The 144,179-nt window shown below is 45.8% G+C and overlaps 4 protein-coding genes across 4 annotated transcripts; 3 read left to right on the top strand and 1 right to left on the bottom strand.

Annotated features, from left to right (window-relative positions):
- The first annotated feature begins 631 nt into the window (after nucleotides 1-631).
- LOC100191799 (Arabinosyltransferase RRA3) lies at nucleotides 632-4,513 on the top strand. The gene is made up of 2 exons (NM_001137224.1): nucleotides 632-1,001; nucleotides 3,267-4,513. Exons 1-2 carry the CDS (start codon nucleotides 819-821, stop codon nucleotides 4,353-4,355), a joined length of 1,272 nt encoding a protein of 423 aa, NP_001130696.1. The 5' UTR covers nucleotides 632-818; the 3' UTR covers nucleotides 4,356-4,513.
- Nucleotides 4,514-19,394: 14,881 nt separating this feature from the next.
- Nucleotides 19,395-21,836, bottom strand: LOC100383480 (uncharacterized). The gene has a single exon (NM_001176128.1). The coding sequence runs from the start codon at nucleotides 21,620-21,622 to the stop codon at nucleotides 19,844-19,846; it is 1,779 nt and encodes a 592-aa protein (NP_001169599.1). The 5' UTR covers nucleotides 21,623-21,836; the 3' UTR covers nucleotides 19,395-19,843.
- A 39,657-nt stretch (nucleotides 21,837-61,493) lies between these two features.
- On the top strand, nucleotides 61,494-108,084 carry LOC103633369 (phospholipid-transporting ATPase 2). The gene is made up of 25 exons (XM_008655071.2): nucleotides 61,494-61,843; nucleotides 62,557-62,749; nucleotides 64,321-64,534; nucleotides 64,977-65,093; nucleotides 66,446-66,538; nucleotides 66,676-66,850; nucleotides 67,714-67,880; nucleotides 70,190-70,294; nucleotides 71,105-71,202; nucleotides 71,295-71,437; nucleotides 72,315-72,411; nucleotides 72,501-72,610; nucleotides 72,692-72,856; nucleotides 73,839-73,993; nucleotides 74,070-74,150; nucleotides 74,253-74,373; nucleotides 79,833-79,939; nucleotides 87,351-87,482; nucleotides 99,345-99,498; nucleotides 100,932-101,049; nucleotides 101,140-101,313; nucleotides 101,463-101,514; nucleotides 107,006-107,133; nucleotides 107,210-107,360; nucleotides 107,454-108,084. Exons 2-25 carry the CDS (start codon nucleotides 62,628-62,630, stop codon nucleotides 107,787-107,789), a joined length of 3,315 nt encoding a protein of 1,104 aa, XP_008653293.1. The 5' UTR covers nucleotides 61,494-61,843; nucleotides 62,557-62,627; the 3' UTR covers nucleotides 107,790-108,084.
- A 7,817-nt stretch (nucleotides 108,085-115,901) lies between these two features.
- LOC100282659 (triacylglycerol lipase) lies at nucleotides 115,902-117,181 on the top strand. Its single transcript, NM_001155567.2, has 2 exons — nucleotides 115,902-116,108; nucleotides 116,190-117,181. The coding sequence occupies exons 1-2, from the start codon at nucleotides 116,041-116,043 to the stop codon at nucleotides 116,929-116,931; spliced, it is 810 nt and encodes a 269-aa protein (NP_001149039.2). The 5' UTR covers nucleotides 115,902-116,040; the 3' UTR covers nucleotides 116,932-117,181.
- Nucleotides 117,182-144,179: the final 26,998 nt, after the last annotated feature.

The raw sequence follows: 144,179 nt of genomic DNA, 5'->3' as shown, positions 1-144,179 counted from the left end.
GTTGTAGCCCTACCTGCAAGCCTGTACCTGTGGTCTCTCTAGCTATTGTGGTACTTTCTCTTATGCCTGTGGAAGCCCGCTTCAGTTTCGTCGCCAGTTCGACAGTTCAGGTCCCAGTTCTAGTTTCATCTCCAGTGATGATATCTCAGCCTATGGAACATGACTAAGATGCCACAAGTTCAATTGCTGGAGAGACAGGGACGGTGATGCCAGGAGCCACGACTCCCAATCTTTATTCAGTGATGATTCATACTTCATACTATCATACTACTTTTGTGCCAGTGCACTGCTACGATTATGTTCCTTTTTATTGTGGGCCACCAGATGTTGCACGAGTTCTGCATGAGGTTATCAAGCCAGTGGTTGTGCACTCAACGCCTCCACTGAACACAAGACCTTTACAACATGTCTGGATTGGACGACTTAAATGCAAACGGTAGTATTATATGCTCTCGTTACAACGCACGGGTACTCACTTAGTTGTTTATAAAGTGTAGTTTGAAATAATGTGTAAGAGATGAAATGAGATATGAGGAATTGGTTTGCTCGTTCTCACCGGTCAGTCGGTCACCGCAAAACGTGAGTTTGACCCCCAAAATCAGTTGGATTTGAGCAGCAGCGTGTCCCACCACGCAACGAATCCCACACCACTTCGCTCGAGTCAGTTCGTCCGGCCGTCCCATTCGAAAGCACGACGACAAAACATCGAGCGTCACCGTCACGCTCACGACTTCGCCCAAACTTCTCCCCGGGGAGACGAGAAAGGAACCGAGGATCTCGTTCCCGCGGCGCGGCGGACAGAGGCCTCGCCGTGGGAGATGGCCGGCCGGCGCGAGTCGCCCCTGATGCGCGGTGGCGGGGCGGGGCCACCGCTGTCCCGAGGGTCCCGCATCGCCGCGGCGGTCGTGGTCGGCGTCGCGCTCGGCTGCCTGTGCGCGTTTCTCTACCCAGACGGCCTCTTCCACCGTGCCCCTGACTCCGCCATCCATTGGCCGCGACGGGTACGTACTCGCGTTTCCGCTTCCTTTGATCCCGTTCCGATCGTTGGGGAGAGGACAGAAGATCTGAAGGTTTGACCCTAGGGACAGTGTGGTTTGCTACCCTACCGGGACCTATCCGTGTAAATAGAATTCCAATTCCTATTGGATGATTGCAACAGTAGCAATAGATGAATCATAACACCCAAATTGCAGGGAACGTGGACAGTTGAGTTTCCTGGTTTAGATCAAACGAGAACAACAAAACTTTGACTTATGCCGAAAGGCTTCAATGCTACGGTCGTATTTTCTCTTATAATAAAAAATGAGGTAGCCAACTACGGAGTAGAGGAGACAACATGCTAGGTGCGCTTGGGTGACATATGCTTAACAAACTTGATAAGCAAATGCCTCAGAGAAAGCAAGCGATTCACCTTAGTAGCTACATCCCAAATGGTGAACATTCCTCTCTTTTAAGCTGAAACATTGACACTCTGGTGAAGAAACCACAAGTATTGCATGCAGTTTGCTCTGTTTTATTTGCTGCTGCTATGCTCTGTGATCATTCACAAATGCTGTCAGGTTGGCTACTGCATACAGTGAAGTAGTTTTGGGATGACTGACCTCGTTTGTGCTTAATCACATTACTGCCAACAATTCATGTGCACATTTTCCCCTTTCCTACTATGTTTGGTTATGCTACCAACCACTTGCTTGTTCATGTATTTCTTGTAGCTGCAAGGTATTGTTTATCCTCCTATGAACAAACAGTACTTTCACATATTGTTCAATTTGTGGTGCATATAGGTGTAGCTTATGTGGAAATGTGTATAGTGCAAAGTGCATTCTCCATCTCTTCCTGAAAGCTTAAGCTTTTGGGTCGAACTAGTCAGTGCGTGCAACTTAACAGCTTATAGTCCAGCTCTAGCAAAATGTCTCAACTTGGATTAATATAAAAAAATATATAGGCAAGGCACATAACTGGCTTTATTAACTTCAAATTGCAGTTGACATTGGAAGGTAAACAGGACAAGTGCGAGTTTAAATTTATTGGTGCTCATATGCTCTTAAGTTCTCGTACCATCAATTCTCACCTTGACTGCAGATATAACATAATGCTTTAAAAAGTATTTTCTTCTATCTTCACGGTATCACACTCTTAAGATATTATATACTCCCTCCATCCTATAATATAGTGTATTACTTCCCCATTTATACTGGGAGCTAAAAAAACGCTCCTCAGTGCACCATATTCAATCCCCACCAGCACCACTTCAGATCGATTCTCACCTTCACCACACCCTGCTCTCCACCAGAGTAAAAATAATCACTCTATTAGAGAATCAAGGAGCTGAAGCTAAGAATCAGGGAATAGAGTTTACCAAACAGGATCTAAGAGAGAATATACAAGACACATGTACCATCATTCCATTTCCTAATTAATTGCGAAAGGGTCTCTAGCTGAGTTGATTAGGTTGTCTGAGTAGCACTCCTCAGGTCCTGAGTTTAATTTCCCGTGGGAGCGAATTTCGGGTTGTGGTTAAAAAGATCCCTTTGTCTATCCCACGCCAAAGTACAGGTCTAAGGCCCGACCTTTTTATTTCCTAACTAGTTCAATTCTCGCATGTATAGACGTTGCCATCTGCATGATTAGAGGGTGATTGCATGATAAATGGCAAATAATGATGAAATACCTACCAAATTTGTGCACCTATTTATGCACATATTTGAGTACAGGTTTTGAATGCTTCTGTACACTATGTTCAAGGACAGAGGGATTATGTCTAAACAGTCTTATTTGTAATTTTAACAGCATCTAGAACTCTCTTGCAGGCTTACTGTGAACTTAAAAGTATGACTCATCTTAACAAAATTTTAGTTTGGATCTTATAGTCAATTTGTTTTCAACTTTCAAATCATAACTTCTCATCAAGAGATTGCTATACTGCTCTCTCTTTCTTGGTGAAGACAAAATGTCTATGAAATACAAATATAACCAAGAAATCTTTAAACTTATTTTGTATCTGATAGTCATATAATCATTTCATCATAAGGTGCACTCATTCCTCTGTCGGCCACTCAGCCATGCCTAGGGTGTTACAGGGAAAACTAGAGCAATTTTGTTCGGCATCATGCAGATAGCAAACTAAAGCCCCTTTTCATAGCTTATATGTTTAAATTTCTCTGCTGATATTTTTAAGATATCATCAATTGGATTCATATATGATGCACAGACCATTTTTCTTAGTTCTCATATACTGGTTTTACAATTATATTTTTCATGTTTAGGTTGAATCAGTTGCCTGTGATACATCTCGGGAAGTTGCCAAACTAAAGTCACGTCTGGTATTGTTGGAAAGGAAAAATGCTGAATTCAAGAAGCAGATCAATGAATTGTCAATGAAGCTTCAATTGGCCGGACAAGGGAAAAATGAGGCCCTGTATAAGGCTGGTCCATTTGGTACAGTGAAAGCTCTGAGAACAAATCCAACAGTTACTCCTGATTTATCCATCAATCCCAGATTGGCCAACATATTGGAACAGGTTGCTGTGAAGAAAGAACTGATAGTTGCATTGGCAAATTCTAATGTGAAAGAGATGCTTGAGATGTGGTTCACTAACATAAAACGAGCTGGGATTTCAAATTATTTAGTAGTTGCATTGGATGACAGCATAGAGAACTTCTGCAAGTCCAATGATGTCCCAGTTTACCGACGCGATCCAGATGATGGCATCGACAATATTGGCAAGACAGGCGGAAACCACGCTGTTTCTGGACTCAAGTTCCGCATATTGAGGGAGTTTTTGCAGCTCGGATACAGTGTTCTGCTCTCTGATATTGATATCATTTTCTTCCAAAATCCATTTGATTATCTTTACAGAGATTCTGACGTAGAATCAATGAGTGATGGCCACAACAACATGACAGCTTATGGATTCAACGATGTGTTCGATGAGCCTTCAATGGGCTGGGCAAGATATGCACATACAATGCGCATATGGGTTTATAATTCTGGATTCTTCTTCATAAGGCCGACGATTCCTTCGATTGAGCTTCTTGACAGGGTTGCTTATCGCCTTTCTCACGAGCCCAAATCATGGGACCAAGCAGTTTTCAATGAGGAGCTGTTTTTTCCCTCACATCCTGGTTATGAAGGTCTTCATGCATCCAAAAGAACCATGGATATCTACCTCTTCATGAACAGTAAAGTTCTCTTCAAGACGGTGAGGAAAGATGCTTATCTGCGGAATTTGAAGCCGGTGGTTGTGCATTTGAACTACCATCCAGATAAGTCGGATCGCATGAAAGCAGTGATTGAATTTTATGTTAACGGGAAACAGAATGCCCTTGAACGCTTCCCTGATGGATCAGAATGATAGGCACCAGCTTTTGTAGAACAGAAAAATGATAACCTAGTATCTAGTCGTCTTGAAACTGTGCGCGATTATATTGACTTATACATGCATTGTCATTATAAATCCTGTGTGCTTGAGATGCAAACATTCACTGAGCATGAAAACTCGTATAATTCTCTACTTAGACCATGTTTGTTTCCTCTTAGATTATATAAGTTAGATTGTGCTGGAAAGGTAGAAACGTAAAATACAACTTTGTGATCACAAATAAGCTAGAAAATATGCTACCAATATTAGCTTATTTTGACTTATTTATAATCATATAGTGATGTTTTATCTTTCTATCATTTTATCGTAATTCAACTTATATAATCTAGGAATCATAATTTAACTTATATAATCTATGAGGAAAGAAACACAACCTTACAAGCCTTGGTAAGCTGCCAGTGCCAGCCCATGATATATTCCCATGGCATTAATAGTTCATTATTTCATTCAAAATTTAACAGCAAGACGAGTTTCGTGACCCTTTTGTACCTTTTTTTTTGCGAATTTTTAGATCACGACGTTTTAGGCATGAAGATTAAGCCATTAAATTCTTGTTTATTTCCTTCTAGGATTATATAATCCATCTTATAAATTATATAAGCACCTATTGATCTACTTATGGGTTATCATAATCTACTTGATAATCTGTGTTGTTTGTTTAACTAACAACTTATTTAAGATGGATTATTTACACTACAGGAATTAGGAAGATTCCCGTCGGCCATTTTAATTCCCGTCGGCCCGAGCTCGGGCCGACGGGAATTAGATAACTCCCGTCGGCTCAATTCCAGCCCACGGGCTTTATTTTAACTCCCGTCGGCCAGCCGCCAGCCGACGGGCTTTAGTTTAACTCCCGTCGGCCCAACCGCCAGCCGACGGGAGTTAACTAATTCCCGTCGGCCCTGACGACAGCCGACGGGAATTAATTCTTTATGTGCCGGCGGTCATCCCGCGCGGCTCATTTTCTCGCTTCCTCTCTCTCGGTTTCACGCCGCCGCCGCTCACCACCGCCCCCGACGCCGGCCGCCGCTCACCACCGACGCCGACCGCCGCTCACCACCGACGCCGGCCAGCCGCCCGCGGCCTAGGAGCGCGCTCGCCGCCGCCCCGGGAGCGCCGGCCCCAACCGTCACCGCCCCGGAGCGCCGTCCGCCGCGCCGCCTCCGCCCCCGTAGCGCCGCCCGCCCACGCCCCCGTAGCGCCGCCCGCCCACGCCCCCGGAGCGCCGCCCACCCACGCCCCCGGAGCGCCGCCCGCTCCAGGAGCAACGACCGCCGCCCGCCCCGCCTCCGGAGCGCCGTCCGTCGCGCCGCCGGCCCCGGAGCGCCGTCTGCAGCCCGTCCCCGTTGCGCCGCCCGCCCCCGAAGCGTCGCCCGCTGCTCGCCGCCACCAACGCCGCCGCCGCGGAGCGCCGCAGCCGCCCCGGACCGTTAAGGTATATTATGGTTTGAATTATAATGTAAATGCGAGTGTTATTGTTAAATGTGTGTATAAATGTTTATTTTCGTCGGTTTTTTATGGCCGACGGGAGTTAACTTTCATGTGATTAGAGTTAGTTTAGGGTGTGATTAGAGTGTAATTAGAGTTAGTTTAATATAACATGTGATTAGAGTGTGAATAGAGTTAGTTTAATATCACATGTGTGCCTTGATGTTACGTATAAGTATTAATTCTATTATTATAATAAATTTAACTTATTCTATTAAATTGTTGAATTTGATGTTATTTATTGAATAGATTTAACTTATCATATTAGGTTGTATGAAGGTTTCGCTATTGATAAATTTAATGTTATTTATGTATATAACTATATATTTATGTATATATATAGTTTTTATGTATATATATAGTTATTTATATATATATATATAGTTTTACTACTTACCTATAGATGTATGTGTTACGTTTAGAAACGTGATATTGTCTCACACACTCTTTACTCGTACACACAACCGCAATAATGGATGATAGACGTGATTGGATGTATGAAGGTTTCAAGAAGGGTGGGTGTCACACAAGTGAATGGTTTGCCAAGACGCAGATGTTTCTGGACCATGCAGCTGCTTTGTCACAAATAGATAATATTAGGTGTCCATGCAATAAATGTAGAAATATGACGAGCCACACCAAGAGGCAGGTCACACTACACCTGTGCTCGCATGGTTTCGTGCCAGGCTATAAGGTCTGGTATCTCCATGGTGAAGATGCTGAACGAGCAGCAGAAGTAGAAGTTGATGACGATGAAGATGATGTTGATAGGATGGACCAGATGCTTGAGGATCTGCAGCCTGAACTGGCACCAGATCATCATGATTCACCTACACCGGAGGTTCAGAAGTTCTTCGACCTACTTAAAGCGTCAGAAGAGCCTCTTCACGGGCACACTAACGTGACCGTGCTCGAATTCGTGACCCGACTGATGTCAATCAAGTCCAAGTTTACATTTTCAATTAATTGTTACAAGGAGCTTGTGGATTTGATTAGCGAGGTTCTTCCTACGGGTCACAAGATGCCCAAAGACATGTACCAGTCCAAAAAATTGCTTGAAGGTCTTGGTATGGAGTATGAGAAGATTGATGTTTGCCAAGACAATTGTATGCTTTTTTGGAAGGAACATGGCAGAGAACAGAAATGCTTAAAATGTGGGAAGTCGAGGTACGTGGAGCTTGTAAATGAAGATGGTGAGAAGGTGGTGACAAAGGTTGCACATAAACAGCTTCGGTACATGCCTCTCACTCCTAGAGTGAAACGTTTGTTTCTCTCGAGGAAGACCGCTATGCACATGAGGTGGCATAAAGATTGTACGGACAGACAAGATGGGTTAATGGTGCACCCGTCAGATGGTGATGCATGGAAGGCTCTTGACAAATTTGATCCAGATTTTGCCAGCGATGCAAGAAACGTTCGTATTGGCTTGGCAACTGATGGTTTCACGCCGTTCAATATGACCGCTGCGTCGTATTCATGTTGGCCTGTCATTGTCATACCGTACAACCTTCCACCTGCTCTTTGCATGAAATATGAGTTTATGTTCCTATGTCTTGTTATACCTGGGCCTGAGCATCCTGGCGTACGCCTCAATGTGATGCTTCAACCATTGATTGGAGAGTTAAAGAAGCTATGGCAAGGTGTGGAAGCCTATGACTGCTTCAAGAAGCAGAAATTCAATCTTCGTGTTGCATATCTGTTCTCGGTTCATGATTTTATGGCGTATGGTATTTTCTCTGGATGGAGCGTGCATGGTAGATTGACGTGTCCTTATTGTGCTAAAGATACAAATTGTTTTCGTCTTAGTGCTGGTGGCAAGATATGTTACTTTGATTGCCATAGATGTTTTCTACCCTTCAATCACCCCTTCAGAAGGCAGAGAAAGGAATTTAGGAAGGGCACCATTGTCACGAAGGGACCGCCCAAGCGACGTAGTGGGATAGAAATTACAGAAGAGCATATGAAACTTGTCCTAGACGAGAGTGGGAATAGGTATCAAGGTTTCGGTGAGGAGCATAACTGGACTCACATATGTGGCTTGTGGGAGCTTCCTTATGCTAAGTCATTGATTTTGATGCACAACATCGATGTCATGCATCAAGAGAGTAACTTTTGCCAAGCCCTCATAAATACATGCATGGATTTCCCTGATAAAACGAAAGACAATGACAAGGCACGCATGGACTTAGCAGTGATATGTGATCGTCCAACCCAAGTGCTTAGAGAAAACGGAGGCAAACCAAAAGCTGACTATTGTCTGAAATCTAAGCAACGGAAAGAAGTGATGAAGTGGATGAAGGATATTAAATTCCCCGATGGTTATGCCATCAAATTTTCCATCGCCACCACAATGGAGCCAATTTGCAAACACACCAGTTCCACCACCACAGTTCACCACCCCTCCGACACATATACCTGCACCTGGAGATAGGGTACGTTTGATAACTCTCCATTAATTTATACACTTGTATACTTTTTGATATTTGCATTTAACGTGTTGATATTTGCTAACTTGCATAGGTTACGCCTGAAGCGGGTGGCAGTGGGTCTGATCCAGCAGTAGGGACTGGATTTGTTGACTCGCTCTTCGCGTTCCCTCCTCCTGGTGGTGAAGGCGGCAGCGGTCAAAGCTCTAACCACCCAAGTGGTGGTTATCTCTAAACACTTAAACTTATGTTTGAAATGTCGTACTCGTTGGTGGATGTTATGTTTCAATACTATGTCGTACTCGTTGTTTGATGTTGGTGAATGTTAAGTTTGAATACTATGGCGTACACGTTGGTGGATGTTAAGTTTGAATACTATGTCGTACTCGTTGTTTGATGTTTCAATACTATGTCTAAATGCATGTGTTTGTGGATGTCGTATCTCTACATGTGTTTGTAATGTGGCTGTCATATGTGATTTATGTTATGTTTGATATATGTTATGTGTGCAGAAATAGTGACATAATTTAGTGCTATTTTTGTAGCAGTATAGGGTAATTCCCGTCGGCCCAGTTAATTCCCGTCGGCTATGGTCGAACCGACGGGAATTAGCTACTAACTCCCGTCGGCCCAGTTAATTCCCGTCGGCCACGTAAGGCCGATGGGAATTAATTAATAATTTCCGTCGGTTTGGGGAACCGACGGGAATTAACTAATAACTCCCGTCGGCCTGGGGAACCGACGGGAGTTAGCCTTAATTTCCGTCGGCCGCTTTCTAGCCGACGGGAATTAATTATTCCCGTCAGCCGCCGACGGGGATAACCTTATCCCCGACAAGGGACGCCTGTCGGCCTGAAACCGACGGGAATAAGCCCTAAACCGACGGGAATTACTTATTCCCGTCGGTTTAGGGCTTATTCCCGTCGGTTTCAGGCCGACGGGAATTAAGTGAATTCCTGTAGTGTTAATCTATAGAGGGTAAACAAACAGGGTCTAAGATATATTATGAAAGTTTTTACCATAGGTTCATTTATGCTTTTACACACGTTTGAAGAGCTCCCAACTCCCAAGAGCAAAGTTCCAAACATTGTTTAAGCAAGCATAGGATTGTTCCGGCATAGATTGGGAGAACATGTCGATACGAACTCAACACAATTTAAACTGAGAGAAACGGATTTAAAACAAAGAAATGGCGGCTAAAACCATACTGGCAGTGACATTCATGTAAATATGTCATCTAATTCGTTGGACTTTTTCTTCCTATAGCTCATGATCATGGCCACCATGAAAAAACTACTGTCAACAATGGTGGAGCTCGTCGCCAAGTTTACCCAAAGGGGGAAAAAGACATGTTATCTGAATGCGACAAAAGAGGACACTACGGTGTAGATAACAACAAGAGCTAGCTCATGGTGATTGTGGTTTTCGACGAGAGATGGCAAAAAAACCTCGTCGAAGTTTGCACGGTTTTAAAAACTTTCGGCTTTAGATTTACGGTGTTAGGAGCGGCGACTACAAAAACAGGTTGTACTTCTGAAACGTACGCATCGAGGAGAACATCGGTGTGTGGTTTTAGCCTTTTAGGTAGGTGGAAAATCGAGACATTTAATTGCTTTTTTGGATTTATTGAATTTCATAACTAAATTAGTTTTATAAAAGTCCAGAATTAGTATTTGAGGTCAAAAACCATTATCAATGGTCCACAAATTCAGTAAAAAAAATCTCATGATATTTTGAAACATGAGTAACCAAAATAAAGTATTTTTAGCTCATAAAAAATACATATAAGAGGCTCTAGGGCTGGGCAAAAAAACCATAACCCTAAACCCGAAACTCGAATCTCGTTCAGGAATTTTGGATAGCAACTTGAAAACCCCGAATTTATTTTGGGTATCATAATCAGGTACTCGAAATACCTGAATTACCCGAAATTTCATGTGTCATGTACTCATGTCATTCTTAATTATTATTTTGCGCATCTATATTTATGTGTAAGTGTGTGTGACTTGTGATTGTAGATTGCCTGTGTTTTTATGTCTATGTATATCGTTATTCAAACTATGCTTTTATACTAATTTAATATGATGCATGTTTTTTATGAAGCTAACACAACAGTTCATTTAGTTCGGAAATACTCGAACCTGAACCTAAAATTCTGGGTACACGAATTTTCGGGTATTGTAAAAATCGTTGTAAATTCAGGTATCGATTCTCAAAACCCGAAATTTAAATTACTCGAATTACCCGACCCGAAATTTTCGGGTAACCCGAACGCCCACCTAATAAGAGCGTCTAAAAGTTAGAATACACTCACAAAAAAGTGGAAAAAAGCTCTAGAAAAATTAATAGTGTTAGTATATTTAAAATCATTTAAATTAGAATACATAATGATGAACTAACTAACAAGCTAGAAGCTGTCGGTAGGACCCCGAGGCATCTATAATGAAAACCATTAAAATTAGTAAAAATAACATATCTACTTGCATTGGTTTTATTGAAGTAAACTCACCTTTTACAAACATGTTTGTGTTAAGAATGTTACTATAGAAACATACTCAAAAGATATTGTAAGGAAAAGCAAATATCTTAAGAAAGAAATGTCTTGCCACACTAAAGACTTGATCAAGGTAAAAGGCAAGGTGAAACAAACATAACATCATTAGAATAAAACCACCAAAGAAGTAAAGAAGCTTAATAAGGTTGAAATTATGGCTTGCTTCATATGTCACAAGAAAGAGCACAAGTCCTACTAGTGCAAGGTGACAAACAGGAAGAAACAAAAGGCAAACAAGCATTCTCTCGAACACCTACATCAACAAAGTGCATAGGAAGGCTACCATACATTATCATCTCAAAAAGAATAAAAATGACAAAGTGATAGCCATCAAGATGAACGAGCAAACCAACATAAAAAGGGAGTCGTCGACGAGAGTTTGTATCGCTAGGGTACTTGAAGCTTCTGCATTTAAATTGTGTTACCTTGGTTGTGTGATTTTCCTTTCTAGCTTATAGGCTATTTGATGGATTTGAAAACTAGGTTGCATATCTCTGTATGGTAGAGATATCAACACATAGTCAAACCTGTAGCTATAGTTGCACATAATATACTTTATTTATTTCATAGGTTTTGACTAGGATAAAAATATAGACCATAATTTTAGAGAAAAAAATAGGTTGCCTTATCATCCTCTTAGACGTCACTATTTCTTTCAGTTATGCTAGACAGATGGCATATATTTTTACAAGGTTGTGGGTTACTGATGCATTTAACTTGGAAAATACAAAATAAGAGAGAGGGTACCGTCTGAACGTCACCCACCCACACCGCGTCTGGCCTCCACGTAAACCGGCCGGGGTAGCACAGCAGGAAGCTAGAAGCCTAGAAACCCTGACTCCCTGAGGCATCACCTTCAGACGTGGCGTCCTGTGCGCGGTTAACAGTCGAAATTCTTAGCTTGGAATTTGAAAGGGGAAACAGCCGGACATGTCGATGGCGGAAGCAGTTAGCCGCTACCGCATGGAATCATTCCGCAAGCCCGGGCCGGCCGGGGGACCCAACGTGTTTGTGTGCCAGTTTTGCACAGTTCCCTTGCTGGGCCTCATCCCGTCTCTCGTATGCTCGCTCGCTTTCGGCCACAGCCCACAGGTGCTGTTCCTCCACCTCCTCCACCAAAGACCAAAGGGTACGCGTGGATGTGAAATCCTTTCCCCCCTTTTTTTCGCATTGCCACAATGCGCCGGGCAGGGCAGTGATGGCGAATGCACGACCAGCAAGACTTTCTCAACTCGCAGTCGCACAGCCTGCGTGCTTGTTGCATGGACATGACCGATCACTGTGAGCCAGCAGCCCTCGGTCTAGTAGTGCAGTACTAGCAGCACTAGCAGCAGTTGGTACTTGAATGAAAGATGAACGTGCATGCACGGCGCTGGCCCCTGTCGGGCCGGGGGGGCTGCTGGCGTCTCTAGGAGTGAAGGGAAGGTGGTGGTAGTAGTAGAAGCAAACCCCCATGCATGGCCACACATGCTGCATGTACGTACGTACATGTACTGATGTACATGGCGATGCGCCGAGCCCGAGCTGACAGACAGACACCGAGCCACCAGTACCGGCCGGTGCGTGATGGGCGGCGGCAGTGCTGGTGCTGGGGACACGCTGCGGATCCCATGTGTGTTCGTGCCTGCATGGATGCTGTCGGTCTTTCCGAGGTCAGTGCGCTGACAAAAAGGCCGTGCATCGCATGCATGCATGCAGCGCCGTGCCCGGCACCAGCTAGCTGCCTTTTGAAGGCGATATATATCGCTTCCCTGGCCACGCACCGGCAGCAGTGTAGTTTATTTCTCTTTTGCGCTGCTAATGATTCATGGGCGCAATCGTATATATATTGTTATCTCTGAACACTTTTTGACGTCTGTTGTGCACTAGTATATAGCCCATGATCATAGGAGATCGCGCAGAGAGTGGCAAGCTCGAGAGGATGAAGCACACACCGGCCGGCCACTCAAGAGAGATCGACCTTCAATTTGTTGCTAACTGTTGGTTAGAGCGTGGCATGCATGCAGAGATTAATCCACACGCATCTTCCCCGGAGCAAAGAAAAGCTGCGTGTGTGAGCAGAACAAAACATTATCTTGGTCTCATCATAGACTTAATTAACCTAGCTAGCCATAATTGTCACGCTAAGCTATCGTCTAATATATAAACAACAACACTGCTGCATGCACCGTGCTTTCACATGCATGACTCCTGCATGCACGCCAACGCCATGCAGTGGTTATATATAAATATAGTATACTAGCTGGTCGAATAATAATAGTTCTGCGGCATATGCATCATCTCAATCTATCACGCGTCCACGGCATGGAAGAGCGCCGGCCGGAGAGTTGAGAGAAAACTAGTGCAAACCCCATGCTCTCTATAGCTAAAAGAAGAGCCTGTTGCTGCTGGGAACCAGAGAAAGAGATGAGGTCGTGTTCGTCTCTCTCCATGCACCATGCCCACCCCACCCCCCACCCCCCCCCTAAAAAGGAGCTCCCACTATTTGCTCCAGCTAGCTCGTCCCTTTTTTTGGCCCGTCGTCCTCATCAGACATTGCTTTGCCAGTTGCCAGCCACGCTCCACCTCGACTCAACACCCACGTACGCAACAATGCAACGCAAGGGCCTGATAGATCTTGTTATTGCTAGCTTCTTTGTGCACATTGTTTTGCTCGCACGGAGTGCACTGCAGACAAACAGTGTTACTGTTAGCTATTCTATTTAGAAATGAAAACAGGTTCATGGTTTCGTGCCTATATATGGGAGGTGGAGCCATCTCTACTACGAGATCGACTACAAGTACGTATTGGTGATAGCTGCTGAAAAGAGCAGCTAGCTAGCTAGCTAAGGGGATGTTTGGTTTTTAGGGACTAATATTTAGTCCCTTCATTTTATTTCTTTTTAGTTTCTATATTTAGCAATTTTAGAACAAAAATGAAATAAAATATAGGGACTAAACATTGGTCCCTGCAAACCAAACACCCCTAAGCCATGCATATATCAGTAGTACGTCGCGTGCGCATGCCCTGCGGCGCACACAGGGCCGGAGGTGTGCAGATCAAAGCTCTCGAATCTCGGAAAGGCCCTCCTCCGTCGTTTGTGCTCTTGCTGAACTCTTTTGAATAATAAAGGGCAGCAGCTATATAGCTTGGCTTTTGCCATCACTCATGCACGGCACGCTCCATCAGCCATGCATGCATGCATGCATGCTCTGCGGCGCAGGGATATGTTCCAGCCCAAATTAAAGGCCAAGGCAAGACCCCCGGCCCCTAACTGTTCAGCAGTGTAAACTGACAAATCAGCTTCGATGATTATTGAGGCACACATAGAATCATGTTATTATTAGCTCAACTGACGTGAAGCAAGAGCACATGGATAGGACAACACTGTTCGTCTCCGGGCAGTACGGTGTCTCTGAGCGATTTAGATGAAAGATTTTCGGTTGTTACTTTGTGCTATTTTATATAATAATGGCAGTGTGGAGAATACATTGGACATAGATATATTATTATAGCTAGTAGGGGCTTTCATATAATATAATAACAAATACACTCTCCGTCCCAAATTAAAATTTGTTTTACCTATTTATTTATTTACTAGATTCATACAACAACTAAAAATCGTTTTTGCCTATATATGTCTGCAAGAGAACTTTGTTCCCTTTTTTCCATACACACAAATATGTACGTGTACTCACCCATCTTAAAAAACGGCAAAGGACCCTCTCATTTTTCTTGCCGAGTAAAAAAAACACAAAGGCCGAGTAAAACAGCTATTTGCAATCGACAAAGGCTGCAAAAGGACCGATGGTATCATGATTTTGCGCAGAATTGGATTGAAAGTTGGGCTCAGCGTGGCCCAGCTTGACCCGCCACACTCGAGAAAGCGAAAACTTTCTGACGTGTCAAGTCGATATAGCATATCTCTGGCCTGGGACTCTCTGACTGTATTCAGGCTCTCCATCACAGTCCTCGCTCGTCGTTTGCAGCTAGTTTGGGAACACCATTTTCTCAAAAAATTCTAATTTTCTCAAAGAAAAATGAATTAATTTTTTTTTGGAAAAAATGGAAATCCCATTAGAAAACAGGGTTCTCAAACTAGCCTTTAGGATCTAAAAACCCACACGTTTGTTTCTCTGCTAGATTATATAATCCAGGTTAAAATGAGTTAAGAGAGATAAATAAACAAACAACATATATTGTTAGATGGATTGTACTAGATTATGATAATCTATAAGCAGATCATTAGATGCTTATATATATAATCTACAAACTGGATTATAATCCTGGAAAGAAACAAATAGGGCCTTAGCTAGCAAAGACATCGGACAGCCAGTCAATAATCCTTACCGGCCAGCCAATTATATTGATGTGAGCCTGCAATAATAATGTATACTATATGGCCGTGCATGACCTCTTCCTCCGGTGAAATAAAAAAAAATCAGTAGCGATATAGGCAGCGACAAAAACGACGACCCTTCAATCATACGGCTGCATGGTATTATATGCCCTGACGTACGGGAGGCCGTAGTCAGCGATATAATCCGGCCTCTAGCTAGCCAATCAGCTGGGGAAAAGGCACGGATCCTGTCTATATTGCTGTCTGGCTCGCCGTGTCATCTGTCCCACACGCCAACGAAATTGCCAGTGCCCCACTCCCACCTAGCTAGTCGTAGCAGCAGCAGAGTGTGTTTGGTTGAGTTTATGGTCCTTGTCCACGTAGTAGCTAGCTAACACAGTGTGAGGTTGTTTCAAAAGGCATTGATTGGATACATAAGCTGAATTTTATTTTTTGGAAGAGCTGTTTCCTAGTATTCCCTCTGTCTTAAATTAGTATTCGTTTTTTAGCTTTTGTTTTTTATGCGGTCTTTATTCAAATAGATAATGATAAATATATATATATATATATATATATATATATATATATATATATATATATATATATATATATATATAACACATAATTAAATTAATTATGGTATGAATTCATTAAAAGGTTAAAACGAATTTTACTTTGGAACAGCGAGAGTACTATTTTAAAAGTATATTGAATCCTGCTTTTGGCTTATGTCTTGCTACCTTTTGAACTGATGAAAATAGAGAGTTATTTTATATAGTTGTTTGCTACTTTTTGAACGTGTGTAGTTTTTCCATAAGCTATATGACCTACAATAGTTTTTTTAAGAGCCATAGCTGTACCAAATACGCTCATAATAGTAGCTAATATTATCGAGTGAAAAACACGTACGTAATGCTGCAACTGTTGTCGTTGGTGGTTGTGTTAGCAGGCTGGTATACAACGTATCTCGAATTCTCTACACACGTGCGGATCACCATCTGAGAATTGTAGTGGGGTAACTGGGGATGTCTCCGGCCGGCCGGAGACGGAGCTAGCTCGGCCGGGACCGGCCGGGAGAGGACCTGGCCTGGGAGTGCGACGCCCCCTTCGGCCCTCGCGGCAGACATTGACGATGCCAACGACGGGTACGTGGTCGACTGGTCGTGGGGGAGCGCGCGGGAAGGAGGAAGGAGGGGGAGGTGCTTTTTAATCTGAAGCCAACAGCGCCGAACAGGCGTCTCGTCGATCGGGTCGGCGCGCGTAATGATGTCGCGGGAGAAACGGTGCGAAAAGGGGGGCATGGATCGTGGGGGGCCCGTCCGTGCGTAGGCCGCGCGCAGCAGGGCGTCCACTAGCCAGCCGGCCGGGCGGCTGGCCGGCCAGCGGATCGGTCCAAGCCCACCTTCTTTTGTTAGATTCCGCCACCCTCTCGTCGCGAGATTCCCTCCCCCGTCCCCGCGTCCGCTCCCCGACCCCAACCGCGAGCGAGAGCGATCGAGCCAGGCCGGCCCCGGAGCCACTTCTCCCGCCCGCCCGCCCGCCCACGCGATAACGACCCGGCCGCCGCGCGACGTTCCGTCGGCCGTTCTCGTCCTACCCCGCGTATTTTCCCCGTGCCGCTGCCGCCCCCTAGTGCTTGCGCCTGCGCGCTAGCTGGTCCGGCCGGGCCGGCGTTTCCTAGCTACGGCTTCTGCGCGCGGTCGCCCCTGCAGCTGTGCATAGATGACGCGCTGCACATGAAATCTCACTGATCTCTCTCAGCTGTTGGCAGGCGTGCACCGTACATGTGGTTGGGGTCGATAAACTCGCAGGTGCATGCATGCTGTGATGTTGTCAGAGGCCACCACCGCGCGCCGCAGCACTGACCGAGAGGCCAGTTTGAGCTTAATTATTATCGTCTGAATCATATAATAATATGGGCTCGTCTGGTTTGCTCCCCGCGATAGTTGCCTTGCCCTGTCAGACAAGTACGTTCCTGTGAGACTTCCAAGTTCCAGCCAAACAGGCTATGACCGTAATTATAGTTTTATACAAATACACTCTTAAAGTTCTTATTTTATATTATCATGTCTTAAGCTTCTTTAAAACATGCTACTAATATCAGCAGCACCAAACCTGGGTCTCTAGCTAGAAAGCAGAAATATGCCCCCAAACCTCGAAGGCCGGACTGAAACTTGGCATATATGCGCAACCAATCATCCACCCTGGCCCCCTAAGGCTTTAACTAATTTACTCGATCCATCTCAACACATGTAGATTGGTGAATACTAGAATATTCAAACAATCGGTTAGAAGTGTATGGATTGAGGGGATTGGAACGGATTAGATTTAATTTCCTCTAATCCCTCTCTCAATCCACTTCAAAGCCAACATATCCTAAGTAAATATTGCCGTGTGTTTCTGTTAATATGGACGCCATGACGTCTCGTTCCTGCATGCTTTTGTTTATATTTTTTTCCGCAATTGTGTCGTTGACGTTGATGATGATGTTAGTTAATCAGTCTGTCGTTGCTGCCACGCAGACGTGCACATCCTGCATGCTATAGCTCTAGCTTTCGAGGATGACTCTCGATCGATCGAGTGCGCGCCAAACAGACCGCGACATGAAATCAACGCATACGACGCTAACGGCAAGGAGATGTGTGTGTATATATGTCGTCAATGTATTGAAGGTTCGCATGCGTCGAGAATAATATGGCATGCGGTGGCGATGCCGCGGTTGTTTCTCTGCGTGACAACGACAGGCGGGCTCTGATCTCATGACATCGCTCCATCAACTAACCCTCGAAGCAGATCGATCAATTTGGCAGCATATATATATCATCCTTCCTCTCCGTGTGCTTTCTCTCTAGCTATAATTCTACTCCGTACGTACATATCCATCAGCTTATTTTGTGTTCGATCGGTGATGCATCATACGTACGTACCTATCGTTGCCACGCACTCCCCCGTTATATATATGTTGCAAAGCTCCTAACGACTCCAGATCTTTGCCTGCTTATGCACGGATCAGAGGTAAGCTAATTAAACCATTAGAAAACGGATAGGGAACTAGGCCTTGTTCGTTTGTGTCGGATTGGTGGGTCGGAACGATTCCTAGCCGGATTGCTTCTCTAATTTATATAAACTTTGATTAGCTGGAACGATTCCAGGTGCAATCCGACGTAAACGAACAAGGCCCTAATCTGTCAACGACACGCCGGTCGTCTTTCCGGCAGTTTTCAAAAAGGTCTGGTGAGCTAGCTTGCAATCGACACAACAAATTTGATGCGGCAGCTGCTTTTGGACTACTGAATGGTTTGGACAGCCAAATTATTAGCTGCTCTATTTGAGCGCTACTAGATGATGATATTCTGACATAAAAATATATATAATGCATGGTTGCCTTGCCGGCCAGGCCTAGATCATGTTCTCAAGCAACGTACGTAAGGCCATTTGTCGCGTTAACTTATAAATTATTTCAAGGAGAGGGACTAGCTGGTAGTAACTTTTTTTTAAAAAAAAACTTCTTCAGTCCATTTCCTCTGAGAATTGAAGCTAACTATTATCATCACACAAGATGACCATATATAGGCCTATATTCGGGTGAGGCTTAACTAAGTAAAATCATTTTCTATTAAAATATTGGCCCGTATTATTTTTATTTAGTATATGTATATACTCGATATCGCGCAGATCCTGAAAACGTCGACCAAATCATACTCTTGTGTGGATCAGGTAAAATGTAATCACACAGTGACTTCTTTGAGCAGACCAAAGCGGACGAAGGAGCAACTCCAATAATGAAAATATAATGGGGGAAGAAAACTAAAGGTGTGCTTGAATGTAACAAAGGTAATAGTTAGCTGCTAAAATTAGCTAAAAACATCCAAACAGTATAACTAATAATTCAACTATTAGCTACTTTTAGTAAATTGGATAATAGTTACTTGCTTATTTGTTAGCTAGCTAATTTCAGTAGCAATTTGTTAGCTACCCCATATGGCCATATACATATGGTCTACTAGGTGGACTGTTGTCTGGTGTAGCTATTGTGTGCAGCTGCTGCTTGCCTGATTCATGCTTGGTATTGGTACTGTAACCAAAAGTAATAGGCCGTGCAAGTGTCTGCCCTAAGCAGTAAGCACTAACAAGTAACAACCCCAACAATCAACAAAGTAGGAAGCGACATCTCAACAACCATGCAATGCAATGCAAATGCAAGCAGAGGAATGAGAGAAAGTATGACAAAACCATGCACGTAAATCCCTCCAGAGGGAAGAAAGTTGTTAACATTGAATTACATGAAGAAACACAGAGAAATGTGACAAAAAAAAAGAAGCAAGAAAATCGGAATCATCACGCCAAAAGCTTGTGGCGATCGATGATCCAAATTTGAAATAGATGCAAGTCTAAAACCTAAAACCATCGACCATACCTCCTCCTGGATCACCTTGCTGCATACAACCATGTGTGCGTGAACTAGCAATCCCTACCACTGCTCCAAAACCCTAGATGCGTTGCGCCATTCAGCTCGCCATACACATGCACGTGCGCCCGATCCACTGCATGGATCATTGCATCCACGCGCCGGCTAGGTATGGCGGATGGCGCCCTTGCTTCTCCTGTGGTTCATGATGTTCCACGTACGCGCGTACTCACCGAGCTTGCATCTTGCGTCGACGGGGATCTCTATCATGGCCTCCACGCGCTCGCCCACACGAGAGGCTGTTCCTTCCACGCCAGGAAGACGCCTGCTCCGGCTGCCGAGTCGTCTAAACCGGCGTCCCGCATCGACCAGCCTTCCCGATACCGACGGAGCAACGACCGCACGTCGTCGGCGACGTCCTCGCTGAACGCCACCGGAGAGAAGCCGGAAGACCGCATGCGGCGCGCCCATGAAGCCGCCGTCTCCCGCCGCTCCATGGACTCCGACGCCGGGCACGAGACCAAGTCTACAATGGCACGTCCGGCTCCCCTCTCCAGCGCCAGCCTCTCGTTGCTAGTCTTGGGGAAGCTCTCTTCCAGCGAGTCCATGTAAGCCGAGAAGAACCGCAAGCCCTCGCCGAACACCTTCAGGAACGCTGCCTCCGTGTCGCCGCTTTCCTCGGGCGCGCCGGGGTCAAAAGCCACGAGATCGGCCTCCTCCTCGACGACAGTAACAACCCGCGGATCGAGACGCCGGAGGGACGCGGCGAACGCGTCCCGTCTCCGCGCACCGCCCGGCACCACGCCGCGCAGCGAGTTGACGCAGTTGATGGCGAGCGCGGTGGTGGCGCCGCCGTCGCGCAGGTCGAGCGCGTCGAGGTCGAGCCCCGCAAGGTCCCCGGCGTGGTGCACTGCGCGGAAGCTGAAGGGCACGCCCATCAGCCGCGCGAACTTTTCCATCCGCTGCCCGATCTCCCGCATCACGCGCTGCACGGCGGCCGTCGGCGCGGACGGCGCGGAGGAGACCACCGTGGTGATCGACAGGTGCGGCGTGTCGTCGGCGGACCGCGTGGCGAGCGCCTCGAGCAGCGTGGGCCACTGCGTGCAGAACGTGTTGCTGAGGTCGAGGATGTGGAGCCTCTGGGGCTCCGGCGACGCCGCGGCGGCCTCCAGGAACGACTCCAGGATGGCGCCGTTGGCGGCCACGTGCCCAAACGACGACCACGGGCTGAGCTCCTGGAACCGCAGCGCCGTGCGCCGCGTGGAGTCGAAGGACGTGTTCCGGTCGGACGCCGCAGCGAGCGTGCGCAGCGTCCGCGGTCCGGACGCCGTGAGGCGCGCGAAGAGCCCCTGGAGGAAGTAGGACGCCAGCTTCTGCTCGACGTCCCCGTACGGCGAGGCCAGCTCGTTGAGCATCCACATCAGCTGCTGCACGCGCTGGCTGTCGCGGCCCGCCACCGCGCGCGCGCACTCCAGCAGCAGCTGGCTCGCCCACCTTCCCCCGCCACCTCCCCCGACCGCCGCCGACGAGGCCGCGCCCCCGCCGGACGACGAGGCCGGGGACGAGAAGTCGAGGTTGAGGTCAGGCGGGAACGACAGGTCGGCCGCCTCGAACAGCGCGTGCGCCGCCCCCGCGGCCGTGGACGACGTGGACAGCGAGGGCGTCGGCGCCGTGGGCGTGGCCGTGGACGACGTCGGCGGCTGCACCACCGCGCCGTGCGAGTGGAAATGCTGCCTCGACGAGGACGAGGAGGAGAAGTCTTCATCCATGTAAAGGTGGTGGGTGTTGCCGCATTCTTCTTGCTGGTACGGCTCCAGGTAGTACTGCTGGTGCTGGTGCTGGTGTGGGTGCTGCTGACCGTAGTAGTACTGCCCGCCGCCGCCGCCGCTGCTGTTGCTGTGGTAGTAGTAGTTGTAGGATGCGTTGGTCTGGTGCGACGACGACCTGGAGCCGCTCGACGTGGTGCTCCTCGAGTTGTAGGACGCCGATTGCTGCTGCTGCTGCTCGGAGGCTTGAAGGCTAACCAACCTAAACAGCGTATCCATGTAAGCTGCTACTGCGGCGAGGCGGCAACATGAAGAGTGCGCTTGCTCAAGGTCGAAGTGGTAACAAGGAAGGGGGTTTTTAATGGCAGCGCGGTGAGAACCGGGAAGGGTAGCAGCCAGGAGGAGGAAGCTAGCCAGCTATAGCTACGATGCCAGGCTATGAGAGGGAATTGTGAGTGGCAGCAATCCAATTCTAAGTGTGGCTACCTACGCGTGTGTGTGTGTGTGTGTGTGAGAGAGAGTGATCTATTCTTTTGAGCAAGAAAAGGGGGAGCCCTGCGTGATGCGCTCGGCTCGCTTTCTTGGTGCCCTCTCGATCCCCAGTTCCACCGCTCTTTTGGCGAGACCGATGGAGCAATATGCTCTGCCTTCCTTCGCTTTTTGCCGGATCGACGAGGCCACGAGGGAGAAGAGGAACTAAGGAATGGTTCGGATTGGAGTGGAGGAGTTCTTTACTGAGCTAGTGTGTCCGCTCAGTGGGTGTGTCCGCCTTTTGCCTTTGCTTTCGTTCCCCATCTCGTCCTCATTGCCCCGCCCTGACGCCCTGCTGGGTGCTGGCTTTTACGGTTTTTTTTTTTTGGCTTGGCCTCATTTGCTAACGAACTGAAAGACCGTTTGCGTTTGTGACAGTGTACAGTACGGGATTAGAACAAGTGTGGCCTGCAAATACAGTATTGGTCAATGTCTGATAAGATTTTATTTAGGCCGTTTCTGTTAGAAAAGGAAAGACATGAACAAAGTACAATCAAGAAAATGATACACTGGTTTGACATAGAAAAAATCACTACTAGATTTAAGTGAGAATTTCTTCCCACGTCTCCCTCCCACGCACTACCAGAAAAATACAAAAAAATAAGTACAGAATCTAGGGTTACAGTCTTAGCTTCTAACCACTGGAATATATATTAGTTTGTGTTCTATAAATGAGAGATATTATAAATGTTTTGAACACGAACAATCGACTAGTATTAGATTTATAAGTACGTCGGGTCATATGGAGATCTCGGAGCCATCTGGGCCTTCTATAGCATCTTGTGACGTGTCGTGGTATGACCGTGTCATGGAGGTGGGAGTGGGACTATTTGCCACTTGAATCGGTTGATGAAGAAAACGACTAGATTAATGAAAGTGAAATAAACATGTAACATATAAAGTAACATGCATAGATTAGAGTGGTTACTTGTTCTTTCTATCTCTCCCAAGCTCCCGCTATTAGATTCTTTTTCTTAGACAAAAAACAGTATAAGACCATGACAACACATAATTACCCCTCAGTGAAACAATTGATTTACATCTGAGTCTTTTTTGTTTAATTCTCTAGTCGCACAGGGTGTCGGGAAAGCATTGCCTTTAGAGCCATCACCTGCATCTACAATACCTACTCAGGTATGCGGGTGATCAGGTTTTCCAAGAGTGTCATCATGACTACTCACTATTCAGATCAGAAGATTGCTTTCTTCCTCTTCTTCTTAGTGGATACATGAGGGACGACAATGTGAACATCTTCATTCATCGATTGTGGTTCTCTACTTCATCCTGCACATGATATCGACTCGTATGAATAGAGTCATCAATAACTTGAGCAGGGCTCCCTCCGTAAGGTATAAATGTATCACTAAATTTATTAATTTTGCTAGTCCTCATCTACCATATCGCTCTAGTGCATAACCTGTCACACCCGGGTTTCGGGGCACCAAGACCCGGGCGCGAACATAATCACCAGGTGTGCTGGGACCAAGTCTCACACATATGATGAATCATGGCACAGGATCGAATGTCACATCTTTACTACATAACAGGAATTCTATACAAAATAAATAATTACATTATAAGGAGACAACGGTCCAGCAACCCAAAGTTGACTGGGAGACGACGGCCTAGACCTCTCACGAACACATCAAAGCATCCTCCATGCGCCTCATCCTGTGGTACCTGTTCTTGACCTGTGGGGGGTGTGAGACAGCAAGAGTGAGCTCACATACGTTCATAGCTCAACAAGTTGTGGGGAATAATGTGCATGAACTCGCCAAAGGTGAGAGCTCACTTGAAGTGTAAGGCTTACCAAAGAGGATGGTTAAAGCTGAGCATTGCTTTTAAAGTTGATCAAAATTTTATTAGCAGTTACTAAGTATAAGTAAATACCAACCCAATTAAGTAGAACAAAAGTAACAACATCACCTGCGATGCAATGCATATGACAAATTGAATTTAGTTCCATAAATTAATCATGTGAGGGTCCGAGCTGCTTATGACCGTGAGCACGGCTAGTATACCAGTTTTACACTCTGCAGAGGTTGCACATCTTTACCCACAAGTCATGTTACCCATCTGCCAAGGGATCGCGACTTCCCATACACCTCTACCGAGGAGGCGAGGCAGGGTAACACTACGAGGCCTTTACAAAGTTCCACTAGCTTTAGAAAACCCGCTACAGTTTATAGGAAGCTCCAATGCAGGGATCCCCCGCATGATCGCCATCGCAGCAAAATCATCCCAAGGACCTCCCTACACTGACCACTCCCCTACTGCCGTTGCCCCTTTCGGGTAAGGTAGTCTTCCACTAGCTTTCCTAATTAATCAGCCAAGGGCGTCTCATTAAACCCTTGTGGTAGCACTGTTTTCCCGGGTGGTCGCTCCATGTTTCAATTAACATAATGATCTTATCATGAACAGTAATAATAAATAGATAATAAAAGTGTGATCATGAATAATGTATCTTCATACCCAAAACCACATAAAGCACTAGCAAGTACTACCCAAAAAGTTCAGTGGTAAACAAGGTATAAAGATAATCAAACTAGGGTAACCTATTGGGTCCCATCAAAATTAACCTATGCAGATCATTATGATTAATTAGAACATAAGTGGGTAAAAAGAAGTGATCAAGGGCACAACTTGCCTGGCACTTGAGATTCCAGGTACCAACTTGCTCTTCAGGTGACACGTGTCCTCACTGCTAAACGTAGCAATACAGACAAACAGTGTATAGGCAAAATTAACATCACACCAAACATAAGAATAAACTACATGTTAATAATCTACATATTAAAATAAGATTCTAGGAACAGGAATCATTAATTTATAGATTTTAAGTTATGAATTTCCAAAGGTTTAATATGCTTGAAATAGGATTAAATGAGAAATTAATTATCTTACTATTTTTATGTCAAAACAGAGACTCTAAATGACAGATATTAACATTACAAAAATTTAGAAAGTTGAATGGATCAATTTGGAGCTAAAATGAATTTTCTATGCATTTTACAAGTTTCTAGATTTATTTTTGTATTAAAAACGAATATCTATACTTATTTCTCTGTTTTTAATCATCTCTGAACTGAGCCTCGATTTCCAGGAAACTCAGGGGTCCTAGCATAAAATATTCCAGGACACAGAGTACTGCTACTAGGGATGGCGGGTTGAATACCAAATAACAGAGGGGCTCTTTTGATAAATCGACAGACCGAAGGGGTATGCTAGGATCTAAGCTGATGGATCAGCGCCCGATGGTTCAGATTAGATCTGGTGTATTATGAATCCGCGGACAGCGCAGGACCGCCCAAACACAAATCTACGGCCCGGAGCAAAAGCAACCCCGAGTCGATCACGATCGTCCATTGATGGATCAAGGATCCAGATTTAATATACAAAAGAGGTATCCGATAGCACGATCTTGCCCGTTCGCTACCAAATCGACGGCGGAAGAACACCCTCACCTAGATCTAATCCTAGCCATTCGCAGAGAGATCAACGGTAGTGATATCTTCTTCCCCAGGAACCACGGCTGGCGGCGCCATGGCCGGACTGCGTGGATCACCGGCATGACACACAAAACCTCGATCCGATCGATGCTACACGACGCACCATGCAAAACGAATAGGATGGATGGGTGCTTACCCCACAATTCCCTGCGTACTGACACGACGACGGTAAGCGGCGGCGCGGACGTCAATAGGGGACTCCGGTGAAGAATTCCCGAAGTGGCAGAGGCAAATACCACCCGCGATACTGTGGCGGACCTTCCTTCAATCCTGGTGAAGGTCACGTGCACCACACCAGGCGTGGACGACGGACCAATCGTGAGTTCCCCCACGACAGCGATGCTTCTCCCTTATCCGCCCCTGAGAAGCCAACCGGGTTTCGATGTTGGGTCAAGGGTGTCGCGGAGCTTGACTTTTATACACCACGGACAAGTCCGCGCGAGGGGGGGAATTCGACTGGCGAACCTATCGGCGAGGATCACGCGCGGAATTCTCCTGGTTGTTACGGCGGAGAATACGGTCTGGCAAGGAGGCCCCACCAGCTATCACCCCAAAGGCGGACGCCATCACAGCTCTGGCGAATATGGCCCACCAGTCAGCGAGAAAAGAGAAAGAACCAGGCGCGCGCGGTGGGTGGAAATGGGTTGGGCCGACTGAGAGGTAGTTGGGCCGAGATAGGTAGAATTCGGCCCAGGCGCAGGGAAAATCTTTTCTTCTCTTTTTTTTTTATTATTTCTTCTTCAAGCTTTCAACTCCTATTTCAAATTCAAACATGATTTAACTTTGAATTTCAAACATCATTCTAATGTGAACCCAAATCCTAACTTCATGTTTACTATTATTTATATTATTATTATTATTATTATTATTATTTATCTTCCCCTCACCATTTAATTAAATGATTATCATAATTATCTTTCTCAAATCTTTTCAAATTCATGTTTTGATCTTCAAATTTCCAAGTGTCTAAATTCACACTAATGTGAATATAACTTAAATCGTTTACAATGTTATTATTATTAGTTTTTTTATTCTTCTCATTGTTATGTATTCATGTTCTTTTCTTCTTCTACTATTTATTATTTATTTTCTTTTGATGCAAATTTTGGGCTTTACATAACCTTTGAAGGGTCAAATAGACGACCAGAGGAGATGATGAGAGTCAATAAAAATCTTGTGTTGAAGCACTCCTGGCATGATTCCCAATCTCCACACAAACCCCACAAGCACCAAAAAGTTCAAAATAGATGTACCTCAATTAATTATCGATTGGAAGTTCTAATCATATTCCTAAGAGGATTATGAACATATAGGAATAAAAAATGCTTTGAAAGCCAAATATTTAAAGAAAGGACCAAACGAGAAACCCTTAGAGATGAGCGCCAGTGCCGACCAAAATCTGACAGTGCTAGGGTGCGGAAGTGCCATGCATGGAGCGGTGGTGTCGCGCGATAAAATTTGCTCTGATTGGCTCCATATTTTTGCGGACAACAGAAAGAGATGAAGGGAAAGTCACTCAATAAGTTCGAGCACAAAAATATCAAAACATCAAAGTAAGATTAGAAAACTCAAACTCAAGATGGGGTTTGTCAAAATTACAGATATGTTAGAAAACTTGTCCACAAATTGGATCAACTTATACTAGAGATTGCAATAAATCCAAGATAGCTTTTAAAATAGAGATCAACCCCGACACTTTCCAAACTTACAAAGGCAAATACCAACTCAAAACTCAAACTAAAAGAGTAGAGAAGACAAGAGACATGTCAAGATAAAAAATCTATCATATTTGACACGAATTGAAAACCCAAGGGCAAAGTGTAGTTACGACCATACTTCCTCAAAACTACATGAACTTAGTTATCAAGCTTCAAAGCATCTAAGGATCTCTTAACAAAATGAGAAGGAAATGAAGATTCGAGGTAGAGAGGTGCAAGAGTATGACTAAATGGTTCAACCCTCTCCTTCTATTTATATATGGTTATTCCTCTTTTCTAAACTACCCCTAGATACATAGATCATATCCACTCAACCATGGCAAAATTAATCAACTCTTGAAATTTTGATATGATGGGCACACATTTTTCAAGAAGTTGTTTCACCTTGACGCACTACATGTGATGACGTCATGTGCTGCCTCTCATTCCCTCTAGAACCGTGACGCTGTGTTTGAGATCCAAACTAGGGGAAACCCATAAATTGTCGCATTGGGCAGTTTTAAGGCTCAATCACTAAAACCCCTACGAGAAGTGTATTCCATATGTGTCCCCCATGTCCTAGGCACTGTCTCATTGGTTTGCAACCGTGTTGGCGATAAGATTTGTTCATCTATGTGTTTGCACCTACCAGTTTCTAGGTTGCTAGTCACTGACTTTTCTAGTGCCCCAGTCAAGACTCAGTGCTCCTGGTCCATTAGCATGAATCTGCATGCCCTACATCTTCGTCTTGGACCGTCGTTGAAAAGGAAATGGTATTTACCATTTTCTTTAATTGATTTTGATGCTTGATGACCATCACAACCTTATGGACTAACTAGTTTGCCTAGTTGATTGCTTCACAGGAGCATAAGTCCATCCATTTTCATTCTAAGTCAACTATCTAGAATAACGTAGATTATTCTAGATAGTAGCTATTTTTAAAAAATCACCTATGCGCGGACCGTTCGGGCCCTTCCGATGGACCGTCCGTGACATCTTGATGCATTTCAAACATAAGTTTTTTATAAAAATCATCTGTGCGCGGACCGTCCGGGACACCTTGATGCATTTTAGACAGGAACTATGCCAAAAGCATATTTCTACTACGAACCATCTAGAAGATAAGTGAAGACTGTTCGCCTGTTGAAAACCAAAAAAACGAAGGTGTTGGTGAAAGGGAAATAGGCTTACACCTTTTCCTTAATTGATTTTGGTGGTTGAATTACCCAACACAAATAATTGGACTAACTAGTTTGCTCTAGATTATGAGTTCTACAGGTGCCAAAGGTTCACAACAAACCAATAAAAAGACCGAGAAAGGATTCAAATATAGAGAGCTAAAGTCAGCCGAAGTGTGCCCTGGTCTGGCGCACCGGACAGTGTCCGGTGCACCAGGGACTCCAACTCCGAACTGCTCACCTTCGGGAATTCTGGAAGCCACTCCGCTATAATTCACCGGACTGTCCGGCGTAGCACCGGACAGTGTCTGGTGGCGCACCGGACTGTCCGGTGTACCAGCGGAGCAACGGCTACTTAAGCGCCAACGGTCGCCTGTAACAGCATTAAATGCGCTACAGTGCGCATAGAAGTCAGGCACGCGCCAGAAGGCGCACCGGACAGTCTACAGGACCTGTCCGATGCACCACCGGACTGTCCGGTGGCCCAGAAGACAGAAGCTCCAATGGTTAGAATCCAACGGCCCGGTGACGTGGGGTGCGCCATGCGACAGCAGCCTTCACCAAACGACTAGTTTGGTGGTTGGGGCTATAAATACCCCCAACCACCCACCATTCATTGCATCCAAGTTTTCAGACTTCCTACACCTTACAAGAGCTATAGCATTCAATACAAGACACACCAAAGAGATCAAATCCTCTCCCAAGTCCAAAGATCATTCCCAATCAAATAGTGACTAGTGAGAGAGTGACTTGTGTCCATTTGAGCTCTTGCGCTTAAATTGCTTCTTTTCTTCATTCTTTCTTGTGATCAACTCAATTGTAACCGAGGCAAGAGACACCAATTGTGTGGTGGTCCTTGCGGGGACTTTGTGTCCCGTTTGATTGAGAAGAGAAGCTCACTCGGTCTAAGTGATCGTTTGAGAGAGGGAAAGGGTTGAAAGAGACCCGGTCTTTGTGACCACCTCAACGGGGAGTAGGTTTGCAAGAACCGAACCTCGGTAAAACAAATCCTTGTGTCTCACTCTTTATTTGCTTGCGATTTGTTTTTCGCCCTCTCTCTCGGACTCGTTCATATTTCTAACGCTAACCCGGCTTGTAGTTGTGCTTAAGTTTATAAATTTCAGATTCGCCCTATTCACCCCCCTCTAGGCGACTTTCAATTGGCATCAGAGCCCGGTGCTTCATTAGAGCTTAACCGCTCGAAGTAATGTCGGGAGCATCCGCCAAGAGGGAGCTTGGGACCGGCGACAAGTCCGCAAGCTCGGGGAGAACGCAATCAAGGGAGTCCGCCCACAAGCAAAAGGAGGAATCCTCTTCCTCCATCAAGTCCCAACGGAAGGGTGACAAGAAGAAGATGAAGAAGGTGATATACTACGAGACCGACTCTTCGTCACCCTCCACCTCCGGCTCAGAATCGGCATCCGTCACTTCTAAGCGCCATGAGCGCAAGAAGTATAGTAAGATGCCCCTTCGTTACCCTCGTATTTCAAAACGCACTCCATTACTTTCTGTTCCATTAGGCAAACCACCTATGCTATAAGGTGAAGATTATTCTATGTGGAGTGATAAAATGAGGCATCACCTAACCTCACTCCACAAAAGCATATGGGATATTGTTGAGTATGGAGCGCAGGTACCAAAGAAGGGAGATAAGGATTACGACTCGGAGGAGGTCGAACAAATCCAACACTTCAACTCCCAAGCCACTACTATACTACTCGCCTCTCTAAGTCGAGAGGAGTATAATAAGGTGCAAGGGTTGAAGAGCGCAAAGGAAATTTGGGACGTGCTCAAGACCGCACACGAAGGAGACGAGGTGACCAAGATCACCAAGCGGGAGACGATCGAGGGGGAGCTCGGTCGCTTCATGCTTCACCAAGGGGAAGAGCCACAAGCGATGTATAACCGGCTCAAGACCTTGGTGAACCAAGTGCGCAACCTCGGGAGCACCAAATGGGATGACCATGAAATGGTCAAGGTTATTCTTAGATCACTCGTTTTTCTTAACTCTACACAAGTTCAATTAATTCGTGGTGATCCTAGATACACACTAATGTCTCCCGAGGAAGTAATTGGCAAATTTGTGAGCTTTGAACTAATGATCAAAGGCTCCAAGAAAATCATCGAGCAAGGTGCCTCCTCCACACCCGATGTTCAACCCGTGGCATTCAAGGCAACGGAGGAGAAGAAAGAAAACTCTACACCAAGTAGAGTCCCCATCGACGCCTCCAAGCTCGACAATGAGGAGATGGCACTCATCATCAAGAGCTTCCGCCAAATCCTCAAGCAAAGGAGGGGGAAGGAGTACAAATCCCGCTCCAAAAAAGTTTGCTACAAGTGTGGTAAGCCCGGTCATTTTATTGCAAAATGTCCATTATCAAGTGATAGTGACAGGGGCGACGACAAGAAGGGAAAGAGGAAAGAAAAGAAGAGGTACTACAAGAAGAAGGGCGACGATGCTCATGTGTGCCGCGAGTGAAACTCCGATGAGAGCTCCACCGACTCCTCCTCCGACGAGGATGCCGCCAACATCGCCGTCACCAAAGGCCTCCTCTTCCCCAACGTCGGCCACAAGTGCCTCATGGCAAAGGATGACAAAAAGAAGAAGGTAAAATCAAGATCCTCCACTAAATATGCATCCTCTAGTGATAAAGACAATTCTAGTGATGAGGAGAATAACTTGCTTACTCTTTTTACCAATCTTAACATGCAACAAAAGGAAAATTGAATGAATTAATTAGTGCTATTCATGAGAAGGATGAACTCTTGGACACCCAAGAGGACTTCCTAATTAAGGAAAACAAGAAGCATGTTAAGGTTAAAATGCTTATGCTCTAGAAGTAGAAAAATGTAAAAAATTATCTAGTGAGCTAAGCACTTGCCATGATGTCATTGTCAACCTTGGAAATGAGAATGCTAGATTAATTGCTAAGGTTGATTCAAATGTATGTGATGATTCAATTTCCAATCTTAGAGATGATAATTCTAGTTTACTTGCTAAGATTGAAAAATTGAATGCTTCTCTTTCTAGCCTTAGGATTGAAAATGAAAAATTAATTGCTAAGGCTAAATACTTAAATGTTTGCAATGCTTCTATTTCCAATCTTAGAAGTGAAAATGACATTTTACATGCTAAGATTGTTGAACTAAAATCTTGCAAACCCTCTACATCTATCATTAAGCATGTTACAATTTGCACTAGATGTAGAGATGTTGACATTAATGCTATTCATGATCACATGGCCTTGATTAAACAACAAAATGATCATATAGCAAAATTAGATGTTAAAATTGCCGAGCATGAGTTAAAAAACGAAAAATTTAAATTTGCTCGTAGCATGCTTTATAGTGGGAGACGCCCCGGCATCAAGGATGACATTGGCTTCCAAAAGGGAGACAATGTCAAACTTAATGCCCCTCCTAAAAGATTGTCAAACTTTGTTAAGGGCAAGGCTCCCATGGCTCAGGATAATGAGGGTTACATTTTATACCCTGCCGGTTATCCCGAGCATAAAATTAGGAGAATTCACTCTAGAAAGTCTCACTCTAGCCCTAATCATGCTTTTATGTATAAGAGTGAGACATCTAGTTCTAGGCAATCCACTCATGCTAAATTGCCTAAGAAGAAAATTCAAATTGCATCAAATGAACCTAGCATTTCATTTAAATTTTTTGATGCATCCTATGTTTTAACTAACAAATCTGGCAAAGTAGTTGCCAAGTATGTTGGGGGCAAACACAAGGGGTCAAAGACTTGTGTTTGGGTACCCAAAGTTCTTGTATCTAATGTCAAAGGACCCAAAACCGTTTGGGTACCTAAAATCAAGAACTAAATTTGTTTTGTAGGTTTATGCATCCGGGGGCTCAAGTTGGATCATCGATAGCGGGTGCACAAACCACATGACAGGGGAGAAGAAGATGTTCTCCTCCTACGAGAAAAACCAAGATCCACAAAGAGTGATCACATTCGGGGATGGTGAAAGGGAATTAGGCTTACACCTATTTCCTAATTGATTTTGGTGGTTGAATTGCCCAACACAAATTATTGAACTAACTAGTTTGCTCTAGTCCATGAGTCTTTACAGGTGCCAAAGGTTCACAACAAACCAATACAAGTCAAAGAATAGGGGTTCAAAACAAAGGAGCCAAGTATACCGAAGTGTCCCCTGGTCTGGCGCACCGGACTGTGTCCGGTGCACCAGGGAACTCGACGCCCAACTCTTCACCTTCGGGAATTTTCAGAGGAGCTCCGCTATAATTCACCGGACTGTCCGGTGCACCACCGGACAGTGTCCGGTGTCCTAAGGGAGAGCAACTCTGAACTCGCCAGCTTTGGGAATCCGCTCCGCTATAATTCACCGGACTGTCCGGTGAGTCACCAGACAGTGTCCGGTGCACACCGGACTGTCCGGTGTGCCAGCGGAGCAACGACTACTACAGCACCAACGGTCGACTGCAACACATTAAATGCGCGCCTGCGTGCGCAGAGGAGCAGAGCACGCGCGGGTGGCACACTGGACAGCCTACAGGGCCTGTCTGGTGCACCACCGGACAGCCAGACGGGTCCACAAGTCAGAGCTCCAACGGTCGGAACCCAACGGCCGGGTGATGTGGTTGGCGCACCAGACACTGTCCGGTGGCGCACCGGACTGTCCAGTGCGCCCCTCGACAGCAGCCTCCACCAACGGTCAAGTTTGGTGGTTGGGGCTATAAATACCCCAACCACCCCCACATTTAAGTCATCCAAGTTTTCCACCTTCCAACTACTTACAAGAGCTATAGTATTCAATACAAGACACACCAAAGAGATCAAATCCTCTCCCAACTCCACACAAAGCTTTAGTGATTAGAGAGAGAGATTTGTTGTGTTCATTTGAGCTCTTGCGCTTGGATTGCTTCTTTTTCTCATTCTTTCTTGCGATCATCTCAATTGTAATCAAAGCAAGAGACAGCAATTGTGTGGTGGTCCTTGTGGGGAAGTTTGTTCCCGTTTGATTGAGAAGAGAAGCTCACTCGGTCCGAGGGACCGTTTGAGAGAGGGAAAGGGTTGAAAGAGACCCGGTCTTTGTGACCACCTCAACGGGGAGTAGGTTTGCAAGAACCGAACCTCGGTAAAACAAATCATTGTGTCTCGCTGAAAGGGAAATGTGCCCTTGGGCCATTTCTAAGTATTTTGGTGATTGAGTGCCAACACAAGTGCTTAAGTGTTAATCTATGCAAAGTGGTGGACAAAGTGCAAATAAAGTCAAAAGGTATGTTTCTAGACTTAGTACATTGTTTTGTGGACTAATGTATTGTGTCTAAGTACTGGAAACAGGAGAAATCAAACTGGAAAAGAGATGGCTTTGTTCAGCCAAAATCTGCTCAGTCTGGGTGCACCGGACTGTCCGGTGGTGCACCGGACAGTGTCCGGTGCGCCAGGCTGGCTCTGGCGAACTAGCTGCTCTCGAGACTTCATCGGCGGCGTACGGCTAAAATTCACCGGACTGTCCGGTGGTGCACCAGACTGTCCGGTGAGCAAACAGTCGGCCGGGCCAACGGTCGGCCGCGGAATCCGCGCGCGACGTGTGGCAAGAGCCAACGGTCGGGAGGGGCATCGGACTGTCCGGTGCGCCAACGGCTAGGAATCTGCAACGGTCGGCTTCGCCAAATAAGGAAGGAGATCCGCACCGGACAGTGTCCGGTGGTGCACCGGACTGTCCGGTGCGCCAGTCGACAGAAGGCAAGAATTGCCTTCCTACAATGCTCTCAACGGCTCCTAGCTGCCCTGGGGCTATAAAAGAGACCCCTTGGCGCATGGAGAAATAATCCAAGCATTCCTTAAGCATTGTTGATCACTCACACTTCATTCTTGCGCACTTGTTCGATATTCTTAGTGATTTGAGCTCCGTTCTAGTGAGAAACTTGTGATAGTCTCTTGAGCTCAAGTCTGGGTCTTGTGTGTGTGCGTATTTGATGTGATCTTTTGTGTCTTGTGTGAGTTGCTCATCCCTCCCTTACTCTGTGCTTCTTTATGAACTTCAAGTGTAAGGGCGAGAGACTCCAAGTTTTGGAGATTCCTCACAAGCGGGATAAAGAAAAGCAAAGCAAAACACCGTGGTATTCAAGTGGGTCTTTGGACCGCTTGAGAGGGGTTGGTTGCAACCCTCGTCCGTTGGGACGCCACAACGTGGAGTAGGCAAGTGTTGGTCTTGGCCGAACCACGGGATAAACCACTGTGCCATCTCTGTGTTGATCTCTTGTGGTTATTGTGTTTTGTTGAGACTCCTCTCTAGCCACTTGGCATTATTGTGCTAACACCTAACCAAGTTTTGTGGCATTAAGTTTTCAAGTTTCACAGGATCACCTATTCACCCCCCTCTAGGTGCTCTCAATTGGTATCAGAGTCGTTCTCTTCACGAAGGGACTAATCGTCCGAAGAGATAGATCCTAAGGGGAAGGGAATTGTGATCAACGATAAGGAGAAGGAGTCCTTCGTCAACGAGCCGAAGGATGACAAGCCTACCGACTCGGGCTTGGGCCACAAACGCAAAGATGGGAAGAAAAAGAAGACGAAACGCATCAAGGAGATCGTCTACTACGACGACAGTGATGAGTCCACTTCTTCCCAATAGGACAACGATGACAACGACTACAATAAAAGAAAGACGGTTAATTCAAACTTTTCTTTCGATTACTCTCGTATTCCGCAAAATACAAATGTTCATTTGCTCTCCATTCCACTTGGCAAACCTCCTCACTTTGATGGAGAGGACTACGGATTTTGGAGTCACAAAATGCGTAGTCACTTGTTCTCTCTCCATCCGAGCATATGGGAGATAGTAGAGAGTGGAATGAAATTTGATAGTACTGATAGTCCCATGTTCATTAACGAGCAAATACACAAAAATGCACAAGCAACTACTGTTCTTCTAGCTTCATTGTGCAGGGATGAATACCATAAGGTGAGCGGCTTGGACAATGCCAAGCAAATCTGGGACACCCTCAAGATCTCTCATGAGGGGAATGACGTCACCTTGCTCACCAAAATGGAGTTGGTGGAAGGCGAACTTGGGAGATTCGCGATGATAAGGGGCGAGGAGCCAATCCAAACGTACAACCGGCTCAAGACCCTCATCAATAAAATAAGGAGCTACGGAAGCACGCGTTGGACGGACCACGACGTCGTTCGCCTAATGCTAAGGTCTTTTACTGTACTTGATCCACATCTGGTGAACAATATTCGTGAAAATCCTAGGTACACCAAGATGTCGCCCGAAGAAGTTCTTGGGAAGTTCGTAAGCGGGCGAATGATGATCAAGGAGGCGAGATACGTGGACGACGCGTTGAATGGTCCAATCAATGAGCCTCAACCCATTGCTCTCAAGGCAACGAGGAGCAAGGAGGCGCTACCTAGCAAGGTAGCGCAAGTTGAGGCGGCAGGGCTCAATGATGAAGAGATGGCCCTCATCATTAAGCGCTTCAAGACGGCGCTAAAGGGTCGCAAGGGGCAGCCAAGCAAGACCAAGACAAAGGGGAAGTGCTCATGCTTCAAATGTGGTAAGATTGGTCATTTTATCGCTAACTGTCCCGATAATGATAGTGACCGGGAACAAGGGAACAAAAGGGAAAAGAAGAAGAATTACAAGAAGGCCAAGGGCGAGGCACATCTTGGAAAGGAGTGGGATTCATATTGCTCCTCTTCTGACTCCGACAATGAAGGACTCGCCGCCACCGCCTTCAACAAGTCATCCCTCTTCCCCAACGAGCATCACACATGCCTCATGGCGAAGGAGAAGAAGGTATGTACTCGGGATACCACTTATGTTTCTTCAAGCGATGATGAGTCTAGTGATGACGATGAAATAGACTATTCTAGTTTATTTAAAGGTTTAGATAGAATTAAAATTGGCAAAATTAATGAGTTAATTGATGCCTTGAATGATAAGAATAGGTTACTAGAAAAGCAAGAGGATTTGTTGTATGAAGAACATGATAAATTTGTAGAAGCACAAAAATCTCATGCTTTAGAAGTTAAAAGAAATGAAATGCTTTCTTGTGAACTATCTACTTGCCATGAGACAATTTCTAGCTTAAAGAGCATAAATGATGAGTTGAATGTTAAGTTAGAAAAATCTAGTAAATTAACATCTTGTGTAGAACATGTTGTGATTTGCACTAGGTGTAAAGATTTTAATATTGATGCTTGTAGTGAACACTTAGTTTCAATTTCCAAATTGAATGATGAAGTGGCCAGTCTTAATGCCCAACTTAAGACTAGCAAAAGTGAATTTGATAAGTTAAAATTTGCAAGGGATGCCTACACGATTGGTAGACACCCCTCAATTAAGGATGGTCTTGGCTTCAAGAGGGAAGTCAAGAACCTAACAAGCCATAAGGCTTCCATCTCCGCCAAGGAGAAAGGGAAGGCCCCTATGGCAAATAATGTGCAAAAGAACCATGCTTTCTTATACTATGATAGGAGATATTCTAGGAATATTCATCATAGGAGTTGCAATGATGTTGATTCGCATGCTTATGATTCAAATGCAATGTTGGCTTCTAGTTCTTTTATGCATCATAGAAATTTGGCTAAGAAAAATGCTATGCCTAGAAGAAATATTGTTCATGTTCCTAGGAAAGTAATAAATGAACCTTCTACAATTTATCATGCTTTAAATGCTTCCTTTGCTATTTGTAGAAAGGATAAGAAGGTAGTTGCTAGAAAATTAGGGGCAAAATGCAAGGGAGATAAAACTTGCATTTGGGTCCCTAAAGCTATTTGTACTAACCTTGTAGGACCCAACATGAGTTGGGTACCTAAGACGCAAGCCTAAATTGCCTTGCAGGTTTATGCATCCGGGGGCTCAAGCTGGATTATCGACAGCGGATGCACAAACCACATGACGGGGGAAAAGAGGATGTTCTCTTCCTACGTTAAGAACAAGGATTCCCAAGATTCAATCATATTCGATGATGGGAACCAAGGCAAGGTGAAAGGGTTAGGAAAAATTGCTATTTCTTCCGAGCACTCTATTTCTAATGTGTTCTTAGTTGAGTCGCTTGGATATAACTTATTGTCTGTGAGTCAACTTTGCAATATGGGATATAATTGTCTATTCACTAATGTAGATGTGTCTGTCTTTAGAAGAAGTGATGGTTCATTAGCTTTTAAGGGTGTACTAGATGGCAAACTTTATTTAGTTGATTTTGCAAAAGAGGAGGCCGGTCTAGATGCATGCTTAATTGCTAAGACTAGCATGGGCTGGCTGTGGCATCGCCGCTTAGCACATGTGGGGATGAAGAACCTCCACAAGCTTCTAAAGGGAGAACACGTGATAGGACTAACAAATGTTACTTTCGAAAAAGATAGACCTTGTGCAGCTTGTCAAGCAGGGAAACAGGTGGGAAGCTCTCATCATGCCAAAAATGTGATGACAACATCAAGACCCCTGGAGTTACTTCATATGGACCTCTTCGGACCCGTCGCCTATCTGAGCACAGTAGGAAGTAAGTATGGTCTTGTTATAGTTGATGATTTTTTCCGCTTCACTTAGGTATTCTTTTTGCAGGATAAATCTGAAACCCAAGGGACCCTCAAGCGCTTCCTAAGGAGAGCTCAAAACGAGTTTGAGCTCAAGGTGAAGAAGATAAGAAGCGACAATGGGTCCGAGTTCAAGAACCTTCAAGTGGAGGAGTATCTTGAGGAGGAAGGAATCAAACACGAGTTCTCCGCTCCCTACACACCACAGCAAAATGGTGTGGTAGAGAGGAAGAACAGGACACTTATAGACATGGCGAGAACAATGCTTGGAGAGTTCAAGACCCCCGAGCGCTTTTGGTCGGAAGCTGTGAACACGGCTTGTCACGCCATCAACCGGGTCTACCTTCATCGCCTCCTCAAGAAGACTTCGTATGAGCTACTAACCGGTAACAAACCCAATGTTTCGTATTTCCGAGTTTTTGGGAGTAAATGCTACATTCTAGTGAAGAAGGGTAGGAATTCTAAATTTGCTCCCAAAGCTGTAGAAGGGTTTTTATTAGGTTATGACTCAAATACAAAGGCGTATAGAGTCTTCAACAAATCATCGGGTTTGGTTGAAGTCTCTAGCGACATTGTATTTGATGAGACTAATGGCTCTCCAAGAGAGCAAGTTGTTGATGTTGATGATATAGATGAAGAAGATGTTCCAACGGCCGCAATACGCACCATGGCGATTGGAGATGTGCGACCATAGGAACAATTGGAGCAAGATCAACCTTCTTCCTCAACAATGGTGCATCCCCCAACTCAATACGATGAACAGGTTCATCAAGAAGAGGCGTGTGATCAAGGGGGAGCACAAGATGACCATTTAATGGAGGAAGAAGCACAACCAGCACCTCCAACCCAAGTTCGAGCGACGATTCAAAGGAATCATCCTGTCGACCAAATTTTGGGTGACATCAGCAAGGGAGTAACTACTCGTTCTAGATTAGTTAATTTTTGTGAGCATTACTCTTTTGTCTCTTCTATTGAGCCTTTCAGGGTAGAAGAGGCCTTGCTAGATCCGGGCTGGGTGTTGGCCATGCAGGAAGAGCTCAACAACTTCAAAAGGAATGAAGTTTGGACACTGGTGCCTCGTCCCAAGCAAAATATTGTGGGAACCAAGTGGGTGTTCCGCAACAAACAGGACGAGCACGGGGTGGTGACGAGGAACAAGGCTCGACTTGTGGCAAAAGGTTATGCCCAAGTCGCAGGTTTGGACTTTGAGGAGACTTTTGCTCCTGTGGCTAGGCTAGAGTCTATTTGTATCTTGCTAGCATATGCCGCTCACCATTCTTTCAGGTTGTACCAAATGGATGTGAAGAGCGCTTTCCTCAACGGACCAATCAAGGAGGAGGTGTACGTGGAGCAACCCCCTGGCTTCGAGGATGAACGGTACCCCGACCACGTGTGTAAGCTTTATAAGGCGCTCTATGGACTTAAGCAAGCCCCAAGAGCATGGTATGAATGCCATAGAGAATTTTTAATTGCTAATGCTTTCAAGGTTGGGAAAGCCGATCCAACTTTATTCACTAAGACTTGTGATGGTGATTTGTTTGTGTGCCAAATTTATGTCGATGACATAATATTTGGTTCTACTAACCAAAAGTCTTGTGAAGAGTTTAGCAGGGTGATGACGCAAAAATTCGAGATGTCGATGATGGGCAAGTTGAACTACTTCCTTGGGTTCCAAGTGAAGCAACTCAAGGACGGCACTTTCATCTCCCAAACGAAGTACACGAAAATTTGCTAAAGCGGTTTGGGATGAAGGACGCCAAGCCCGCAAAGACTCCGATGGGAACCGACGGACACACCGACCTCAACAAAGGAGGTAAGTCCGTTGATCAAAAGGCATACCGGTCTATGATAGGGTCTTTACTTTATTTATGTGCTAGTAGACCGAATATTATGCTTAGTGTATGCATGTGTGCTAGATTTCAATCCGATCCAAGGGAATGTCACTTAGTGGCGGTGAAGCGAATTCTTAGATATTTAGTCGCTACGCCTTGCTTCGGGATCTGGTATCCAAAGGGGTCTACCTTTGACTTGATTGGATATTCAGACTCTGACTATGCTGGATGTAAGGTCGATAGGAAGAGTACATCGGGGACGTGCCAATTCTTAGGAAGATCCCTGGTGTCATGGAGTTCTAAGAAACAAACCTCCATTGCCCTATCCACCGCGGAGGCCGAGTATGTTGCCGCAGGACAGTGTTGCGCGCAACTACTTTGGATGAGGCAAACCCTCAGGGACTTTGGCTACAATCTGAGCAAAGTCCCACTCCTATGTGATAATGAGAGTGCTATCCGCATAGCGGATAATCCTGTTGAACACAGCCGCACAAAGCACATAGACATCCAGCATCACTTTTTGAGAGACCACCAGCAAAAGGGGGATATCGAAGTGTTTCATGTTAGCACCGAGAACCAGCTAGCCTATATCTTTACCAAGCCTCTAGATGAGAAGACCTTTTGCTAGTTGCGTAGTGAGCTAAATGTCTTAGATTCACGGAACTTGGATTGATTTATAGCATACATTTGTTTATGTCTCTGATCATGTTCCTTAATACATTTTATTGGTGCTCAAGTTGTACAAGCACTCCCCGGACCTCACAAGTCCATTTGCAAGTGATGCACAAATTTAGGGGGAGATGTGCTACAACTTGACCCTTTGAGACTAACTGTGTGCTTGAGTTTGCTTAATTTAGTCTCAAAGGAGGTTTGAAAGGGAAAAGGTGGACTTGGACCATGCAAGACTTCCACTGCACTCCGATGAAAGAGTAACTAACTCCAAGTTCATCTCCATGCTCTTATTGCCTTTTTACTCTTAGTTGAAGATTTTGGTGAGGCAATGGGGTTAAAGGGCCGAGATTGATCCCATTTTGGTGCTTGATGCCAAAGGGGGAGAAAATAAGGCTAAAGCAAGAAATGGATCAGCTACCACTTGTGAATTTTGAAAATAGTAGAGCTAGAGTTTTTTGTTTGTCAAAATACTCTTGTTTGCCTCTTATTGTCAAAAGTTGGTCTCTTGTGGGGAGAAGGCTTGATTATGGGAAAAGGGGGAGTTTTTGAAATCTTTGATCAATTTCTATTGGAACAACTCTCTTTATGTCTCTACAAGTGTGTTTGACTTAGAATTTGAGGTTAATTTGCAAAAACAAAACCAAGTGGTGGCAAAGAATGATCCAAATATGCCAAATTTGAATCAAAACAATTTTGAGTTCTCATTTGTATTGATGTTGCACTTCTTTTAGTTGCTTTTTATTGTGTTGGCATAAATCACCAAAAAGGGGGAGATTGAAAGGGAAATGTGCCCTTGGGCCATTTCTAAGTATTTTGGTGATTGAGTGCCAACACAAGTGCTTAAGTGTTAATCTATGCAAAGTGGTGGACAAAGTGCAAATCAAGTCAAAAGGTATGTTTCTAGACTTAGTACATTGTTTTGTGGACTAATGTATTGTGTCTAAGTACTGGAAACAGGAGAAATCAAACTGGAAAAGAGATGGCTTTGTTCAGCCAAAATCTGCTCAATCTGGGTGCACCGGACAGTGTCCGGTGCGCCAGGTTGGCTCTGGCGAACTAGCTGCTCTTGGGACTTCATCGGCGGCGTACGGCTAAAATTCACCGGACTGTCCGGTGGTGCACCGGACTGTCCGGTGAGCAAACAGTCGGCCGGGCCAACGGTCGGTCGCGGAATCCACGCGCGACACGTGGCAAGAGCCAACGGTCGGGAGGGGCACCGGACAGTGTCCGGTGCGCCAACGGCTAGGAATCTGCAACGGTCGGCTTCACCAAATAAGGAAGGAGATCCGCACCGGACTGTCCGGTGCGCCAGTCGACAGAAGGTAAGAATTGCCTTCCTACAATGCTCTCAACGGCTCCTAGCTGCCCTGGGGCTATAAAAGGGACCCCTTGGCGCATGGAGAAATCATCCAAGCAGTCCTTCAGCATTGTTGATCACTCACACTTCATTCGTGCGCACTTGTTCGACATTCTTAGTGATTTGAGCTCGTTCTAGTGAGAAACTTGTGATAGTCTCTTGAGCTCAAGTCTGGGTCTTGTGTGTGTGCGTATTTGATGTGATCTTTTGTGTCTTGTGTGAGTTGCTCATCCCTCCCTTACTTCGTGCTTCTTTATGAACTTCAAGTGTAAGGGCGAGAGACTCCAAGTTTTGGAGATTCCTCACAAGCGGGATAAAGAAAAGCAAAGCAAAACACCGTGGTATTCAAGTGGGTCTTTGGACCGCTTGAGAGGGGTTGATTGCAACCCTCGTCCGTTGGGACGCCACAACGTGGAGTAGGCAAGCGTTGGTCTTGGCCGAACCACGGGATAAACCACTGTGCCATCTCTGTGTTGATCTCTTGTGGTTATTGTGTTTTGTTGAGACTCCTCTCTAGCCACTTGGCATTATTATGCTAACACCTAACCAAGTTTTGTGGCATTAAGTTTTCAAGTTTCACAGGATCACCTATTCACCCCCCTCTAGGTGCTAAAGATTTAGATGTTTGCAATGTTACAATTTCCAATCTTAGAAGTGAGAATGACATTTTGCATGCTAAGATTGTTGAACTAAAATCTTGCAAACCCTCTACATCTACCGTTGAGCATACTTCTATTTGTACTAGATGTAGAGACATTAATGTTGATGCTATCCATGACCACCTAGCTTTAATTAAGAAACAAAAAGATCACATAGCTCAACTTAATGCTAAAATTAATGAGCATGACTTAGAAAATGAAAATTTTAAATGTGCAAGAAGCATGCTCTATAGTGGGAGACACCCTGGCATCAAGGATGGCATTGGCTTCCAAAAGGGAGACAATGTCAAACTTAATGCCCCTCCTAAGAGATTGTCCAACTTTGTAAAGTGCAAGGCTCTCATGCCTCAAGATAACGAGGGTTACATTTTGTACCCTGCCGGTTATCCCGAGAGCAAAATTAGGAGAATTCATTCTAGGAAGTCTCACTCTGGCCCTAATCATGCTTTTATGTATAAGGGTGAGACATCTAGCTCTAGGCAATCAACCCGTGCAAAATTGCTTAAGAAGAAGACTCCTAGTGCATCAAATGATCATAGCATTTCATTTAAAACTTTTGATGCTTCTTATGTGCTAACAAACAAATCAGGCAAGGTAGTTGCCAAGTATGTTGGGGGCAAACACAAGAGCTCCAAGACTTGTGTTTGGGTACCCAAAGTTCTTGTCTCTAATGCTAAAGGACCCAAAACCGTTTGGGTGCCTAAAACCAAGAACTAAACTTGTTTTGTAGGTTTATGCATCCGGAGGCTCAAGTTGGATCATCGACAGCGGATGCACAAACCACATGACAAGGGAGAAGAAGATGTTCTCCTCCTATGAGAAAAACCAAGATCCCCAACGAGCTATCACATTCGGGGATGGAAATCAAGGTTTGGTCAAAGGATTGGGTAAAATAGCTATATCTCCTGACCATTCCATTTCCAATGTTTTTCTTGTAGATTCTTTAGATTATAACTTGCTTTCAGTTTCGCAATTATGTAAAATGGGTTACAACTGTCTTTTCACGGATGTCAGTGTAACTGTCTTTAGAAGAAGTGATGATTCAATAGCATTTAAGGGAATGTTAGAGGGTCAGCTATACTTAGTAGATTTTGATAGAGCTAAACTCGACACTTGCTTAATTGCTAAGACTAACATGGGCTGGCTCTGGCATCGCCGACTAGCACATGTTGGAATGAAGAATCTTCATAAGCTTCTAAAGGGAGAACACATTTTGGGACTAACAAATGTTCATTTTGAGAAAGACAGGATTTGTAGCGCATGTCAGGTAGGGAAGCAAGTTGGGACTCATAATCCACACAAAAACATCATGACGACTGACAGGCCGCTCGAGCTCCTACACATGGATCTATTCGGCCCGATTGCTTACATAAGCATCGGCGGGAGTAAGTACTGTCTAGTTATTGTGGATGATTATTCTCGCTTCACTTGGGTGTTCTTTTTGCAGGAAAAATCTCATACCCAAGAGACCTTAAAAGGATTCTTGAGACGGGCTCAAAACGAGTTCGGCTTAAGAATCAAGAAAATTAGAAGCGACAACGGGACGGAGTTCAAGAACTCTCAAATTGAAGATTTCCTTGAGGAGGAGGGCATCAAGCATGAGTTCTCTTCTCCCTACACCCCACAACAAAATGGTGTAGTGGAGAGGAAGAATCGAACTCTATTGGACATGGCAAGAACCATGCTTGATGAGTACAAGACTTCGGATCGGTTTTGGGCGGAGGCGGTCAACACCGCTTGCTACGCCATCAACCGGTTATATCTACACCGAATCCTTAGGAAGACATCATACGAACTCCTAACCGGTAAAAAGCCAAATATTTCATATTTTAGAGTCTTTGGTAGCAAATGCTTTATTCTTGTTAAAAGAGGTAGAAAATCTAAATTTGCTTCTAAAACAGTAGAAGGCTTTTTACTAGGATATGATTCAAACACAAGGGCATATAGAGTCTTTAACAAGTCCTCTGGACAAGTTGAAGTTTCTTGTGACATTGTGTTTGATGAGACTAACGGCTCTCAAGTAGAGCAAGTTGATATTAATGAGATAGGTGATGAAGAGGCTCCATGCATCGCACTTAGGAACATGTCCATTGGGGATGTGTGTCCTAAGGAATCCGAAGAGCCTCCAAATGCACAAGATCAACCATCCTCCTCCACGCAAGCATCTCCACCAACTCAAAATGAGGATGAGGCTCAAGTTGATGAAGGAGAAGATCAAAGAGATGAGCTACCTCAAGATGACGACAATGATCAAGGGGAAGATGCAAATGATCAAGACAAGGAGGATGAAGAACCAAGACCGCCACACCCAAGAGTCCACCAAGCAATCCAACGAGATCACCCCGTCGACACCATCCTCGGCGACATTCATAAGGGGGTAACCACTAGATCTCGTGTTGCACATTTTTGTGAACATTACTCTTTTGTTTCCTCTATTGAGCCACACAGGGTAGAGGAAGCACTACAAGATTCGGATTGGGTGGTGGCGATGCAAGAGGAGCTCAACAACTTCACTAGGAATGAGGTATGGCATTTAGTTCCACGTCCTAATCAAAATGTTGTAGGAACCAAGTGGGTTTTCCGCAACAAACAAGACGAGCATGGTGTGGTGACAAGGAACAAAGCCCGACTTGTGGCGAAAGGAAATTCACAAGTCGAAGGTTTGGATTTCGGTGAAACCTATGCACCCGTAGCTAGGCTTGAGTCAATTCGCATATTACTTGCCTATGCTACTTACCATGGCTTTAAGCTTTATCAAATGGACGTGAAAAGTGCCTTCCTCAACGGACCAATCAAGGAAGAGGTCTATGTTGAGCAACCTCCCGACTTTGAAGATAGTGAGTATCCTAACCATGTGTATAAACTCTCTAAGGCGCTTTATGGGCTCAAGCAAGCCCCAAGAGCATGGTATGAATGTCTAAGAGATTTCCTTATCACTAATGGCTTCAAAGTCGGAAAGGTCGATCCTACTTTATTTACTAAAACTCTTGACAATGATTTGTTTGTATGCCAAATTTATGTTCATGATATTATATTTGGGTCTACTAACGAATCTACTTGTGAGGAATTTAGTAGGATCATGACACAGAAATTCGAGATGTCGATGATGGGGGAGTTGAAGTACTTCTTAGGATTTCAAGTAAAGCAACTCCAAGAGGGCATCTTCATTAGCCAAACCAAGTACATTCAAGACATTCTAAACAAGTTTGGAATGAAGGATGCCAAACCCATCAAGACACCCATGGGAACCAATGGGCGTCTCGACCTCGACACGGAAGGTAAATCTGTCGATCAAAAGGTATACCGGTCGATGATAGGCTCTTTACTCTATTTATGTGCATCTCGACCGGACATTATGCTTTCCGTATGCATGTGTGCAAGATTCCAAGCCGGCCCTAAGGAAGCTCACCTTACGACCGTAAAACGAATCTTGAGATATTTGGTTCATACTCCTAAGTTTGGGCTTTGGTACCCTCGGGGATCCACATTTGATTTAATTGGTTATTCGGATGCCGATTGGGCGGGGTGTAAAATTAATAGAAAGAGCACATCAGGGACTTGCCAGTTCTTGGGAAGATCCTTGGTGTCTTGGGCTTCAAAGAAGCAAAATTCCGTAGCTCTTTCTACCGCCGAACCCGAGTATATTGCTGCAGGTCATTGTTGCGCGCAATTGCTTTGGATGAGGCAAACCCTTAGGGACTATGGTTACAAATTAACCAAAGTTCCTTTTCTATGTGATAATGAGAGTGCAATCCGCATGGCGGATAATCCCGCTGAGCATAGCCGCACTAAACACATAGCCATTCGGTATCATTTTCTAAGGGATCACCAACAAAAGGGAGATATCGAGATTGCATATATTAACACTAAAGATCAATTAGCCGATATCTTTACCAAGCCACTAGATGAACAAACCTTTAACAAACTTAGGCATGAGCTAAATATTCTTGATTCTAGGAATTTCTTTTGATGTTTTGCACACATAGCTCATTAATCTACCTTTGATCATGTCTCTTTTATATGATATGACTAATGTGTTTTCAAGTGAATTTCAAACCAAGTCATAGGTGTATTGAAAGGGAATTGGAGTCTTCGGCGAAGACAAAGGCTTCCACTCCACTCCGTAACTCATCCTTTGTCGTCGCTCCTAGCAACTCTTCGTCTTTGGTATAATCTTCACTCATATGTTATTTACCAAAGGGGGAGAAAGTAGTTTAAAAAGGGCTCTAATGATTCCGTTTTTGGCGATTTATGCCAAAGGGGGAGAGAGCATGAGCCCAAAGCAAAAGGACCGCACCACCACCAATTTCAAAAATTTTAGTCTTTTAATTTGGTTTTAAAAAAGTATTTTCAAATTGGTATCTTATTTGTGATATATATTCAAATTGGTATACCCTCTTCAAAATTAACATCAAAACCCTCTTGAACACTAAGAGGAGGATTTCATTAAGGGGGAGTTTTTGTCTAGTCAAAGGAAAAGCATTTGAAACAGGGGGAGAAAATTTCAAATCTTGTAAATGCTTCTCAAGAATCTTACTCATTTACCTTTGACTCTTTGCAAAAGACTTTGAAAATAATTTCCAAAACCTTTGCAAAAACAAAACATGTGGTGCAAGCGTGGTCCAAACTGTTAAATAAGAAAAAGAATCAATCCTTGCATATCTTATGAAAATATTGGTCTCAAATCTAAGTAACCTTTGCACCTACATTATGCAAACTAGTTCAATTATGCACTTCTATATTTGCTTTGGTTTGTGTTGGCATCAATCACCAAAAAGGGGGAGATTGAAAGGGAATTAGGCTTACACCTATTTCCTAATTGATTTTGGTGGTTGAATTGCCCAACACAAATTATTGAACTAACTAGTTTGCTCTAGTCCATGAGTCTTTACAGGTGCCAAAGGTTCACAACAAACCAATACAAGTCAAAGAATAGGGGTTCAAAATAAAGGAGCCAAGTATACCGAAGTGTCCCCTGGTCTGGCGCACCGGACAGTGTCCGATGCACCAGGGACCTCGACGCCCAACTCTTCACCTTCGGGAATTTTCAGAGGAGCTCCGCTATAATTCACCGGACTGTCCGGTGCACCACCGGACAGTGTCCGGTGTCCCAAGGGAGAGCAACTCTGAACTCGCCAGCTTCGGGAATCCGCTCCGCTATAATTCACCGGACTGTCCGGTGAGTCACCAGACAGTGTCTGGTGCACACCGGACTGACCGGTGTGCCAGCGGAGCAACGGCTACTACGGCGCCAACGGTCGACTGCAACGCATTAAATGCGCGCCTGCGTGCGCAGAGGAGCAGAGCACGCGCGGGTGGCACACCGGACAGCCTACAGGGCCTATCCGGTGCACCACCGGACAACCTGGCGGGTCCACAAGTCAGAGCTCCAACGGTCGGAACCCAACGGCCGGGTGACGTGGTTGGCGCACCGAACACTGTCCGGTGGCGCACCGGACTGTCCGGTGCGCCCCTCGACAGCAGCCTCCACCGACGGTCAAGTTTGGTGGTTGGGGCTATAAATACCCCAACCACCCCCACATTCAAGTCATGCAAGTTTTCCACCTTCCATTTACTTACAAGAGCTATAGTATTCAATACAAGACACACCAAAGAGATCAAATCCTCTCCCAACTCCACACAAAGCTTTAGTGATTAGAGAGAGAGATTTATTGTGTTCATTTGAGCTCTTGCGCTTGGATTGCTTCTTTTTCTCATTCTTTCTTGCGATCATCTCAATTGTAATCAAGGCAAGAGACACCAATTGTGTGGTGGTCCTTGCGGGGAAGTTTGTTCCTGTTTGATTGAGAAGAGAAGCTCACTCGGTCTGAGGGACCGTTTGAGAGAGGGAAAGGGTTGAAAGAGACCCGGTCTTTGTGACCACCTCAACGGGGAGTAGGTTTGCAAGAACCGAACCTCGGTAAAACAAATCATCGTGTCTCGCTCTTTATTCGCTCACGATTTGTTTTGCGCCCTCTCTCTCGGACTCGTTTCTATTTCTAACGCTAACCCGGCTTCTAGTTGTGATTAAGTTTGTAAATTTCAGATTCGCCCTATTCACCCCCCTCTAGGCGACTTTCAGATGGAAATCAAGGTTTGGTCAAAGGATTGGGTAAAATTGCTATATCTCCTGACCATTCTATTTCTAATGTTTTTCTTGTAGATTCTTTGGATTACAATTTGCTTTCTGTTTCTCAATTGTGCAAAATGGGTTACAACTGTCTTTTTACGGATATAGGTGTTACTCTCTTTAGAAGAAGTGATGATTCAGTAGCATTTAAGGGAGTGTTAGAGGGTCAGCTATACTTAGTAGATTTTGATAGAGCTGAACTCGACACTTGCTTAATTTCTAAGACTAACATGGGCTGGCTCTAGCATCGCCGACTAGCACATGTTGGAATGAAGAATCTTCACAAGCTTCTAAAGGGAAAACACATTTTGGGACTAACAAATGTTCATTTTGAGAAAGACAGGGTTTGTAGCACATGTCAGGCAGGGAAGCAAATTGGTGTTCATCATCCACACAAAAACATCATGACGACTGACAGGCCACTCGAGCTCCTACACATGGATCTATTCGGCCCGATAGCTTACATAAGCATCGGTGGGAGTAAGTACTGTCTAGTTATTGTGGATGATTATTCTCGCTTCACTTGGGTATTCTTTTTCAGGATAAATCTCAAACCCAAGAGACCTTAAAGGGATTCTTGAGACGGGCTCAAAATGAGTTCGGCTTAAGGATCAAAAAGATTAGAAGCGACAACGGGACGGAGTTCAAGAACTCTCAAATTGAAGGCTTCCTTGAGGAGGAGGGCATCAAGCATGAGTTCTCTTCTCCCTACACGACACAACAAAATGGTGTAGTGGAGAGGAAGAATAGAACTCTATTAGACATGGCAAGGACCATGCTTGATGAATACAAGACTTCAGATCGGTTTTGGGCCGAGGCGGTCAACACCGCCGCTACGCCATCAACCGGTTATATCTACACCAAATCCTCAAGACATCATACGAACTCCTAACCGGTAAAAAGCCAAATGTTTCATATTTTAGAGTCTTTGGTAGCAAATACTTTATTCTTGTTAAAAGAGGTAGAAAATCCAAATTTGCTCCTAAGGCTGTAGAAGGCTTTTTACTAGGATATGATTCAAACACAAGGGCACATAGAGTCTTTAACAAGTCCTCTGGACTAGTTGAAGTTTCTTGTGACATTGTGTTTGATGAGACTAACGACTCTCAAGTAGAGCAAGTTGATCTTGATGAGCTAGATGATGAAGAGGCTCCGTGCGTCGCGCTAAGAAACATGTCCATTGGGGATGTGTGTCCTAAGAAATCCGAAGAGCCTCCACATGCACAAGTTCAACCATCTTCCTCCATGCAAGCATCCCCACCAACTCAAGATGAGGATGAGGCTCAAGATGATGAAGGAGAAGATCAAGAAGATGAGCCACCTCAAGAGGAGAGCAATGATCAAGGGGGAGATGCCCATGATCAAGACAAGAAAGATGAACAAAATCCAAGACCACCACACCCAAGAGTCCACCAAGCAATCCAACGAGATCACCCCGTGAACACCATCCTCGGCGATATCCAAAAGGGGGTAACTACTCGATCTCGTGTTGCTCATTTTTGTGAACATTACTCTTTTGTTTCCTCTATTGAGCCACACAATGTAGAGGAAGCACTTCAAGATTCGGATTGGGTGGTGGCGATGCAAGAGGAGCTCAACAATTTCACAAGGAATGAGGTATGGCATTTAGTTCCACGTCCTAACCAAAATGTTGTAGGAACCAAGTGGGTTTTCCGCAACAAGCAAGATGAGCATGGTGTGGTGATAAGGAACAAAGCCCGACTTGTGGCCAAGGGATATTCACAAGTCGAAGGTTTGGATTTCGGTGAAACCTATGCACCCGTAGCTAGGCTTGAGTCAATTCACATTTTACTTGCCTATGCTACTTACCATGGCTTCAAGCTTTATCAAATGGACGTGAAAAGTGCCTTCCTCAATGGACCAATCAAGGAGGAGGTCTATGTTGAGCAACCTCCCGGCTTTGAAGATAGTGAGTGCCCTAACCATGTTTATAAACTCTCTAAGGCGCTTTACGGGCTCAAGCAAGCCCCAAGAGCATGGTATGAATGCCTAAGAGATTTCCTTATCACTATGGCTTCAAGGTCGGAAAAGTTGATCCTACTCTATTTACTAAAACTCTTGAAAATGATTTGTTTGTATGCCAAATTTATGTTGATGATATCATATTTGGGTCTACTAACGAATCTACATGTGAAGAGTTTAGTAGGATCATGACACAAAAATTTGAGATGTCTATGATGGGGGAGTTGAAGTACTTCTTGGGATTTCATGTGAAGCAACTCCAAGAGGGGACCTTCATTAGCCAAACGAAGTATATTCAAGACATTCTAAACAAGTTTGGGATGAAGGATGCCAAGCCCATCAAGACACCCATGGGAACTAATGGGCATCTCGACCTCGACACGGGAGGTAAATCCGTAGATCAAAAGGTATACCGGTCGATGATAGGTTCTTTACTTTATTTATGTGCATCTCGACCAGACATTATGCTTTCCGTATGCATGTGTGCAAGATTCCAAGCCGATCCTAAGGAAGCTCACCTTAGGGCCGTAAAACGAATCTTGAGATATTTAGTTTATACTCCTAAGTTTGGCCTTTGGTACTCCAGTGGATCCACATTTGATTTAATTGGTTATTCGGATGTCGATTGGGCAGGGTGTAAAATTAATAGAAAGAGCACATCGGGGACTTGCCAGTTCTTGGGAAGATCTCTGGTGTCTTGGGCTTCAAAGAAGCAAAATACTGTAGCTCTTTCTACCGCCGAAGTCGAGTATATTGCCGTAGGCCATTGTTGCGCGCAATTGCTCTCGATGAGGCAAACTCTTAGGGACTATGGTTACAAATTAACCAAAGTTCCTCTTCTATGTGATAATGAGAGTGCAATCCGCATGGCGGATAATCCCGTTGAGCATAGCCGCACTAAACACATAGTCATTCGGTATCATTTCTTAAGGGATCACCAACAAAAGGGGGATATCGAGATTGCATATATTAACACCAAAGAACAATTAGCTGATATCTTTACCAAGCCATTAGATGAACAAACATTTACCAAACTTAGACATGAGCTAAATATTCTTGATTCTAGGAATTTTTATTGATGTTTTGCACACATAGCTCATTGATATACCCTTGATCATATCTCTTTCGTGTGCTATGACTAATGTGTTTTCAAGTGCATTTCATGCCAAGTCATAGATTGAAAGGGAATTGGAGTCTTCAGCGAATACAAAAGCTTCCACTCCACTCCATCAAATTACTCCTTCGTCGTCGCTCCGCTCCGCTCTCCAACGTTGGTATAATCTTCACTCGTATGTTATTTACCATAGGGAGAGAGGGTAAAAAGGGCTTATATTTCACTCAAGTATCCGTTTTTGGCGATTCATGCCAAAGGGGGGGAAAGTATTAGCCCAAAGCAAAAGGACCGCACCACCACCAATTTCAAAAATTTTGAGTTAAGAAAAGATTTTTCAATTCGGTATCTTATTTTTGATAGAATTTCAAATTGGCACAACCCTTTCAAAACTAATAACTAAAACCCTCTTGAACACTAAGAGGAGGATTTTATTGAGGGAGAGTTTTGTTTAGTCAAAGGAAAAGCATTTGAAACAGGGGAGAAAACTTCAAAATCTTGAAAATCCTTCTCAAAATCTTACTCATTTACCTTTTACTATTTGCAAAAGGACTTTGAAAAGAATTTACAAAAGAAGTTGCAAAAACAAAACATGTGGTGCAAGCATGGTCCAAAATGTTAAAAATAAAGAAATCAATCCATGCATATCTTATGAGAATATATATTGGTTCAATTCTAAGTAACCTTTGCACTTACATTATGCAAACTAGTTCAATTATGCACTTCTATATTTGCTTTGGTTTGTGTTGGCATCAATCACCAAAAAGGGGGAGATTGAAAGGGAAATAGGCTTACACCTTTTACTATAATTGATTTTGGTGGTTGAATTGCCCAACACAAATAATTGGACTAACTAGTTTGCTCTAGATTATGAGTTCTACAGGTGCCAAAGGTTCACAACAAACCAATAAAAAGACCGAGAAAGGATTCAAATATAGAGAGCTAAAGTCAGCCGAAGTGTGCCCTGGTCTGGCGCACCGGACTGTCCGGTGTGCCACCGGACAGTGTCCGGTGTACCAGGGACTCCAACTCCGAACTGCTCACCTTCGGGAATTCTGGAAGCCACTCCGCTATAATTCACCGGACTGTCCAGTGTAGCACCGGACAGTGTCCGGTGGCGCACCGGACTTTCCGGTGTACCAGCGGAGCAACAGCTACTTCAGCGCCAACGGTCGCCTGCAACAGCATTAAGTGCGCTACAGTGCGCGAAGAAGTCAGGCACACGCCAGAAGGCGCACCAGATAGTCTACATGACCTGTCCGGTGCACCACCGGACTGTCCGGTGGCCCGGAAGACAGAAGCTCCAACGGTCAGAATCCAACGGCCGGGTGACGTGGCAGGCGCACCAGACAGTGTCCGGTGGCGCACCGGATTGTCCGGTGCGCCATGCGACAGCAGCCTTCACCAAACGGCTAGTTTGGTGGTTGGGGCTATAAATACCCCCAACCACCCACCATTCATTGCATCCAAGTTTTCAGACTTCCTACACCTTACAAGAGCTATAACATTCAATACAAGACACACCAAAGAGATCAAATCCTCTCCCAAGTCCAAAGATCATTCCCAATCAAATAGTGACTAGTGAGAGAGTGACATATGTCCATTTGAGCTCTTGCGCTTGGATTGCTTCTTTTCTTCATTCTTTCTTGTGATCAACTCAATTGTAACCGAGGCAAGAGACACCAATTGTGTGGTGGTCCTTGCGGGGACTTTGTGTCCCGTTTGATTGACAAGAGAAGCTCACTCGGTCTAAGTGACCGTTTGAGAGAGGGAAAGGGTTGAAAGAGACCCGGTCTTTGTGACCACCTCAACGAGGAGTAGGTTTGCAAGAACCGAACCTCGGCAAAACAAATCCTTGTGTCTCACTCTTTATTTGCTTGCGATTTGTTTTTCGCCCTCTCTCTCGGACTCGTTCATATTCTAACGCTAACCCGGCTTGTAGTTGTGCTTAAGTTTATAAATTTCATATTCGCCCTATTCACCCCCCTCTAGGCTTTTCAGCTGGGTTCGGTAAATTGTATTTTTATCGTCCACGTGGACCATCCGGAGGCGGGACCAGACCGTCCGCATCTGCTTTATCTGACATCTGGCGACACATTTAATGCGCTTATGGCCATTGATATAGTCGTTACTGCAGACCGTTGCAAATCTAGCCGTTGATGTGCAGGGACAGACCGTCCGAAGGAAAGGCGCGGACCGTCCGCGCATGGCAGAAAGTTAGCAACGGCTAGGAAGTGGTTGGTGGCTATAAATACAACCCCAACCACCTCCATTCAGTTAACTCAAGCCTCTACAACTCCCGTTCATTGCTAAGAGCAATCTATTCACTTCATCCACCCTCAAAGCATTAAAGTCATCTCCAAGTGTCATAACTGTGTTTGAAGATCATCAGTGATTAGTGCTTTGGAGGTGCTCAAAAGAGTTTGACATTGTGATTTTGTTGTTGCTCTTTTGGTTTGGTTCCTTGATCGTGCTTTCTTTGCCTCCTTCTAAAATTCTAAGTGACTTGTAAAGCTAGCAAGAGACACCTAATTATGTGGTGATCATTGCGGGTCTAAGTGATTCTCGAGATTAAGAAGAAATACTCAACTGGTCTAAGTGACCGTTGAGAGACAGAAAGGGTTGAAAGAGACCCGACCTACGTGGCCTCCTCAGCAGGGAGTAGGTTTTTCAGAACCAGAAACAATTCACCATGTCTTTGTGTTAATCCTCCATTGTGATTTGATTCTTCCCCTCCTCCTCTCTCTCTAAGTTCTCTTTCTTGCAATCGTTTTGACTTAACTCTACGTCATCCACATTGGTTGTGGAACTCGTGGTAAGAAGAACTAACTTCTGCACTCCGACTTTATTATTACTTGTTCTAACGTTAACCTTGGGGTGAAGTTCGTGTTCAAACTTTATAATTTCAGGTTTTAGCTATTCACCCCCATCTAGGCAACTTCCAGCCGTCTATAGACTCCACATCTACGCGACTATGCACCATAGACTAGGAGGCATGTTGCACAAATACAATCACGCCCCGGTTAGTCCACATGACTCAACCCACATTGCTACCCTTGTTAAAAATCACTCATCATAACCCAAACTACAAAGGCACAAATCAACAATGTTTTCACAACCATTATTATCAGCCTGCAGCCACCTCAGCACTGTATTAGTTTATCTTTTATAGACTTTTAGTTGAAATGAAATTAACGGTGTTTTGAATAAACACGGACGGCCCGCGACCTAGGAACATGCACCGTCTGTGACCATGGCACGGACAGTCCGCAATACAACCACCAGAAAACACAAGTCCCTACCTAGATTCTAATAAGGCAGATGTGGACATTATGCGCCCCTTGGACGGACGGTCTGCATAATGCACTAGGGACTAAATAAAAAACAATGCCCTTCTGGCCAACACTGTCGGACGGTCTGACCACTTGGCCTGGACGGTCCACAGTACAAACTTTGCGAACCACGCAGAGATGTAACATTCTTGCCCAAGTTTTTGTTAGCCATATGGATGGTCCGACCTCTTGGCCCGAACGGACCGCATTACACAATTCTATCCCTTTCTAAAAAATTGTTTTTAAAAATATTTTCTTTCGTAATCGAAAACGCTATCTGCACTCATGTGCATGCATTAACTATATGATATATGAAGCACTAAGTATCTCGCCAAGTAAACATTATTGACCCCTCTTGATAGTACGAATATCTAGCCCTAACTTGATCAATATACTTATCTAATCGCCTCTTTAACCGACAGAAGCAAAAACCTATCGTTTATCTTTGTCTTGAGCTATCTAACAATCCATACCAAAGTCCTCCAAGACTTTATGTAGCTCACATGTCAATGGTCCAACCTGCATTCTTATTTTCTCTAAGAAATCGCTAGTCCACACATGTTTGTCATTAATTGCCAAAACAACAATCAGGGCCTAGATGCTTCACAACACCATATGGGGAGGATCACCAAGTGAGGAAGGGAGCGAAGAAGGAGCACCATACAGTCCATATAGATGAGCACTATATGGATATCCATATGGGTATGGCTAAGTGAAAGGTAAAGGAGGACCATCGACAGTAGGAACTTCAATGATAGAAGAAGGAGCGTTGGTGGTATGATCATTATTGGGAGGAGAATGAGCATCCATGGATGGTCGATAGGAACATATAGGATGAGGGTATGAGTATGGAAACAGAGATTGTGGACTCGGGAGGGGGGGGGGTGGGGACGGGCAAAAACATCCCCCTAACAATGATGTACGGAAGAAAGACCATTGAAGAAGAGGTCTTCACATTAGCATGGGTGTTCCGTAAGACCATTGAAGAAGAGGTCTTCACATTAGCATGGGTGTCAGGACATTGTGGAAATTGGTCGTTGGGCAAGTCAGTGAAGGTTTCAAAGTTTGAACACCGCCTGGAAGACATATTGGAATAGAGAATGAGACACCAGAAGTCTTGGAGGAAGTGTGTGACCTATTAGTTAAGTTGGATAACAGTGGTGGATGCCCACGCGTCTATTGGGCAGTGCAAGTAACTCCCAAATGGAGTAGCTAGGGCAAGATGAGGTAGTGGGAAGGTAGCCAAACTAGCAGCGAAACGAGACATATGCGTTGCGCCTACTAACATCTCTATCTCTACTATATTAGAACCAGTTTTTCTCGTTCCATGGTTCCACCGTTGTCAATTTCACAAAAGCCACCTATATTTCTTTATAATCAACCCGCCATCTTTCTGACTCAATCGGATCCACAATTAAACATTTAACTGGTAAAAACTAAAATTATGTACAAATGTAGATTCGAACCATGATTGTTAGCTATAAACTCACATTCACGCCTAACTAGCTAACAAAACACACATGTATTTATGTTTTATACTCTATACTCAAGTATAAATGGAAACCGTAGAAAACACGTGTAGGCTCTTTGTTAGTGAAATCTGTAAAGAAACTTGGCTGACGAGAAAAGATTACCTACATATAATCATTCAAATGGGCCGAGAAAAACCATGAAACAGAAACACAGCGTTACCCGTGAAAACAGAGGAATCAACGATTTATGTTCATCCTTTAGAACAAGAACAATAAAAGAAATATGCGTTCAAATTGTAACACCCTAATACTAAGGTACGTTTGACATTTGGAAACATAAGATGGGTACGTTCCAGCTTGAGAGGAGAAAGGGTGGGAAGGTGGTGGTAGACTGGCAGTGCTACTACAAGCCCGTCCAACGATCCTGGGACACGGCATGGCTGGAAACTAGCCTTCGAGAACGACGCCAACCTTGGAGGATTTTGCAGGCATCCAGCGCTGAGGCGACGGGGAAAATATTCCCTTCCGAAGTCGGATACGTCGCCCTCATCAGGACGCGTAGGAAATTATGCCATCTCCTGCTGAGCACTCCAGTCCACGCAGCGGCAGCGCCGCGCCGGTCGACCGATAACTGACTACGCCCAGGCGCGACCGCGCGAGGCGGCAGTCGTCGGCGAAAGGCCGTCTAAAGAACGAGGCGCGGGCGCGGCCGGCGGCAAAAAGCTGGACGCGGCCTGGAGCACAGCGTGCACGCGGTGCTGGCCACCACCACCACCAGGCAGGCCATCATCACCACCACAGCCCAGCAGCACGCGTATTCGGCCGGCACCTCCGCCTTTTGAGATTTTCCGGAGAAAGTTCGTAGATTCGTATAAAATTTGCTAGCGCCAGTGCAAATTGCAGTTTCTTTTAAAAAGAGAGATATCGGCCCGTTTCGCTGCTTTCGGAAGGCCGAAAAGACGCGCTTGTCTGCAGCGCCGTTGGGCACGCAGCACGCTGGCCCTGGTGGTGCGCTCCCGCTGCCAGCCGGCGCTCGCTTACCTGCTTTTGGCCTTGGCCGTCCGTTCATGTCCACCACTGTCTCCTTTGCCTGGTGGCTGCCGCGTGCACAGGGCCGCGCGCTCTACAGCTGCCGCTGTTGCTGCTCGTACTGAGCTGCTGCGGGCGCTCCCTGTCGCTCTCTCCCAGCTCACCGCTCGTTACCTAATTTAGATCGGCTTGTGCAGAAGGCCGGACGGGGCCGTGGAGACGCATGCAGAGCAGAGGGCTCCATATGCGCAGCGCGGTTAGGTAGGTCAGGTCAGGTGTGCACTGACTCTGACTGCTGGGATGTTGAGTGAGTGAGGCTAGCTAAGCTAGCTGCTGTCGATCGACTGAGACCAAGTGCTGTTCACCGCGCTATGCATTCGTGTATGTAGCAGCAGCAGCCTGGCGCGGAAGTGCTGTTGAGCTTGAGCATGATGGTTTCGGTTCATCGGTTCATGGTGGCTTAATTTGAAAGGGAGACAGTGGATTGACGATGGTGCCGTCTCCACTCAAACTGACAGTGAGATAACTAACGAATCAGCCAGCCTAGATCGACGGTCCGTAAATTGCCTTGAATGAAAAGGCTCTGGTACCGCAGATTCGCCGCAGAGAGCCTGAGAGCGAGAGTAATCCGTATCGGTAATCAGATCCAGCTAGGTCGAGCCATCGTGTCTTTATTGCAGAAGATAATAACTAATAATAACGAATCAGTCCCCCACTCTCGCTGTTTCTCACGCACATTCATATGCAGATACCGTACTCGCGTCCTCCAGATACACTGTGCTACGTTTGTGCCAGGTCCTGTTTATCGTCCTCACCTGCCCTGTCAGTCACGAGACTGTGATCACAGATGCAACAAGTCCGTTCGAAACTAAATACTGATCCCAGTTGATTAGAGAGCCTTGATCTAGTGTGTCAGTACTACAGTCCAATGTCAGCAGTTTGTGTCTGCCTGTCAGCAGGCCGACCTAGAGAGCGCGCGGCCGTATCGCTCCTCCCCGTTCGGGCTGGGCAACGACGGATCTGACTGCAAGGAGTTGCAGAGCTGTGTATTAGCAGCGAGGAGCTCTGTGTAATTACAGGTCCGATGCGCACAAGCTGCGGTCACTCATATTTCACGCTGCATGCAGTTGTGTGTACTGTCCAGATTATGGGGTCGGCATGGGGTACGATATAATGCTGTTGTAGACGATGAGGCTGCGGACGCGACAAAGTTCTCATACTCTGTACGTTTCCGTAGGAAGCGTACGTACCCATACATGCATGGACTAGGTACGTACGCTGTGCGAGTGGATTTTGTTTGCCTGATTCGATACGATACGTCTTGCACCCGGCCCGGCCCGGTATGGTATGACTGTTCCTACATTCCTACCGCACATGGCATGGCATGGCATGGCATGTATACACCAGCGTATAGTTGTGTACACTGTAGTGCTAGTATATACATGTATCCTGACACCCAGCAAACAGAATTTCCCGTCCAATCGTCATCTCCCGAGCTTCCGCATCCATTTTGGATTGGCATAAACGTCCCCATAGCAACAAACAAAAAACACGAAGAAAAGCCCTCGCTGGAATAGAGAGACAGACAGAGAGACTCTTGCTCCTTTTTCAAAGAAAAGAAAAGAAAAGCAGAGAGACAGGCTGCCAACTATTCCAGTGCCACGACTGTTCCAGCAACAGCTCTCCTGTCCGAACCAGCTGTGCGTCGCGGACTCGCTGCTGTGCAGCTGCAGCCCCTGCCGCCTCGCCTTCGCCAATCGCCCGTCCTACCGCACCTGATTCTGATCAATGAGCGAGCGAGCGAGCGCAACGGCAAAACCAGCACGCAATGGTTAGACGAATACACTACTAGCCCGCAGGCCGCAGCAGCAGCAGCACGCACGCCGGACGGAGCTTTGCCGTTGCCCATGCACGCAGGCAGCACGCACGCCGGGAGCTTTCCGTATTGAAAAAGCCGCTCCTCCGAGGCGGCGCGCGGCCAAAGTACGGCGACACCATCATCACATTCACCGCGCGCGTCCGCCTGTCCCGGCGCCCGAAGCAACCGCGCACTCATCACGCCTTGTCACCGCCGTGCCGCGGTGCGGGGGTGCGGCCGCAGCCTTTTTCCTTTTGCCCGCTCCCGTTTTGTCCTGTCCTCTCCTCGCCGTCCCCCGATGTTCGCTCGGTTCAACGACACCATGCATTGCACCCCGCTTTCCCTCCCGCCGGCCGGAGACCCGCGGCCGTGCGGGCGAAAGCGACGACGACGGACACGGCCCCGTGCCTCCGGCCGTGGACGACCCGAAACGTGCCGCGCCGGAGACGCGCGGGACCGAGGCTAATTACCGCGTGATCAACGGACGGCCCAGGAGTATGATGACTGGATATACAAAGTTGATGGCCCTGTTAGTGTGGTTAGTACGTACTACGTACCGGAGTGTCCAAGATCTAGAAGATGGGCCATGCAATGTCAAGCTAGCCACGCCCACGCCACACACTGGGCGAGTGAGTGAGATCCAGCTCGACGCTGCGTCCCGATGCCACGACACGCGGACCCTGACCATTCCATGTCCCCCCACCCTGACGCCCATAACGCATGCGAGAGCGCGGCAATTGGACTCTCCCGCGTCTCGTCGTCCTCGTCCCATCGCCGATCGTATACACAATCGTCCATACTCCCACTCCGACCCTATTATTCTTGATGCGTCACTGTTCCAAAGAACCCATTGCCCATCCTCCTTCCGGTTTGCCGGCCGCCTTCCCTTGGTTTGGCTATACCTGCAGCTGGACTGGAGTACCGGGGACCGCCGTATCATAGGTGTAGAGCCGTGTAGGGTATGTGGCAAGAAACTTCTCTCTGCTACAGTGTCGTGATTAGAAAACCTGGCTGGCTCTGAGCACCGGAGCCCTCGTCTTAGATTGCAGGGGACTGTTTCGACGCTCGCTCGCTTTCAGAGATGAGATTGTTTCATGTGAAATCATTGGGTTCGAGCCGAGCGGTCCCCTAAGGTGACATAACGTAGGGTCACTGATCGTGCTGCATTATCGTCTGTCTGATCTGATCCCAGGCGATCAGAAAACCCACGTGCTAGTCGTTTGCAACTGAAATTTCGCTAGCTTCCACTGATGAGCGTGCCACACATGCTGACATGCACCAAGACCCCCCCACCCCCACTCGTTGCATTGTACTAGGCGCGGTAGTAACGCTACGGAGAACCGGTAGTAAAATATTGGATTCTTCAGCTGCTTTTGAGCTATATATCCATCCATTCATTGTAATATATAGTGGCATTCCACCTGCAGGAACGAGCTTGATATACGTGCAATTATGCATGCGCCCCTCGCTGCATTGTAGGCGGACAAGATCCGGGAACAGTGGCATGGAAAAAAAAAAGGAGAGGAGAAGAGCAAAAAGAATACTAGTACGACATATTCTTCCCGTTTGCAGCGTCGCGCCCTCATTCCTGTCTACAGAAGTACAGCTAACAAAACAAAATACAGGTGTTGGTGGCGCTGACGGGAATGCCTCCATATGGCCGGTGACTGCTGCGCCATGCTTCGATGGGTCGCTATTAGCTGTGGTTACGGTCTCTGAATACCTCGCGCTGCGACGAGATTTCAGCGGCGGCGGCGTCTACCAGTCCATGTCCATCCAGCAGGGTTCAGTCTGTGTGAGCAAGGACGCTTCACTTTCAGTGCTCTCTGTCTGTAAGTTGTCACAACCTACTCGGTATGCATTAACTAATAGGAAAAGTAGGACAGTCTTGTAAGAGTACACTCTTATTACAGCGCCCAGTCGGCAACAGCCAACACCTGTACTACGAATGGAAAGAAAATAATCGGCATGTGCAGTGTGCGAGACATATCACATATGGAGCTGTTTGCAGAGTCCTCCCCAGGAACTTCTGTTACTTGGCCAGAAACATTGTCCACTCCAAATGTCCAAACTCAAACTCACGAGGTCCTATTTAGCCCATCTCTACCGTGTAAACGATCGTGCAAAATACTGTTTTATATTATAAATTATACTGTTTGTAGAGTAAAGTTTAAAATAGAGAGTGACATATAGAGTGAAATAAAGAGTCTGCTGGAGATATTAGTTGATATTGTAACGATGGCTATAGAAATAGAAACCATCCTAGCTTATATGCTCGAATTGTCCTAAGAGCGTCTTATAATAAACGGGCTAGTTGGATAGTTCAAAATAGACATAAAAATAAATTTTTTTAGTGTTAAATAAGGAATTATCTAATGCATGCGCCACTGTCCTGACGAACCAGCATATCCATGCGCGTCGGCGTTGCACGCATACAGCCATACAGGGGAAAAAAGAGGAGAGGAGAAATCGGCCCAGTTGCACGCAGCGAAGGTAGCCGAAGAAAAAAAAAATTCTCCCGTTCACCTCGCCTGCGGGACAACTGGGGCAACAGCCGCCGGCCGGTGCCCCCTCCCCCCTACGCCCAGCTGCCCAGATCCGAGCCCTTTGCCCGGCGATTACACCAGGTATACCCGCCCCTTCGCTCCCCTTCACGCTGTGCAAAACCGAGCGCCCGAACCCTAACTTAAGCTATTTTGCTATCTGTATTCGGATCGGATCTAATCACAAGTCTATACATGTATTGTGTCTAGTAAACTTCGTTTTTAATCCTGTGTACCCAGTAAAGTTTACATGGGTTTTAGTTGGGAGTCCTTGACGCATTGGTTATGCGAACCCATAAGATAATTTGAATGCATGTTATGATACATCATGTTCCGTGTGGTTAATCAGTTTCCTGTGAAATTAGAGTTACTTGTTGATAAAATGACTTGTTCGACATTTTTTTTAGTTTTCTATGGCTCTATGCACACACATGTTTTGAATGGCCAGCCACACTGACGTCTCATCATATCCTTACCTAAAGGACGCAAGTATCCATTTCTTCAAGTCCACTGCCCATATGCTTGTTTTGCTGCCTTTTTCCTTCAGACAATTGTTACATGATGCAGAATTTCATAATCTTAAATCTATATTTCGAAAGGCAGTTGGCACATCAGACTTTGTTTATAATCCTCACTACTATCGATTCTTCAAAACTGAAGGAAATACAAATTAATTGTATGGCATTGCGTACTTGAAGTTTCATCAACAGCTGGTGGCCTGTGTATATTGATGCTGATTTGACATGTTGCTCTCATCTATAGCTGCCATTCTTTTGCTGACATACATTTCTAAGCAGGCCTGCCCAGCTGACCTCACCTGGACAATCAAGCTGAAGAGAAATATCATAGTGTGCATGGTTTTTCAGGAATGAAGCGTTTTGTCTACATAAATGATGAGTCTTATCAGAACGACTACTGTGATAACCGGGTTTCTAATACAAAGTATACCTTATTGAACTTCGTGCCAAAAAACCTATGGGAACAGTTCAGGTTCGTGACTAGATATATTTGTTCATTTTTTTGAATGAAAGTATGTTGGAGAAGCCCTGGTGACAAGAACTGTGTTGATCCACTTGTTCACATGTGTTTGTTGCATCTTTACAATATAATATTCAACTCTCTTGGTATATTGCTGATTAAATTTGTTTAACTTGAAAGGATGGACTATATCCAAAGATTTAGCCTTGAATATAAGTGCATAGAGAACAACTATCCATGTGCCTGAACCTTGACTTTTGATTTGTGTCGGGTTTCAACTCTAGCCTACCCAACTTACTTGGGACTAAAAGACTTTGTTGTTGTTGTTGTTTTCTGTTTTGGTTGTCTCTGCTTATTTCGTTTGTGCTTGCTGCTGCTGGCTGATGTGTGGTCGGATAGTTTTCTTTAGTTTATAAATGTCCATGTTCGACAGTGTTCAGCCTTTTTATTGTCTTATGGATTTGATTTTGCTCATTGGATACTAGCATGCTACTTGGGCATGAGTCCAATTTTCTTTTACTTGTTTCATACACTGGGAAACAGATGTAACCATCTTCTGCTAGTACTGCTATCTCCTGGATGGGAAACAGAGAAAAGTAAAGTATCTATCTTGAAAGCAAGAGATCTATCTTGAAAGTGAAGGAATTGGGTAGCAGACTTGAGAAGTGTGAGAGATGAAGAGGAGCTGTCACTTGTCAGTTACCACAGCTTGCTACAATGTAGTTGATATGAATGGCCTTTTTGTTCAATCCTTTGATACTACTGCGTGAAGTAAAAAAACTCGGTCGGGGAGGGAAAGACCGCCCTCCTGATATATTATATTAAGAAGAGACCGAAACGTGGTCCCGACCGAGAAAATCCCTGAACCCTGGCCCCCATCACTAGTGGGTCCTCACCACCCACTCTGCAACGGCCCATCCGGAGGGTGGCGCACAGGACGTAACCCGGGAACGGGCGGGGCACAACGGGGAGATTTTTTTAACAAGCCCGAAATTCGCCCCCGAGTGGGATCGAATCCGGGACCTAGAGGTGCTTCTCGGAAGCCTTAACCATTACGCTAGAGACCCTTTCGCACTACTGCGTGAAGTAGATTCTGACATTGATGCATAATTAGGACAAGGCTTTGAATCTTCTTGGGCTGTGTTACTTCATCGTCTACTTATGTAAATGCTATTTTACAATTAGAATATACCAATGTGAGAAAGTCACTGATCTAATCAAGCCAACTCCCAATCCATGTTTGATCAGGACACATGAGTTCATATTGGGAACACTGCTTATACTTGGTGCTGTTACAATGCTTCTCTCATACCTATTTTTTACCAAAGGATGCTACAGTTTGATAGATGATTTTTCATGTAAAAGTATACTCCGTTCTGTTATATTGTGTCTTTGTTAGCCAGTCAAGGTTTGATCCCTGACCCACAACCCCAGTTATTCACTAGGGAACAAATTGATATATATGTAAATTGTATTCCTTTGGCTGAAAAAATCTCATGATTTCAAGCATGTTAGACCTTGTTGTAATTGCATAAGTTAATTGGTACGAATGGAAAAAGTTACTATTTATTTTGGTGTTTCAGGCGCTTCATGAATCAATATTTCTTGTTGATAGCTTGTCTGCAACTATGGTCACTTATCACTCCTGTAAATCCTGCAAGTACCTGGGGCCCACTTATATTTATCTTTGCTGTTTCTGCAACCAAAGAGGCATGGGATGACTACAACAGGTATATTTCAGATAAACAAGCGAATGATAAGGAAGTGTGGATTGTTAAGAATGGTGCCCGGAAACACGTATGCTCCTATGTCATCCTCTATCATTTCGCAATGTGCACATCTTTGGTCTTTCAGATATGCATTTAACCATTTGATTTGAAATGAAAGAGAAAATCAGAAGTGTGTCTGTATCCAGAAAGCAAAGTGGAAAATATATCCATGTAACCTTCTTGTATCGGGCTTGCTACCTTTTGCTTCTTTGTAGTGCTACATCTTGAAATATTGCTATACATACTTATGGCTACATCATGGAACTACTTCGCGATGCATGATCTGCAAGTTTGCAACAACAATGCTTGCTGTGAAAGTTTAGTTCAGTTAAATGTGTACCTTGACCTCCAAGGACACTATTGAAGTATAACAGTTCCTGCTGTACTTTCAGTATATATTACCTCTTCTTCTCACAGTAGTCAGGACATTGAACCTGAGAATATGACCCTCTCTATTTTTTGCTATATAGATTCAAGCTCAAGATATCCGTGTCGGTAACATAGTTTGGATTCGAGAGAATGAAGAAGTACCATGTGATCTTGTTTTGTTGGGAACTTCTGAACCACAAGGCATCTGTCATGTTGAGGTAAATAAATGCTGTAACCCCGCCACACCTTCTGTCTGTTTGTATTGTGCTTGGTTTGCTCAGGAAATAACTTTGCTGTATTGGCCATGTGGGGCATTTCACAGAGTCAAAGTGAACTAAAGTACATATATTATTCCTTTTAGCAACCCATCGTGTTTTTTTTTCTTCTCGAACCACGCAGGAGATCTGCGAGTCATTTCATTAAGAAGAAAAAGAGGGTCTAGATACAGACTTAGGCAAAGACAACAAACAAAAACAAAACAAGACCACCAGACCAGCACCCCTGCAAACAGGATCTGAGCTACTCGAACTCAGTCTGTTACATGGGTGAAACCTAGACCAAAAAAGAAAAGGGTCAGGCCATCAGGATCTGTTCATCCTTGGCCCTTGCCCTTGCCCAGACCAAAAATCATGCAGTTCGGATATGTTCTGCCCTGGCCCTTGCCCAAACCAAGAAATCATGCAGTTTGGACTTTGGAGGTCCATCATGTTTTCGTAAATCATATATGAAATCTCACCATGAAGTGTGAATGTGTGATATAAGTAATAAACTGTGATTGAACTCTTTTAGCTTGAGTGTTGTTAGAGGGGTGTTTCAAGATATACCCCTTATGTTCAATACGAGTTAGTTTATATTTTACTTAATTTGTTAGGCTATGGCCAACAGATCTTCATATGGCCGTGAAAAACACTTTTTTACTGTAGACTATAATGTTTACAGAGTGGGGGTTTGAAATAGGAGATGTGGATGAGTAGGCTGCTGGAGATAGCCTTAGCATAAGACTGCTCAGCAGAATGTGCATATGGGCATGCAAAACCTGTTTTGAACTGCAGATTGCACTGTTCGCAGAGTGGAGTTTGCAATAGGAGATGAGATAAGAGAGGCTGCTGGAGACATCCTAAGAAACTAATGTTCTTTTGTGCATTGAGCTGCTGAACTAATAAAAGTCCACACTCCACACCTGAGCAGAGCTAATTTGTCTTTATGCAACATAGTTATAAGTTTGTAGTGCTAAAGAGAGATCTCAGCTCAAGTTGTATCCTTCCTGTAGATAGAACAGTCTGAAACTACTTGTGATTTGAAATCCAGACAAACTTTCCTTCTTCATTTATAGGCCAAATACTGGTAATGATATAGTTTCAGCTTGATTTTTATTTTATTTTATTACCCAACTGATGAAAGCATCATTCCAGAAACATTTTAAGATGACAACCTTGTTTCATTATTTCTTGACATGTATTTGATTTTTTTCTTGTTAGACGGGGCAAACTTTTGAGTTCATTGTTGTCCATAGTTAATTCTTAACTGATTGAATATACCTCCTATTCTTGAATTCTAATTATGTTTGTAGACAGCTGCTCTTGATGGGGAAATTGATTTGAAGACAAGAGCAAGCCCACCACCATGCGTAGGGCTGGAGTTTGAACAGCTGCACAAAATAAAGGTTAAACTTTTATTTGTTTTATCTGCTTCACTTTTGTTTAATTTTTCTTTTGCGGCAGCAGGGTAACCCCCATTTTACTATGGATTTTAGTATGCATTCATTTAACTTCCCATTACCTTTATGAATTAACTAAACAGGGTGTGATCGAGTGCCCAATACCAGATAAAGACATACGAAGATTTGATGCAAACATCCGCCTGTTTCCTCCATTCATTGATAATGACATTTGCCCATTGACTATTAATAACACATTGCTGCAGTCATGCTACTTGAGAAATACAGAATGGGCTTGTGGTGTAGCAGTTTATACAGGTAACTTGTTGATACTATTTGTTTTGTTTCATGTGACAGCAAGAACGGGGTCATCCTACAATAATCATGGAATGACCACATTTCAGGAATGGTAGTGAAATGTAGTATCACTATTAATGTAAACAAGGCTGTTGTCGACAATGTTACTTAAGTGAGACAACTTGGATTTCTATAGCATTTCGTTTTATCATTGATGAATATCAAACAATTTACTTTGGCATATAGTCTTTCTAATATTTGAGAAAGGCTATATATGGGTAAGGATGTACAAATAAAGGGCAAGACTTGTGTCTTTTACCTCTGTTGGATATTTGGAATTTTTCAAACAAGTACTTTGTACCAACTCAACTATATCATTTTGGCAGCTATATGTATACTGTACACATTACACACTATAAAGTTCCAAAAAACGTTTGTTGCTATATGATTTTGTCCTAAGCACTTAGCAGCTGATACATATATTGTTTGCCTAATAGTTAACGGGCTTATTCAAGGAAGCTGAACTTGAAAGGGCTTCATTGCACACTGATGACAAGAAAAGGGGCTGTACTCAGTGAAATTGTGCTTTAGTGCTTTGATTGCAGAAATTTAAATAGTTTGCAGGCTTTCAGTAATCAGTAAATATAATGCTGTTTAGTCTTACAAGTTACAACAATCATGTAGAACACATTATTATTAATTTTTTTTTTGCTCACACACCTCCTACAAACTTAGTTTCAATGGTATTATAGTAATATGCAGAGTAACTGACAATTTTTTTTTCAGTCTTACCCTTTTTATATATGAATCAGATTTTGTGACATGGATTTATTTTAAATTTCAGCTTTACCAGGAGATTGATTATTGATAATCTCCACTTTCAGGCAATGAAACTAAGTTGGGAATGAGTAGGGGTGTCCCAGAACCCAAGCTAACTGCTATGGATGCAATGATTGATAAGCTTACTGGTGCCATATTCTTATTTCAACTTACAGTCGTTGTCGTTCTTGGGGCTGCAGGCAATATTTGGAAGGATATGGAAGCTCGCAAGGTAGTTTTGCTTGCAAATTTTCTAATTGTGTTGTACATATTAGCCCCATTGTTACTAGTGTAGACCTGCAAAAATATTTGCAAGATGTAAATTCTTGCCACAAACTACTACTGAAATGTTAGAGTTTATTGTGCATCTTTTTTCAGAAGTTTCAAATTTTGCCATTTTGAGATTCATAGGTAATAAAAGATGGGATCACCTTGGAGTTACAAAGTAATTTTAAGAAAGTTAAGCACCCAATTAGAGCTGAAGAGTATTTGGTGTTGGTGTGTTCATCTAGGATTGGCCTCCTCACTCTCCCTCTCTATTGTCTACTCCTATTTCCTTGTGGCCTTCAGTTGAAGTAGTATCCCCAACGTGCTCTGTGTGTTCCCTATATATATATACCTAAGTGCTAATCATCACCCCTCATGGTCCATCACTTGGACTAAAAGAACTAGTCCAACTAATTAATCGCGCCAGCGCCATCCGTGCGCGATTAACCGCACTAGCCGCGCACGATTAACGGGATCCACACCAGGGAAATCAATTGAATCAGGGAACGAACCGCACCAACCACATGCAATTAATAGGATTGATTCGCCCGCCGACCGCAACATGCAACACCAAATATTCACCCCATTCAAGGTTTAGTTTCAGCCATTCAATGTTTTGTTCAGACATTCAAGGTTTACTTCAACAATTCAATGTTTACTTCAATGTACAGCAGGAACAAACATCCAACCATTCTAGGTTTGCTTTAGTCATTCAAGGTTTACTTCAACCATTTTAAGATTTACTTCAACGTACATTAGGAACAAATATTCAGCCATTGAAGGTTCACTTCAACATACATCAGGAACAAATATTCGGCCATTTAAGGGTTACTTCAGCCATTCAATAGTTACTTTAGCCATTGCAGATATCTGGGGTGTGGTGGAGGCACGACGAGTGAAGGCGCGATTAGCGGGGCTTGGCTGAGTGGGCGCGCGAGTAGGGGCCGTGGCCGGACGATGCATGGCCGAGCGGGGGACGCGCTGGTGTGACTGGTTCGGTGGGTGGGTTAATTAGCGTCGATATGCTGGTTTAGGTGATGGGCCTTTTGATCCATCGCTTCCACGTGTGACACATACGTCGACGCTATCCATCACCCGAACCAACCCCATGTTTAATTCTGATCGAACTCACCCCCCTTGCTTAGCACGCCCCTGTTAATCTCGCTCACCCGTTCCTTGCCCGTAGCGGCGCCTCCCCCCGATGATTAACTCCCCCTCCAGCGCACCGACCCGTCACGGCAGCTGCCTCCTGTTCCCGATTCACCACCTTGAATTGCTGATATAGAATGGCTAAAATAAACCTTGAATGACTGAATATTTGTTTCTGTTATATGTTGAAGTAAACCTTTAATGACTGAAGTAAATCTTAAATGACTGAATATTTGTTCCTGCTGTACGTTGAAGTAAACCTTGAATGGCTAAAGTAAGCCTTGAATGGCTGAAGTAAACCTTGAATGACTGAATATTTGGTGTTGCACGTTGTGGGCGGCGGACGGATCAGCCCTATTAATCGCGCGCAGCTGGTGCCCTGGTACGGTTAATTAGTTCTTTTGTGGCTGGTTTGGTTGGACCTTTTAGTCCAGGTGATGGACTAAGAGAGGGAGAGAGTTCTGTAACTTGACAGTAAGTTTGGGCATGTGGTTGGACAATATGTCAAGAATCTGACATGTGTATTTGCAAGAGAATTTTGGTTTAGGATGTTCCTTTGTAATACTTTGTATCGACTTAACTGACAGAACCCCTTGCCAGAATTAAAATTCGTTTGTAGATTGGTGGGCAAGAGTGGTCAGGAATTTACCCAAGTTAACGAAAAAATGGTCAATTTGGTGATAATATTGGGTGCTTGGATGCTTTGGAAACATTGGAATGCTATAGTTTTTTATGGGAAGCGTCCTTGTATGCAGTCGGCTCTCCGCCCATTTGATGATAGAGTGTTGTTTTTGGTGTCTTGAAGGATCTGATAACCTGCAAGCTCTAGGTCAAGTCCAGGGTCTAGGATAGAAGTCAGCTATTGAACTTGTTTTGTATTGGCAACCCTCTACTGGGTCCGGGTAGAGGGTGAAGTCTGTTTTGAACTCTCTTCTCTTCTTAATGCAATGGTACACCGCTCTTTTGTGTATCCGAGAAAAAAAATCTGACATGTGACCTCTTTATTAGTTATTGTGCTAATTCACCTGCCCAAACCTGAATTAACTGAACTATACATATCGACATTGTTCATTTGGGCCTTGTATATTTTGCTGATCATCTAATTATTTGCCTGTCTTCATGTAGCAATGGTATGTTAAGTATGATGACAATGAACCATGGTATCAGATTCTGGTTATACCTCTGCGGTTTGAACTATTGTGCTCTATTATGATTCCCATTTCGATAAAGGTATGTCTATGGGTTTTTTAGTTCACACGGTCTTCAGATTTTTATATACTTCCATTTCTCATGTTATGGCACAATTATTTTTCCGCTATCTTGTTGGCATATATTTCAACCACCAGTCCACCCTTTTTAAAATATGTTATTTCAGCCTGTGTTTACCATTTAATTGGTGCAAAAATCTTGTTGCAATTGCATAGTTGCATAATTGCATTTGCATGACTACTTAAACACTTGCAGCTCATCAATATTCTGGATGTTCAGTTACTCTGGTCTACGGGCAGTGGTCTGCATAGACATCTTAGTACTATTTAAACTCATTTTCACTTGAAAACTATTGAATTCTCTATTTGTTTTAGCATATTTCTGTGAACTGCATCTTCTGTATGCAGTGTATGTTTTCCATTTTGTAGTTTCCTTCTGTATGTATGTGCATAATTGTCTTTTCTTCAGTAGGCAATGCCATAATGCTACAGGGAAACATTGCACAGTATATACACTTTTACTCTTATGGTCATACCACACAAAAGTCGCTTCTATTTGATACTTGTGAGACTTGAAAACTATTGAATTCTCTATTTGTTTTAGCATATTTCTGTGAACTGCATCTTCTGTATGCAGTGTATGTTTTCCATTTTGTAGTTTCCTTCTGTATGTATGTGCATAATTGTCTTTTCTTCAGTAGGCAATGCCATAATGCTACAGGGAAACATTGCACAGTATATACACTTTTACTCTTATGGTCATACCACACAAAAGTCGCTTCTATTTGATACTTGTGAGTGATGCTCTAAAGAGGATTTATGTGTCTTGAAGGTTTCTTTGGACTTTGTTAAAAGTCTCTATGCAAAGTTCATAGATTGGGATGATGATATTTATGACCTGGAAAATGACACACCTGCCCGTGCAGCAAAGTAAGCAACCACTTGCATTTCTATCGATAAGGAGACATACAATTGTTCTTTATTTTCCTCTGCTAAATCTACTTTAATGCAATAATTTTCAGCACAGCAATTAGTGAGGACTTGGGACAGGTTGAATATATTTTGACAGATAAAACTGGGACATTGACTGAGAACAAGATGATCTTCAGAAGGTGCTGTATTGGGGGTACCTTTTATGGGAATGAATCTGGAGATGCGCTCAGAGGTCATACTTAATACTTCAATTAACTATTTTCTTATTAGTTGAAATTTGAAAAAGTTAGGATCCTGTGTGCTTTCTCACTATCTTATCAGAACAAGATCATATGTAGGTTCTGCCATCTTTGTTTCCAGCTTCCATCTTTCAACAACATGATAAAAAGAAAGAGCCTCTTTTATCTTTGATTCATCTTCCTGCAATATTTTCTTCTGAATTACCTTTTCTGTTGCCATGTTAACCACTTCTAGTTTCAATACAAATGTACTTGGAACTTGTTTAAGATGTGGAACTACTGAATGGTAACATATCAGATACAACCATACACATTGGTGGAACAGTGCAACTAAGACACAAGGATAGAGGTGTGAGGACCTTTTTAAAAATATCCAGGGAAGATGGGAGGGTTGTTTTGTAAAAGAATACTTTAATAAGGTCCTCTCACCTCTATCTTTGTCTTGGTTGCACGGTTTCTTTTTTTCTCTCGAACGCACAGGAGAGCTGTGTATCGTTATATTAAAAAGATAATAAGGTCTGAAATAGACCAAATAGTCCAATACAAACTATAGGCACCTTACGGTGGGTCGGTGGCCAAAAAATACCATACAAAAAGGGATCCATTGGTTGCACGGCTTTACCAATGTGTAACCTAGCTTTATACCTTGTGGGAAACCCTAACCCTAATCAGGGTTGGGAGTGCATATATATAAGCCAAGCAGTTGGGCCAAGCCCATTACACAGAGGGGTATACATGTAAATGCACAGGGACTGACCCAGGATTCTAACAGATATGCCCCCCCTACTTAATATTGTTCCAAGTTCATATTTATGCCAATTTTATTAAAAAACTTCATATTTATGTCGATTATTTGGTTTTCTTGTTTAGACGTTGAATTACTGAACGCTGTCGCCAATAATTCTCCTAATGTCATCAAGTTTTTGACAGTCATGACACTCTGCAATACAGTAATTCCTATAAAAAGGTTTGACATTCATCCTCCTGACAGTTTAGCCCACATATTCTGTTCATTCTTCTTAATATTTATTCTTGACCAAATGATATGGCTTCCAGTCCTACTGGACCAATTTTGTATAAAGCCCAGTCCCAGGATGAGGATGCCCTGGTTAATGCAGCTGCAAATTTGCATATGGTTCTTGTCAGCAAGAATGGAAGCAATGCAGGTAGGTTTTCTGGTTCCTAAATTTGTTTGTTTTGTTTTGTATGGTTTATTGGATAAATAATTAGACATCTCCTAAAAGCAGAAATTCACTTCAACCGGCGAGTGATGCAATATGAGATACTTGACATTCTTGAGTTCACATCTGACCGGAAAAGAATGTCTATTGTTATTTTGGATTGTCAGAGTGGCAAGTTTTTTCTCTTGTCCAAAGGAGCTGATGAGGCAATGCTTCCTTGTGCTTATTCTGGTAATTACCTCAATTATTAAGCATAACATTTTCTAAATATCCTTTAAATATTTTAGAACCTAGCATTTACATACTTCTTATTTTGTGGCATAAATTTAATCTACATTTTACTTCAGAAGTAATAAATGGCTGCGTTCTCTTGATTGTGTGTCTTCTTGCAAATCAATTCCTCTCTCTTGAGAGTTTATCACAAACACGCACGCTAGCTTCTCTCTGGTGGACACTGTACATAGCAACACTAGTTTTTTGTCGACGCGGCCACACAAGCCCTCACCATTTTTTCATGAGAGGGATGGAGCTGTCCGTGATATCCTCCCAACTAATGTACTAGCATCTTAAGGTTTTTTGGCCTGCACAGTTTAGTCTCTCAACAAGAAGATATCAGCTTTTTGGGCTGGTGTGAGAGAGAGCTAGGTCAGGTCACAGGTCTGAGGAAGAAAGGGCTGGATTCCCTCCTCTCTTGGAGCGTGGTTGATCTGGAACCATAGAAATAGAGTGGTTTTTTATGGAGTGGCTCCTAGCCTCTCTCTTCTCCTGCAGACTGCTCATGAGGAGAGGGAGAAGTGGCAAGTGGCTGGTGCCAAGGGATTATCCTTCTTGGCTGCCTTACTCTCCACTACGTAAGGGTTGTGTGGCTTAGCCTTTCCTATGGACCGTTTTATGTATGCTTGTGTCTGGCCTCCGTAAGGAGTGTCTTGTATCTGGGGTTCTTTTCCCCTTTCTCTCTGCTATAATATACTGGAGTGCAGTTCTCCTGCGCTTTTCGAGAAAAAAATGTACTATGGTTTCCTATTATTCTTCTAAACTGCTACTGAAAATCTGCTAGTACTTAAGACTGCGCCTACACAAAATGAACCTAGATACATGCAGCACACACAGGATTCTGGCTGACAGGTCTTTGCATAACATATATTTTTTTGTTGATGCAACTCTATTAGTGATTTGTGTTTGAGCTGAGGTTCTCATGATAGTTAATTTTCAGGACAAAAGACAAAGACATTTGTTGATGCAGTTGACAAATATGCTCAGCTGGGGTTGCGCACACTCTGCTTGGGATGGCGTGAGCTGGAACCAGAGGAATACACTAAATGGTCTCAATCATTTAAGGAGGCCAATAGCTCATTGAATGACAGGGAGGTAATTATCATATTTATTAATTCAATTCAGATAAATTTGATTAAAAAAATAATTCCTCTATATTTGCTTTGCTCAGTGGAAAGTTGCTGAGGTTTGCCAAAAGCTAGAACATAGCTTGGAGATTCTAGGTGTCAGTGCAATAGAAGATCGCCTCCAGGTTCTACTTTGGCTTTGTTTTCATATCATGTAAATGTAACAGTACATTATTCTTTTTGGCCTTTGTGGGCCACCTGACCCTTATACTTGGATCTGTTCATAGGATGGGGTACCAGAAACTATCGAAATACTGAGGCAGTCAGGAATCAACTTCTGGATGTTAACTGGTGATAAACAAAGTACTGCCATTCAAATTGCTCTTTTGTGCAACTTGATTTCTTCAGGTATCTGTGTTTCGATATACTAGTTTTTACAGCTTTACTGTATTGTAGTTCCATGAACTTATTTCACAGTTTTAAGGCTACAGTCTTAATCTTTTAACCAAATAACCAAAAGACAGTTGAACCCGTAGTCCCTTACAGCATAGGAGGTGGCATGCCTCCGCGAACCAGTCAGTTCAAAACTCGGAGAACCTCAGAAGCAACCTCCAAAGACTAAAACCTGAATCAGATTTTACATCAACTTCATGCTGTTGGCCATGCGACACCACCAAACTTCTGGGGTGGAACCCTCCAGGTTGTGGTATCTTCCCTTCTTGCAGCTTAGCGCGCCAGATCTTCCATGTTGATCCGAGACAGAAACTCTTCTAACCTCGTTGCCAGTTTCTTCAGTTCTAAAGCCATATAACTGTTTTTTTTGCCAAATTCCTAATTTCCATTGTAATCTGTCTCAAGCACTTTCTTTTCTGCTGTGCACAGAATTATCCAATTTTGTACCATGCCAGCCATTTTGCACAAAAGCACACCCATTCTTTTCCAGCCAACTTTCTAAAAAACAAAGATCATCTCTGAGTTTCCAGAACTCTAAAGAGCTCCAGAAGTAACCATATTAAGGAAACCATGCCTTTTGTGACTTCGCCAAAACTTTCCTACATCATCCAGACTATCACCTATGTTTTCTTTAAGTATATCAGGAAGCATACTCGAAATCTGTCTGTTCACAGCACAATCAAAGGACAAATGCTGCACTGATTCGTACTTACAAAAACCAGGCAACTACTATTAGTGTCTTCCCTTCTCTTGGTTAAACTTGTGACCAAGAAGGCAGCTGTGGATGCAGGAATCGTCCATGTTTCACTGAGGATCATTGGGTTTGGCTGGTACAGTCCTGTCCATGTGGCCACCAAGGCCAAACTTTCCCAGCAGGGAATTGAAGAAAGGCACCCACTTGTGTAAGTTGGGATGTTTCAGTTCGAGGACAACAGGAATATGAGAGTGGGACAGCAATTGTCATGTAGGGAGTGGCAATGATCGGCCCGCAGGAATACTCCCCAGGGTACTGGTGGTGGCAGAGGAGGCGGTGGACTCTGTGGACATCTTGGGCAGAGGAGCAGGCTCACACACGCTCTGTGGACATCTTGGGCAGAGGAGCAGGCTCACACACGCAGAAGCAGAGCCGAGCTGGCGGAGCAGAGGAATTCGCAAGCGGGGCAGGTGTACGGGCGTGTGCAGCACATGTGTGGAGCAGTGAGGCCCGCGAGCTCAGATTTGTTGTGCGTGGGCAGGTGCTGCGCGAGAAGGCGAAGAGAAGCGTGCACAGAGATGTGTGTGGGACGGTGGCCGGCGCGTGCGAGCAGGAGGTAAAGCATGTGCGGGCGAGCGCGGGATTTCGCGTAGGGCTGCTGCCGCGGGAAGCAGAGGTGTGCACGAGCGAGTGCGAGGGAGGCAAGGATCGCATGTGGGGAGCCGGCATCATGGAAGGAGAACATTGTGGTGCAGACATCGTGAGGTGGGGTGGTCGCGTGGCCATGAAATCGGAGGCGCGGAAGCGAAGCTAGGGCAGAGGAAGAGATCGGAAGGAAACCCGGGCGTCTGATACCACATAGAGAGTTAGGGAACACCTCACACCCATTAAGGGAGGGTGACAAATTAACACTTGGAGTAATGGAGTGTGAACGCCAAATTAACACTTTGCTATGAGAAACAAGCCAGGGAAAGAAATGAACTCCTGGCCATTAGTGACAGACCACAAAGCAGAAACACGAATAATCTTAATGCCTGTAAAGTTTATGACCTTGTAAAGAGACTGAGATGAATAAATCTCATTAGTTGGGAAGTGCCAAATTAAGAGTGGAACCTAATTGACAAACTTCTAATAACCATATACATCAACTATCATGTAGAGACGTTCTAAAACTGCACTTAAGTTTCCCAATCCCACAGCTCTGCTACATTATAGTTCTCATTCATTATCATATATAGATACCAGAACTGAATAGCTAAGCCTGAAGAACCTAGCCAATTATCAGAGGAAGGTCAATCCATGATAATTTTATGTTAGTGCAACAATCGATTAAGTTTCTTCACAAGAGGAGGATCTCTAGTTTGTTGCTGAAACTAGATATTTCCAAGGCCTTCAACTCGGTCTCTTGGGCATTTCTGCTTGAAATATTATCGCATTTGGGCTTTGGACCTGTTTGGCGTAATCTGATCTCCAACTTGTTATCACTTCCTCTACACAAGTGCTCTTGAATGGTTTGCCTGGAAACCATATTTCTCACCGGAGAGGCCTTCGCCAGGGAGATCCTCTTTCTCCCATGTTATTTGTGTTGGTTATGGATGTCCTTAGCAACATGTTTAGTGCTGCTGAAAATAGAGGATTGTTGCAAAGCCTGGGAGGAGCTGATGTCCGTAGTAGAGTTTCCATTTATGCAGATGATGTGGTCCTTTTTATCAAACCAATTGAAGAAGATCTGAATTGTACTAAAGTGATACTGAATTGCTTTGGTTCAGCCTCTGGTCTGGTAACAAATATGCACAAGAGCTGCGCCATTCCAATAAGGTGTGATGGTCAAGTTGTGCAAGCTGGATGCAATGTGTTGCAATGCAGTCCCGCTTCTTTTCCTTGCAAGTATCTGGGGCTGCCCATCCCTGATAAGAATTTGAGGAAGAGTGATCTTATGTTGTGGACTGAGAAGATTGCAGATCGCCTCCCTAATTGTAAGGCTCGACTCCTCAATCTAGCTGGACGGACAACATTGGTGAAGTTTGTTCTTTCAGCCATACCAACCTATCTTCTTATTGCTATAAATATCCCTCAACGAGTAATTAAATCAATTTATAAAATTCGACGGGGTTTCTTTGGAAAGGGAGAAAGGAGGTTAATGGTGGAAGCTGTCTTGTATCCCGGGAAATAATTACGAGGCCTCTAAGCTATGGTGGTCTTGGTGTCCCTAACTTGCAATTTAAAAGCTGGGCTTTGCAGGCGAAATGGTTATGGCTGGAGAAGACGGACCCGAGCAGGCCTTGGCATGGGGCTGTTCCTCCCAGTGCAGCGGCATGTTAGACAGTTCTTTGAGTTGTCTGTGTTTACCGTGATAGGAAATGGGGCTACTACTCTCTTCTGGTCGGATAGATGGGTATATGGGATTACTATCTTGGACATTGCCCCTGAGGTGGTACGAATGGTTGGCCGTGTTAGAATGGACGCACTAACCAGTTCAACCCAAAAGCTTAAGCTGATGGGAGAAGGTAGCCAATCCACTTATACACTTCAACAACCACACTCACGTGCAGCCAGAGAGAAAGGCGCAAATGCAGCCAGAGAGAAAGGCGCGAACGTGGAAATAAATGGGTGGAGGCACAAATAAAGCCTCTGCCAGGATTCGAACTCGAGATCTCTCGCTCTGATACCATGTTAGAATGGACGCACTAACCAGTTCAACCCAAAGGCTTAAGCTGATGGGAGAAGGTAGCCAATCCACTTATACACTTCAACAGGCCGCATGACATTTTCTTCCAGAATTGTGGCGCAGGCTCTGGATAACTGGTACTCTGGTAGTGGGTCAGCGACATTAAATACCCCCTTTCCTTAAGAGGGATACATCAATACTTGTTGTAATGGGATACTTTGAGAGGGGTTCTGCTTTCTGAAGATGCTGATAAACGTGTATGGATGCACACTTCTTCTGGGCAGTTCTCTTCAAAGTCTTGCTATAAGGCATTTTTCATGGGGTCCATTTCCTTTGAACCATGGAAACAATTGTGGAAGACTTGGGCTCCCCCAAAATGTAAGTTTTTTCTCTGGTTGGCAATAAGAAATAAGTGTTGGACTGCTGATAGACTTAAGGAGAGGGTTGCAGCACCCTCTAGTCTGTGCTTTATGTGACCAAGAACAAGAAATAGTTCAGCACCTTCTGTGCACTTGCGGTTTTGCCAGGCAGTTTTGGCATGATATCCTGTTGACTTTGAGACAAGGGGGTCTCACCCCTGCTGCTGATGAAATATCTTTTGCTGAATGGTGGAGAAATGTGCTTAAAAAGGTGCATAAGAGCAAGAGGAAAGGCTTCAATAGCCTCATAATTTTGGGGGCGTGGGCCGTGGTGCTTATGGCTTCTTCGAAACAAAGCTGTTTTTGATGAAGTAAACCAGTCTTTGAGCTCTGTTAACAGTTTGCTTCTGGATGAGCTGAGTTGCTGGGATAGGGCTGGTGCTAAACAGTTAGCAAGTCTTGGTCTACCTGCTGCTTTTAGTAGGGTCTAGGCTGTATTCCAATCTGGTCTAGTTGTTATGCTTGCCCACTAGGCATTGTACTTTGGTCCTCTTTGGACCTTTTTTTTCCTCTCTTAATATAATGATGTGCAGTTCTCCTGCGCGTTCGAGAAAAAAAATCTTTCCAAAATCTTACCTTTTTTCTGTTACCTGTATATATCTATAATTCTATATCACATCTTAGCTGCCTGAGAAGAGCACATAAAAACCAAAGAAACTAGAGACCCTGTATTCCTAGTTAAGAATGTATACGGTTTATCTGTTTATGTGTTCTATTCTACCTAAAGTGTATCAGCTCTTTCCAGAGCTTCTCCTATATACTTTTTTTTATCCAAGAGGTTAACAAACAAATATTTAAGTCTTTTCCAACATGGACAAAACGAATTTCATTACTTGTAAGCAACAAAATTACAAGAGTTCAACGCAAGTAATGCTACCACAATACAGCTGACGCTGAGCCAAAACACAAAGGGTTCAGCCTACAGGCAAACCTTACCCATATGAACGCCAAACCGAAACCAGCCACTATCGAGTATGCCAACAAAACAAACAGTAATATTTAAGCCAAATATTTAAGTATCTCAGGCTTGGGATTCCTAAACCGCCAATTTCTTTCCATGAACTTTTTTTCAAACTCAGGTGTCTATTCAATATTCAAATGTTGTGGGAGTGTCAATGTACATCAGTGAGTTATGGTGGTAAAGTGAAAAAGATGATGACTTATCAGGATGTTTTATGTTTATTTCCTTTCTTCTTTATTGATTGAGCTGAGTTCTAAAGAAGTTTTGTGTTAAAATGTCAGTCCATTTTTATATAAGAGAAAAAGATAGACTTAAAAGATAACCATGAATAAGCTTGAAGGAATAGAAAAGAGTTTTGATTACACTAAGGCCTTTTCGGTTGCATGGGGATCAGAAGGGATCGAGGGGGATTAAATCCCTTCCTATTTAATTTTGACTAGCAAGGGATTTAATCCCCTCCAATCCACTCTTAAACGAACAAGCCCTAAATTGGCATGTACTTAATTATTCGTAAGTGCATCCATAGATGCCACAAGGAATGAATAAAACCAGTGTGATCTGAGTAGCTCATCAAAAGTACATTCTAAAGGAGCCTCAGTGCAGTTTTTTTTGGAATAATGGTGATGTGGAGATGAATTAAATATCATTTTTACTTTTGTTGCCTATCTGTAGAACCTAAAGGACAGCTCTTGCATATCAATGGGAAAACTCAAGATGAAGTTGCTAGAAGCTTGGAAAGAGTTCTTCTTACCATGAGGATTACGTCATCAGAGCCTAAGGTTTGTTAAGTATGGTGTAATTACACGTCTCTTTTTGGTAGCTTCAGTTTGTGGAAGGACAAGCAGACTTTATTTTGGGGCCATAGGAGTTTTTGTCCTGTTTGAACACCCCATGCACACGTTGATTCAGGCATATTATTTGCCGACTCAAACATATAATGCCCTGTTTGGATCCATTGAGCTAATAGTTGGGTGCTAATAATTAGCTCCTTTGGATCCAAACTGGTCTAGCTAATAGTCTAGCTAATTATTAGCTGAATACTCAACTAACAACTATTTCACTAGTTGGACCGAACTACCTGATGTTAGGTATGAACTATTTGTCACTAACCTGAATTAGGCGAGGTAATGACCCCTCGGGTACTGTAGCATATATATAGGCAGACAAGAAGAGGGGTAGAGGTCGACCAAACTTGACATGGGAGGAGGCAATCAAAAGGGACTTGAAGGAATGGAATATCCCAATGGAGTTGTGTATAGAAGTGCTTGGAAAGAAGCTATCCACGTGCCCGAACCGTGATTAGGCCTTTTTCCTTTTACTGCTCTCAAAAGCTTTTCCCTCCCGTTCCTCTCTCTTTCCCCTATTTGTGACATCTTGTTGGGTTTGAACTCTAGCCTACCCCAACTTACTTGGGACTAAAAGGCTATGTGGATGTTGATGTTAAGACCATCACCTGCTGGAATGAGGCACAACCAACAACAACAACAACTCTTGTTGGGTTATGAAGAAGCATGTCTGGTGGTGACCAGTGTTATTTGGTTGTCTGACTAATCGTGACTAATCACAATTAATCGTCCTGGTCGCTCCCCTGTACTCACCTAGGCACTTCAACTCGATCAAAGCGACAAGAAACCTACTTTTCCGATTAATCGTCGACTAGTCGTGATTAATTTCCCGATTAGGTGTTCTGCATTAGCTCACGGTGCCCAATAGGGTTTCTCTCCCATGCCTTTCACTCTTACTTATTCACTCCTTCACGCCCGCCCATACTCCAGCACAAGTCGCTAGTTTGTGGTGCATGACATAGTTATTAAGGTGTCGCTTAGGTGGTAAGGTGGTCAAAAAATTGAGGCGTCTTACCTGCCTTGGATTGAGACTAAGGCCTTGCTCTAGTGCCTCAGGCATCGATAAAGCGGTTCTAGGGCGTCGTCTTATTTGTTTGAAGGTTGGGTTGTGTGGCATGCGTGTTCTGTTCGAAGGAGGGGTGAGTGGATAGACATTTCGGTGGTACACCCCGGCATGGACAATGATGATATGGTTGATCTCACATGGGATAAACAACCCAAGATTGTGAGAACAAAGTGGTGAAAACTGAAAGGGACACGACAGAAGTCTTTAAAGAAAGGCCCATCGAAGAGGGCACTTGGAAGTTGGAAGGAAGAAGATGACAAACAACATGTGGGAGAAAATTGCAGCCTGCATTCGAAAGGTATCCTGAGAGGTGTGTGGAGCAATCAAAGGGAGTGGCGGCAAAGCTAAATGTAAGAGTGTGAAGGGCTTGTTGTATTGCATAGGATGGTTACATATATATAGACTTAGAACCCTAACCCTAATGGGTCGGCGGCCCAACACTGGTGCCAATCCAACTACACATAGAGCACACACTGTCTAACATCCCCCCAGAGTCGCAACGGGGGCACCACACACGATGAGACTGGAGTAGAAGCCGAAGGTAGGAGCTGACAGGTTGAAATCCCCCGCAGTCGTAACGTCGCGAGGGTGCGGAAGTTGCGGCTGGAGTAGAGAGTTAGAGACCGGTGTGCACACCGTGTATATGATAGCCCCTGGATGCCGAGGTAGCCGAAGTCGAGGTGGTGCGCCCCCTCGTTCTTGGGGGGGGGTCGACATTCTAGCGTCAACAGTCGGTGAGGCGACGCAACAAAGAAAGAGCAGCAACAACATGGTCCTTCTTGCTTCTCTCGTGCGATCGTCGGGGAGCCCTGCCACGCGACTCACCAAAGCTGGGGAAGCAGAAAGAGCAGGGGACCGAAGGAAGGGCCACCGCGCTAGCTGCGCTGGGCTGGGGACGGACGGCGAGGAGGGAGGAAGGAAGGAGAGGATGACGCTTGGGGTGACCGCGCCGACCCCTGCACGGCGGATCTGGCGACGCAGACGCAAGGGGTTGCGGATTCGTCGGCGGCGGCTTGGGAGGCGCCGGTCTGGGAAACGACTGGGGAAGGGGCGAAGGAGACGCTGCTGGGCGCGGTCCATGCGGTTGTGCACGGTCGATGCGGCTGTGCACGTGCGCCCGCGCGGGGAAGGAGGCCGCTGCCGGTGGGTGAGGAGAGGTGGCATCCAGGTGTGGAGCAGAAGAAGGGCGGCTTGGATGGGTGGCCGCCCCCGGGAGGAAAGGATGTGCCTCCCGGGGACGACAACTTGGAAGTTGTAGGGGAAGGAACTCGGGGCTGGCGGCTGTGGCTTGGAAGGCCAAAACCTAGCTAGCTCTGATACCATGTAAGAATGTGAAGGGCTTGTTGTATTGCATATAGACTCAGAATCCTAACCATAATGGGTCGGCGGTCCAACAGTGGTGCCAACCCAACTACACATAGAACACACACTGTCTGACACATTACTTGGTGGTGGAACGAGGAAATCCAAATGGGGCTATTAAGGAGTGTACCATGACAGGAGTGTGGACAACATAGAGAAGTACAAGTTAACAAAGAAGACCACAAAGCTAGTTGTGAGTGTAGCGCAGGGTAGGCCATATGAGGAGCATTTGGTACCGATCTACAAGAACAAGGGAGATATTCAAAGTTGTACTAATTAACGAGGAATTTAGTTGATGAGCCATACTATGAAGCTATGGAGAGAGTTATTGGGCATCGTTTGAGAGGAATAGTGATGATCTCTATGAACCGATTTGGTTTCATGTTTAAAAGGTCATTCATGGAAGTCATTTTTTAACAAGACAAGTGATAGAGCAGTATATGGAGCAGAAGGACTACATATGATTTTCATTATCTTGGAGAAGGCTTATGACAAAATAGTAATGAATGTTATGTGGTGGGTTTTGGACAAACATAAAGTTTCAACGAAGTACACTGGACTCGTTTAGGATATGTACAACAATGTTGTAGCTAGTGCTCGAACAAGTGATGGAAACACATATGACTTATCGATTAGAATAGGACTGCAGAACCGTTTGAAATAATACATTGATTTGTGTACATCGCTTGTAACCAGTGTCTCTGGTTATAAATATTACTTAGTTCTTATTGATGATTTCACCCATTATCTATGGGTGTTTCTGTTTCGTTTGAAATCTAACACTGTAACCACTATCATTTCCTTTTTTCCCTACATTTCTACCCAGTTTGGCAGCACCGTGAAAGCCGTTCAATGTGATAATGGGTGGGAATTCGATAACTTCACCATGCGCTCGTTCCTCCTCACTCGAGGCACCATTCTTCGCATGTCCTGTCCCTACACCTCTCCTCAAAACGACAAAGCTGAACGCATCATTCGTTCTATCAATAACATCATCCTCTCTCCTTTTTCAGGCTTCCCTTCCTGCTCAGTACTGGGTGGAGGGTCTTCACACTGCCCCATACCTTCTTAATCGTTTCCTAACCAAAACCATCAGCGCTCCCAGTCCATATGTCGCCCTCTTGGGTACAGAACCATCTTGTGAGCACCTCCGTGTTTTTGGTTGTGCTTGTTATCCCAACATGTCTGCTACTGCTCCACATAAACTGGCTCCTCGTTCTATTCGTTGCACCTTCTTAGGTTACTCCAGTGATCACGAAGCCTATCACTGCCTTGACCCATCCATCAATCGTATCATCATTTCTCGCCATGTGATCTTTGATGAGACATACTTCTCTTTCTCTGCCTCGTCCCATGCCATTAATGGTTTAGATTTTTTGTCTTCTGATGATGATGTGGTGGTTCTGCTTATTGGCACCCCACTCCCAGCTGTAGGTACCTCATCGTTCTCGGCGTCTCATCAGGCTCCGGTCGCCGCACTAGTCCCTGCATCTAGTGCAGCACCGTTGTCCTTGCCCGGTGCCCTTTCCTCAACGGCTCCTACCTCTAGCACAACATCCCTGCCCTAACCAGAGGTTTCTTCTCAGTCTGCTGCACCTTCAGCAGCCCCTAGTTCCTCTGCTACATGTGCTGCTTCTTCGTCGACCTCCGTGTCATGCGCGGCCACGACATCCCCTACACCTTCGCTGATCCCTGCGCCATGCGCGGCCACGACATCACCAGCAACCTCTGTTCCTCAGCAGGCTGTACCTCTACATCAGCCACCGATTCTGACTTATCAGCGGCGAAATCGATAGGCAACCCTAGCGGCTCCTCCAGTCCATCCGTCTCTTCCTCCGAGGGCTGCTCTTGTGACTCCCGCGGTCAACCCCCATCGAACGACCACGTTGGCCAAGGACGACTTTCGAATGCTTGCTCTCCACTGGCTACGCACAACTCCCCCAAGCCGTCCTCATTCCACCAGGGTCTTCCTGATCCACATTGGCGTCGTGCTATGGAGGATGAGTACTCGACACTCATGTCCAACCATACTTGGGATTTGGTACCGCGGCCTCCCGGTGTCAACATCATTACTGGCAAGTGGGACTTCAAACACAAGTTCAACGCAGATGGATCTCTTGGGCGATACAAGGCTAGCTGGGTATGTCGTGGATTCACCCAGCGACCAGGCATTGACTATGATGAGACATTTAGCCTGTTGTCAAACCAGCTACAGTTCGTACTGTTTTGTCTCTCGCCCTCTCCCGGGACTGGCCCATTCATCAGTTGGACGTGAACAATGCCTTCATGCACGGTACATTATCTGAGACTGTATATTGCAGCCAACCAGCAGGTTTTGTTGACTCCACTCATTCGGATTGGGTTTGTCGCCTACTCACCTCAACAAGTCTCTGTATGGTATACTTGTTTTGCCACATACATGCAATCCCTTGGACTTACTTAGCTAAGTTAGACACTTCACTGTTTATTTATCATCAGGGTACAACCACAACCTACCTTCTTCTGTATGTTGATGTTTTTCTCACTGCCTCCAGTCTTGAGTTTCTGCAGCAGATTATTTCATCTCTTCAGACCGAGTTTCCTATGAAGGACCTTGGCCCCTTGCATCACTTTATTTGCATTACAGTGGAGCACAGGGGAAAGTGGGCTATTCTTGCATCAGTGGACTTACCTCCTTGACATCATTGAGCGGGCTGGTCTACAAAACTGCAAACCAGTTTCCACTTTAGTTGATCTTTAGGCAAAATTGACAGCTGATGCTGGACCTCCTGTTCAGGATGCCACTCACTTTTGCAGTTTGGTTGGCGCTCTCCAATACCTCACCTTCACTCATCCTGACATAGCTTACGCAGTTCACCAAATATGTCTCCACATGCATGATCCGCGAGAGTCGTACCTTACAGCTATCAAACACATTCTCTGATACCTTCAAAGCACCGCTGAGGACGGCTTACTACTTCGGCGTTCTTCTTGTAGTCACCACACCGTCTATACTGACAGTGGACTTACCTCCTTGACATCATTGAGCAGGCTGGTCTACAAAAATGCAAGACAGTTTCCACTTTAGTTGATCTTTAGGCAAAATTGATAGCTGATGCTGGACCTCCTGTTCAGGATGCCACTCACTTTCGCAGTTTGGCTGGCGCTCTCCAATACCGCACCTTTACTCGTCCTGACATAGCTTACGCAGTTCAGCAGATATGTCTCCACATGCATGATCCGCGAGAGCCGTACCTTATAGCTATCAAACGCATTCTCCGATACCTCCAAAGCACCACTGAGGACGGCTTACTATTTCGGCGTTCTTCATGTAGTCACCACACCGTCTATACTGATGCTGATTGGGCTGGTTGTCATGACACACGACGTTCCACTTTTCTTATGGGGTCTTCATTGGTGGCAATCTCGTTTCCTGGTCCTCCAAGCGCCAGAATGTAGTTTCTTGGTCCAGTGCAGGAGCTGAATACCATGCAATGGAAAATGGAGTTGTTGACGCTTGCTGGCTGCGCCAACTGTTGCATGAACTCAATAGCCCTCTGACCAAGAGTACTTTGGTTTATTGTGATAACATCAGTGCAGTTTATCTCTCCACCAATCCTGTTCAACACCAACGCACAAAGCATGTTGAGATAGATCTCCACTTTGTGCGTGAGCGAGTTGCCATTGGTGATGTCCGTGTTCTTCACGTCCCGACGACTTCCCATTTCGCTGATATCTTCACAAAGGTTCTTCCCTCGTTGGTATTTTTGGAGTTCAAGTCCAGCCTCAACATCTGTCATGGCTAGAGGTTTCATCTGCGAGGGGGTGTGTGTTAGAATGAGAATCCATGTTTTCATACTAGGCTGATTGTGTATCTCTCCTTCCCTTAGTAGACCAGGATCTATCACCTGCGTGTGATTGAGGTTTTCCATAGTAGTTTTGGTTGCCATCTCTGGCAGGGGGCGCCGACCCTAGGTGCCTTGACGTCTTTTGCCTATCAATCAATCTATTGTTTTCTCCTACTCTCTAACAAGTCGAGCAGGAGTAAATATGAAACTAGAGTTGTGGCAGGAGACTAATGTAAAAAATTAAACCAGGGTGGATAGAAATAGAACTAAAACCGGATATATGAGATGCGACTTCGCTACTACTACTTATGAGGAAGGAGATGTTAGTTTGGATGGTCAAATAGTGACCAGGAAGGATACCTTTTAGGCTTTAGGATCAATGCTACAGAGAGACATAGGTATTGAAGATCTTAGCCATAAAACCAAACCAGGGTGGGTGAAATGACGTCAAGTATCTGGTGTTCTATATGACGATTAGACCCTCTATGTTGTATGGTGCAGAATGTTGGCCTACAAAAAGGCAACATGTTTAGCAGATAATTCTTGTGAAAATGCGTATGTTGCGTTGGATTTGTGGCTATACAAGAAAGGATCGAGTTCAAAACAATGATATACGTGATAGGCTAAGGGTAGCACCAATTGAGGAAAAACTTGTCCAACACAGGTTGAGATGGTTTGTACATGTCCAGGGAAGACCTCCAGATGTACCAGTGCATAGTGGGATCCTAAGATGCGAAATCAATGAGAAGAGAGGCAGAGGAAGGCCAAAGTTAACATGCGAAGAGACAATGAAAGGAGACTTGAAAGGATGGAATGTACCCAAAGATTTACTCTTGAATAGAAGTACATTGAAAATAGTTATCCATGTATCTAAACCTTGATTTGTGGTTTCAGTTGGGTTTCAAATACCCCAGCTTGCTTGGGACTAAAAAGCTTTGTTGTTGTAACGATTCAGTGAACAATTAGTCCATTGGCCCATGTAAATATTTGTAAAATTAGGATGACTTCAAATCTATGCCTTTACAATGATATTATCACCCTAAAGAAAGTATCTTGACTTGCACCATAATTTTGAATTTGCTTGAAACAGGAGCTGGCTTTTGTAGTGGATGGCTGGGCACTAGAGATTATTCTATCACGCTATACTGAAGCTTTTACTGAACTAGCAGTTCTTTCAAAAACTGCATTATGCTGCCGTGTTACACCTTCACAAAAAGCACAGGTAATTCTTTACCATTGCCTCCTTTTTTCCTTGAATAAAAAATATTCATCGACACTAGTCATTTGTATGAATATAGTACAATTCATTATTTTGAATAATAAAGTGCAAATAGAAATATGTTTTTTAATCAAGAGTAAAGTCCGATTTGCTCCCTTGAACTTGTCACTAATTTTTTAAAAAACACCCTCAAATTCGAATACCAGACAACATACACCCCTTATCTTTCAGAGCTGGACAAATTGCCCATAAAATAGTTCATAGTGGTTTAGATGGTGGTTTTGGCTGATGTGTTGTGTCATGTGGGTCCCACATGTCTTTGTTTTTTTAGCCATGTCATATTGTATTGAACATTTAGCTATGTCATCTTGTATTGAATGTGTCATGTGTATATGGGGGGAGGTTTTTTGTTTTGGAAGTTAAGATGTTTATGTTGTCTAGTATTGGAGTTTAGGTGCCTTTCAAATTCGCCCACTAGTTTATGGGGGTAAATTGGAGTTGACACTTTAATCAAACACTTGTATACAAACAGGCTACATAAAGAGTTGGCATAAGAAAAAACATAGTAAATTGGCTTTTCTAATCAAAACACATGTATAAGGATCTAGCAAAAGCTTACATGATATCCATCAGAGGTCTATTTGGATCTATGTTATATTCTAATTTTCTGTACTCAGTTGCAAATTGTAGTTAACTTTGGCTTTGTCCTAAATCGAACTTTTCTAATTTTGACCCTTATAGAAAATACACCAACATCTACAACGTCATATTGTTGGAAGGTTTGGAAACCCTAACCCTAATCAGGGTGGTTGTGTGTATATATTAGAAAGGGAGTACATGGGCTAGGCCAAGGCCCATAACCCTTTAGACTGATTACAATAAGAAACACAAGCATCTAACATTCCCTTCTCGTAGTCGAAACTCTAGCCACGACAGATGTTGAGACTGGACCGAAACTCCGAGAAGAGCGAGGAGGGAAGACCCTTGGTGAAGATGTCGACAAAATGGAGCTCGTTGGGACGTGATGGACGCGGACATCCCCGACAACAACACGCTCACGAACAAAGTGAAGATCGATCTTGACATGCTTCATCCGTTGATGTTGGACGGGGTTGGCAGAGAAGTAGACGATGCTGACGTTGTCGCAGTAAACCATGGTATTCCTGGTGAGGGGACTATGAAGCTCTTGGAGAAGTTGGCATATCCAGCTCGTCTTAGCCACCCCATTAGCAACACCCCGGTACTCAGCCTAAGCACTAGAGAGGGAGACCACATAATGACGTTTGGGGGACAAAGAGATGAGGTTGGTCCTAAGAAATATCATATAGACGGAGGTAGACCGATGGGTGTCCGGGCACCCGGTCCAGTTGGCGTCGTTGTAGACAATTAACTCATGGATCATGCATATAGAGGCAGTACCCTAAAGATACCAAAGGCCATAGTCGACAGTACCCTAAAGATACCAAAGGATCCGCTTGTCTGCACCGAAGTGCGGCTTATGGGGATCATGCATATAGAGGCAGGCTTGTTGATTGATGCGATGTTGGGCCTGAAGGAGGTGAGATACTGAAGAGCACTAGTGAGGCTGCGATAAGTGGTCGGGTCACTGACATGAGTGCTATCACCAAAGAGCTTGCTTGCCTGTCCACCAGCGTCACAAAGGGCTTGCATGCCAGCCCACTCGAGGATGTACTGCCGCTGTTGGAGGAAGAGGCCCTTGGAGCGACGCTCGACAACAATCCCTAGAAAGTGAAGGGGGCCCACATCCTTCATGGCGAACTCATGTTGAAGAGCGGTGATGATCCGGTGCAAGCAAGCCGAAGAGGCAGTGAGCACGATAAATCATCAACATAGAGGAGCAGGTAAACGGTTTCACTGCCAAGCCGAACGAAGAATAGAGATGTGTCCGACTTGGCCTCAACAAAACCAAGAGAGAGCAGACGCATGGCGAAGCGGTTGTACCAAGCTTTAGGGGCTTGATTCAGACCATAGAGGAACTTCTTGAGCTTGCAAACCATATCGGGGTGAACAAGATCAACAAAGCAGTAGGCTGGCTACAGTAGACGGTCTCAGTGAGTCCCATGAAGAAAGTCATTCTTGACATCCACCTGATTGACTGGCCAAGAACGTGAGAGTGCCAAAGTGAGGACGGTAGCAGGCTTCACGACGGATTGAACGCCTCATCCTAGTTAACACCAGGACACTAAGTAAACCTCTAGAGAACCTAGTTGGCCTTGTACCGATCCCGAGAGCCATGGGCCTTTCACTTGTGTGTCTAGACCCACTTGCTAATCACCACATCGTCGTGTATGGGACAATGCACCAAATCCCAGGTGTGATTTGCAAGGAGGTCCTGGACACATAAGTGAAAGGCGGATGGCTCTCTAGATCATTATAAGACCAACAGGGTTCTTCGGAGGTTTACTTACCATCCTGGCATTGACTACGATGAGACGCTTAGTCCCGTTGTGAAGCCTGCTATCGTCTTCACTTAAGCATTGTCGAAGGAGGGGCCACATGGGGCAACATGTGTTAATGGGGTGGCACACGAGGCGGCGGGCCAGCCCAGAGGGAGTTCGGGAGCGCAGGAGCCACGAGGGGCACTGGGGCCAGCGGATGAAACAGTGTGGGGGAACCTGCATATGGAAAAACAAATGGTGGTTGATCAGAGGGCGCCACAAAGTTAGGATCATGGAGAAAATCCAACTCAGGAAGGGAGGCAGTGGGGGCAGGGAGGTATTCGAGAATGAGAAAATCGTCTCGTCGAAGATGATGTAATAGAAGATCAAGAGATGATGAGTTGTGAGGGCAATACACCAGTACCCTTTGTGATCAGAGGAGTACTTGAGGAAGATACAACAAACAGAGCGAGGAGCAACCTTATGGGCAACCGTGGTAGAAAGGTTGAGGTAGCATGCACACACAAAAACACAAAGATGGTCATAGGATGCCGAAGAGAACAAAAAGGGGTGTGGGCGCTCGATGATGGAATAAGTCTTGAGCATCTAGAGGACAACAGTCGCTTTTGACTGTCCTCTGTAGTCCTTTAGCATCTAGAGGACAGCTTGACTGTCCTCTGTAGTCTCTTTAGCATCTAGAGGACAACAGTCGCTTTTTGACTGTCCTCTGTAGTCGCTTTAGCATCTAGAGGACAACAGTCGCTTTTGACTGTTCTCTGTAGTCTCTTTAGCATCTAGAGGACAATCCTGTTGTGTAGTGTGTGTGAGAAGGTGTGATAGTGCAACCTCTAGGGCTATAAATATGGGTCTCCAACCCTTAGATGGGTATGGCATTGTGTAGTTGTGTAGTGTTTGAGGAAATAAACAGAAAAATTGCCCCAACTCATAGTGTCATCCTCTTGATGAGAGTTAGAGTCCCTATACTTACAATTGGTATCGGAGCCAAACTATCCTGCAGCCTAAACATCTCGTGCTCATCTCCTTCCCGCGCCTCTCCCCACACTCAGTCGGCAACAAGAGCTCCAACTGTTCCTTCCTCCCCTGCTCAGACGAGCAGCCTTTCGTCTGAGACAGCCTCTTCCACACGCAGCGACCCCTCACTAGCCCACCATGTCCCTACGCTCGGCCACTTCGAGTGCGCGGCGCCAGCAGGAGGCCGAGGTCGCCGCGGCACAAACACGCGAGCGAGCAGCAACAGCGGCTGCAACGACAGCGGCGAGGGCAGCACGGTTGGCGGCGGCGGAACTGGGAGCAGTGGGAGGCCTGCCAGGGTGACAAGAAGAAGGGGGAGTCCTCCTCGACACGAGGCCGCAAACGCGGCAAGCCGCGCAAGGCGCGTGGAGGCGCCCAGGCCGGGGCGCGAGGACATGCTGAGGGTGGTGCACGTGGAGGTGCCCAAGGCGGCGCCGTCGGCAACAAGAAGCCGACACGAGACGACGGCTGCCACAACTGCGGCAAGCTTGGCCACTGGGCCAGGGATTGTCGGCAGCCACGACGTGGCCAGGCCAACGTCGCACAGGCGGAGGCGGAGGAGGAGGCCCTGCTCCTGGCACATGCAAGCATCGAGCCATCTCCAGCGGCACCGGCCGCAGCGGCACTCCTCCACCTTGATGAGTCGAAAGCACGCGCTTTCCTTGGCGACGGCTCCAACAAGGACATGATCGAAGGATGGTGCCTCGACACCGGCGCCACTCATCACATGACCGGCCGACGGGAGTTCTTCACCGAGCTTGACTCTAGCGTCCGAGGCTCCGTCAAGTTTGGGGACGCCTCCGTCGTAGAGATCAAGGGCGCCGGCTCAGTCGTCTTCACCGCCGCGTCTGGTGAGCACAGGCTGCTCACCGGAGTCTACTACATCCCCGCGTTGAGGAACTCTATCATCAGCTTGGGACAGCTGGATGAGAACGGTTCGCGCGTGGAGGTCGAGCATGGAGTCATGAGGATCTGGGATCCCTCTCGTCGCCTTCTTGCCAAGGTACACAGGAGTCCAAATCGGCTATACATCCTCAATGTGAAGGTGGCACAACCTTGCTGCCTTGCTGCTCGTCAAGATGACCGGGCATGGCAGTGGCACGAGCGCTTCGGGCACCTTAACTTCGAGGCCCTGAAGCGGCTCAGTGCCAAGGAGATGGTACGAGGCCTGCCGTGCCTTGACCATGTGGAGCAATTCTGCGATGTCTGCGTGTTGACAAAGCAGAGACGGCTCCCCTTTCCCCAGCAGTCGAGCTTCCGAGCCAAGGAGAGGCTCGAGCTCGTGCATGGGGACTTGTGTGGCCCGGTGACACCAGCCACACCAGGAGGACGACGCTACTTCTTGCTGCTCGTCGACGATCTCTCCCGCTACATGTGGGTGATGATCCTTGGCAGCAAGGGAGAGGCTGCGAACGCCATCAGGCGTGTGCAGGTCGCTGCAGAGGCGGAGTGCGGCCGCAAGCTGCGCGTGCTGCGCACCGACAACGGCGGCGAATTCACGGCGGCTGAGTTCGCGTCGTACTGCGCGGATGAGGGCGTTCAGCGCCACTACTCCGCGTCGTACAGCTCGCAGCAGAACGGCGTCGTCGAGCGGCGCAACCAGACGGTTGTGGGGATGGCTCGGGCTCTCCTCAAGCAGAGAGGAATGCCAGCTGTCTTCTGGGGAGAGGCGGTGGTGACAGCGGTTTACATCCTCAACCGCTCGCCCACCAAGGCTCTCAACGGGATGACACCGTACGAGGCTTGGCATGGGCGCAAGTCGGCGGTCTCTCACCTACGGGTCTTCGGCTGCCTCGCGTTCACCAAGGAGCTTGGCCACATCAGCAAGCTCGACGATAGGAGCACCCCGGGGGTGTTCATTGGCTACGCGGAGGGCTCGAAGGTCTACCGCATCCTTGACCCAAGAACACAGCGTGTGCGCACGGCGCGCGACGTAGTGTTCGACGAAGGGCGAGGATGGGCGTGGGACAAGGCGGTGGACGACGGCACGACTCCGACGTACGACTTCACCATCGAGTACGTCCACTTTGAGGGAGCTGGGGGAGTAGACAACTCTTCTCCGAGCAGGTCTACTCCAGCCCCCAAGTCTCCACCGACTCCAGCGCCACACTCTCCAGCTCCTGCTACAACGAGCTCTTCACCACCACGCACTCCAGCCACGACTCCGGCTACAACGAGCTCTTCGCCACCACGTACTCCAGCACCGACGGTACCCTCTCCGGGAACGTCCTCTCCGACACCAGCTCGTGTCGAGCACGACCCAGTGGAGCTCGTGACCCCTCTGTCCCGCGACGAGGAGCGCGTCGACGTGTGCTACGACGGCGAGCCGTTGCGGTATCGAAGGGTGGAGGGCCTTCTCATCGACCCGTCGGTGCCAAGCCCTGTATCTCGCATTATGGCAGGAGAGTTGCATCTTGCATGCGACGATGATGAGCCTCGGTCTTTCGCGGAGGCCGAGAAACACGCGGCTTGGCGTGCCGTGATGCAGTCGGATATGGACGCGGTTGAGACGAACCGCACCTGGGAGCTCGCTGATCTCCCTCATGGTCATCGCGCGATCACCCTTAAATGGGTGTTCAAACTGAAGAGGGATGAAGCCGGCGCCATCGTCAAGCATAAGGCTCGCTTGGTGGCACGCGGTTTCTTGCAGCAGGAGGGGATCGACTTCGACGATGCCTTCGCCCCTGTAGCACGGATGGAATCCGTGCGACTCCTCCTCGCGCTGGCAGCCTTGGAGGGCTGGCATGTTCATCACATGGATGTCAAGTCGGCGTTTCTTAACGGCGACTTAAAGGAGGAGGTCTACGTACACCAGCCGCCAGGTTTTGCGATCCCTGGCAAGGAAGGCAAGGTGTTGCGCCTGCGCAAGGCTCTCTATGGCCTGCGACAGGCACCGAGGGCGTGGAATGCCAAGCTGGATTCCACGCTCAAAGGAATGAGTTTCACGCCAAACCCGCACGAGGCGGCCATCTATCGGCGGGGCAATGGAGGAAGTGCCCTGCTGGTGGGTATCTACGTCGACGACTTGGTGATCACCGGCGCCAAGGATGCAGAGGTGGCAGCGTTCAAGGAAGAGATGAAGGCCACCTTCCAAATGAGTGACCTGGGGCATCTCTCCTTCTACCTGGGGATTGAGGTGCACCAGGGCGACTCCGGGATCACACTTCGCCAGACCGCCTACGCCAAGCGCATTGTTGAGCTGGCTGGGCTCACCGACTGCAACCCAGCTCTCACTCCGATGGAGGAGAGGCTGAAGCTGAGTCGCGACAGCACGACGGAGGAGGTGGATGCTACACAGTACCGACGTCTTGTGGGGAGCCTTCGCTACCTCGTCCACACACGGCCAGACTTGGCATACTCCGTCGGCTACGTTAGTCGGTTCTTGCAGCGACCGACGACGGAGCATGAGCAGGCTGTGAAGAGGATCATCCGCTATGTTGCGGGGACTCTCGACCACGGTCTCTACTACCCGAGGTGCCCTGGGGAGGCACACCTTGTCGGGTACAGCGACAGCGACCACGCCGGTGACATCGACACCAGCAAGAGCACAAGCGGGATCCTCTTCTTCCTCCGCAAGTGCCTCATTAGCTGGCAGTCGGTCAAGCAGCAGGTGGTGGCCATGTCCAGCTGCGAGGCCGAGTACATAGCGGCGTCCACTGCTTCGACTCAGGCGCTCTGGCTGGCTCGACTGCTCGGTGATCTCTTCGGGAGAGACACTGGAGCGGTGGAACTCAGGGTGGACAGCCATTCCGCTCTGGCATTGGCCAAGAACCCCGTGTTCCATGAACGGAGCAAGCACATCCGGCTGAGATACCACTTCATCCGAGACTGCTTGGCAGAAGGGAGCATCAAGGCGCGTTACATCAACACCAAGGATCAGCTTGCAGACCTGCTCACCAAGCCCCTTGGGAAGATCAAGTTTGTTGAGCTTTGCTCCAGGTCCGGGATGACCCAACTTTCTCACAAGACGACGCCCAAGACTTAGGGGGAGAATGATGGAATAAGTCTTGAGCATCTAGAGGACAACAGTCGCTTTTGACTGTCCTCTGTAGTCCTTTAGCATCTAGAGGACAGCTTGACTGTCCTCTGTAGTCTCTTTAGCATCTAGAGGACAGCAGTCGCTTTTTGACTGTCCTCTGTAGTCGCTTTAGCATCTAGAGGACAACCGTCGCTTTTGATTGTCCTCTGTAGTCTCTTTAGCATCTAGAGGACAATCCTGTTGTGTAGTGTGTGTGAGAAGGTGTGATAGTGCAGCCTCTAGGGCTATAAATATGGGTCTCCAACCCTTAGATGGGTATGGCATTGTGTAGTTGTGTAGTGTTTGAGGAAATAAACAGAAAAATTGCCCCAACTCATAGTGTCATCCTCTTGATGAGAGTTAGAGTCCCTCTACTTACACTCGAGTCGTCGTAGTAGGAAGACGATTAAGGTGGTAGGTGGCAGAGTGGAGGCTCTCAGCCCGGTAGCGAGGAGGAACTCATGCCTGAAATAGTAGAGAACACATGACATTATTAGTGGTGCGAATCATGCGCTCAACCTTGCCATTTCGAGAGGAAGTGTAGGGATAGGACATCTAGGCTGGACTCCATGGGAGGAAAAGGACCAAGAGGAGTTTCAAACTCACGACTATTGTCACACTGGGCGACCTTAATGGTAAACCAAACTGAGTGGAAACCCAAGTGAAAAAGTGGAGGAGTCACAAAAGTGTCAGACTTAAAACTCAAGAGAAAAGTCCATGAATAATGAGAGCAATCATCAAGAATCACAAGATAATATTTTTATCCTGAAACACTGGTAACAAGAGAGGTCCACAAGTTGTAATGTATGATATCAAAATTGTGCACAACCTGAGAGGAGGAGCTAGAGAAAGGAAGTCGAATATGATGACTTAACTGACAGGCGTGGTAAAGATGCTCAAGGGTGCCCCTAGATAAGAAATGACTAAACTACTATAGAACTTGGACAACACAACAGGGCTGGGTTGGTCGAGACGATGATGCCAAGTACTAGATGTAGTGGAAGTAGTCAGGGTGTACGACTGTGACGAGGACGAAGACAATGATGGAGCAGAAGTAGGATGTGGGGAGGTGGACGCAGGCAGCTGTAGGATGTACAAGGGTCCGAGCTATCACATTGGGCGAGAAGACTCCGAGTAGCGAGATCCTTCACAGTCAAGCCAAAAGGATCAAACTCAATATAACATAAATTATCGGTGGTAAATTGGCGAACGGAAAGAAGATTTTGAATGATGTGGGGCGACAAGAACATTGTGAAGATGAAGGATCCGGGGAGAACCGAATCACCGATAGAGGTGACCGGGCAAATGTTCTTGTTGCCCACAATGTTAGACTAGCAAAGGGCACGTATGTTGCTATCGAGCCAACAACTATGGTTCGAATCTCTATTTGTGCATAATTTTAGTATTTTTACTATTATAATGCGGGGGGAGCACGACGACGGTGGAAACCGTGGAACCATGGAAATTGGTGCTTTAATATAGTAGAGATAAAGGAGTGGATGGGAGAGGTGGATGGGAAGAAAAGAGTATACCAACGTTCGGAGCAGTGCGATAGGAGGCACGGGAATTAGCCAACTAGTCGGTGACATACGGGAGAGGTCGGGGTCATCGTGCTAAAGGAGCTAGCAAGATTTTGTTCATCCCACCCACCAGTCCATGGGTTCCAGATAGAGCGGAGCGGGGTGGTGTGGCGGAAGCGGTGGCTAAGGCGTTGGTGGCGTAGACGGAAGTTGGCTGAAGGGATACCCTAGATCGGGTAGCACCAGGTGAGCCGACTGCGACGGTGGGAGACGCTAGAAAGGTCCACTCCAGGATGGGCTAGGCCACATGGAGATGCAACCGGTCCCATGGGTTGTATATGGAGAGCCATGATCTGCCCCCTGGCCATCCTCACCACCACAGTCGCCCGTCCGCCGACAACGACTGTCACCACCAGATCGGTCCCCTGGTTCTAGACGGGTGGGGAGGATGCGATGGGTTGGAGATGGGAGGGGTAGGCAAGCCTGACAAAGAGCGCCCTGGGGTGGGAGTAGAACGTACGGTCGCGATGCCTGGCCTTCGGGGGTGGAGCTGTAGAGAGAGGTAGCGACGTCGGAGCTAGGTGGTAGCCCCTTGGTGAGCTCCTTGAAGATAAGGTCATTGTGGATCTTGTGGAAGGGTGGGAACTTGAATGAGTGATCCAACTGTGGAGGTGATCGTAACGCTCGTTGAGGCCGCGAAGGAGATTGAGGACGAGTGTGCAATCAAAGACAGGCTTCTCGATGTCACCGAGGGAGGCTGCCATGCCCTTCATTTGGCGGTTGTACTAGGTTACAGAGAGGCAGAGACGAATCTAGCCAAAAATATTGTCGGGGTCATCAAAAGCAGCTTTGCTATATGATATAGATTTCCATGAACTTTAACGGTGATTTACTAAAGGATTTATAAATTTTATCGGGATCGGCTGACCCCGATAAACACCCCTAAATTCGTCCCTGCAGAGAGGCGCCCCTAGACGAAAGTCTGAAAGGCAGCATCGAGGTAGAGCGTGTGCTTCACGGTTTCCGAGGAACTGCTCCTCGATGGCAACCCTAGCACTGACAGGCAGTGCCGCCACAAAAGGGAACGTCCTGCAGCTCAAAACTGACTGTTCTGAGGATCCACGAGAGGAACACACTACCGATAGTCCAAGAAAGGATACTGAGGGAGCGGTGTCAGTGAGAACGTGGTCGTCCAGGTTGTAGCACTGGAGGGTAAATACAAGGTCACGCCAGTAGGCGTAGGTGGAGGAAGTTGTGTCGAGGATGACGGGAACCAACGCCCACCTCCTAGCGTGGAGATTGGCGATGATGACACCTTCGTACTCGGAAGGAGGGGCGACCACAGGAGGCCCCGTGAGGGGCTTGATGCCTAGTTGCCGAGCAGGTGACGCTCAGCCTTGGCAAGCTGCCTGGTAAGGGTATCGACACCAGTGAGGCATTCACACTCTTGAGCAGCTGCCACAACTGCCTTAGCCATATGGAGTGTCACGACGAGGGTGGACTGGGCCACAACAACGTTGGATGGGGGACAACAGGCGGAGGGGCGAAGTAGGTTGTCGGGAGTATGGGAGCAGTAGCGTTGAACCTTGTGGTCAGGGCATGCAGCTTGGCGAGGCCGATGGGAGCAGAGGCGGGTTCAGCGATCGCACCAGCAGGGAAGGGCGTTGGCGGCTGCGCCTGCAGGGGGGAGTATGTCGGCTGCCAAGGTCGTGGTAGCCAGACTTGCAGGGGAGGACGCCGGCTACCAGGGTCGTGGCAGCCGTGCCTGTAGGGGGGAGGACGCTGGCTGTCAGTGTCGTGGCAGCCGTGCCCATGATGACGGCGGGAGCAGGCGCGCCCGCGTCGTGCTTGGAGGAGGGAGGATGGCCTGTGGGGCAGGCCAGGCAGCCATGGCGGCGGGTGGGGCGGGCCCTGCGCAGGGGCGATGAATGAGGCGCTGGTGGGAGGGGTTGCGTCGCCCAGAGGAGCCGTGGGGCGACTGCGGGAGCGATGATCGTCGCTCAGTGACGGGAAAGGGGGGAGGGAAGAGAAGGTTGGGAGGGAGGAGCTACATCCATGGCCAGGGAATTTTCTGGCTGGATACCATGTTGGAAGGTTTTAAAACCCTAACCCTAATCAGGGTGGGCTGTGTGTATATATATATTAGAAAAGGAGTACATGGGTGGGTCAAGGCCCATAACCCTTAGAATTAGGGCTAGGAAAAAAGCTCGAGCTCAACGAGCTGGCTCAGGCTCGCAGCAGCTCGGCTCGGCTCGACGCTCAGAACGAGCCTGAGCTGAGCCTGTTTTTGTGGCTCGTGAAAAGAGCGAGCTAGCTCGGCTCGCTGCAGCTTGCGAGCTGGCTCGTGGCTCGACCCAACAACAATTTGTTACATAAAATCCTAATTAGCATATAATATTAGTACTGAGTAGACAATTAATTTATGTTATTTGAGATTACTATACAAAATTAATCTATTTTCTATATTATATTAGTAATATATCTATTTACTAATTTAAAATATGTTATTTAAAATATTTTAAGGATTTATATTATAATTTAGAGAGCAAATTCACGTTTATGGCTAGGCTCGTTGGCTCCGCGAGCCAGAAGCGAGCTGAGCCGCGCCGCTTTTTCAAGCTCGTCAGATGGGTGAGCCGACCTCAGCTTGGCTCGTTTCCACCCCTACTTAGAATGATTACAATAAGAAACACTAGCATCTAAAACAAATTATTTTCTACCATGAACTATGTCGTGATAAATAGTACATTTAATATTGTAGGTGTTAATTTATTTTTATGAACACCTAGTCAAAGTTATTGAAAGTTGACTTAGAGTAAAGCTAAAATAAGATAATTTGGAATTATTACTCTGTTTCTCCTTGGAAGGTACTTGCCCTAACATCCTGTTTCCATAGCTAGTGAAGCTTCTGAAGTCATGTGACTATCGAACTTTGGCAATCGGTGATGGTGGGAATGATGTAAGGATGATACAACAGGCTGACATTGGTGTAGGAATTAGTGGTAGGGAAGGTCTTCAAGCTGCAAGGGCTGCTGACTATAGCATTGGCAGTGAGTACTTAACATCTTATCTTTTTTGTCTGCTACCACAATCCTTATAGCGCTACATCCTTTACTTATAAGACCTGTGGGTTATCATGTCTTCTGTATACTAGATAGTTGTCATAGTATTACTGTTATTTTTTCTCACGTTTTTGTTGCAAATCATCTTGTTTACTTTTTCTGGTTCTGGTATATAAACTCTGTTTAGTTACTTTTGTATGCATGGACATCTTCAAGTCAGTTATAAGTTAATCATTTGTGTGTTGAAGTCAATAAGAATCTGGGAATGCCAAAGTGTACTCAAAGCAATTGCTGTTGCATAGCCCAACAGTGACATCTTGGCCTTTTGGCAGACAACTGCAGTTTGATGACTCTTGCTGACCATGGGTTGGTTGGGTTCTTCATGTGGACTTTCTACTAGGTTTTCAAGGATTGAAACTTCGACCTGTAGATTGTAAAATGTGTGGACTGTACTAATTGGTAACCAAATTGTCTCCACTCAACCAAGAAAAGAGAAAGTAAAAATATCAGCCAATCAAGTTGGTATATATTCCTTCTAGAACAAGAGGGGAGCCTAATGAGTAATGACTATACATTATCTTTTTGGTGCTTGGACCGACTTCTTTCGGCACCAAACAAGTAGATACGAATAATTTGAGTTGTTTGGTAGTATGATGCCTGGGCTCATTGTGATACAAGTTCAGTTATTTTCTATGTTCAAGGTACTGTTGATATAATAGTGATGTCAATATGTGTTCAGCTTTCTTGGCCTTCACATGTAAATTAAGCTGTGAACTCAAATATATTTCCATTTCTGTGGGAAATATCATTTTACAATGTTGGGAAAGGGCTTCTAGCGTAATGGTTAAAGCTTCTGAGTAGCACCTCCAGGTCCTGGGTTCGATCCCCCTTGTGGTCAAATTTTTGGCTTGGTTAAAGAAAAACCCTCGTTGTGCCCCACCTGCTCCCAGGTTACGTGCTGCACGCCACCCTCCCAGCTGGGCCATTGTAGAGTGGGCGGTGGTAGAGTGGGCAGTAACGGCCCGCTAGTGATGGGGGGCTAGGGTTCGGGGATTTTCTCGGCCGGGACCATGTTTCGGTCTCTTCTTAATATAATATTGGAAGGACGGTCTTTCCCTCCCCATCCGAGTTTATCATCTTACACTGTTGTGTGTTGGGAAGATCAGCCTTGTAGTCCTGTAGTTCAACAATCAGTACTTTTGTACCCTGAAAAAGTGAGAAATGTTTTGTGTGGTTGTAAGTTCTATAGGCCGGTTAATGAGACATATATGGTCATTTTTTCATTATAGTTGACTGAATTTGTGTGAATTTATATCCTCTCTGTTCTGGTCTAGGTCTATAATAGTTTGACTAAACTCTGGAGTAGTTAATACCGTGCAAGTTTATATAACCTTTCTGACACTTGTATTTTTACTTTACAGAATTCAGGTTCCTGAAAAGGTTGATTCTTGTTCATGGGCGGTACTCCTACAATCGCACTGCCTTCCTGTCGCAGTACTCTTTCTACAAGTCATTGTTAATTTGCTTTATTCAGATACTGTAAGCCATAAACCGTCCGTACTTGTATTATGGTAGTTGGACGTATAGTGTGTGCTAGTTTTCTTGATTGCTCATATTCTGTGCATGCAGTTTTTCTTTTCTTTCAGGCATTGCTGGAACAAGCTTATTCAACTCAGTTAGTTTGATGGCTTATAATGTTTTCTACACAAGCATTCCTGTTTTAACTACTGTACTGGACAAGGATTTATCTGAAAAGACAGTGATGCAAAATCCAGAGATATTACTTTACTGCCAAGCTGGAAGGTAAACTATACCCTTGCATGTTGCTGTTAAGGGTCGGTATCTCTTTTGTGATTTTATTCTTATCTGCCAGTATCCTAGTTCCTAGATAAATTTTATTTTGTTAAACTTTTAATTCCTTTTAAGTTTTAACTATTTGAATATCTTTGTAGGCTTCTCAATCCAAGTACCTTTGCTGGTTGGTTTGGTCGATCATTGTATCATGTAAGTTTTTTGTTCTGTATTGCCTTTTTGCTCATGGTTTGCAAATGGTTGTGTTATGGATGGCTGGGGCACTACAGTACTCGCGGTGCTACAGTACCTCTGGTACTGTTCCGGGCTGCAGTACCCCGCGCTACAAGCGAGGGGAGGGAGAAGGGGGCAGCGGCTGCGTTGTCGCTGGTGGAGGTGAGGAGGCTGTGCACGGCGCAGGACGTCGTGGCTGGTCTAGAGATAGAACTTGTAGATAGGGTTAGGAGGCTGATAGGGACACATTTGTGGGCCGTGTGTACCAGAGGAGGCCTAGGCCGAATTGAAGATGATGGTGCCAGGTGCAGTTAAGTCAATTAGTCAGTTAGCATGTTTTTAGCAGATTAGAAATTAAATAAGATTCGTTTTAAATCAGTTAAAGATTTAGTAGGAGTTTGTTAGATCCTGAGTTATCAACCTGGACTCATCCTATAAGAGACCAGGGATAGTTTGTATTAGGGATTATTGAAGAAAAGATTAATCTCCCAGTATAAGGGATACCTTGGTCGCGCTGGCTGGACGTCCCAGCAAGCGCGCCACCGCCAGGGATCCTCCGCATTCTTCCCACCAATATTTCCTGCGCTCTTGCGCCACTTCTCCTGCTGTGTTGCTTGCTGCCCATAGATCCCCCGCAAGATCAAAAAGGTCCCATCATTTGGTATCAGAGATGACCAGCGCCATGACATCTGAGTCCGGCTCTGGGACTGATCCTGATGGACGCGCCATCGCAGATTCCCTACGCCAACTTCTTGATCAACAGACCCAAATGCTGGCTCAAATCACCACTATCAACAAGAGGTTTGAGTCCCACGACCGGCGACTTGCTCATATGGAGAAAGCGCCCACGGACGAGGATTCTTCAATCCCGCCGCGTGGTGGTAACATTGGTGGCAGCTGCGGCGGCGGCGCCGCGACTGGTGCCAGCGACGAGGCCTTCAGCCACCGGGACAGCCACAGGGAGGACTACACCAGCAGGCCCAAGGCGAATTTTCCGGCATACGGCGGCGAGTCAGACCCCCTTGACTTGGCTGACAAAGTGTGACACCTATTTCCGAGGTATGAGGACACCACGGGAGGACCGTGTGTGGCTGGCATCTGTCTACCTCGACGGGGCGGCTGCTGAGTGGTATTACACCATCGAGCGTGACTACGGTACTATCGCGTGGAGTAGTTTCTCCGAGTTGGTGCATCTGCGGTTTGGGCCACCACTGCAGATGAACGGCCTCGCCAACCTCAAGGATCTCTATCGCACTGGTACGGTGGATGAATATGCACGTCACTTTTCCCTGTTGCTTTGTCGCTGTGACAACCTCTCGCAGCGCCAGCAAACAAATCTCTTTACAGCTGGCTTGGGAGAACCATTGAGAACAAATGTTGAACTCCAAGGTCCAACCAATCTTCAGGCTGCAATCAACTTAGCCAGAGCTTATGAATGACGCACAGAGGTGGTGTTGGGCAAAAACTTGACAGGACGCCCAGTACCTCGTAGCAGCAACACTAAGCCGGCCCTTGGCACACAGCGCCCTCGGTTTTGGTGGCTGTCCAGTGAAGAAATGGCAGCCAAGCGGGCTAATGGCGAGTGCTATAATTGCACTGAAAAGTATAGTGCTGGCCACAAGTGCGCCAATAAAGGAATTTTCCTGCTGGAAGTAAATGAGGACGAAGAAGATGGTGAGACACTGGAGGACATCGGCATCTCTCTTCATGCCCTCACTGGTACCAATATTGGCAACACCATGAAGCTTACTGCCAGATTGAAAGGAGTCCCCTTGATAGCCCTCGTTGATACGGGGTCGACACATTCTTTCATCCATGATTCAGTGGTCAACAGATTGCAACTCAAGATTGAACCTCGCCCTGGGCTGACTGTGAAGGTGACCAATGGAGATCGTGTCACTAGTGCTGGTGTATGCACTAATCTTCCTCTGATCATCGGTGATACAGAATTTTCCATCTCTTGTTATACCCTACCACTTGATGGGTTTGACATTGTCTTGGGGTTCACTGGTTGAGCACACTAGGACCGATTCTCTGGAATTTTGCAGCCCTCACCATGTCGTTTTTGCACCAAGGCCGCACCATTCAATGGACTGGAATTGGCAGTACAGCCACAGTGCGCAGTGTTGACTTCTGGGGATAATCTCATAGATGTATTACTCCACTCTTATGAGGAGATGTCTTCATGGAACCTCGTGGCCTGCCTCCCTCGCGTCGCCAATCGCCATGATCACAGGATCAGATTGCTGCCAGACACGGCACCAGTAGCAGTACGGCCGTATCGGTACCTGCAACTGCTGAAAGACGAAATTGAAAAACAGTGCGACGCTATGCTACAGCAAGGTATTATCCGTGTGTCGACCTCAGCCTTCTCATCCCCAGTCCTCATTGTGAAAAAAACAGATGGCTCCTCCTGACGATTTTGTGTGGATTACCGTGAACTCAATGACAAAACAGTAAAAGACAAGTTTCCTATCCCTGTGGTGGATGAGTTGTTGGATGAACTCCGCGGAGCTGCATTCTTCACCAAGTTAGACTTAAGGAGTGGCTGCCACCAGGTGCGCATGCATCCGCAGGATGTGGAAAAAATCAGAACACATCAAGGCCATTTTGAGTTCCTTGTTATGCCCTTCGGGCTGACTAACGCACCTTCCACATTTCAAAGTTTGATGAATGGTATTTTGAAACCCTTCATCCGCAAGTTTGTGCTGGTTTTCTTTGATGACATTCTCATATACAGTCACAGCTGGACAGCCCACCTGCAGCATGTCAAATCAGTTCTGCAGACCCTCCGTGATCATCAGTTAGCACTGAAACGCTCCAAATGCTTGTTTGGTGTAACCACTGTCGCGTATCTAGGCCACATCATCTCAGTAACCGGGGTGACTATGGATCCTGACAGTGTCGGCAGTGGAGAGCTGGCCGCAGCCAAAGACTTCGCGAGCTCCACTCGGGTTTTTGGGGCTGGAGGGCTACTATCGGAAATTTATCGCTGGATATGGCACAATTGCAGCACCTCTCACAGCCTTATTGAAGAGGGAGGCGTTTAAGTGGACACCGGAAGCAGCAGAAGCCTTTACATTGCTCAAACATGCACTAATTACAGCGCCATTCCTTCAGATGCCAGATTTCACCCGCCACTTTATAGTGGATTGTGATGCGTCGGGAGTTGGCTTTGGGGCTGTTCTACATCAAGAAGGGGCCATTGCTTTCTTTAGCAGACCGGTAGCACCTCATCATCAAAAACTGCCAGCATATGAACGAGAGCTAATTGGATTGGTCAAAGCTGTCCGGTATTGGCGGCCATACCTATGGGGACGGCCCTTTACAATACGCACTGATCATTACAGCTTGAAGTTCATTCTTGATCAACGGTTGTCCACCATTCCGCAGCACATGTGGGTAAGCAAACTGTTTGGGTATGACATGCAAGTGGAATATAGACCTGGAAAACTTAATGGGGCAGCTGACGCGTTATCTAGAAGAGATGAAGCCGTGCTGGACTCTTACAGTATTTCTTCGCCATCCTTTGAATTATTTGATACTCTCCGTGCTGAGATGCAGTCTGATCCCCAGGTGGCCCAGATTCGAACTCAATTGACTGCAGGAACAGCAAAGGAAGGCTGGTCGGAGGTTGATGGCTTACTGCTGTACAAAGGCAAAATATTTGTACCAGATGCCTCCTCTTTATGGCCCCTGTTACTAACTGCAGTCCACGGCGGGGGGCATGAGGGCATTGAAAAGTCACTTAACAGGTGGAGGGCTTCTTTCTATAGTTCCCTTGCTGCTGGGCACACCCGGGACTTCATCAAAGGCTGTTCTGTTTGCCAACGTAATAGGTCGGAACATCTTCATTCCGCAGGCTTGTTGCAGCCCCTTCCGGTTTCTTCGGGGGTATGGAGTGATATCGCAATGGACTTTGTTGAGGGCTTTCCAAAAGTGGGAGGTAAAACAGTCATCCTTGCGATAGTGGACCGATTTTCAAAGTATGCTCACTTTGTGCCTCTCAGTCACCCCTATACAGCATCATCTGTGGCTAAAGCCTTCTTTGAGAATATTGTTCGGCACCATGGTATCCCTTGCTCCATTGTTAGTGACCGGGATCCCATTTTTACTAGCACATTTTGGACTGAGTTGTTCCCCAGGGCTGGGGTCAAGCTGCAGATGGGTTCAGCATTTCATCCACAGTCTGACGGCCAATCTGAAGTCACTAACAGGATCATTGTGATGTATTTGCGGTACTTAGCGGGGGACAGACCTCGCACCTGGTTACAATGGCTACCATGGGTCGAATACTGCTATAACACTTCCTTCCAGACAGCTCTTCAATGTTCGCCTTTCCGGGTGGTCTTTAGTCGTGAGCCTCCAACTATTATCTCCTGCCAGCCTGGGTTGTCACAGGTGGCTGCCATTGACCAGCAGTTACAGGATTGAGATGATTTAATAGCTCAGATCAAGGAAAGACTAGTGCAAGCTCAGCTAACGATGAAACAGTTCCAAGACAAGTCCCGGAGGGAAGTGCATTTTTCTGTTGGAGATTGGGTTTGGGTTCGGCTGCAACAGCGGACAGCACTGGAACACAATCTAAGTTGGGGCCACGTTTTTACGGTCCATATCAGGTTTTGAAGGTTATTGGGACAGTCTTCTACAAGCTGGCCCTGCCACCTCGTGCCCGGATACATGACGTATTCCATGTCTCGTTGCTAAAAAAGTATGAGGGCGCTCCCCCGACTGCAGTGGTACCTTTACCACCTCTGTTACATGGTCACATCCTTCCTCAGCCTGAGAAGATTGTCAAGGCCCGCAAGAATAGAGGTGTGTGGGAACTGTTGGTACACTGGTTGGGACAGTCAGCAGCTGATGCGACTTGGGTTCAATTGGAGGATTTCAGGAGACATTTCCCTGATGTAGCGGCACTGTAGCAGGCCCTCATTGGCCATGGCAGGTTGTTTGTACATTTTCACAAGAGCTCAAAATTCTACTGGAATACATACTGCTTAGATATTACCAAACCAGAAGAATTTAACAAAACTCTAAAAAAAACTGACCAACAAATCGGATCAGTTAAAAACTGCAAGCAGTTGGTCTCTGGAACAGCACCTTAGGCCTGGTTTCTGAGATCCAGAACCCTGGATTTATTTAGCTCAAGACACCAGTTAGAGCTACCAATCACTCGTGTTACCTACTTGTATGGCCTTCACAATTATTTTAAAAAGTGTACGCAAAACTCTTATATTTTTCTCAAACACTGCAAAGCTCTTATATACTAGTTTCTGCTTCACCATTTCCTTAAATACCTCAGTTAAGCCTGCTATTGACTCATTGACTATGCTTAGAAATGTGCGCATTGACATATACTCAAGCAGATGACCCATAATACAGGAACTGAGTATTTTTGAAGTTAGTTAAATTAGTAGGTTTTTGTTCATCCAGTTAATGTGTATGTTTTCTCTTTTTTTCTTGATTGCAGGCAATCATTATTTTCTTAATAACCATCCATGCATATGCTAATGAGAAAAGCGAGATGGAGGAGCTCTCAATGGTTGCACTCTCAGGAAGCATTTGGTTGCAGGCATTTGTTGTGACGTTGGAGATGAAGTACGAATTAGAAAAGCTTTATCCTCCTAACTAAGAACTATTTGTCAGTGGTCCTTATTTGTCTTTTCACTTGCAGTTCCTTCACATCTGTGCAACTTCTGGCCATATGGGGAAACCTCATTGCCTTCTATGTCCTCAATTTCTTTATCAGCAGTATACCCACTTCTGGAATGTACACTATCATGTTCGGCCTTTGCAGACAACCGTCATACTGGATAACGCTGGTGGTAAGTTCTGCTAGATGTTTTTTTATTGGTTTTGTAAAGGCTTCATGCATGCATTCATCGAATCGTATTGACCATAATGTGTCATTGTTCCAGTTGATCAGTGGAGTTGGAATGGGTCCTGTATTGGCTCTGAAATATTTCAGATATACATACAGACCTAGCGTGATCAACATTCTTCAGAAGGCCGAGCGTTCACGGGGGCCAATGTACACCCTGCTGAATCTAGAGTCTCAGTTGAGATCAGACAAAGATAGTATGATGGTAGCCGGTTCCACAGCGCCAGCCAAGAATAAGAGCTCTGTTTACGAGCCGTTGCTTTCTGACTCCCCGATGGCATCCAGGAGATCTCTTGCACCAGCATCTTCATTTGATATCTTCCAGCCAGCACATTCTAGAACATCTCACCCAAGAAACATAAAAGCCAATTAATTTTTTGGAACAACAGTTAACTCGTAACAGTATGGCATACCAGAATGACAAAAAAAAAAGATGTCAGTCGAATTAGATATGTTGCATATTTCTGTTAATGATTTAGTAGATATTGCCCAAAAAGATATAACGAAAAGTCATACTTAATCCTTTATAGCTGTTAGCAAAAATGGGTAGTGACCATTTATGTTCTCTATGGGGAATAAATTAATTTCTCCAATCCACCAGATGCAAAAAAATAAACTTATGTCCCAGTCATACCAAAAAGACTTGCGTTGTCTCCGGACCCATCCAATTTTAAATTGCGATGTGCTGTCGGGCCCAAATTATGTGTTGCTGCTGCGTTTTCCCTTTCGCTTTCCCCAGTTTCACTCACTTTTTGCCCATCATGTGGTTGTCATGCAAATTGGAATGTTTGCACTAATATCTCAGTTGGAAAAGCATTTGGCTTTCTGGTGACGTTTATACGCAGCTAGAGGTCGAATTCCATACAGATCATGTTCTAACCGCTACATTGTGCTGCTAACTTTTGGTGAAGAGAGTAAGTCATCGTTCATTTACAATGTAGATAAATTTTCGCTAGCGGAGAGGTACGTGATGTTTGTGTATCCTTTTAGCTATTAGCCAAAACGAGGGAAAATCACACCGCCTATGCTGGTGAATCATGTATATCGTAGCCAATCATTTTTTTTAAAGAGAAGTTGACAGGTTAATTATGGGTCTATGTATTTGTAGAAGAGTGGATAACATAATAAAGAAAACACCTAGAGACAAAAGGAAAAGGACCATAATATCTGCCAACGACGACAGCTAGCCATGCCAAGCTTATCTAGTTGTTGTGAAGAGATGAACGATGAGGCTAGGGCCTATAACTAGAAGCCTAAGACTACAAGAACGTCTTGGCAAGGCGTGTAAAACGTCTACTTGCCGTGGAGAGATGAACAATGAGACTAGGAGAAGGTCTTGGCGAAGTGGATGTGCTAAGCATTTACAATGTCTCCAACACAAGGAATTTGTTTTGATGACTCCCACATACGGAATTGTTTGTTTGGATGCCTATGACTTAATCTGTGTTGGATGAGTTGGTGTGCTCTGCGTACGTATCCAAAAAAGGCCTAAGATAGTTATCGACCAAACACCTACAATTAATTAATTAATGTAGTTTTATATGATATAATTAAACCGTTGTATGTATTAGTCGAATATTACCAATGTTTATTTATTCACCGGACGCAAGACCATTGCCGATGCTATAGTTAGGATCATTTCCATCAAAACCTTCTTGCTAATTATTTATTATTACTGAATAGGAGTTGAGCCATCTTATAAGACACCCAAGCATCGCAAATATTCCCCTGCACATATTCTTCGCTAAAAATAATAATATCACTACTACACATCTGATGATGAGATGATAAACAGGAACAAGTACTTGGCACGGATCTCGCCTTTAATTGATAGCCCTCTCTTTCCAGTGCGCCATAGCTGTCTAGCTACCAGATGATTCTATCCCTCTCGGCCGGCTCCTTTGGTCTAGCTTAAACGAGTACCCGGTCCTTCCTACCAGCTTCTAGCTAGTAGATGTGCTTTTTTTCTCTCTCTCTACCATGCATGTTGTCTGCTATGCGTCTCTGTGAATTTTTTTTTCCTCGAGGCATCGATCTCGTGGATCGGAAGGTGGGATAAGCATTACTACTATATTTGATATTTCCACGGCTTACATTGACTCTCCCATGTCACGAACATCACGTCCAGCCATTTCATCCGTTAAGGCTGATTCTTCCTTACCACACCTGACCACGAAAGGCGACAGATGGTAAAACGATTCTTCGACTAATTAGTCACATCAGGTGATTGACGTAGCGGCAGAACAGTGAAGCAAAGAGGGAGAGAGAGCCACTAGATATAAACAAGGTTATCTCCGGGTAGATCGCAGTTATTACTAGATCTGTGATCATGTTTATATTCAATACGATCGTCAGGACCCAGGAGCAAGCAACTAGTGGCCTTCAGTAGTGTTCACGAGGCATCCAAAATATGGTCTACTTAAAATATGGAAAGAATTTTAAAAAAAAACGTATAGTGCGCTGCCTAAACCTTTTATGATATGTCGGTCCAGCACGCCACTCAAGCAGTAAATAAAGTAACCCACTGAAGACTGAACTGTCTTTACGTTCTTGAGACGTTGCTCCCCAAAAAAGTGCTATTCACGCATGTGCATTTCGGTTCAGGCTTTGGCTCCAAGGGCCGGGCTGGGCTGGCGTCCATGAACAAGCAGACTACCCAAGGAAACCATCCGTTTTACCGGATCCTGCCCGGCTAAAAGCATAGCAAAGCTACCGATTTCCAAATCTTCCTAACAATGGAATTCCTCCGTTCCTATTTTTCTTTTCTTTTTTTTTACTAAAGAAGAGCCAAAGAGAGACAAAAAGGCTTGGTAGTCGAAAGCACGGGATTAACAAGGCGGCAGTGAATATGTTCCGGTGATTGGCGGTGCAAAACGTGCTGAAATGACTTGCAAGTCTTCGCCACTAATCAACATGCGCCCCCATGGAGTCCCAGCTCTGCATTGAGCTCTCTGTGTGCTGTTTCTTTACCCAAAACACAGAGAGAGAGAGAGAGAGATCATGCCCAGCATTGGGGCCCTAGTTCAGCTCCACACCTTTCTCTCTTTTTCTTAACGGAAGCGAAGCCCCACGCCTTTTGCCGACTGACAGTGGTTTGGGTAACTTCACAAGACAGCTTCTACAATCTCGAAAGCCAAATAAACCTACCTGCTACACCAGCTTATAGAAGTTTGGATGGGTTCGGGCACAGCCTTACACACAGACATATACGGAAGTGCCATAGCGCCCACGCCACCCCTCCCAGCGTCCCCACGCCTCTACCCAAAACGGCAGTCGGCCGCACGCGTCGACCTATTCACCCTTGTCCGAGTGCTCGCTGCTCGCTAGCGGTAAGGATGTCAATCATATGATCTTTAAAACACTATTTAACACCGTAAATTATAATATTCGTAAAGATTTATGGCGCCGACCCTTTAGGACTTGCCACATCGGCTAGTACGTAGGAAAAGTTGGCGTCAATTATATCGGCGTCAATGATGATGACACCGAGGTGAGATCCATTTTTTTAAATGAAACTGCAACATAGTTGTGCAAAAAAAAAACCTAAAATGGCTAAAATACAAAAAAAGTTGGCTGCGCCATTAAGGATCTCTCCAACCATCCCTCCGTCTGAATCCCTTTATTCGTACTTTTTATTAATATTTATAAATATCTTCATCTCAATTATTCTTACCCTATTTTATCTTCTCTCTAACCATTCTCCTTATTCAGCTTTCTTTTTACTTTTAAACTGTGATATTTAACCTTTTATATTAACTTTTGGAATTAAAAAATACTATCATATTTATAGTAATATAATACATATTGTTATCAGGTAATTAAATTTGAAATAGTTAAATTTCGCAGTTAAAGACTCCCTTTTACAGGATGGGGAAGCCTGCACACGTTTTTGAGGGGAAGCACGAGCGTGCACCATTGGAGTCTTGGCTGAGGGGGAGGGACGGTGAGAGGGTACTGTTAGGGTGCGTTTGGTTGCAATGACAAGATGGGATGGAATGAGACGATCTCTCAAATTAAGTTGTTTGGTTCTAGGTTAAGTGTTGGGACATGACTATCTCAGTGTTGTCCCCAGTTGTCCCTCAAAATTAGAGAGGCGAGAGAGGACACCAGAGACATATCTGTTCTAGCTGTCCCGCAACCAAACGCATCCTTATAGCCCGTCTAACTCATGGTGATAAGGAGTGATGAGCACATATTTTAGCAGCAGAGCAAAGCGATCGCATGCGGGTGCAAACGTCAGTGCTGTTTGCGTCAATGGTGCTAATGAATCAAGAGCATCTCAAGAGGTTAGCCAAAAAATACTAGCCAAATTTAGTGATTTAGCTATTCTCTAAAATAGAGAAAATGTTAGAGTACTCCAACAGACTGTAAAATCTAGAGGATGGATGGCTAGTAAGATATAATATCTAAAAGTAGAGAGCAAACAAGGCGGGATGGTGAGCTACTAAATTTAGAGTCATTTATAGAGTCTGTTGAAAATGTTTTTTCTTTAGATAATAGCTAAATTTAGCTTTAAAAACAATTTGGCTAGTTTCTTAGAGATTCTCTAATTGTTAGTTGGGATCTAAGCTAACATTTCGCTGAGGCTTTAGTTAGACTGTTTAGCGGCTAACTATTATTTTTAGAGATTCTAAACAGACCTTTAAGCAACTGACCTCAAAAATAATTTTTGAGCGAAAAAAAAAGAAAAGATATGAGCTCGTTGGCCGGCACGAGCCTTCCATTGCCGCGCAGCCACACTGGCCCACAAGCGCCACACTTGTCCGCCACCGCCGCCTTGCTGCTCACCTGTGTGCCACCACTGCCACGCTCTACTTGGTGTGCCTAGGCGCGGAGCATGGCTTCTCCAGTCCATATGACATGAGAAAAAGGAAGAGTTTGAACCACAGAAAACAAAAGTGAGAGAAAAACAACAAACACAAATAAAAGGCTGAGCCAGACTGCCAGAACCACCATAAAGTGACTATAAATAATGGAGGAGAGAGAGAGAGAGTTTAGGCCCCACGCTGAAGAGATGAGTGTGGCCTGGCATTGCTTTTTACGCAGTGCATTTTGAATTGCGCCTAGATTTTTTACAGAAGATGCTGGGTGCAAGCAGCTCTGAAAATAGCATTTCACATGCTTACTTTTAAACTACGCTCTTGAAAACCAATCCTATTTCTATGGGTACGGTGCTCCATGCTCGGCTTAGAAAAACTATGGGGGTTATGTCATAGTGGTTAGTTTGTGATGTTGTGGTACCTGATCTTGTTTTAATAGATAATTTCTCATGTTGCAGTAGAAAAATTGAGATGTTACACTACATGATGTTTGATGCTTCAATACTAATAGATGATTTCTCATATTGATACAAGATGTCTTCATCTATAAGTTCTTATGTTACCGTTTTTTTTTATTGCAATGGACAATGATTTATGTTGTATAGAAACTGACTTTACGTATTTTGAGTATATTTTTTTCTCCTGCCTTGATGGATTTGGGGATTAAATAATTTTTACACAACATGACTACAGGCTGCATTGGCACCAGCCTCATAGCATTTCTGCTCTTTAACCTGATGGATCAGTTGTTGATCCCGACGTATGGACTGGATTTGTGCACGGTCTCAGTGGAAATACTAGTTTGCATTGGTACTTGAAAAACAGAGGAATAATATCGCTATCCGGAACAAATGCATTCTTCAAGGTCAAGGAATCACTTCAGCTCAATTTCAAGAAATGAGCGCAGTGAAGATAGATAAAAACCAAGATGGTTCATTCCAAAACTGTTCATTATCTCACGTCAATGATTAATTCGGCAAGGCATATTCTCGGGCAGCAAGTGCACAGAATACTACAGTACAAATAATGGAAGCCCAAGTGAAGCGAGAATCCTGCAGACTTCTTCGCTAAGCCGGGGGCACCATTATGTGCACCTCCCAAATTGGTTCCACGTATAAAAAATGTTATTTGCTATGTTATAAAAGGCAGATCACTATTATTTTATCTGAAACTAGGTTTACTTTATAGGAAGACTCATCGACATCAACAACGTCAAATTAGCTTTAAAAATTTTCATAGATTATGTTTTAAGTGCATATCTGTTTGATCGTGTTCGTCCTAAAAGTTTTATAGCTTAATAAAAGTTAGAAAACTGTAGTTCATGAGGGGTAGAGCATGAGAACGGCATGATTGTACTTTAGTTTGTATAACCGGCTTTAGCTCTACAAGGTGCAACCGTAAGATTCTTTTATGTCTACTCGCTCTATCTTGAGATCACGAGTGTATATCCTAAGTCAAATATTTTTTAACTTTGACAGTTAATAACAAAATAATCATAAACATTGTCTAAATAAAAATGAAACTATCAGATTTATTATTAAAGCATCTATCACAATATATAATTTTTGTAATTTAAAAATAATTATTTTTATATATATTGTTGATCAAAGTTTCAAACATTGACTTAGGACAAATCTTCGTGACTTTAAGATAGAGGATGAAGGGAGTACTATATTAAAACACCCGTTTTCATGGTTTCATGGGTTCCACCGTCATCGTGGTCCCTATATTTTAATAGTAGAAATATTAAAATTATACATAAATGGGGATTCAAACCAAAGTTTTTGGATCTAAACCCACATTGACACCCACCTGACCAATAGAACACGCATATCTTTGTGTTTTATATTTTATACTGAAGCATAAAAGAAAATTATAGCAACATACAGACACTTTGCTAGTATATGTATATATAAGGCTATTCCCAATAGTAGTTTCATGCACATTTAATAGTGTGCCACAATAGTTTTTTTTATGACATGTTATAGTATTGAAACTATGTCGACTCATTTCCAAGGTCATGAAAACCGTGTGAAACCTCCACTGAGAATGGTTTGTTTTATCTTCATATATTTTTACTAATTTCTATTGGTTATTGAGTTGCAACATTTAATTGGTATGTTAGTCTATGAAATAGTGAAGTAAATCTTTGATTGAGAGGCATTGTTCCATTTTTAGTTTCACGAGGCATTTTTGGTAACAGTGCTAGGAAAATCCCATTAAAAATAGCCTAAGAAAAAAAGGAAAGGTAATACCTTGATTAACCCAAGCCCAGAACAAACGGGTCACCCTCAAACAGACCCCAAGGGGCCCGCGGCTGAGGGCTGAAGTTGGCTCGCCCAAAGGGCAAAGCCCAAAGCACCCGCACCAAGAAGGACGGCGTACGGGTCACCCGATGGATCACACGTCTACGTCCACTGTGATCAAAGGCAGGCAAGAAAGCGCAGCACCAGTGAGTGTGAACGAATCAGCACGCAGAGCGGACTAAGACCGGATTAAGCACTGATTACGGCGCACAAATTCCCCGGTTAGGAGCGCAGAACGTGGATTCCCTCCGCTATTACCAGCGGTGGTGGTGCAAAACGTGCCTGGCGCACATGGCATGCTAAGACCAACTCCAGCAATACTCCGTATCCCACTCCGCATCCCCATTTTGCACGGTCTGAGGCACTATTGCGCGCTCCAGCAGGCTCCGCATCCCTCTCCGCAAAATGGACGCCGTGTCCCTGCGCTCCCCATTTCTACACTTTCTCTCTCCTCTCCGCAGCTCTCTGCGTGCGCGCGCGCCTGCTGGCGGGCCTCAGGTGTCATAGACTGCATGCGGAGTGGGATGGGGAGTGTTGCTGGAAACGGCGACGGATACGGAGAGGAGAGAGAATGTGTCGGCCGCGCGTTTTAGGGATACGGAGAGGGAGTCTGCTGGAGTTGGTCTAACCTCGTTGGCTCTCACCGCCGGGTCACGGCGCTAAATATCTATCTTAATCATCGGCTGGCGATACCAGCCACTGCTGCCGTGACCGTGAAGCTGTGGACGGACGACACGGCCGCCTGCCTAACCTGTGTGTGTGTCGTACGCGCGCCCGACCCTGACCTACCTGTCATACGCCCACGCGGAATGAATGATTCGTTCCTTAGTCCCGTCGCCATCGTCGTCGCGCTGAGGCAGCTGAGCCTGCAGGAACGGTGCACGCTTTGGTCCAGCGCTCCAGCCGTTGCCGGGGCGAATATATGCTCTCCTCCGGGGAATGGAAGCGCATGTCGCCGTGGTCCGACCGTCCGTCTACTCGCGGTCCGCGTGCCTCCCCTCCCCCTCGCCCGTCCCACCTTTGCAGCCTGGCTGCAACTATTGGTGCGCTCGCGTCGCGTTGGCTGCCTGCCATCCACCACGCCGATCCGTCCGATCCGTGTGCGTTCCGTCCGATCCGGTCGATTCAGTCTAAAAGTCCTCTCGAACTGCCGCTGGGGAAAGGAGGAGGGGACGGGCTCCGATCGCGCTCTGTTCTGCCCTTTATTCCCCCCCGGCAATTAAAAAAATGGATCAAAGGCTTTGCTCCACTAGCTAAGCAAATTCGGCGTGATCCTTCCTTCCTGGCCACCCCTGCGCTCCGGGTCCGGGGTATAAATTGCGCTCCTCCCTTGCCACGCCTTCCCTACGACACCCAACGGCAGCTGCAGCACAGCAGAGGAAGGCAGGAAGGAAGAAGATATCAGACCAGTGTGAAGCCAAGCCAGCGCGTCTCTCTCTCTCTCTCTCTGGTCGCTTGGTCGGTCCATCGGAGGATCAGCTCGGCGGTGGCCATGGCAATGGCGCAGCAAGCGAGCCTCCCCTGCTCGACTGCCACCACATGGAGAGAGCTCACGAACACGAGCTGGTGAGTGTGCTCATCTCAGTTCAACAAGACAAGAGCTGCGTGTGCTCATCTCGATTCTCATGATGGATGTGCGCATTGCAGGAGGGACGACGACTACAGGCGGATGGTGATGGCGTACCTGATCGAGGCGGTGTACCTGCTGGAGCTGGAGCGGCAGGAGCGCCGGGACGCGGCGGCGGTGGCGCAGCAGTGGTGGAAGCCGTTCCACTTCCGCCTGGCGCACGAGCTGGTGGACGACCGCGACGGCTCCGTGTTCGGCGCCGTCTTCGAGCGCGACCACCAGGGCGGCAGGCCGGGGCCGGGGCCGAGCCCGAGCGGCGCGCCCAGCGCCGTCATCGCGTTCCGGGGCACGCTGCTGCGCGCGCCCACCATCCGCCGCGACGTAGAGGACGAGCTCCGCCTGCTGGCCCGCAACAGCCTGCGGGGCTCCGCCAGGCTGGCGCGCGCCGCGCAGGCGCTCCGCGCCACCATCGACCGCTTCGGCTCCGAGAACGTCTGCGTCTGCGGCCACTCCCTGGGCGCCGGCTTCGCGCGCCAGGTCGTCCGGACGCTCGTGGCCTCCTCCTCCTCCTCGCCGCGGCAACCGCGCCAGCAGGCGGCCGCCTTCGCCGCCGCGACGCTCGAGTCCCACCTCTTCAACGCGCCCTACCTGTCGCTGCCCATGGGCGTCAGGAGCGTGGTCAGGACGGCGGACTGCCTGCTCAAGGCGCTCCGCTCCGGCGTCGCCACCGTCGGCAAGTGGCACGGCAAGGCGCTCCGGAACGTGGCCTACGCCAGCTGCGTCCTCGGATACACCAGGCTCGAGAGCACCAGGAAGTTGTGAGGATCGATCGGATCGAATGCCTCCGCCACCTCGCGTCCTCCTCGATGCTGCCTCTGGCTTCAACGGTTGAACCGTCCTGCCAGTGCCAGCCAAACTGTATCTATGCTCGATCACCTTGTAGTAGGAAGTACTCGGAAATTAATTCAATTCTAGCAGGAGACGAATAAAGCATCTGACCGGAGGATGCAAGGCCTTGCGTGCATATGCTTTGCTTTGCTTTTGTACAATCTTTTTAAATGTGAATTACAGTAGCTATAAGTTGATCTCCGTTCATCATGAATTTGGCTCAGGCTGCCTTGATTTCCTGCGGACTCCACTGCCGAAAGGCGAAAGCTGTGATGAGATCGAAGTCGAACACGAGCCAGTGAGCAAGATGCGAGGCACGCACCACGCAACACGAGCCAGTGAGCCGTTTTTTTTTTTGCGCCCTCTGTTTTTTGAGTGTCAGGAACTAGTCTAGAACATTCGCAAAACCCTCAGCGACGCCGACGCGTCCTTGGAAACTTTGGGCTGAACTGCCGTGCCGTTGGGACGGTACGGTAGACCCCGTTTGGCTCTTCGTATCGAGTTGGTAGAAAGACAAGACGCCTTAGACCGGGCCACACACACAGCCCTGGCCCCGTCGGTGAGCAGTAGCACCACACTGGGTCACCTGCCTATCCCTGAACAAGTGGATGGAAACACGGCGACTCCCCACTTCTTTTGGCCACCACAGCGAGTCCATGCGCTCACATGCAACGCACACACGCCGGCGAAAGCAAACACCAAACTCCCCGCGTAAAGACAACCCGAGGAACGTACGGAGAAGCGCGACGGAACGGAACAAGAGAAAATTCCTTCAATGCCATCCAAACTTATACCAATCCCTTCAATGCCATCAGATTTTATAGCTTCCCTTCAATGCCATCAAATTTAAATTCTAATCCCTTAAATGTCATTGCCATTAGTTTCAAGTTAACGCCGTTAGTTATATTTAAAGCAAATCCCTCCAATGCCATCAAAATCTATACAGATCCCTTCAATGCCACTAGAAATTGGTTCGATCTATTTGGGTTTTAAAATTTTCAGAATAGAAAACTTTTTGAACCCAAAAAATTTGAAACGCAAATATACCACATTGATTTTAAAATTTATCTCCATCTGTTATCATTAATGTTTGTTGTTAGTTTGAAAAAAATATTAGGAATCAAATAGACCGAACAGATATAGCGGAGTAATTTTTGGTGTTTATAAAAAAATATGTACTAAAGTTTTTAAAAAGTGTGGAATTGGTCCATATTTTTTTATTCTAGAATTTTTAAAATCCAAATAGATCAAACCAATTTCTAGTGGCATTGAAGGGATTGATATAGATTTTGATGGCATTGGAGAGATTTGCTTTAAATAGAACTAACGGCGTTAACTTGAAACTAACGGCAATGGCATTTAAGGGATTAGAATTTAAATTTGATGGCATTGAAGGGAAGCTATAAAATCTGATGGCATTGAAGGGATTAGTATAAGTTTGGATGGCATTGAAGAGATTTTCTCACGGAAGAACCCGCAACCGGGTGGCGCTGGCGCGGGTGGGTGAGCCACGCCGAGTGGCCGGTGCGGCGAGGCAAGGGCGCGGCGCAAGGCAAGCAACCGCCAAGGCGCGAAACGCGGCGCCCACGTTTCCGCGCGGGGCCGGGGGACAGCGCCGCCGGCGCGCCACGATGGCTGGGCAGGCTGGCCTTTTGTTGGGCGGTTGGGTGGACGCGTGTGCCTGCCCGTTTCTGGGGGGAAATGACAGCGAGGCGCCGAGAATAGGAGGCGCACTGGCTCATGGCTGGCGCAGGTGACATACGGCTACAGGTGTGTGTGATTAATCGTTTACGCAGCCAAAACAGCTAGGAGCCGATTAAAAAAAACGCAGAACAGACTGCTGAAACGTAACGGAATTAACGTTCGCCCTTTTTTGGGTGGTCGCGTCGAACAAATAGAGGGCCCTCTCTCTGTGTCTCTCTCTCTCTCTCTTCGCGTAGAGGAGGATTCTTGTGGCCTCGGAAACTGCTTCCGTTTGCCGATATGCTTCACAGGAACACCTCCCATCGCGACGGAGCCCAAGGGGAAGGGCCGTCTTCGTCGTCGCCGTCCGCGAGCAGTACGTGCCCCCCCGGCCCCAAAGTCTCTGAACTCGGCTCCACGCCCATTTCGACTCGTCTGATCGTGCGTTTGCGCTTCTCAGGGTCTTCTGCCGCTGGGCCGACGTCGCCTCCGTCGTCGGCGCGCGAGGCCCCGGACCCTCCGCCGCCGGCCAGGGGCTTCGTCGTCGGATTGTAAGCCACAAAACGTAGCTGCCTACTACGACTATTATTGATCCAAAAAAAAATTATTTTTTGGGTTCCTGCTGCTCATCGAGGACGGGAAACGTGGCGAGATTTTTTTTTTCTTCTGACCGCGGTACCGGTTCATCTTGTCATGCGATGCAGCATCATGGCGGTATGTTGCTGCTGCCTAGCCGACGAGACGATCATGTGATGTGACGAGGGTGTGAACATCTCCGTCAGACACGCGTTGTGTACATAAAATAACCTCTGACAGTACAGTATTTAACTGTGGTCTGTGCTAGGAATAGGCTGCATTTTCCCGTCGCGGCCGCGCGCGCCCCGTATATGTATGTGATTCGAATGAACATGTACGTTCTGAAAATAATGCAAAGACGGTGAATGATTTGCTAGACCTGACCATGCATGCGATTCGTGGTAGCAGCCGTCGCCAAGCCAACAGCCCAACACCAGAGGCTGCTAGCCGTACCCGTACGCGACACGCGGTGGCTGCTGGTATCGGGCTCCGTACGTGTCTATACGTCAAAGACAAGAGGTTTCACTACAAAGTGTCAGATTGGCTTGCAGTTGTATCAGTTGTTTCATCTGGCGAAAAATCAAAGCACTAGCACTCCTTCGTGTTCGTGGTTATTATTATACACCAAACGTCCAAACGCCCAAACCTCATTTCATCCATCACAACTCAACGTCCGTTTGGAGATCATTTTGATGAATCGCCCCCTCCTTGGCGGTTTTTATTTAAATTTGGATGTTACCGCTGCATCACTGAGCAAAAGAGTTCTAGGACTGTTGCTTTGGATGGTATCCATTTTTTGTTTGTATCCAATCTTGGGATTGAAAAACCGAGTTGTTTTCGCGAAAACCGGTCCGGTTCCGTTACCGGGTTTTCAACGTTTTTTAAAATCAATATTTAATAAAAAAAGTATTATTATATAATAAAAAATACATGTTTTCTTGGTATACTCCATATTTATTTTTAATTTTTAAAAAATAACGATCAATTTTATTATTAAAAACAACGAAAACCGGTAAAAAGTAAGGGTTTCTTGGTATCCAATGCAACCCAACAAAACAAAGTTGGTGGTAATGTCTAGTGTGGTATCCTCTCAGAGCCACGATTAGTTATGAAAACGGTCGAAAAAAACACTCATGTTGATTTTGATTTTGTTTTATAACAACAATACAAAAATGAAAACGAAAATGTTATGAACGGTACACGGGATCAAAATTATCGGTCATGCGAAAATGAAAAATCTAAAACAAAAATATGTCAAAAACTGTCGAAATACGATGAACTTGAGTCAGTAATTGGCAAAAACAAATAAAAAACTGAATGACTTAATCCAAACATTAATATATATCAATTGCATGTTTCGTTCCTTTAGTTTGGGACTAAAATTTAGTTAAGGGACTAAAGTTTAGATCTTTGGTTCTAGGAACTTAACGACTCATAAGAAGACCAGTATATCTCTTGACATTCTCTCAGTTTAGTCCCTTTTATTTACCCCTTGAGAGACTAAGAAAAAAACAGTTTAGTCTCTATTTTAGTCATATCGTTTGTTAATTTAGAGACTAAATGATACTAGAATGGATGGACTAACCAAACGGGCCTTAAGTTCATGACCGTCAAACACTAATACATGGTGACATTATTTGAGTGAGAAGTTATATCTACACTCATGTCACACACATACAAACACATCACATGCAAACAACAAACATAAAACATGTCAAATAGATATCATATTACAAATTACTATGTCCCAAACAACTCTTCTTCATCATTCATGCCATCGGGATCACTTGCATCATTCTCTTCTTTTCTCATCTAAAGCAACATAAAAACAGTTTTGTATTAGTACAAAGATTGAACCAATACTGTTGTCATGTAATAGTGTGTTGTCATGTAATTGTGTAGTGATACATGTATACCTCTTCATTCTCAAGCTTGATCAACGAGTAGATCAGCAAAATTAAAAACATCAAGTCATCAACTTCATTACTTTCCTACTTCTTGGCCATTGTGTTGCTAGGCGCTATTGGTTAGCCGGTCGCTGCCTGTGCGCTGTGTCTGCTCATCAGGGTCGTTCCTAAGGGGGTGCAGAGGGTGCGGCTGCACCCCCTCCCACTGGATGCTAGAATATTTTTTCTATGAAGTCTATCTGTCCTAGACACAAATACGCAAAGAGCATTACACTACTATCCTGTCTCATTTAGATTGTTAAACTAATACCTCAATTGCTTATCGAATATTATTTACTATTTACTGTACACGTTACAGTTGCATCGACGGAGAGAAGTTTTTTAAATCGAAATTATTAAGAAACTATTTGAGGTCAACAATGACTCAAGAGATGTTAATGTCAAGAATTTCATAGAAATGATATAGGAATTTCATAGAAATTATTTCAAAACGTAGGAAAACACAAGATTCAGAAAATTACCCTTTGATGCAAAGGAGGTTTAAATGGTTTGACGATTCTATGTATCGAGAAGTGGTTGGATGAGATTGATTTCAATTGTATAATCAACGACTTTGTATCACAAATTGTTATAAGATATTAACGTAATATCAAGTAATAAGTGTTTTTACTATATTTTACATTTGCCATCTTATAAACTTTAAAACATTGCACAATATTTGTTTATATGCTAAGTTTTTATTAATGTGTGTATAATTTTATATATACATATATAAATATATATATGGGAGCGGATGGGGCCGCGCTCCCAAAAAGTCACCAACGGCCTTGCAGCTTGTGCTCACTGAGTGCAGAGTGGCTGAGGCTGATTGCATCGCTTCCCGCGAGAGGCCCTTTCCCCTAACTCTGTTCATGTATAGCGTTACACTTGTGCTTAGAGATGGCAATAGGTACCCAAAACCTGATGGGTTTTTATCTAATAGGGCTAGTTTGGGAATCACATTTTTCCAAGGGAATTTCATTTTCTCAAGGGAAATTAGTTCATTTTCCCTTATGAAAATAAAAATCCCATGGAAAAATGGAGTTCCCAAACTAGCCCTTAGGGTACAGTTTTGGTTTATTTTTATACCCATGGTTTTTTAATGGGCATAAATGTATACGTGACAGGTTCATGGATACGAGTTTGTTCCTACAGTACTCAAACCTGTGAACCCATGGGTTTTAAACCGACCAAATCTAGTGCATATTGTCAATTTATTTTATAAACAAACAACAAACTTGTTATCTCCCTATTTACTTCCTAATTTTTATCAAATAGTGAATGTATAAGTAGTTGGTGAGAGTGTTGCTTGCTTGCTATTCTAGCGTTATATATGTGGTGGATGAATAACTTAGTGTAAGGTCACTTGATTATACGACTTATTATTTGTATTTCATTCTCTCTACTAATAATTTTTATACCAAATCATGAACTCGTTGTTCATCACATAAATTTTGGACCATGATCTCATTAATCATTACGATAGTTATTGATTATGAAAAGAACAAGCATATTGGAGATAAAACCAGTGGGTACTCGCTAACCCGATGGGTACGAGTTTGGGCAAAATATAAAACCTGCCATAGGTACAGGTTTTTTAATGGATGTAAATATTTTTCACGGGTACGAGTTTATGATGGCAAAACCCAGCGGGTTTGCACCCGTTGCCACCTCTACTTGTGTTGCAGTGGCTGTCCCTAAGCATGCCTCTACCGGCTATAGTATGGTGCACAGCAGTCCACCGGATGTAGGGGGCATTATGTAGCCCCCTTGTCTCGCTATCCGTGTAACAAGTGTTTATTAGTTGAGAAAAATGGTAATAAATGATGAATAGTGTTGGAAAATAGTATTTTATGGTTGTAGTGGGTATATGGAAAGAATTTAGGAAGAATCGTTGCAGGAATGAGTAAAATAGAGGGTGGAATCTAAATGATGTGGCTATATATTATGCTATAGCCTACAAGTTACTTTTAGGAATGAGTAAAATAGAGGGTTGTAGTGGCGATGTGTTCATGTTACTTTTAATATCCCACCGCCTACAAGTATCAATCATGTTTTTGATGGTTGGTTACAGGGGTGGATATGCATCTTAAGAACAAAATTTAGTTTGGAGCTTGCACTATATGCTTGGTGATTTGGCTATATCGAAATAATGTGATTTTAAACAATGCTCTAGTACCAGTGGCGGATCCAGGATTGATCTAAGAGAGGGGCTGCTAAACTAAGGCTATAATTTTTTTAAAACCAAACAAAAACTAATATTGCACATACCGTTCACCGCGTGCGCGTCGGAACCAAGGCGAGGTAGAAGGAGGGAGCGTGGAGTGGCGGCCGGACAACGACGTGGTCGCGGGCTCGCATTCGAGTGCGAGTGAGTGTGAGTGCACATACCTAACGTCTATATATATATATATATTCGGGAAAAAGTTGTACTCCTATTTAGAATTCCATAGAATGATTCCAAAGCCAGCTGGCCGAGTGTACCGTGTGAGCGGATGGTCTGGATAGCTGACCTGGGCTCCGGGCACTGCTGACTGCTGAAGCTGAAGACAGTCAGTCTCGAATGCGAGGCTGCGAGCGACAGCACGCGAGCACGATGTCCGGGTGAGCGGCACTGCGGGCTGCGGTGGCGGCGCTCCGGCCTCCGGGCGTGGGCAGCTCACCGGCTGTCCGGCTGGCGGGCGGCGACTGGATCTAGAGACTGGAGGGTAGACCGGTAGTGGGAGGCTGGTAGAGGGCGGCGGCTGGAGCTGGAGGAGTGCAGGGTAGAGGGCGTCTGCGTCTTGGCGACTGGAGATAGCGTGGACGCGGCAGGCCGGTAGTGATGGGCCACTTCGCTTTACTGGGCCGCAACCGGGGCTGCAGCCCAGGTAGCCCTGATCGGAGATCCGCCCCTGTCTAGTACCCACACCTATTGAAGCATCCCAATCCTCTGGGACTCAAATGTGATACAATTACTAGTCCCAGGAGGCTAGTAAACACATTTATACATCAGATGATACCAAATCTGCTTAAACGAGATAAACCTACAAAGGTGGCGAACAACTTTAAGAGTTGGTCCACAACTCGGGACATATCATCAGAGTGGGGCTGAAGCAGCCCGATATACGCAGTGAAGCAATTCAGCGGTCCAACAGCCACAGGCAAGGTTGGGAACAGTCGTAACTCTTACCCGATCTCCTTTTTCTGAAAAAAACAACAAATAAGCAAGGGTGAGTACAAACATACTCAGCAGCCCACCTTCACCCGCGGAATGGGGAAATCAGATATAATGCATGGAATATGTAGAGCTCAGGATATTTGCAGAAATAGCAATATTTTATGCAGGGTTGTTTTGAAAAACATTTTGTATTTTGCAAAGTGCATCCTCTCCAAAAGGAGCAGGAAGTTTTTCAATATTAGAACAAAATCCCCTGGACTAAACCATCCAGGTATCTCAGCAGTTTCCCACTGGTTTTCCTTTTCAAAAACAGCTACTGGACTTCCCGTCCACCATAGCTCACGGCTCAACCGCCGAACCTTTTTAAAAACCACTTTTCAAAAGCATCTCTTTTTTTTGGAAAACAAAACATTAATTGCCATAACATACCAGACTCGTCCATTCCTGTGGACACAGACTATTCGAATAGGTTTTCAAACTCTGCGCAGAGGTGTACACTTTACCCACAAGTTCGGCTCTGCGATCCCATGGCCAATGAGACCCGAATCCGACTCTCTTTCTTTCCCCGCACGTCCTAACCTTAACGGTTATCCGGAAGGAGTCAGGCCACCACCATGTCCAAACCGGACAAAACTTTCCCCCTCCTTATCCTCCCGGTGCTCCCCAGCCTTCATAACCCTGGGGTTGGACCGTACGAGTTCAGATTGAGTGACTGCCCACACAGTCTCGAGTGGTTGTACTATTAAAGAGTACAGGTAGTGAAGATGACAAACCGGTCCTTATACGAGGGGACAATCCTTCTGCTCACGCCTAAACCAGCTGAGCCATCACCTTAGGCCCTCCCCTAAACCAGGGAGTCCCTGATTATCCCACTCACAAGGTGATAAGGGTGAAAACCCTTCATCATACACATTTTGAAAAGCATTTTTTGAAAACTCACACCCTTTCTCAAATCATTTGTAACAAATATATTAAGGAGTGATTGCGGCAAGCGGCTTGGGTGGCCATAATAACTTGTCACAAAATCATATCATGCATAAAATAACAGGCTGAGGGTTGTGGTTGAAAAACATAGGTAATTTATGCATCAAAGGGATCCAGTGAGCTTGCCGTGCTTATTCGGCGAAGGGGGAAGGGGAGCTCGCGGAACTGGCTTCTGGCTCCACCGCCTGGCGTAGACTTGCAGATCTGGCCTCCACGAGACGGCACGAACGCTCCGATAACTATGCAACATGAACAAGCAAACATACAAACCAGCAAGTATACCAACAAATATTTAGTATAGTGGTCAGAATAGCAATATATGGATGGGTAGAGTCTTGAGTAGAATCTGTGTCATGTGGTGTTGTGATATTACTGGTGGTGGAGCGGAGGTGCTTACCAGGAGGGTGGACTAGAGGCGAAGCGACACTATGCGTGTAGCCGGAAGAGCGGAGTAACTGAGTGGGTGGGGTGTTTGCCTTGGCTGAGGGTGTTGAGTGTGTGTGGAGAGGGAGAGGGTAGCTGGGTGTATTTATAGCTGAGTGTATGTGGTGTAGCACAGTGAAGTTCTGAGAGCACCTAGAGGGGGGGGTGAATAGGTGATCCTGTAAAACTTCAAAACTTAAGCCACAAAAACTTGTTAAGTGTTAGCACAATTATGGCCAAGTGGCTAGAGTGGAGTCAAAACACAATAACCACAAGAAATCAATCACAGAGATGACACGGTGGTTATCCCGTGGTTCGGCCAAGTACAAAACTTGCCTACTCCACGTTGTGGCGTCCCAACGGACGAGAGTTGCACTCAACTCCTCTCAAGTGATCCAATGATCAACTTGAATACCACGGTGTTCTTGCTTTTCTTTTCTCAATCCCGTTTGCGAGGAATCTCCACAACTTGGAGCCTCTCGCCCTTACAAAAGATGTTCACAGAGAATCACGGAGCAAGGGAGGGATTAGCAACACACACAAATCCACAGCAAATTGCGCACACACACGGCCAAGAATCGAGCTCAAAAGACTATCTCCAAATTCTCACTAGAACGGAGCTCGAATCACTTAGAATGACAAACAAATGCGCAAAGACTGAGTGTGGATGATTAAGATTGCTCTAAGGTTGCTTGGTGTACTCCTCCATACGCCAAGGGGTCCCTTTTATAGCCCCAAGGCAGCTAGGAGCCGTTGGGAACAAATCTGGAAGGCCATCTTTGCCTTCTGTCTCGTGGCGCACCGGACAGTCCGGTGCACACCGGACACTGTCCGGTGCCCGATTTGTTTCCATAAAAAGCTCATCCGACCGTTGCTTTCTGATGCAGATCTGCGCACAGTTGGCGCACCGGACATGTCCGGTGCACACCGGACAGTCCGGTGTACCTTTCCGACCGTTGGCTCGGCCACGTGTCGCGCGCCGATCGCGCGGCCGACCGTTGGCCCGGCCGACCGTTGGCTCACCGGACAGTCCGGTGCACACCGGACAGTCCGGTGAATTTTAGCCGAAGTCGCCGGAGAAAAACCCGAGAGCGGCTGGTTTGCCCCGCGCTGGTCTGGCGCACCGGACACTGTCCGGTGCACACCGGACAGTCCGGTGCCCCAGCCCGAAACAGCCTTTGGCTGTACACAGCCACTCTTCCACTTCTTTTCTTTTCTGCTTCTTCCTGTTTCTAACACTTAGACAAGATATTAGTACACAAAACCAATGTACTAAGGCTTAGAAACATATCTTTACTTGTGATTTGCACTTTGTTCAACCATGGGCACATTTTCACATTTAAGCACTTGTGTTTGCACTCAATCACCAAAATACTTAGAAATGGCCCAAAGGCACATTTCCCTTTCAATCTCCCCCTTTTTGGTGATTTATGCCAACACAACATAAGGCAACTAGAACAAGTGCAAAATCACTTCAAATAAGAACTATCTTTGAGTTTTATCCAATTTTGGCATATATGGATCATCTTTTGCCACCACTTGGTTTGTTTTTGCAAATCAAACTCAAATCTCTATCTCTAAGTCAAACACACATATTGAAGCATAAAGAGAGTCATTTCAAAAGAGATTGATCAAAGATTTCAAAAACTCCCCCTAAGTCCCATAATCAATACTTCTTCCCACAAGAAACCAACTTTTGACAAAAGAGACACTAAGAGAGTTTTGACAAAACAAAAACTCTATTCTACTATTTTCAAAATCTCTCAAGTGGTAGCTGATCCATTTATTGCTTTGGCCTTTATTTTCCCCCCCTTTGGCATCAAGCACCAAAACGGGATCAATCTTGGCCCTTTAACCCCATTGCCTCACCAAAATCTTCAATTAAGATCAAATGGTAATAAGAGTTCATGAGATGAACTTGGAATAAGTTACCCTCTCATCGGAGTGCAGTGGAAGTCTTTCATGGTCCAAGTCCACCTTTTCCCTTTCAATTCTCCTTCGAGACTAAATCATGCAAACTCAAGCATATGGTTAGTCTCAAAGGGTCAAGTTGTAACACATCTCCCCCTAAACATGTGCATCACTTTGCAACGGACTTGTGAGGTCCAGGGAGTGTTTGTACAACTTGAGCACCATAATAAGCAACAAAATGCAGAATGAACATGATCAAAGGCATAAACACATGTATGCTACAATTCAATCCAAGTTCCGCGAATCTAAGACATTTAGCTCACTACGCAGCCTGCAAAAGGTCTTCTCATCTAGAGGCTTGGTAAAGATATCGGCTAGCTGGTTCTCGGTGCTAATATGAAACACTTCGATATCCCCCTTTTGCTGGTGGTCTCTCAAAAAGTGATGCCGGATGTCTATGTGCTTTGTGCGGCTGTGCTCAACAGGATTTTCCGCCATGCGGATAGCACTCTCATTATCACATAGGAGTGGGACTTTGCTCAGATTGTAGCCAAAGTCCCTGAGGGTTTGCCTCATCCAAAGTAGTTGCGCGCAACACTGTCCTGCGGCAACATACTCGGCCTCAGCGGTGGATAGGGCAACGGAGGTTTGTTTCTTAGAGTTCCACGACACCAGGGACCTTCCTAAGAATTGGCACGTCCCCGATGTACTCTTCCTATCGACCTTACATCCAGCATAGTCGGAGTCTGAGTATCCAACCAAGTCAAAGGTAGACCCCTTTGGATACCAGAGCCCGAAGCAAGGCGTAGCAACCAAATATCTAAGAATCCGCTTCACCGCCACTAAGTGACACTCCTTAGGATCGGATTGAAATCTAGCACACATGCATACGCTAAGCATAATATCCGGTCTACTAGCACATAAATAAAGTAAAGACCCTATCATTGACCGGTATGCTTTTTGATCGACAGACTTACCACCTTTGTTGAGGTCGGTGTGTCCGTCGGTTCCCATCGGAGTCTTTGCGGGCTTGGCGTCTTTCATCCCAAACCGCTTTAGCAGATCTTGCGTGTACTTCGTTTGGGAGATGAATGTGCCGTCCTTGAGTTGCTTCACTTGGAACCCAAGGAAGTAGTTCAACTCGCCCATCATCGACATCTCGAATTTCTGCGTCATCACCCTGCTAAACTCTTCACAAGACTTTTGGTTAGTGGAACCAAATATTATGTCATCGACATAAATTTGGCACACAAACAAGTCACCATCACAAGTCTTAGTAAAAAGAGTTGGATCGGCTTTCCCAACCTTGAAAGCATTAGCAATTAAGAAATCTCTAAGGCATTCATACCATGCTCTTGGGGCTTGCTTAAGTCCATAGAGCGCCTTAGAGAGCTTACACACATGGTCGGGGTACCGTTCATCCTCGAAGCCAGGGGTTGCTCCACGTACACCTCCTCCTTGATTGGCCCATTGAGGAAAGCGCTCTTCACATCCATTTGGTACAACCTGAAAGAATGGTGAGCGGCATATGCTAGCAAGATACGAATTGATTCTAGCCTAGCCACAGGAGCAAAAGTCTCCTCGAAATCCAAACCTGCAACTTGGGCATAACCTTTTGCCACAAGTCGAGCCTTGTTTCTCGTCACCACCCCGTGCTCGTCCTGTTTGTTGCGTAACACCCACTTGGTTCCCACAACATTCTGCTTGGGACGAGGCACCAGTGTCCAAACTTCATTCCTTTTGAAGTTGTTGAGCTCCTCTTGCATGGCCAACACCCAGTCCGGATCTAGCAAGGCCTCTTCTACCCTGAAAGGCTCAATAGAAGAGACAAAGGAGTAATGCTCACAAAAATTAACTAATCGAGATCGAGTAGTTACTCCCTTGCTGATGTCACCCAGAATCTGGTCGACGGGATGATCCCTTTGAATCATCGCTCGAACTTGGGTTGGAGGTGCAGGTTGCGCTTCTTCCTCCACCACGTGATCATCTTGTGCTCCCCCTTGATCACACACCTCCTGTTGATGAACCTGTTCATCGTCTTGAGTTGGGGGATGCACCATAATTGAGGAAGAAGGTTGTTCTTGTTCATCATGTTCCCGTGGCCGAACTTCTCCAATCGCCATAGTTCGTATAGCGGCCGTCGGAACATCTTCTTCATCTACATCATCACAATCAACAACTTGCTCTCTTGGAGAGCCATTAGTCTCATCAAATACAACGTCGCTAGAGACTTCAACCAAACCCGATGATTTGTTGAAGACTCTATACGCCTTTGTATTTGAGTCATAACCTAATAAAAACCCTTCTACAGCTTTGGGAGCAAACTTAGAATTTCTACCCTTCTTCACTAGAATGTAGCATTTACTCCCAAATACACGAAAGTACGATACATTGGGTTTGTTACCGGTTAGTAGCTCATACGACGTCTTCTTGAGGAGGCGATGAAGGTAGACCCTGTTGGTGGCGTGGCAAGCCGTGTTCACGGCTTCCGTCCAAAAGCACTCGGGGGTCTTGAACTCTCCTAGCATCGTCCTCGCCATGTCGATGAGCGTCCTGTTCTTCCTCTCTACCACACCATTTTGCTGTGGTGTGTAGGGAGCGGAGAACTCGTGCTTGATCCCTTCCTCTTCAAGGAACTCCTCCACTTGAAGGTTCTTGAACTCGGATCCGTTGTCGCTCCTTATCTTCTTCACTTTGAGCTCAAACTCATTTTGAGCTCTCCTGAGGAAGCTTTTGAGGGTCCCTTGGGTTTCGGACTTTTCCTGCAAAAAGAACACCCAAGTGAAGCGGGAAAAGTCATCAACAATAACTAAACCATACTTACTTCCTCCTATGCTCAAATAGGCGACGGGTCCGAAGAGGTCCATATGCAGCATCTCCAAGGGTCTTGATGTCGTCATCACATTTTTGGTGTGATGAGAGCCTCCCACCTGTTTCCCTGCTTGACAAGCTGCACAAGGTCTATCTTTTTCGAATTGAACATTAGTTAGACCTATCACGTGTTCTCCCTTTAGAAGCTTATGGAGGTTCTTCATCCCCACATGTGCTAAGCGGCGATGCCACAGCCAGCCCATGCTAGTCTTAGCTATTAAGCATGCATCTAGACCGGCCTCTTCTTTTGCAAAATCAACTAAATAAAGTTTGCCGTCTAATACACCCTTAAAAGCTAGTGAACCATCACTTCTTCTAAAGACAGACACATCTACATTTGTGAATAGACAGTTATACCCCATATTACATAATTGGCTGACAGATAGCAAATTATAACCAAGAGACTCTACTAAAAACACATTAGAGATAGAGTGCTCATTAGAAATTGCAATTTTACCTAACCCTTTTACCTTGCCTTGATTCCCATCACCGAATACAATTGAATCTTGGGAATCCTTATTCTTGACGTAGGAGGTGAACATCTTCTTCTCCCCCGTCATATGGTTTGTGCATCCGCTGTCGATAATCCAGCTTGAACCCCCGGATGCATAAACCTGCAAGGCAAATTTAGGCTTGGGTCTTAGGTACCCAACTCATGTTGGGTCCTACAAGGTTAGCACATATATCCTTAGGGACCCAAATGCAAGTTTTATCTCCCTTGCATCTTGCCCCTAACTTCCTAGCAATTACCTTTTTACCCTTTCTACAAATAGCAAAGGGAGCATTGCAAGCATAATAAATGGTAGAAGGTTTGTTCACAACTTTTCTAGGAACATGAGCAACATTTCTTTTAGGAACAACATTTCTCCTAGTAACATTTCTATCATACACATATGAAGAACTAGGAGCAAACATGGCATGAGAATCATAAACATATGAATCATTACAAGCATTTCTAGCATGTCTCCTATCATGGTACATAAAAGCATGGTTCCTTTTTGCACTACTAGCCATAGGGGCCTTCCCTTTCTCCTTGGCGGGAATGGGAGCCTTATGGCTTGTTAAGTTCTTGGCTTCCCTCTTGAAGCCAAGCCCATCCTTAATTGAGGGGTGTCTACCAACCGTGTAGGCATCCCTAGCAAATTTTAGTTTTTCAAAATCACTTTTGCTAGTCTTAAGTTGAGCATTAAGACTAGCCACTTCATCATTTAGTTTTGAAATTGAAACTAAGTGTTCACTACAAGCATTAACATCAAAATCCTTACACCTAGTGCAAATTGTAATATTTTCAACACAAGAGTTACTTGCTACTTCTAGTTTAGCAGTTAAAACACTAATTTCACCTTTTAAAGAAGAAATGGTTTCATTACAAGTAGAAAGTTCACAAGAAAGTATTCCATTTCTTTTAACTTCTAGAGCAAGTGAATTTTGTGCACTAACAAATTTATCATGTTCTTCATATAAAAGGTCTTCCTGTTTCTCTAAGATTCTATCCTTTTCATTTAAGGCATCAATCAACTCATTAATCTTAGCTATCTTAGTTCTATCCAATCCCTTGAATAAACTAGAGTAATCAATTTCATCCTCACTAGATTCATCATCACTAGAAGAATCATAAGTATTAGCATTACGAGTGATTACCTTCTTTTCCCTTGCCATGAGGCAAGTGTGATGCTCGTTGGGGAAGAGGGCCGATTTGTTGAAGGCAGTGGCGGTGAGTCCCTCATTGTCGGAGTCGGAGGAGGAGCAATCCGAATCCCACTCCTTGCCTAGATGCGCCTCGCCCTTGGCCTTCTTGTAATTCTTCTTCTTTTCCCTCTTGTTTCCCTGTTCCTGGTCACTATCGTTATCGGGACAGTTAGCAATAAAATGACCAAGCTTACCGCATTTGAAGCATGATCACTTTCCCTTGGTCTTAGTCTTGCTTGGCTGTCCATTGCGACTCTTTAGCACCGTCTTGAATCTTTTGATGATGAGGGCCATCTCTTCATCATTAAGACCGACCGCTTCAATTTGCGCCACCTTGCTAGGTAGTGCTTCCTTGCTCCTTGTTGCTTTGAGAGCAAGTGATTGCGGCTCGTTGATCGGTCCATTCAAGGCGTCGTCCACATACCTTGCCTCCTTGATCATCATTCGCCCGCTGACGAATTTTCCTAGGACTTCTTCGGGCGACATTTTGGTGTACCTGGGATTCTCACGAATATTATTCACCAAATGAGGATCAAGAACGGTAAAGGACCTGAGCATTAGTCGGACGACGTCGTGGTCCGTCCATCGCGTGCTTCCGTAGCTCCTTATTTTGTTGATAAGGGTCTTGAGCCGGTTGTATGTCTGAGTTGGCTCCTCGCCCCTTATCATCGCGAACCGTCCAAGCTCGCCTTCCACCAACTCCATTTTGGTGAGCAAGGTAACGTCATTCCCCTCATGAGAAATCTTGAGGGTGTCCCAGATCTGCTTGGCGTTATCCAAGCCGCTCACTTTGTTATATTCATCCCTGCACAATGAAGCTAGAAGAACAGTGGTAGCTTGTGCATTCTTATGGATTTGCTCATTAATGAATGAAGGGCTATCCGAGCTATCAAATTTCATTCCACTTTCAACAATCTCCCAAATGCTTGGATGGAGAGAAAATAGGTGAGTACGCATTTTGTGACTCCAAAATCCGTAGTCCTCTCCATCAAAGTGAGGGGGCTTGCCAAGTGGAATGGGGAGCAAATGAGCATTTGAGCTATGTGGAATGCGTGAATAATCAAAAGAAAAGTTTGAGTTAACCGTCTTTTGTTTGTTGTGGTCGTCGTCCTTTTGGGAAGAAGAGGATTCGTCGCTGTCGTAGTAGACGATCTCCTTGATGCGCCTTGTCTTCTTCTTCTTCCCATCTTTGCGCCTGTGGCCCGAGCCCGAGTCGTTGGACTTGTCATCCCTTGGCTCGTTGACGAAGGACTCCTTCTCCTTGTCGTTGATCACAATTCCCTTCCCCTTAGGATCCATCTCTTCGGGCGGTTAGTCCCTTTCTTGAAGAGAACGGCTCTGATACCAATTGAGAGCACCTAGAGGGGGGGGTGAATAGGTGATCCTGTAAAACTTCAAAACTTAAGCCACAAAAACTTGTTAAGTGTTAGCACAATTATGGCCAAGTGGCTAGAGTGGAGTCAAAACACAATAACCACAAGAAATCAATCACAGAGATGACATGGTGGTTATCCCGTGGTTCGGCCAAGTACAAAACTTGCCTACTCCACGTTGTGGCGTCCCAACGGACGAGAGTTGCACTCAACTCCTCTCAAGTGATCCAAAGATCAACTTGAATACCACGGTGTTCTTGCTTTTCTTTTCTCAATCCCGTTTGCGAGGAATCTCCACAACTTGGAGCCTCTCGCCCTTACAAAAGATGTTCACAGAGAATCACGGAGCAAGGGAGGGATTAGCAACACACACAAATCCACAGCAAATTGCGCACACACACGGCCAAGAATCAAGCTCAAAAGACTATCTCCAAATTCTCACTAGAACGGAGCTCGAATCACTTAGAATGACAAACAAATGCGCAAAGACTGAGTGTGGATGATTAAGATTGCTCTAAGGTTGCTTGGTGTACTCCTCCATACGCCAAGGGGTCCCTTTTATAGCCCCAAGGCAGCTAGGAGCCGTTGGGAACAAATCTGGAAGGCCATCTTTGCCTTCTGTCTCGTGGCGCACCGGACAGTCCGGTGCACACCGGACACTGTCCGGTGCCCGATTTGTTTCCATAAAAAGCTCATCCGACCGTTGCTTTCTGATGCAGATCTGCGCACAGTTGGCGCACCGGACATGTCCGGTGCACACCGGACAGTCCGGTGTACCTTTCCGACCGTTGGCTCGGCCACGTGTCGCGCGCCGATCGCGCGGCCGACCGTTGGCCCGGCCGACCGTTGGCTCACCGGACAGTCCGGTGCACACCGGACAGTCCGGTGAATTTTAGCCGAAGTCGCCGGAGAAAAACCCGAGAGCGGCTGGTTTGCCCCGCGCTGGTCTGGCGCACCGGACACTGTCCGGTGCACACCGGACAGTCCGGTGCCCCAGCCCGAAACAGCCTTTGGTTGTACACAGCCACTCTTCCACTTCTTTTCTTTTCTGCTTCTTCCTGTTTCTAACACTTAGACAAGATATTAGTACACAAAACCAATGTACTAAGGCTTAGAAACATACCTTTACTTGTGATTTGCACTTTGTTCAACCATGGGCACATTTTCACATTTAAGCACTTGTGTTTGCACTCAATCACCAAAATACTTAGAAATGGCCCAAAGGCACATTTCCCTTTCAAGTTCACTGTTGGTGAGAATAGTGACGAATGAATCGTCTGACTTAGTATGAACAGGAGAGTTATAGGCAGAATGTGGGACAAGAGTATTTTGGGAGTTTTCTGGAATATGGACCATGCTTAAGGGATGACATGGTTGGATAGGGAATAGTTTGATAAGAATTTAGAAACGAGAATTATTGGAATCTGAGTTTGGGAGCCTGGTTCGAAGGAATCTCAAAGTTAAGTGTGCTTAACTTGGAGAAACCTAGGATGAGTGACCAGATGGGAAGTTCCCTACTGGAAGGAAAACCACAGTCACCGGAGTTTGTATGACTGGAATATGGGTCTAGCTGGTCTTAGGTGGACTGGACAACATGATGTATGAGTAGTTGAAATTTGGGGTGATCGGCTAATCGATGAATAGTAACGATGATGAATAGTAATGATAAATAGTAACGATGATGAATAGTGTATGTGAATAGTAACGATGAATAGTAACGATGAATAGTAATGGTGAATAGTGATAGTGAATAGTCGTATGAACGAACGATGAACGATGAATAGGGACTATGAACGAACGATGAACGATCGAACGAACGAACGATCGGAATTTCGGCAGCATAACGGCAGGACAAAGATTATCTGGAAGAACGATGAATAGGGACTATGAACGAACGATGAACGATGAATAGGAACTATGAACGAACGATGAACGATCGAATGATCGAACGAACGAACGATCGGAATTTTGGCAGCATAACAGTAGGAAAAAGATTATTTGGACGAACGAACGGACGAACGATCGAACGATCGGACGAACGGACGAACGAACCATGAACGATCGGACGAACGATCGAACGATCGGACGAACGAACGAACAAACTAAGAACAGGGGACGAACGATCGAAGAACGATCGAACGATCCTTGTGCTAGTGTGTGCTTGTGTGGAACATGGAGTGGGTGTGTGTGTGGGGGGGGAGAGAGTTGCCATGAAATGGCTTGGGGTGGGATGAGAGGAGGCCCTTGCCCCTCTATTTATAGCCATGGTGGGGGGATTAGGGGGAGGGATGAGAGGATTAGTGGGAGGATGAGAGGATTAGTGGGAGATTAGCATGTATTTGTCTTGTATAAGTGAGATTAGCTTGTAGAGCTCACCGTATGACACTGGAGGCATACGTATACATATGAGCATGAGGAAAGTTATGAAGAAAATATTTGTAGGGACTTGAAAATTGATTCTGAAGGTATTTCTCAAGAGGAAAATACCTGGAGATATATCGGTGGAATATTTGGGCAGTATTTCTGGAAAGAACTTGAAGAGGATCACTAGGGAAATATCTGGGCAGTATTTCTGTAAACAATTTGAGGGGGATCACTAGGAAATATTTGTAGGATATTTTGAGGAGGATTTTAGAGAGAATATAGACCACTATACTTTATTTGCTGATATCAACTCGCAAACGAACATTTTGAAATGAAATTTGAAATTCATTTTGAATTTAGAGCGAGTTTGAGAAAATTTCAGGATTTGAATTTTTGGGATGCTACAAATCTACCCCACTTAAAAGGAATCTCGTCCTCGAGATTCGGCTTAGAAGGGTTATGGGTATAGCTTTACTTCAGCTACATATCTTCACTTTGCAGATTCTTCGAGGAGATGGAACTTCAACAAAATCTAGCCTTTCAGGAGCATCCGGTTGCTGATTGCAAGCGCTGATTCTGGCTACTCAAAGATCATCTTCAGGCTTCTGGCTTTCGCTTGGCAGCTAGCTTATGGAGGAAGCATTGATGCCAACACGCAAACCTTCCTCTTGCGAACTCCCACATGGACTCCTTCCTTGATTGGTCTTCTGGTGCTTTATCAACAAAACTTGGGTGACCACTTCTCATCCAGAAACTTATATGCTTCGATGATCTGGTCCTCGACAAGCTTGCTACAGGCCTTCTTCTTTTTTTTCTCCATAGCAGGAACTTGGCTGGAACACTACCCCACTTAAAAAGAATGAGGGTAGAACTCTTGAATCTTGGGGATTTGAACTCCTTGAAGTACCACATAACAAGGGTGTTACGGGTCCTTCTGCTGCTGTTGCTGCTTGAGCAGGCTGCGGAGGGATGACTGGCACAGGGTTGATTCTGGGAGAACCTTCTTCTTATCTTCTCTTCACTATCTTCTTTTCTCTTCTGACTTTTCACTTTTCACTGCCTCTTTCTTTCTCTTTGCTCTTCCCACTGGAGGAGTCTATCGATGAGTATTACCATCATACAGAGGAGGAAACCAAAGACTATGAACCATGTACAACAGTCTTCAACCCAAGAATCACCAAGCATTGTGATCTTAGGGGCGAGGGAGTGGGAAAATGGAGTTGCTTGCAATTTGGCAGAGGGGATTTTATCGGGGTTGTTTTTGCTTTGTGCGAGATGGGAGTTGAGGGAGCTGGGGGGGTTTTATAGGCGAGCGGGGGTGTTCGGTTGCGGAGTGGCAGTGACGGAGCAGATGACACGAGGCAGCAGGTGCGATGGGGGGATGGTGTTTCTGGCGGTAATGGCGGTGGGTGCGCTGCAAAGGTGGCGTGGGCGGCGGTAGTGCGCTGCAAAGGGGGCATGGGGCGGTGGTAGTGCGCTGCAAAGGGGGCGTGGGGCGGTGGTAGTGCGCATGGAGGCGGGCACGCGTGCGGGGGCACAGGTGAGTGGTGGGGTCGATGACCCTGATGTTTGTGATCTTTGGTTCCAAGAATCTTTGCCTCCCTGTATGGTAATAACTCCTTCTGTCCTCTTTTCCTGTTTACTTTGACTCGGGGGCAGTGCTTTGATTCTCACGGTCGGTCCTTTTGACTGAGCGGCTGGATAGGTTTCTTCTGTAGCTTATTCCAGGCTTCAAGGGTAAGCTTCCCGGTATCTTCTTGGGTAAGACACTTTTCTCTTCAGATGGGTTAAGATGAGAATGGAAGCATAAGGTGAGGATTAGCTCTAATTTGTGATCTATGTTTTTAGAGAAAACCTTTCTTAAAAAGAAAGAAAACACACAAGCTCAGCAATGATAAGCACAACAAATCAAATGTTTTGAATAGGGGAAGAATAGAGTTTTTCCAAAGCACAGACTACTCCGATTCGGGGGCTAAGCATAACTACTATTGCTCAGCTCCTAAATTGAGGACTATGCTAAACGCAACTTATGAGCACTAACGTTAAAGCATCACATATGCACTCAAAAGAGGAGAAAACATCAAGAAAATTTCATTTTGAAATGCCCTAGGGGGCCACACAATTAGAGTTTTGCAAAACACGAGTCTACACGATTACCTCTCATACATGCAGGGCTCTAGCCAAAGTGAAGAAAAACTTCACTACCCAATGCATGCAGAGGACTGGGTATAACTAACTCAGATCTGGCAGCTTCTCCTCTGGAAAGGCTGACGCACAACTTCAATCTGAGACATCTCCCGGATGGGTCAACAGGGAGCTGATGTTGATGACTTCTTCTGGCAGCGACTGAGATGGCAGCACGGGGTCGAACTCTTCTTCAAGCGGGACTGGCTCTTGTAGCTCCTCAGAGGGCGGTGGTGCTGGCGGGGTGCTTGCAGCTTCTTCCTTGACCTCAAGGGACGGTGCTAGAATCTTCTTCATGGCGAGGGGCTCAAACAACTCTAGCGGGGGATCTTGGGAGGATTCAGGGTGCTCTTGCTTATCCATAGCCTTAGGGGAGACTGGAATTCCTTCCAAGACTATGGCTCCTTCTGGTAGTTCCCAAGCCTTCTTTTCTCCTCTGGTAGAGACCGGGTGACCTTCAAGAATCTAGGGGTCTTCAGCTTTGATGGGTTGAACAGGGTTGGATGGAGTGGGCTCTTGGATCCGCAGGGCTCTACGTTGGTTATGGGTTACCAAGTAGGCCTCCATCAGCTTCTGGACATGCTCATCCTTGGCTTGCTTCAGGGCTTCAACAGCAATGACTTCACGACTTTCTAAGGCAGCTACACGGGCTTGAGCTGTGGTGAGATCCACATGGAGCTTACAGTTGAGCTTCTCTGCATCTTCTGCTCGGGCAATCATCTGACGGTGGTGCCGGGCCAAGAAATCATACTGGGCATCCAGGGTGAGCAGGTATGCAGTGAGGTACACGACTGTGGGGTCATCCTCAAGCAGCTGCTGCTCTTCCAATGCACGCATCCTGGCCATCCAAACTGGACGGTCTCTCTGAAAGGGCGGAAAGAATCTGAGCGGAGTGTCGGCCACTTCTTCTTCATAGATCTGACACAGGGCCCTCAATGCCTTGCGAGCGACGACTTGGCAGGTGTCTTTGAATCTGTGCCCAGCAGCAGTGACACTCCATTCCACATGGTGTGGACTGGATCCAATGTATACAGTCACGATACACTTCTCTGTGCCATGCTCGATGAATTCACGACCATCATACTCTGGCTGGCTCCTGATTCCGAGGCGGACTGTGCATGCTCTCAGTAACTTGGGGAAACCATCTTCATTCTGGCAAAAGCTGGTTTGGCAGCGAACCTCCATCCAACTTCTGAGAGAAGGAAAGGGGGAAAACATTTTTGAAATGAAGGGATGAGAGCAAGAATTTTTTTAAGAAAATAGTTTTGACTCAAAAACTTTTGATCAGGCTAAGGGTTACGTCCTGCGGCCAACCTAACAGCTCTGATACCACCTGAAGCATCCCAATCCTCTGGGACTCAAATGTGATACAATTACTAGTCCCAGGAGGCTAGTAAACACATTTATACATCAGATGATACCAAATCTGCTTAAACGAGATAAACCTACAAAGGTGGCGAACAACTTTAAGAGTTGGTCCACAACTCAGGACATATCATCAGAGTGGGGCTGAAGCAGCCCGATATACGCAGTGAAGCAATTCAGCGGTCCAACAGCCACAGGCAAGGTTGGGAACAGTCGTAACTCTTACCCGATCTCCTTTTTCTGAAAAAAACAACAAATAAGCAAGGGTGAGTACAAACGTACTCAGCAGCCCACCTTCACCCGCGGAATGGGGAAATCAGATATAATGCATGGAATATGTAGAGCTCAGGATATTTGCAGAAATAGCAATATTTTATGCAGGGTTGTTTTGAAAAACATTTTGTATTTTGCAAAGTGCATCCTCTCCAAAAGAAGCAGGAAGTTTTTCAATATTAGAACAAAATCCCCTGGACTAAACCATCCAGGTATCTCAGCAGTTTCCCACTGGTTTTCCTTTTCAAAAACAGCTACTGGACTTCCCGTCCACCATAGCTCACGGCTCAACCGCCGAACCTTTTTAAAAACCACTTTTCAAAAGCATCTCTTTTTTTTGGAAAACAAAACATTAATTGCCATACCATACCAGACTCGTCCATTCCTGTGGACACAGACTATTCGAATAGGTTTTCAAACTCTGCGCAGAGGTGTACACTTTACCCACAAGTTCGGCTCTGCGATCCCATGGCCAATGAGACCCGAATCCGACTCTCTTTCTTTCCCCGCACGTCCTAACCTTAACGGTTATCCGGAAGGAGTCAGGCCACCACCATGTCCAAACCGGACAAAACTTTCCCCCTCCTTATCCTCCCGGTGCTCCCCAGCCTTCATAACCCTGGGGTTGGACCGTACGAGTTCAGATTGAGTGACTGCCCACACAGTCTCGAGTGGTTGTACTATTAAAGAGTACAGGTAGTGAAGATGACAAACCGGTCCTTATACGAGGGGACAATCCTTCTGCTCACGCCTAAACCAGCTGAGCCATCACCTTAGGCCCTCCCCTAAACCAGGGAGTCCCTGATTATCCCACTCACAAGGTGATAAGGGTGAAAACCCTTCATCATACACATTTTGAAAAGCATTTTTTGAAAACTCACACCCTTTCTCAAATCATTTGTAACAAATATATTAAGGAGTGATTGCGGCAAGCGGCTTGGGTGGCCATAATAACTTGTCACAAAATCATATCATGCATAAAATAACAGGCTGAGGGTTGTGGTTGAAAAACATAGGTAATTTATGCATCAAAGGGATCCAGTGAGCTTGCCGTGCTTATTCGGCGAAGGGGGAAGGGGAGCTCGCGGAACTGGCTTCTGGCTCCACCGCCTGGCGTAGACTTGCAGATCTGGCCTCCACGAGACGGCACGAACGCTCCGATAACTATGCAACATGAACAAGCAAACATACAAACCAGCAAGTATACCAACAAATATTTAGTATAGTGGTCAGAATAGCAATATATGGATGGGTAGAGTCTTGAGTAGAATCTGTGTCATGTGGTGTTGTGATATTACTGGTGGTGGAGCGGAGGTGCTTACCAGGAGGGTGGACTAGAGGCGAAGCGACACTATGCGTGTAGCCGGAAGAGCGGAGTAACTGAGTGGGTGGGGTGTTTGCCTTGGCTGAGGGTGTTGAGTGTGTGTGGAGAGGGAGAGGGTAGCTGGGTGTATTTATAGCTGAGTGTATGTGGTGTAGCACAGTGAAGTTCACTGTTGGTGAGAATAGTGACGAATGAATCGTCTGACTTAGTATGAACAGGAGAGTTATAGGCAGAATGTGGGACAAGAGTATTTTGGGAGTTTTCTGGAATATGGACCATGCTTAAGGGATGACATGGTTGGATAGGGAATAGTTTGATAAGAATTTAGAAACGAGAATTATTGGAATCTGAGTTTGGGAGCCTGGTTCGAAGGAATCTCAAAGTTAAGTGTGCTTAACTTGGAGAAACCTAGGATGAGTGACCAGATGGGAAGTTCCCTACTGGAAGGAAAACCACAGTCACCGGAGTTTGTATGACTAGAATATGGGTCTAGCTGGTCTTAGGTGGGCTGGACAACATGATGTATGAGTAGTTGAAATTTGGGGTGATCGGCTAATCGATGAATAGTAACGATGATTAGTAACGATGAATAGCGGCGATGGAAAAGTAATTATAGATATCATCGATGAATAGTAACGATGATGAATAGTAATGATAAATAGTAACGATGATGAATAGTGTATGTGAATAGTAACGATGAATAGTAACGATGAATAGTAATGGTGAATAGTGATAGTGAATAGTCGTATGAACGAACGATGAACGATGAATAGGGACTATGAACGAACGATGAACGATCGAACGAACGAACGATCGGAATTTCGGCAGCATAACGGCAGGACAAAGATTATCTGGAAGAACGATGAATAGGGACTATGAACGAACGATGAACGATGAATAGGAACTATGAACGAACGATGAACGATCGAATGATCGAACGAACGAATGATCGGAATTTTGGCAGCATAACAGTAGGAAAAAGATTATTTGGACGAACGAACGGACGAACGGACGAACGAACCATGAACGATCGGACGAACGATCGGACGAACGATCGAACGATCGGACGAACGAACGAACAAACTAAGAACAGGGGACGAACGATCGAAGAACGATCGAACGATCCTTGTGCTAGTGTGTGCTTGTGTGGAACATGGAGTGGGTGTGTGTGTGGGGGGGGGGGGAGAGAGTTGCCATGAAATGGCTTGGGGTGGGATGAGAGGAGGCCCTTGCCCCTCTATTTATAGCCATGGTGGGGGGATTAGGGGGAGGGATGAGAGGATTAGTGGGAGGATGAGAGGATTAGTGGGAGATTAGCATGTATTTGTCTTGTATAAGTGAGATTAGCTTGTAGAGCTCACCGTATGACACTGGAGGCATACGTATACATATGAGCATGAGGAAAGTTATGAAGAAAATATTTGTAGGGACTTGAAAATTGATTCTGAAGGTATTTCTCAAGAGGAAAATACCTGGAGATATATCGGTGGAATATTTGGGCAGTATTTCTGGAAAGAACTTGAAGAGGATCACTAGGGAAATATCTGGGCAGTATTTCTGTAAACAATTTGAGGGGGATCACTAGGAAATATTTGTAGGATATTTTGAGGAGGATTTTAGAGAGAATATAGACCACTATACTTTATTTGCTGATATCAACTCGCAAACGAACATTTTGAAATGAAATTTGAAATTCATTTTGAATTTAGAGCGAGTTTGAGAAAATTTCAGGATTTGAATTTTTGGGATGCTACACCTATGCAGGTAATCTTCAGAGGAACTTATTGGATGAGGCAATGAGTGTTGCTACTTGTCGGCGTTTCGAGACCGGGGGGTCCCTAAGCCGACGAGTGAGTGTGCTGCGTGCCCCAGCCCAGATGGGTCGAGCGCGTGGGCGAGCGCGAAGGGGGGAGAGGCGAGGTGGCAGGAGACGGGCGTGAGAGAGGTGGAAGTCCCGCGGCCTTCGTATTCGTCCCGCGCCCAGGTCGGGTGCGCTTGCAGTAGGGGGGTTACAAGCGTCCACGCGGGTGAGGGAAGCGAGCGGCCCCAAGAGAGCGCTTGTCCCGTCCTCGGTCCCGCGCGGCCAACCTTCTCTGAGAAGGCCCTGGTCCTTCCTTTTATAGTCGTAAGGAGAGGATCCAGGTGTACAACGGGGGTGTAGCAGAGTGCTATGTGTCTAGCGGGGAGAGAGCTAGCGCCCTAAGTACATGCCAAGGTGGCAGCCGGAGAGATCTTAGCACCCTGCTGGCGTGATGTCGTGGCTGTCGGAGGAGCAACGGAGCCTGGCGGAGGGACAGCTGTCGGGGCGGTCGAGTCCTTGCTGACGTCCCCCTGCTTCTGTAAGAGAGCTGAGAGCCGCCGTCGTCACAGAGCTTGTGGGGCGCCATCATTGCCTATCTGGCGGAGCTAGCCAGATGGGACACCGGTCTTGTTCTCTGTGACCCGAGTCGGTTCGGGGTAGGATGATGATGGCGCCCCCTGTTGACGTGGCGGGCCTGCGTCCGAGGTCGGGCGACGTGGGGGCTCCTCCGAAGCTGAGGTCGAGTCTGTCTTCTGTTGCTGAGGCCGAGCCCGAGCCCCTGGGTCGGGCGAGGCGGAGATCGTTCGGCAGAGGCCAGGGCGGAGTCTGAGCCCTGGGGTCGGGCGAGGCGGAGTTTGTCGTCTTCCGGGGCCGAGCCTGAGTCCGAGCCCTGGGGTCGGGCGGAGCGGAGCTCGTCGTCTTCTGGGTCTTAGCCCGAGTCCGAGCCCTGGGGTCGGGCGGAGCAGAGTTCGCCGTCTTCCGGGTCTTAGCCCGAGTCCGAGCCCTGGGGTCGGGCGGAGCGGAGTTCGCCGTCTTCCGGGTCTTAGCCCGAGTCCGAGCCCTGGGGTCGAGCGGAGTGGAGTTCGCCGTCTTCCGGGTCTTAGCCCGAGTCCGAGCCCTGGGGTCGGGCGGAGCGGAGTTTCCTATGGCGCCTCTTGGCAAGGCCTGACTGCCTGTCAGACTCACTCTGTCGAGTGGCACTGCAGTCAGAGTGGGGCAGGCGGCGCTGTCCTTCTGTCAGACCGGTCAGTAAAGC

The sequence above is a fragment of the Zea mays genome, chromosome 7 (genome assembly GCF_902167145.1).
Source record: "Zea mays cultivar B73 chromosome 7, Zm-B73-REFERENCE-NAM-5.0, whole genome shotgun sequence".
NCBI lineage: Eukaryota > Viridiplantae > Streptophyta > Magnoliopsida > Poales > Poaceae > Zea > Zea mays.
Note: the sequence above shows the minus strand (reverse complement) of the source record. Positions and strands in the feature narration are given on the sequence as shown.

Excerpts from the sequence above, each read along its gene's own strand:
- LOC103633369 (XM_008655071.2), top strand. The coding sequence starts at position 62,628 with ATGAAGCGTTTTGTCTACATAAATGATGAGTCTTATCAGAACGACTAC. Across the intron at positions 66,539-66,675 it reads AACAGCTGCACAAAATAAAG|GGTGTGATCGAGTGCCCAAT; the intron begins GTTAAACTTTTA and ends TTAACTAAACAG. Across the intron at positions 87,483-99,344 it reads CACCTTCACAAAAAGCACAG|CTAGTGAAGCTTCTGAAGTC; the intron begins GTAATTCTTTAC and ends CTGTTTCCATAG.
- LOC100191799 (NM_001137224.1), top strand. The coding sequence starts at position 819 with ATGGCCGGCCGGCGCGAGTCGCCCCTGATGCGCGGTGGCGGGGCGGGG. Across the intron at positions 1,002-3,266 it reads CCATCCATTGGCCGCGACGG|GTTGAATCAGTTGCCTGTGA; the intron begins GTACGTACTCGC and ends TTTCATGTTTAG.
- LOC100383480 (NM_001176128.1), bottom strand. The coding sequence starts at position 21,622 with ATGGATACGCTGTTTAGGTTGGTTAGCCTTCAAGCCTCCGAGCAGCAG.
- LOC100282659 (NM_001155567.2), top strand. The coding sequence starts at position 116,041 with ATGGCGCAGCAAGCGAGCCTCCCCTGCTCGACTGCCACCACATGGAGA. Across the intron at positions 116,109-116,189 it reads GAGCTCACGAACACGAGCTG|GAGGGACGACGACTACAGGC; the intron begins GTGAGTGTGCTC and ends TGCGCATTGCAG.